The 139,721-nt window shown below is 44.3% G+C and overlaps 11 protein-coding genes across 17 annotated transcripts in view; 3 read left to right on the top strand and 8 right to left on the bottom strand.

The window, feature by feature from the left end:
* Positions 1-1,188: 1,188 nt before the first annotated feature.
* On the bottom strand, positions 1,189-3,637 carry dynll2a (dynein, light chain, LC8-type 2a). The gene is made up of 2 exons (XM_084018689.1): positions 3,452-3,637; positions 1,189-2,847 (listed from the first exon to the last, which is right to left on the bottom strand). The coding sequence occupies exons 1-2, from the start codon at positions 3,581-3,583 to the stop codon at positions 2,710-2,712; spliced, it is 270 nt and encodes an 89-aa protein (XP_083874815.1). The 5' UTR covers positions 3,584-3,637; the 3' UTR covers positions 1,189-2,709.
* Positions 3,638-4,758: 1,121 nt separating this feature from the next.
* Positions 4,759-10,973, bottom strand: srsf1a (serine and arginine rich splicing factor 1a). The gene is made up of 5 exons (XM_084019417.1): positions 10,641-10,973; positions 9,957-10,135; positions 6,588-6,760; positions 5,614-6,408; positions 4,759-5,166 (listed from the first exon to the last, which is right to left on the bottom strand). Exons 1-4 carry the CDS (start codon positions 10,826-10,828, stop codon positions 6,211-6,213), a joined length of 738 nt encoding a protein of 245 aa, XP_083875543.1. The 5' UTR covers positions 10,829-10,973; the 3' UTR covers positions 4,759-5,166; positions 5,614-6,210.
* A 1,212-nt stretch (positions 10,974-12,185) lies between these two features.
* On the bottom strand, positions 12,186-16,014 carry LOC311019428 (fructose-bisphosphate aldolase C-like). Its single transcript, XM_084018844.1, has 9 exons — positions 15,910-16,014; positions 14,985-15,117; positions 14,691-14,902; positions 13,887-13,941; positions 13,650-13,810; positions 13,483-13,566; positions 13,185-13,359; positions 12,896-13,095; positions 12,186-12,816 (listed from the first exon to the last, which is right to left on the bottom strand). The coding sequence occupies exons 2-9, from the start codon at positions 15,094-15,096 to the stop codon at positions 12,724-12,726; spliced, it is 1,092 nt and encodes a 363-aa protein (XP_083874970.1). The 5' UTR covers positions 15,097-15,117; positions 15,910-16,014; the 3' UTR covers positions 12,186-12,723.
* Positions 16,015-18,155: 2,141 nt separating this feature from the next.
* LOC311019791 (ribosomal protein S6 kinase-related protein-like) lies at positions 18,156-22,910 on the bottom strand. Its single transcript, XM_084019367.1, has 12 exons — positions 22,808-22,910; positions 21,808-22,023; positions 21,656-21,739; positions 20,770-20,838; positions 20,484-20,553; positions 19,974-20,081; positions 19,841-19,881; positions 19,701-19,728; positions 19,498-19,587; positions 19,225-19,313; positions 18,798-18,908; positions 18,156-18,725 (listed from the first exon to the last, which is right to left on the bottom strand). Exons 1-12 carry the CDS (start codon positions 22,871-22,873, stop codon positions 18,462-18,464), a joined length of 1,236 nt encoding a protein of 411 aa, XP_083875493.1. The 5' UTR covers positions 22,874-22,910; the 3' UTR covers positions 18,156-18,461.
* Positions 22,911-23,047: 137 nt separating this feature from the next.
* Positions 23,048-40,043, bottom strand: LOC311019795 (bridge-like lipid transfer protein family member 2). 2 transcript variants are annotated; one of them, XM_084019382.1, is made up of 40 exons: positions 39,804-40,043; positions 39,101-39,233; positions 38,479-38,605; positions 38,083-38,132; positions 37,841-37,982; positions 37,636-37,754; positions 37,494-37,554; positions 37,235-37,418; positions 36,502-36,625; positions 36,279-36,403; positions 36,113-36,180; positions 35,896-36,032; positions 35,232-35,350; positions 34,508-34,692; positions 34,138-34,420; positions 33,646-33,851; positions 32,526-33,570; positions 32,249-32,440; positions 31,656-31,858; positions 31,437-31,555; positions 31,125-31,348; positions 30,170-30,360; positions 29,988-30,087; positions 29,696-29,895; positions 29,316-29,613; positions 29,086-29,243; positions 28,644-28,850; positions 28,452-28,551; positions 28,177-28,359; positions 27,976-28,097; positions 27,740-27,895; positions 27,544-27,665; positions 26,909-27,089; positions 26,730-26,816; positions 25,613-25,723; positions 25,381-25,516; positions 25,040-25,164; positions 24,848-24,949; positions 24,257-24,391; positions 23,048-24,166 (listed from the first exon to the last, which is right to left on the bottom strand). In XM_084019382.1, the coding sequence occupies exons 2-40, from the start codon at positions 39,169-39,171 to the stop codon at positions 23,981-23,983; spliced, it is 6,684 nt and encodes a 2,227-aa protein (XP_083875508.1). In that variant the 5' UTR covers positions 39,172-39,233; positions 39,804-40,043; the 3' UTR covers positions 23,048-23,980. The 2 variants fall into 2 exon arrangements, with proteins under 2 accessions (XP_083875508.1, XP_083875507.1); XM_084019381.1 differs by having other exon boundaries at positions 39,101-39,236.
* Positions 40,044-40,173: 130 nt separating this feature from the next.
* glod4 (glyoxalase domain containing 4) lies at positions 40,174-43,233 on the bottom strand. The gene is made up of 9 exons (XM_084019384.1): positions 43,076-43,233; positions 42,884-42,933; positions 42,673-42,793; positions 42,440-42,584; positions 41,685-41,821; positions 41,498-41,584; positions 41,302-41,415; positions 41,129-41,215; positions 40,174-41,012 (listed from the first exon to the last, which is right to left on the bottom strand). The coding sequence occupies exons 1-9, from the start codon at positions 43,163-43,165 to the stop codon at positions 40,947-40,949; spliced, it is 897 nt and encodes a 298-aa protein (XP_083875510.1). The 5' UTR covers positions 43,166-43,233; the 3' UTR covers positions 40,174-40,946.
* Positions 43,234-43,712: 479 nt separating this feature from the next.
* Positions 43,713-46,293, top strand: mrm3a (mitochondrial rRNA methyltransferase 3a). Its single transcript, XM_084019383.1, has 4 exons — positions 43,713-44,091; positions 44,852-45,096; positions 45,184-45,345; positions 45,547-46,293. The coding sequence occupies exons 1-4, from the start codon at positions 43,718-43,720 to the stop codon at positions 46,128-46,130; spliced, it is 1,365 nt and encodes a 454-aa protein (XP_083875509.1). The 5' UTR covers positions 43,713-43,717; the 3' UTR covers positions 46,131-46,293.
* Positions 46,294-47,318: 1,025 nt separating this feature from the next.
* nxn (nucleoredoxin) lies at positions 47,319-100,600 on the bottom strand. 2 transcript variants are annotated; one of them, XM_084018686.1, is made up of 8 exons: positions 100,063-100,600; positions 61,441-61,558; positions 58,052-58,185; positions 56,068-56,168; positions 55,873-55,979; positions 54,235-54,414; positions 53,684-53,808; positions 47,319-48,101 (listed from the first exon to the last, which is right to left on the bottom strand). In XM_084018686.1, the coding sequence occupies exons 1-8, from the start codon at positions 100,444-100,446 to the stop codon at positions 47,919-47,921; spliced, it is 1,332 nt and encodes a 443-aa protein (XP_083874812.1). In that variant the 5' UTR covers positions 100,447-100,600; the 3' UTR covers positions 47,319-47,918. The 2 variants fall into 2 exon arrangements, with proteins under 2 accessions (XP_083874812.1, XP_083874813.1); XM_084018687.1 differs by lacking the exon at positions 100,063-100,600 and adding an exon at positions 94,225-94,254.
* Positions 100,601-101,503: 903 nt separating this feature from the next.
* txndc17 (thioredoxin domain containing 17) lies at positions 101,504-103,151 on the bottom strand. Its single transcript, XM_084018688.1, has 4 exons — positions 102,871-103,151; positions 102,632-102,713; positions 101,928-102,003; positions 101,504-101,724 (listed from the first exon to the last, which is right to left on the bottom strand). Exons 1-4 carry the CDS (start codon positions 103,013-103,015, stop codon positions 101,656-101,658), a joined length of 372 nt encoding a protein of 123 aa, XP_083874814.1. The 5' UTR covers positions 103,016-103,151; the 3' UTR covers positions 101,504-101,655.
* A 271-nt stretch (positions 103,152-103,422) lies between these two features.
* Positions 103,423-119,943, top strand: kiaa0753 (KIAA0753 ortholog). Of its 2 annotated transcripts, none has more exons than XM_084018679.1 (18): positions 103,423-103,836; positions 104,584-104,877; positions 104,962-105,229; positions 105,369-105,478; positions 105,564-105,626; positions 105,797-106,018; positions 106,093-106,267; positions 106,837-107,024; positions 107,143-107,261; positions 107,673-107,825; positions 108,778-108,867; positions 110,512-110,599; positions 110,674-110,745; positions 110,898-111,068; positions 111,250-111,331; positions 111,510-111,630; positions 116,306-116,557; positions 117,758-119,943. In XM_084018679.1, the coding sequence occupies exons 1-18, from the start codon at positions 103,708-103,710 to the stop codon at positions 117,903-117,905; spliced, it is 2,745 nt and encodes a 914-aa protein (XP_083874805.1). In that variant the 5' UTR covers positions 103,423-103,707; the 3' UTR covers positions 117,906-119,943. The 2 variants fall into 2 exon arrangements, with proteins under 2 accessions (XP_083874805.1, XP_083874806.1); XM_084018680.1 differs by having other exon boundaries at positions 110,677-110,745.
* A 4,036-nt stretch (positions 119,944-123,979) lies between these two features.
* pitpnm3 (PITPNM family member 3) overlaps positions 123,980-139,721 on the top strand; it is a 71,403-nt gene continuing 55,661 nt past the window's right edge. For 2 of the 4 annotated variants that reach the window (XM_084018675.1, XM_084018678.1), the window contains exons 1-3: positions 124,347-124,706; positions 124,839-125,087; positions 138,942-139,037. In XM_084018675.1, coding sequence (XP_083874801.1) covers positions 125,063-125,087; positions 138,942-139,037 — 121 coding nt within the window. In that variant the 5' untranslated portion in view covers positions 124,347-124,706; positions 124,839-125,062. Of the gene's footprint in view, positions 124,140-124,346; positions 125,088-138,941; positions 139,038-139,721 lie in introns of those variants that run through there. The other 2 variants (XM_084018677.1, XM_084018676.1) reach the window with 2 other exon arrangements.

Genomic DNA, 139,721 nt, shown 5'->3' on the forward strand with positions numbered 1-139,721 from the left:
CGTGGTTCGTCTGTGAGCGAAGGTCGCGTTGCTATGGACCGCTTTCACACCCGACCACTCGAGCCTCGGTTATTCAGAGGAAAACGCACCCTGAATGCAACACGACAGCAACATGACTGTGTGCCCTGCAGCTTTAACACAGGAATACTGAAAACCTATAATACATTCTTTACTTTATTATCCTTTTTGCTCAGTCAGCTCGCTCTATATATGGATTTCTGTTGTCTATTGTGTTGTGATTTATTGTAGAATTGGAATACAATGCAACTGCACAATAAGGAAAAGCATCATTGCAGCATGTTGTATATAAATAAGGAGACCAGGGATGCAACCATGTATTCATTTTTGGTTAAAAGGGAATTATCAGAACAAAAATAATGTGTTGGTCATACATAAAACTAAAAATGATTTGATTTATGGTAAGGAAAACAGAGAAAAGCAGCTGAATGCTAGAATCAGTAAATTGTTAACATTCTTGTTTCATGGCAGCGTTAAAGTGACAACATTGGAAAAAGGAAATGACAAATGAAAAGTCACATATCCTCACTTTAAAAGACTGATTTGATATTTTGGGAAACACCGTTACCTTTTCTTGCTGAGAGGAACGTTGGTGTTTAAGGTGAGCCGTGTCCCGGTCCAGCGGTCGCATCTGCAGCTGGTTGCTAGGCGACATCTGTAGATGGTTAGCACCAGTAGCTTGTTAGCTTAGCTTAGCATAAAGGCTGGAAACTGAGATATATAAAAGATAAGACATAATGTGTTGAGTAGGGAGATTTGGAGATGCTAATTGGAAGATTTTTGTTACTTTTATTTTGGGCAGAGCTAGGCTACCCATTTCAAACTGCTCCAGGCTTTATGCTAAGCTAAGTTAGCTGACGGTAGCTTCATATTTTAATGGACAGATGTGAAAGTATAATAACGATCTACTCATCTTACTCTTTGTAAGAAAGCAAACACGTGTGTTTCCAGAATAACCAAACTTTTCGTTTAAATATTAATTACAGTTAGCAGCCGGTTAGCTTAGCATAAATACTGAAAACAGGTAGCCTGTGCCTGCAAAAAGGTAAAAATGTGCCTTAGCTAACCATTTCATGCTAACAAGCTTAGCATCAAACGTCTTTAGAAATCTTCCAGTTTTGTAGATTTATTTCGACAATATTTTTCAGCAAGAAAAAAAAGACCACAATGTAATAAGTCAACAATTAATTTTTATTTGATCGAGTTTATATGATTTTGGTTCTTTAGCAACCTACTGGATAAGTCGAATGAAGTGCAATTGTACTCAAGCCGGTTACAGTTGAGAGCAATGACAGGCACACGTTTTGTGCAACTTTGACAGCATTGTAACGGCTCCTACACACATAATATATACACACACACATATATACATATATGTATATATATATATATATGTATATACACACACACAGCAAAAACACATGCCAGAGTAAAACAATTCTAAATCTGTTTACATTGACAATCGCTAGGAAGACTTCCCTTGACGTCAATCCACGCTAACGTTTGAGAGATGGACATTTTCAACCACTGTTGGATTATGGGATGGAGCAACTGAAAACCACTGTCTTTTAAACGCACAGCGAGAAAAACCCTGCGCCGTTATCCAAACGCCGCCAGACAACATCGTCCGATCTACCCTCTCCGAGAATCCAAACATCGGCCCCTTTCCAAGCTAATTATGCAAAACCCGCCTCCTTGCCGTAGCTTTAAGAAGAACTCCTCCTGCATGTCTGGCCAAAACACTGGCGATGCAAAAAAAACAACAAAAAAAATAAAAATGTTTGGGGGGTAAACTGCGACGTCAAAGTATCACGAGCCACACATGACGACACGACCATCTGAAAACACGGGGTGTTATTTTAAATCTAAATCACCTTCCTAAAGCTGCTCAGACCAATATCTACATACTCAAAAAGTTAAATCAATTATTTAGCTTCAAGGTGAGCTTTTTGTCTGTGAAAAGAAAGAAATGTGGTTATTGTAGCCTTCGTACATGCAGAAACACATGATTACACACTGAAATCTATAGGTGAGTCGGGAGGTTTTAGGGAACCAAGACTGTTATTACTGAGATGACAGACTCCTTATTTGCTTCCCCCTCACAGTGAAAACTAAAAATCCCTGGAAATGTGAATCTGAAATCCGTTGGTTTTTACTTTAAATTCAAGAAGTTTGTTGATATTTGCATCTACGGCGATTCAACACCTTTTTAAATCAATGAAAAATGTTTTTATTAACTGAGCTTTGTTCAAACCAAAAGGAAGGCCGGGACGTTAAGTCATCGCGCCCCGATGATCGAAACGATTTTTCCTGTCTACGACGACAGATTGTCACAACGGGGGTGAATTGTGGAGGAAAGCGGATGCACCACTACATTCTACAGCTTTCCTTTTCTTTACAATCAAAGGGCCACGTTGAAATACAACCTAGAACTTAACAGCATCAACAAAAAAAAACTACTTCAGTTGCATTCGAATCGGCAACCGATGGAGAAAAGTAAACTTACTGTAACATACATATTAAATAAGTGTATAGTCCATGCAAATGTTTGCGCACGGCCGGGTTTTGCATCGTTATGGTATGTCATTATTAGTGTATGGGAGACATCAGCCACCAGTGCATTTTTCCGATTTTTAAAGGTTTCAGGGGAGTTTAAAAAAAAAAAACTCCTCGACACCCGTCAGGAACGTCTCAGCCAGACTTGAAGAGCAGGATGGCCACCTGGCCCAGGTAGAAGTAGATGAAATGCTTCGTCTCGTGGGTGACGTAGCTGCCGAAGTTCCTCCCCACGATGCAGTGCCAGGTGGGGTTGTACTTCTTGTCAAACTCCTGAAAGAGATCCAAGGAAAGTAGATCAGTTAGAATCCAATCTACTGATGGCTGGAGCTACCACTCAGGTAATGACTGCTTTTATTTGTGAATTATTTGGCATATGAGAAATTAATTGTGATGATAATAATAATTATTAATTTGGTAAATTATTAGGTCAATAAATACATGTGAGAATTGTTATTTATAGGAGCTGATTAAAAAAATAAACAGAGGATTCAAAAGGTCTCCTGCGGTTACGAGTCAAATTAATGATATTGGGGTCATTTGCGGATTAAAATAAAATGTACGTGTCAAATATGGACTAAAGGTTCGTGTGCATTTTTAAGTAATAGTTTGTAAAACGTCATTGCGTTGAGTGGAGAACGGACATGGAGGTGGGTTGGGTATCATGTTGTTAATATTCATTTTCAGGGTCAGGTTCGGGTCACTGATTCAGTGATTCATCTCTACAATGAAACAAAAATAGATGTGATCATTTAAAAAAAAAGGGGGTGGGTGGGCTGAATGAATGTACAGATGATGTATGCATACAGGAAGGATCCGGACCCGTCTCACCCGAACCAGTCTCACCCGGAACCGGTCTCACCCGGACCCGTCTCACCTTCTTGATGTAGGCTGCGATGTCCTTCTCGATGTTGTACTTCTCCATGGCCTGCGTGGCACAGTCCACGGCGTCCTGCTGCATGTCCTCGGACATGTCCGCGTTCTTGATCACAGCTTTCCTGTCAGTCATGGCTGAGGATGAAGAGGAGGAAGAGGAGGAGGATGCCTGAGGAAGAAAAAATAAAAAGAGACACTGCACTGAAAATTAACACCACACGTGGTGATGATGATGATGATGAAGATGCGTTAGGCCATCTCTCTCTCTCTCAAACACACACACACACACATCAATCATACGCAGATTGGCCGTTTTGGTCGCGTGCACTGATTCGTCATCGTAACTTACGCTTGTTATCGGAACTGCACGATGACTTGACTGTTGCACAGATAAGCCGTGAAACTTGATACATGTGGAGTTACATTACTTGGCAAAATCACTTTGCGATTAAAATAAATAAATCAATAATAAATAATAAATAAATAAAAAGCAGCTTCTGCATCCGGAGACCAAAAAGTATCCAAAAAATGTATCCAATTACTTCCGTACTCGAGCAAAAAAATAAATAAAAATAAATGGAGCTAGCACAATGCACACGTCGAACCAGTCGGTAGACATTAAAGCATACAGGAAAAATAACATAATAATTTGCAAAGACATACGAGCACATCTGCAACTCACCTTTTTTTCTCCTTTGAGCCGAATGAAAACACTTGTTTTCCCCAGAAATAAAACGGTTTCGTCACCCAGCGAGGCGTCGGTGTGTGAGTGTGTGAGTGTGTGTGTGAGAGTGTGTGTTGGGGGCGGAGGTTCAGATGATGCTGCGGCTAATTGCTTTTTAAAGATTTACACAATAAGCATGTAGGCTGCTGGCGTCTCTCTCTCTCCTGCGCTCGCACCCCCCCCAACCCCCCCCCTCCTCCCGCCCCCTTTGCTGCGTGTCGCGCGCTCCCATTGGCTGAGCCGCGGCCGCCCCGCGCGCGTTGCAAGCGTTTTTCTCCAGCTCCTGTCTGCCGGCATCTTATTTCATCCCACAATGCATCATTCACACAGTGTGCGCACACATCAGCACCCGACCGTGGGCTAAAAAGGAAACGAGACCTTGGCTGAGATACCGGATCTTTGAATACTGGACACAGATAGTGTTGCTTTTATATTTATATATATATATATATATACACATGAATCATCTTCTTGCACCTTTAAAAATATAGAATTTATTCTTAGATAAAATAAAAAGAGCTGTCTGATTATTATATGAAGGATGAAAGACATGATGCAAATAAAAACACACTGAAGTCTTTTTGTTTTGACGTTTTTATTGAAAATGCTAAGAGAAAAAAAGCAAGATTAAGCAGAAATAAAAACATACAAACTACTCCCACTTAAAACCCCCACCCAACCTCCTTCATACCAGGCATCTACGACTCCATCCTTTGATCCAACTTCCTGGTCCTCAGTTTCGTTTTCTTGTAAAATAAAGCCATTACCACTGAAAAACTTTGGGGGGGCCTAATAGGGAAAAAAAGAAGAAAAAAAACAAAAACAAAAAGTTGCTCTGGAATTCCGTTAATTAGTTCCGAAATCAACCTCATTTGAATCCTGGAAATCTGATCCCGTTCCGAGCATCCATCCTTGCCTATCCCTTCCCTAAATCGATCCACTCATCCAGCTCCAAGGATTGGGATCCACTGAGCCACTCCTCCAATCAAAACCTTGAAATACCAGGAAGAAAATCAGAGGCAGACTGTTAGAATAAAATGTCAAGATGTTTGGGCCTATTTTTTTTTTTTTTTTTCCATTTTTGAGCACTCATGTCAGATCAAGAAAAAAAAAGAAAAGAAAAAACACGCCACTAGAGCACAAAAACTATCGCTCCCTGAAGTTAAAACATTTTAACCAATGAGGACATTTTAAAAGTTAAAAGTGGGATTCTGTTTCAACAAAGATTTTTTTTTTTTTTTTTTACATTTGACAGCAATGTTACACTTACATCACAACACTTGATCTAGGACTGCTTATTCTGCCACAAGCCAGAGTAGCAAGTTAAAAATCGTTATATATATATAACAAAGTACAGCACTATGGCTTTATTAATTAAATATGACATGCATGATATGACAACCTATCAAAACGTTCAATTTATGGAATATGAAGCGTACCATTGCCTCGACCTGATTGCTCCTCAATGTCCTATCCTGACCATACAAATGAAATGTGCTCCACAATGGTTTTATTCCAAATCACTTTAATCCTTCTCTTCAGATGTCTAAAGAAAGACACAAGGGTAAAATACAGTTAAGTATCGGGCTCCTCGTTCCAAACAGACCACCCCAACAAATCCAATGAGAGAAGCTATGGTGCGTTTTAAAAAGAAAAGGACATTTTAAAAAATTGGAAGAAAAAGACCTCGATTTTCAATATTTGCAAAAACGTTGAGTGCAACAACTCAACGTTTTTGAAGTTCAACACAGCACAATTCCTAATGTTGCAAAAGTAGAGACAGAAAGAGAGAGGAAAAAAGCGAGTGTGAGAAGGGAGGGGGGGAGACAAAAGGACAAAGCAGCTGAGAGAGGGAGGGGTGAAAAGAGGAGGAAGCGGGGGTCACATCTACATACCGAGATCATCCACAAGGACATCGGGGACATGAAATGCAAAAGAAAAAAAATGAAACTCTGACATCCGGAGAAACTCATAGGGAGGTTAAAACAAAGAGGGTGTACATTAAAAAGGGCAAACACATCGGTTGGTAGAAAGTTTTAAGAACGGGAGCGAGAGCGGCTGTGACGAGGCGAGTAGCGGGGCGATCCTCGGCCACGACCACGGGAATTGCTGCGGCTGCGGCTGGCGCTGCGACTGCGGCTCCTGCTCCGGCTGCCACGGCTGCGGGAGCGTGATCTTCCGTAACTCGGGCTGCGGGGACCGTCTAATTTCACACGAATGTAAGCAGTCTCTCCCTGGCGGACACAAGAGAACTTGACATTGAAAAGGCAACATCCCTTCCTATGGTGGAAATGCCATAGATGGAAATGAGGGGGGGCCAGGTGTGCTTGCAGCGCGTCATCCCCGCCCGTACTCACCCGGACACTGCAAAGAAACACTATCCATGACAACGAAATCAAATCAGTACACATACCTCGTGCGAGCGGAATTTGGTGTTGTCCAGCTTTCGAACGGCATAGGTCATGTCCTCTTTGCGCACAAACTCTACAACTCCGGTTCCGTCTCTGAAGACGTCGGCGTAGCAGACGTCGCCGGCTTCACGCATGTGGTCCTTCAGGTCCTGCCAGCTGCCGCTCTGAGGGAGCCCTGGAAACAGTGAACCACAGGTGTGTTTGCTGTGAACTAAAACAAAACGTGTCAGAACCACGGAAACGATTCACCGAAGAGAAGCCGCAGGACGAGTGATGTGGTTGCAAGAATCATTTTAATGTGGTTTAACACACAGTTTAACACTCAGCTTTACTATAAACGCATTAAGTAATGAAATGCAACAAAGTTCGCTGGGGATGGGACGATAAGAGTTTTATCGCAGATCAGGATTTATATATATATTAGGGCTGTCAAAGTTAACGCGTTAATAACGCGTTAACGCAACATCCTCTTAACGGCGTTAATTTTTTTAACGCGCGATTAACGCTCGGTATTTAAAAAAAAAAAACGCGCATTGTATGATTTATGGCCGTCGGTGGCACCTGTAGTCTTGATCCAGAGGGAAGGTGCCTGTCGGTGTTTCCCCGCGTCCCATTCATTGTCTATGTGAAAAGCTGTGCAATGCATTCTGGTAGCGTCGCGGCGAATGTCGAGAGACGGCGCGCGAGTTGGCCGCTCCTCATTTGCCTAAAGTATAAGTCGAATCTACTTTATGCTAATCAGAGGCGCCGGGCTCGACTCGCCGCCTCGGGAACGCTCGCGAACGCTCGCAAAAAGTTGTTGTTTAAAGGAGAGCGCCTGTCAATCATCCTCTAGTGGCAGCCCACCAAGCGTGCAATACTGGGAAGCGGCACGTCCACACGCGTTTAAAATCGATTTGTGAACGGCAAATTCACCTTCAAAAGACTGCCGGATGGTTCAGTCGATAAGACCAAAGTCATCTGCGCGTACTGTGGGTATGAAATGAGCTACCATAGAAGCACGTCCAGTCTGAGATATCACTTGCAAGCCAATGCACTTATATCCTAACTGTACTTATCTCCTGTTACTATCTCCTGTGACATGTTCACTTTAATTGTTTGTGATATATTCTTATAACCCTGTTTTGATCCCATGTTTTGGTAAGGGGATATTTGAAGTGTTAAATAAACATTTTCATAAATCAAGTATATTTGCCCTTATGTTGTTAAAAGTATTAAGAATATGAAAAAAATACATTAAGGTACATTTAGAAGAAGAAAAAAAATGTGCCAAAAATGCGATTAATTTGCGATTAATCGCGAGTTAACTATGGACAAAATGCGATTAATCGCGATTAACAAAAATCAATCTTTTGACAGCCCTAATATATATTATATATATATATATATATATATTTAAAAAAAAAATATATATATATATATATATATATATATATATATATATAAAAAAAAAATATATATATATATATATACACACATACACATATATCCTGCATTATCGTAAAAATCGATTTACAAACGGGAAGTAAAATGCAATAAAAAATCAATGTTGCCACTTTAAAAAAAAAAAAATGCATGCAGAGGTACCGTTAGGATTAATTTATTCTAAACGCTGGCTGTTACACATCACGCTGTATAAAATCACAACTGCTGCAGTATTTTGCCAGTTAAAAAAAAAAAGCTGGTGTAATGAGAGGTTGGTGTATAAAAAGAGTGAGAGACAACGAGTGGAATATGTTGCCTGCTGTATCTGTAGCAGACACTAAAACAGTTGCTCAACTCATGCTACCGTCTCATCTTTTCATTTTCATATTTAATAAAATTACCACGTCTGACATCGTTGAATCTCCTACGCCGTATCTCTATTCTGTGTTTTATTTATTGACTCCTATTATTTTGCCTTTATGTCTCTACTTGCTGCATGTTCAGTGACCAAATGGTGTATAAATAAACGGGTTAAAACTCACAAATTGAGCTACATCACGACGCGTTAAAAGACAAGTTTGAAGAGCAAATGTGTGAATTTCTGCCCCAATCACACATTTTGAACGTGCCAGAATTAGGGATGGAATATAGGAAATATACAAAAAACAGTCACAATAAAATGATGGTGTTGATCTTCCATTATCGGGATGATCGAAAACATCGCCATAAGTGACTTGAAAAAGCTGTCTGGCTCACTATCATGGTGGAGAAATAAAATAGAGCCTGATCTAAAACACATCTGATACAAAAATAAATAGTTTATCCATTTATGCAGCGATACCTTATGATTTATGATCATAATACTATACTAATATATTATAAGCACCAATACTTTAATACCTAATACTCTATTAAACCAGTTATAAGCAGTAGTGTGACCCGTGAAGGTGGAGAGGGCTGAACGTGTAGCTGGTATAAATCAAGTTTCCCTTGATATTAAAATGTGTCGCACACATTAGATATTCTGTTTTATGGCTGTTTCACATGTTTTCAGGGATACTCAGAAGTTGCTGTGACAACATCTGCCTCAAACAACTGTATTTATTCAAGTTATTTATTCTTGCCAATAACTGAAGCTGATAATGTCATAATCTACCTTTGTTCCGATACGCATCATAATAAGCACAATGAAACCGCTTGCTCAGTTATTTAGCCAAGCAGGACTGTGTTGCAGCTAATAATAAACAAACGCCTCTCCTGCCAATTTCAACAATGATGTGTTGTTCACAATGCAGCAATATGAGGATAACAACCAAAAGGTGTGTGTGTGTGTATGTGGTACTAGTTTGCACATTCTGCAGAACTGATAAGGGACGGGAGGATATTGCAGATCCTGATAATAAATAAGCATATTTTGATGATAACATCCTGACTTGTAATTATTTTTGGCCAGTGTATCGGGACATGATTTTGTCGTATCATCTCAAGTCTCGTACCTATGTTCCTGCTTAGCTGAAATGTGCAGATAAATGACATGATAGCGTGATATCAATCAGTGCATGTGCAAAAAACCTAGACTATAATCTGATGCATTTCTATAACGGTATCTCGGTCTGAAAGCATCTGCATCAAGATACTATCAAAAAGCCATAATTTTGGTGCGATAACACGGATTATCTATTTAAATAAATAGCAAAGCAACAACATCACAACTCTCTGCATCAACTACCCATCAAATGGACAGTATATGCACCAAACTAATAGACCTGCAGTGTTGCATGATCCACATTTAACCGGTTTTACTGTTAACACACTTAACTGGAGGTCAACTTTGTGCAAAGTTTGTTGTGATGCAACCCGTCACCCATGCAACCGGTCACCCATGCAACCTGTCACCCATGCGGGGGTCCACACAGTCCAAAACACGGACATGAAGAAACACTTACCCGACACGATGACCCTGTACTCGGAGCGTCTGGACGGGGGTCCGTATCTGCCCCGGGGAGCTCCACCGATCCCACCGAACCCGCCTCTCGAGCCCCGGCCGCTCCGCGGGAACTCCACGCGCAGCCTGTAGCCGTCATAGTCGTAGCCGTCACGCCCATAGACGGCGTCGTCGGCGTCCCTGTTGACGGACAGTGCGGTTTAAACATTAACAGACATCCAGCGGGGTTAAACGCACGCAAGGGACGGACGGACGGACGTGGGGGTCAGCCAGGGGGCTAACATTAGCCTGATCCGGTTTACGGTCGCTAATCCGCCCGTGCAGCCAGCCATGCGCGCAACTAGCCATTGTACGTTAAGTTGTGCAAAGAAACCCATTCAAAACAAATAAAATAACAATGCAATAAATGTCACATGGTGCAACATTATTAGTGCATTAAATAAACGAACTGTCCAGAAACAATGCAAAGTGTTATAGTAAAAAGGACATCATGCAAACACAAATACACTATTTTAGGTGCAAACAAGTAAATGTCAGACGTGAAATGAAAACAAAAACCCAAAAACAACAACAACAAAAAAACGTTTTGAAAAATGAGACCAAGATACAGTACGTCCAGGAAGTAGTCCGAGCCCGCGTTAGCACACGCGTTTGGCTTTAGCCTCACAAACCGTTAGCTACTCACCTGGGGTCCTCGAATTCAATGAAGGCGAAGGGCGGCCCCCCTCTCCGGTTCTTCAGGTCGATGTCCCGGATGGTCCCGTATTTGTAGAACACGTCCTCCACGTCCTTCGTGCGAATGTCGGGGGGCAGGTTCCCCACGTAAATCCGGCAGTCGTTGTTTCCAGCGGGGCCTCGCACAACACCCGACATGGCGGCTACGCTGCTAGCTCCTTTAGCTCCCCAGCTAACTAACGGTTTGTTTATGGCGGACGATTGTTAACGGTCGGCTGGAGCCACAACGCCGCAGACGAGACTCCGGGTCCGCTTTGCGGGAGGGGGGGGGGGGGCGAGCAGAGGGGGGGGTGAGGGAGGGGGGGAGAGAAAGCGGTGCGAGGCGCCTTCTTCTTCCGCTGCGACCCTTTTTTTTTAGAGGGCAGACAGACAGATAGACAGACAGACAGACAGACAGGCTCGTAGCGGGGTGCCCACCACTACTCCACTGTTTTCCTTCAGGAACCGCGCGCGCGCGCTCCTTTTTACAGAGTAGACACGCGCTCCGTTCGCACACACCGGAACCGCTGCAGCCCGGCGCGGGTACACATCCGCCTTACGAAATAGTCCGCCAAAAATGACCAGGTGATAGCCACAGTCATTTTTCTTTGGTTGTTACATAATAACATGTGACTAATATAATGCTAGTCCGCTTAAATTATTTGTTTTATTTATTTGTTTTATTTTTTAGAATAATTAATGTGTTTATTGATAGGGAAGGTGCACGTTAATTAAGATTGTAAATTAATCAAAATACTATTTTCCATATGTGGTCACTGGCCAGATCATCTTATTGCTTGGTTTGAACAATATCAATATTGTTGCAAAGTTACAGCTCTAAAATAATTGGTAAAACTGGCTATAATATCACAGGTGAAGCAGAGAAGGATGACATTAACACTTGAAAATGTCATTCTGGAAGGAAAAGTGAAAGTGAAGCCAAGGCTGTTGCATTAAACTGCCATTCTCTCTGCTGGCCATCAGGGGGCGACTCCTCTATGGTTGTATAGAAGTCTATGAGAAAATGGTCCTACTTCTCTCTGCTGGCCATCAGGGGGCGACTCTTCTATGGTTGTATAGAAGCCTATGAGAAAATGGTCCTACTTCTCTCTGCTGGCCACCGGGGGGCGACTCCTCTCTGGTTGTATAGAAGTCTATGAGAAAATGGTCCTACTTCTCTCTGCTGGCCACCAGGGGGCGACTCCTCTCTGGTTGTATAGAAGCCTATGAGAAAATGGTCCTACTTCTCTCTTGATGTATTATCTCAGTAAACATTGTAAACATGAGTTTATGGTCTCAATCTCTAGTTTAATACAATAGCTTGCATATAGGATCACAATATTTGAATTACGCAATCTACTAAATATGTTGTTTGTAGTCAAAGCGACAGCCAGGCGTTTCCCAACATGCCCTGGGTTTTGCCTTCGGTCTCTAGTTTACACTACATGTAGATTTAAGTATTTGGTTTATAGTCCCGCCGGCATTAAGACATCACATTAAAACAAAACTGCACACACCAGAATGAACCTGCACACTCATTTATTGCTTGAATGCTTACATTTGAATGAGACTATATGTTTATCAGACAAGGAGAGAATACTATTCAGAATCACATTGTGTTGTAAGTTATTTGAGCTTTCTACCGAGGCACTGCAGAGACAAATCAGCTTGAAGCTAATTCTGGTGCAATATGTCACACACACAAGCATACTTCCACATAGTAGGGCGGGAAATTATATGTCGGAAATTCAAATGAATTGTTCTGCAGCCAAAGATGAATTTACTTACAGCAAACGGCTTGTTAGTATTTGTGATATTAAGTAGTAAAAGCACAATTTTAAAGCTTTAGTTAGATCCATAACAAAAAAAAACATCCCTCATTGAACACATGCATCAGAAATATCGGAGCCCACGTTCTGATTGTCCTCATTCGTCACGGCAGGAGAGCACGCCGTCACTTGATTTCATGTAACAAAACTGAAACAACCTAATTATCTTTGCTCCTTGTCATAGTAATGGGAGGATGCTAATCGACAGGTGACTTCTCAGACGGCTCAGTATGCGTGACAGGAGCCGTAGCTGCGCTGGCCGCCGTCGCCGTAGTTTTCACCGCCGGTGTACTTCCCCAGACACGCCTGGCTGTTGGCCTGTGGACACACGTCGTCAAAGCAGGCGAACAAACATTAAAAGACGATTCATTTGCAGGAAAGTAAGAGGTGGACGTACCTCGGCTCTCTTGATGAACTGCTCCGTGGCCCCTTTCTCGTTCTCCTTGTGGCCCCTCCAGGCCCGGAGTGCAGACGCCTGCAGGGCTCGGCCGAAGGAGAAGGTGAGGATCCAGGGTTTGGGCAGAGGGCAGTTGTTGATGGCGTTGAGGTGGACGGAGGCCTCTTCTTCACTCTGACCCCCCGAGAGGAAAGCCACTCCTGCGGTGAACCAACAGAAAATATATTTTATTTCATTTTGATGCTTCAAAAACCTTTGTAAAATTCCTCTCCAGGCTGGTTGGGGTTACCTGTCACTGCCGGGGGGACAGTGCGGCGCAGGGCGGTGACGGTTGCCATAGCAACCTCCTCCGGGCTGTACTTGGTGGAGCAGCTGTGTCCGGGGGTGACCATGTTGGGTTTGAGGAGGGAGCCTTCCAGGTAGACGTGGTGGTCCGACATGGCCTTGTACACGGCAGCCAGGACCTGATTCACCAAAGAGACAGATGTTTGCATCGTCTCCTGGAGTAGCAGCACATGCAGCATGCAGCATGCAGCATGCAGCATGCAGCATGTAGCATGCAGCATGTAAGAAGAAAGGTACCCCACCTTCTCAGTGATATACTGGCTGCGTTTCAGGTCGTGATCTCCATCGGGCAAAATCTCCGGCTCGATGACGGGCACGATGCCGTGCTGGCCGAGGAAAGAAAGAAACATCAGCAAACCAAAACACGACGCGTCACAATCACGAACAAGTACATCAGCGTGGTTCTGACCTGCTGGCAGATGCTGGAGTAGCGTGCCAGAACGTTGGCGTTTTCTGCGATGGCCAGTTTGGACGGATTGGCATCGCCGACTTTGAGCACACAGCGCCACTTGGCGAAGACGGCGCCGTCCTTTTTGTACTGCGCACATCGCTCTGACAACCCGTCCAGACCTGCGGAGGAGCAGCGAGCTTTAAATCAGCGAGTGGAGGTCGTTGTGATGTCATGTGATGTCATCGGTATACTGACCCTGGGTGGTGGTTTCTCCGTAAGTTCCTGCCAGGGGGACGACGCCTTTGTCGACCTGAGGAAGAAGGAACAGAGAAGTGAACATGACACAATATTTTGAAGTAAAATGTAACTGAAATATATATGACTTAATGTGTATAAGTATAAACAAAGTAAGGAAGATTAATTTCACTGACATGAACCATGTTTAATTTAATTATTTAATCCAAATGTATAATACTTGAAAAAACAAATTAAGTTTATGTAGAAGTTTGCATTAATTTAATCGAATAGGATGAACTTATTTTATTTATTACGTCTGACTCAATATGACAGAAAGCATTGAATGCGTTAAATTTATATCATAAAAAAGTTTACATGTAATTGAAATGCTTAAAGTCAACGTTTTAGTATAATTATTTTATAAGTGTGTTAAATTCTCATCCGCAGAAAAAAACTAGAAATCAGTAAATTAAATAAAGAGAATAAAATGCATCAGATTTGATTAAATCAATTTCTACATTATGTGTTTATTCAAGTATTACACATAAAATCATGGGGAACTTTTACAAGAACACAATGTGTAAATTCAAGTATTATACATTGAATAAATAAATAAGAAACAAATTCAAGCACAGGTTTCAGAGATTCGGTTTCCTTCCTCTCGTACATAAGTGTAGCTTGTACTTAATTTGCATAAGTTATGCATATTTTAAATGTATATATTTCAGTTACATTTAACTTAAACATATTGTTTCATGCTGATGAGGACCAGAATGCACCAGAAGCCAGAGTGTTGATTGTTTTGGAGGTAAACTGCCGCACCTTGACTCCGACCATGATGCCCCGGTCCCGGATCATCCTGACGAAGGCCACGCCGTTGTCGGAGTGCTGGTACAGCGTCTCGTGGAAGAAGATGACGCCTCCGATGCAGCCGTTGATGCGATCGTCGGCGTTGAAGAGAATCTGCCGGAACAGTCGGCGGTTCTCCTCCGCGTTCTCCACCCCGATCTGGGCCAGCCGCTTCGCCATGCTGCCTGCAGTTACAGGTATTATCCACACGAGGCACTCTATTATCCACAACAATCACGACACGTATACAAAGCGGAGGCTACGGACCCACAGATTCGTCTGCAGCCAGGATGCCCTTCCCCGGAGAGACGATGCGTAGAGCCGTCTCATGCAGCTCCTTCTTCTGCGCCTCGGAGAGCGTCGGCGACTGGTGCGTCATCCCGAGATCGGCCTGCAGTCTCTGGGAGAAGATCGTATAATTCACGCACATTTACCGTCCATCAGCATTTTTCTTTTCTGGGTAACCTCTTTTTAAAAATGACAAACCACGGTGACTAAAGATCCTTCACAAAATCTCTAAATGGTGAGAAGAGTGAATTTCTGTTTAAATTTAAACATTCCTGACTGTTTCCGAGAAACTAACATTTGATGAATCTTTTTGTTTTTATGTTTGTGTTATTTAAAACATTCTAGTTAAGCATAGATTCATCAAATACATGCATTTAGGCATAATTAATAGAATGTCTCATTATTATTTCCTCTAATCAGTTAAACAGAATGTATGCTAGCCTTTCATCGTAGAAGTACAATTAGGGCTCCCTCATGTGGCCCAAATGTGTACTGCAGATATAAATATTATATCTGGTGACCCAAAGAAAATCTCCTGCGACCTGCTTGTTGGTTAGGTGGATGCTTTATGATTAATATATCCGAGGATTTCATCCGCCAAATACTAAAAGTATGAATATGAGGCGTCTTCGTCTGGTTTTGAGGTGAAATTCATACATTGGAGTAATATATAATACAAGAGACTGAAGACGTAGGAAACAGAAAGAAAGAAAGATTCAAAGACAAAGTGAAGATTTAGAGTTGCTGCAAGTAACGAGATTATATATGTGTTAAACATGAAGGCCACTTTAAATACTCCTCATTGATCCCGTTGCAGAGAAGGAGATGAGCATGTAACGTTATAAACTTAGGAGAAGATGAGCAGTCCAAGTTATAATAAGATAAGTAAGTTTAAAGTTCTTACCTGACAGAAGTCAAACTTGTGTCGTCCTCTGATGTGATGAACACTGACTGCAGCGTCTCCGGCAGATCTGGTTTGTATCCACCTCGAATACGTCACTCCTCGTGAGCCGACACCTCTGGGCGGGGCTTCTGCCCCCCCTCTCTGCCCCAGATATATTATATTCCTTTAATTAGTCCTGGAATTAATATCTGCCTGCCTCTTGTATCGTGCACCAACACATAATTATCCCTTATTACCATTTTTAATTCACAAAAATATTATTATTATTATTATTATTATTATTATTATTATTATTATTATTATTATCATTATTATTACTATTTTTGTTATTTTTAAATAATTTATCTTATTATTATTACTACCATCACCATTATTATTATTATTATTATTATTATTATTATTATTATTATTATTATTATTATTATTATATCATCATCATAGTAGTGTAGTGTACCTGTCTTTGTATCCTAATGTCGTGACACCACACAATTGTGTAGTTTGTAATTTGTTAATTTGCACCAAATAAACAAATAAATTGACTTTCTTTGGCGATGCAGTTGCTAATATGGACATTTTGTCTTAAGTTAAGTTTTACGTACTTTTTGTAACTATGTCAACTCACCTATGTTGGCTTATTGTAAAATAATGTATCTGACACACCCTTTTCCTCTATAGCAACCTAATTTAAGCGTTTGACCGTTCCCCACGGTGTGCTATTTTTAATATAATTAGAAAAACGTGCCCAGAGGAAGGTTTCCAGTCTCTCCTGATAATACCATCCTCATCCTCACCGGGGCTTTCAGTCTCAGAGCAATTCATGCACTCTTCTTCTCTCTCCGTGAGCTTTAAACTGTAAAGAAGGTGATGGACCAGCTTCGGAAATAGAAAAGGACTTCCAGGTTCCAGTCAGTGTCAGTGAACATGGCGATACGTCCCAAATTAAACCAAAAACAAGGTCAACGAAAGCATTTCCATTCTGAAGATGGAATTTTCTACTTTTCTCCCCCTTTATGTCATTTTTATTTTAAATATGTGATAACGTTTGTTTTAAAATTAAATAGTTATGAACATTTAATCTCATGATGTTGAATGCATCGCTGCAGAAGAAGCTACATTCAGGACGTTGCATGTTTTCTGTTATATAATATTCCCATTGGCTCGCCTGTATTTACAGGGGACTCCTCACTCCTCACCATTGTGGGTCAGTGTGCCTCAGAAACCAGATATGGGTCACTGGACTGCCTGCCAGCACACACAGGCATGGTGGACCTGTCTAAGACAAGGGCCTGAGAGGGAAGAGGATGTCAGGAGCTCCCTTTCAGGAAGACACAGATTTAAATTAGACACTTCAACAAGTACTAGCAATTAGACGCGGCTGCCTCCGCCGGGGCTCCGGCTTCTTTTTTTTACTCTGTTGCCTAATTAAAAACATCTAATGATGATACTTTATCTGGTCCTCAATTTTCTGTCCTATTAAGGTTGTCCTCGATGGGTTTCGTGAACGCTTCCTCTAAATAGGTCGAGCCAAAGTGAAAGTTGGCCATGATGTACCCGGGTTCAACAGACAGCTGATTTAGAATCAGATATTTTGGGAAGTTTTATGGCGTTCGGCATTGTGGCCGTCAAAGTTTTGCACTCAAATTATTTGTCTCTTGCCTTCAATTTCGATACATATTTTTCCCAAATATGGTCCCATAGTGGTACAAAAGGCGACTTCGCTGAGGAAGACCATGAGATTCAACTGAAAGCTCTGGAAAAAGGAATGTTCTTCAAGGCAGCTGTATTGACCCTTTAAATATGAATAAAGCAGCAAACGATTTGCTGTGTAAATATTTAGTGTAGTATTTTGTACCAGCAGAGACCATGTCCCTCTGTGTGTGTTGTTATCCGAACTTGTCCTTGCTTTGTTTACAGCCGCGCTGCTTTTAGTGCATGTTAGTGCACGTGAGCGTGCCCCATTGGCAAGTGCTTTGTCAGCACTTTCAGCATTGTTTGAACTGTTAGCGCCGTTAGCATCATCTGTGTTAGCATCATTCGCTGTTAGCATCGTTAGCTGTGAGCTGCCGCCATGTTGAGAGCTGTTGAGAATCAATCGACGTGCTCTCAATCTCATATGTTGCACTTTTTAAGTAAGTTTAAGGAAATATTGTAAGAATGTCGCAGCACAAGAGAAATTATAATACAATTATGTTTAATCAGAGTTTATTCAGTAAAAGAGGACGCATACTTATAGTATTTGTTAGCTTAACTTAATGAAGATGCACATAAATATCTCAACATTATTATAATGTATAATATAATATAAACACCCAGACTACTTTTGGAGAAAAGGTAATATTAGTGCATGTGAGATCAGGAAAATCATAACTCATTCCGGACCACAATAAAAATACAAAAGTTTAAATAAAAATGTCTAGGATGATGATTTCACAGAATGCCAATGATGTAAATAACCAACAAATAATGCTAAGAACATAAAATCCGGTGAATCCACAACGTTGCTTCATTACAAACGTAAAAGAAAGTCCGAGAGGTGAAACGTATTTCAGGCTCTACTCGGCTGCTCTGGACGGGCTCCGGTCCACGTCGGTCAGCTCCGTGGGAGAATAAAGGATTTCATCAAAGTCATCAAAGGAGTCCGACGGAAGGCCTCTCGTCGCTTTGGCCGCCCAACCGGGATGAGTCCTGAGCTGCAGGACGACGTCCACGGGCGCCTTCTGAAGGATGAGAGGGTCGAACGAGGCGCCACGAAAGAAGGTCTGCATCCTGAAACACTCGAGGTTACGAAGCCGGTTCACCGGACTCTTACACAGAAGCTGTAAAGGTAAAGACGACATGAGGTTTTCTCCAGACGGATCAAACTAAGAGAGGGAATCAGGTTTACAAACCTCAGAGAGCAGGATGACCAGAGCAGAGCTGGAGGTCTCGGGGAGGATGTAATGAAAAGCCGTGACCCTGTTCAACATGGTGCTGTGGTCCGGCTCTGCAGATACTGGGAACTGTACAAAGGGAAAACAGCTCAGACACTGAGGAGCTAATATAATAGAGCAGAGGTCCCCCAAGGCTTATTATAGGGACCCCCTATTATTGTATACAATTGTGTTCCTTCTTAAACCGGGTCAATAATAACATGAAGTGCAGCCTATAGAGCTAAAACAAACAGGAAGATTTATAGGTTGTATTCATGTTAAGGTGTATTTTTGGACATATTTGAATTCTTGGAAGAACAAAGTAACTTTGCAGACCCCCCTAGAGGTCCCGGACCCCCCTGTTGAAGATCTCTGATATAGAGAATATAATATAAAGGTCCCTCACCTCTCCTGTCAGCAGTGAAAACAACAGAACGCCCAAAGACCACCAGTCGGCGGCGTGGTTGTACGGACCGCCACGCAAAACTTCAGGAGCTTCAAACAGGAAATTACACAAATTAGACATTTAAAAAGGGTTATTGTGCAAAACCCCACAAAGACTGCATCGCAGGTGCATCACATTCATTACTGGGTCGGCTGACTCCGATGGGAGTGAAACACAGGTGTGGGATCTAATCAACCAGCAACAGAGGAGAGAAAATAACAGCAGAAACCTCACCCATGTACTGGATCGTCCCACATATCGTAAACGCTCGTCCTCCTCGATTCAGCCGCCGGGAGAGTCCAAAATCAGACAGGCGGAGGTGACCTGGATCAGTGGAAACACAAGCTGAGACTTGCTGTTTGTCCGTGTGCATGACACTAATAAAGTTAAATTCATGTTTTTTTTACAGGCCAGAAGTTAAAATATAGAAACATCACCTTTATCGCTTAAAAGAATGTTCTCCATCTGAAAAAAACAGTACAATTATTACAAAAAGTGGACAGATAGATGGATGTATGGATGGATAGACAGACAGACAGACAGACAGACAGACAGACAGACAGACAGACAATCATACCTTTATATCTCTATGTATGATCCCTAGGTTGTGCAGAAATCCTGAAAGAGTACACAACGTTAATACACAATAAGGTTCCATGTAGAGGTCAATGCGATGACCTCTCGGGGGTCAAAGTGCGATGAACACGAACCCAGAGCCCCGCCCAGTTCTGCAGCAAAGACCCGGACCTCGTCCTCCCCGAACCGGCCCTTCAGACACCAGCAGGTGTACAAGTCCCCGGTGCTGCAGTAGTCACACACTGGAGGAGGAGGACACACACACACACACACACACACACACACACACACACACACACACACACACACACACACACACGCACACACACACACACACACACACCTAATACATCTAATGAAAAGACATCTCAGTGGGAAAATATCAGAAATAATAATAAGAAATAATGAATGTTGCTCTGCAGGGAAAAAAGGAAGGATTGAAGCTTTTATTCCCAGATTGATATAAATGTGTGATCATGGTTGGAAAGTCGTGCAGCTTCTTTCATTAGACTGAGATTCAGTGTTCAGACATGCAGCTCAGTCCATAGAATAGAAGTACTTTATGTTTCTATGGGGTCAGATGGGGAGGAAGGGGGAGGAAGGGGGGAGTAGACGTGAGTTTTCCTTCATGCTTATCAACTCACTGATGAAGAGATGGTGCTGCGTCTGCCAGCAGTCCTGCAGCTTGTGGATAAATGGATGTTTGAGCTGCCGCTGCAATGCAACACACACACACACACACACACACACACACACACACACACACACACACACACACACACACACACATCAAATTGACCTGCTGATTATTTTCTAGATTTATCTATAAAAAAATCTAAGTCAATGAAATATCCAAAAGTCCTAAAACAAGCATCGAGAGCCCAAAGTAATCCTAGATGGTTTTATGAAACCAAAAGTAAAAAACGATACCTGAACGATCACTTCTTCCTTCGACTGATCCACGACTCCGCGCTTCAAGATCTCCGACTTCGGTAGAACCTGTGCAACAATGAAAATGATGATGCCTGTCAATCAGCAGGTAAGCCCCGCCCCCTAAAGCATCCCCTGCTTTCTGGTCTGGTGGACTCTAAATGGACCATAATGTACTAAATGAACATCATGCTGGATTGAAGAAGACTTGAAACTAGAGATTGAGACCATAAACTCATGTTTACAATGTTTACTGAGATAATACATCAAGAGAGAAGTAGGACCATTTTCTCATAGACTTCTATACAACCAGAGAGGAGTCGCCCCCTGGTGGCCAGCAGAGAGAAGTAGGACCATTTTCTCATAGACTTCTATACAACCAGAGAGGAGTCGCCCCCTGGTGGCCAGCAGAGAGAAGTAGGACCATTTTCTCATAGACTTCTATACAACCAGAGAGGAGTCGCCCCCTGGTGGCCAGCAGAGAGAAGTAGGACCATTTTCTCATAGACTTCTATACAACCAGAGAGGAGTCGCCCCCTGGTGGCCAGCAGAGAGAAGTAGGACCATTTTCTCATAGACTTCTATACAACCAGTGAGGAGTCGCCCCCTGGTGGCCAGCAGAGAGAAGTAGGACCATTTTCTCATAGACTTCTATACAACCAGAGAGGAGTCGCCCCCTGGTGGCCAGCAGGGAGAAGTAGGACCATTTTCTCATAGACTTCTATACAACCAGAGAGGAGTCGCCCCCTGGTGGCCAGCAGAGAGAGTGCAGCTTTAAGGCACTTCAGTGTTGGCTTCACTTTTCAGAACCGGAGGTTCTGTTTGACAGACAGAATTCTTTGGAGGAGAAGAAGTGAGGAGAGATGCTGTTATACTGATGACTAACCTTCACAGCGTACGTCTTCTCTTTGAAAATGTCCTTCACTTTGAGGATGGGTCCATACGAGCCTTTGGCTATGAAGCCGAGGACCTGCGAGCACAGAAGCACACTCGTCTCAGTGTTTCCATGACTTTACTTCCAGTCTCACGTCGTCTTACCTGGAAGTTATCTCGTCCAGGAAGTCTACGCGGTGGGAACTCGGGCAGGAAGGCCGAGACCAAAGCTGGAGGACTCCTGGTCTCCGTGTCCCCTGGAGGTCCTCCGTCAGGCCGAGAAAACACAGACGAGTGTCCGAGTCTGGGAGTGACGGAGACCCCGACATGTGATGATGGGAAGCCATGACTGAGTCGCCGCGGCGCCGCTGAGGCTTCTCTCTAGAAAATACAGTATGATGCCTATTAAAACCTGAAATCTACCTCAATCATATCAAATATTAAACTGTTACAGCATCAGACTCCAAAATATATTTACATATTAAACCACAATTAAAAGCTGTTTTAGGCCAACATTGTAGTAACTTATTGAAAATACAATAAAAAGTCATAGTCATATAATTTAATGCAGCCTATAATATATATAGTCCATGAAAATGCCCATTTGGTTGAATAAAATGTATTTTTTCTTTATATATAGAACATCAATGCTGAACTTTTACTTAAGATAAAATATTTTTACATTGCCACAGCTTTTACTCATGAGTATTTCTCACTATATCACTACTTATAGGGTTGATTTCATAGGATACATCCATGTTATATAAGAAAATATGATTTGTAATCATCAATTTACTCCATAATTATTATTTCTATCTACTTGACTGCAATTTTGTTCAAATATCTAATAACAAAAAAGACTTTACACACAGTGTCTTTATACTACAGCTGCATACTTTCATAAATAACGTGAAAATAGAACAAAACTATGTAGGATTTTGTTTTTAAACATTAAAAAAACAACTAAATAGACACATTTTCCGATGCTTATGAATCAGCTGCAGCCATTTAAATCAAAGCGAGCGTCTATTGACCCTCTAAGGAAGGTCAGTGATCACTTAACTGATCAATAGCTCTATTTTTGAATCATGTTCCTACATTGTTTGTTCTCTCAGCTCCAACACATCCTCAGCACCAGCGGTGGAAATGAAGAAATGTGACTCACCTTACTGGTTTTACTGGTGCTGCTGCCCATAAATAAAACCAGAAGAGAAGATGAGTGAAGCAGCATCGGGTCCGGGCTCCTCCTCACATGGTCTCTGCTGGTCCACGTGTCGGTGTTTGTGTGCGGAGGGAGAAACCGACGCAGAGCTCCATTCCGCTCCAGTTCAGGCTGTCACATTAACGATCGTCCCGCTGCGACTCACAGACCCCTTTACTTTTAAAAACCCACTCACCACCGAGAGGCTGTAACATTTTTAATTTATTGACAAATAGAGAAGAAACGGGGTGAATACATCAGTTTTTTTTGTGATATGGTCCATTTATCAGATTTTTTTTCTTCTATAATAGAAATAATTAGAGGCTTAGCAGCACAGTTGTACAATAAACTCAATAAACAGAAAAAAAAACAACAACCGTGGTTACAAAAATATCAAAATACTTTGCATAAAAAGTGCTTCAGTCATAAAATTACAAAACACACTCAGCGATTAGATTTCTTTTGCCACAAAACCATCAAGCTAACTGCGACATGATATGACAGTGAAATGTTTTTTGTTGATATATTGCACTGAGGGACAGTTTAACAGCGAGGAGGGGAATATAAAATCTTTGTGGGAGAAAAAAGAAGGCCTTCCTGTCAGAGACACTCATACAGCCGTTTAGAACATCCGTCATAATAAAACATACTGATATTTATTTATGGCATTTCAAAAGAATCTTGATAGAACATATACTGATATTTATTTTTATGGAATTCCTTTTGTTAAGTGGCTTCCGGTTCCTCGCTTCTAGCAGACATACAGAGTTCCCGAGCCAGCAGGAAAAGCTGCTCTCAAGACTCGGAGGAGGAAACAGAAAAAAAACGCTGACACAGTTAAATCTTCCTCGCTACATACAAGCGGAGCGCAAGTGGTCATCATTTTTAAACAATCATGTTTAATGGCACCCTGGTAAACCCTGGAGCTGTTTAAATAATTTAATGTATTCTCCTGTTTTGGCCTCGTCTTTATCTAATTTCAGCAGGCTGATACGTTACAGTAAAGTACTTCAAACTAAACCGTCTCCCCTTTTCATCGTGACTCACAAAGCCAGACTGATGTTGGCGGTTTCCCCTGATCCTCGTACCGAGGAGGACCCGAGTCCAGCTCTGACTCTAAACCCCGTGTGAGCTGCTTCACTTGCGGCGGCTGAAGATGCTCTTCTTGCCGGAGCTCTTGTCGGAGCTGCTGAGGCCGATGAGGAGGCGGGCCTTCTCGTCTTCCTCCTGCTGCTGCAGGCTGTTGTCCGTCTTCCCCTCGGACGTCTTCCCCCGCAGGTCGGAGCCCGCCGCCGGCTTCAGACGCAGCTTCTCCTTGATCATCTGGGCAAAAACGGGAAAAAGAAAGGAGCTCATGAATACAGAACTGTTCTCCTCCTGCGGTGAATATCTGCTGAGTCGTAGGTTGGTCACCTGCGCTACGAGAGCTTTCCGGCTGTCCCTTTTCACAGCCATCGCAAAGTCCAGCCACGTCCAGGTATTGTTGTGGTATTCCAAACAGGGCAGGACCAGGTTCAGGTCCTTCCAGTCCACGCTGCTCTTTTCTCCCTAAATGGAACCAAACGTGTTCAACATCCGCAAAAAGTGGATTAAAACATCAATCATTTATGGGGTTTTTTGGCCTTTTGAGCATCAGACACAAACATGTTAGCAAATGCGCTTATTTTTTTATCATTTATTGTGTTTTTCTACTTATTCTTAATTGCACACCAACCCTTTCAGTTCATTATACTATCCACTTGCTCATACAATATATGAGAAAACAAATAAAACCTTAACATCTTATTCAGTTTTATCGACTGTAGAGTTTAAACATTCACGCAAATCCGAAGGGCTAAAATCCAAAATATAAATATTAATAGAGAAAGTGCCAGGAAGCCATGAACAGGATGATTTAGTTTTACATGTAAGCCCTTATATGTATTTTAAGATATCGATATACTTCTCAGTCTTATTTCTATTAAAGCTCATTCTCATTAATAATTCAAGTATTAGAGGAAGTACCTTATAGCTGACACACAGGGGCACTTGGGGAATCTTGATGTAGATGAAGGAGTTGTTCATGGCGGCTCGTTCCTTCATCTTATCGATGTCATCGACCGGATGCTGACGCAAATAAGAAAAAATCACATGCAGTTACATTTATTCATTATTCTTCTACCTGCGACCACGGAGCGAATCGGAAAGCACGGATACCTCCGGAGGCTTCCTGAACGACCTCCTGACCCCCGTGGTACGGTTCAGTCCCTGGGCGACACCTTTGCTGGGGCCCATAGCACCCATGGTGTCCTCTGACGACTGGCGAGGCTTGACAGGGATACCTGTGACACGGAGCAGACGGGGACATCAGCACGGTGACCTCTGGGTGACCCTGCACCCTACACCTGAGTCTCTCTCACAAGAACGTGTACCTGAAGGTCACATCCAACGTGACTCAGCATTTTAACAGCAGAGAGGGAAGACTAACATTGGATACGGTTATTGACGAGTCAGCCGGTGTAGATTACAGGCTGGTGACCTCACAGATAGAAACACACCTGTAGTGACCAGTCTGAACTTGTCTTCCTCATCGGTGACCTCCTCCTCTTCAACGTTTCGTCCGGGGAAGAAAAATCCCATCATCCTCTTGAAGAACTGGTACATCAGCTGGATGGTGAGAGGCACAACGTTCACCTGGCGACGGGAAACGATTCAGAAGATGAAAACACAGGAACAGGAACACGTACGTACGTGTGTGTGTGTGTACGTGTGTGTGTGATGTTACTTCACCTCAAAGTGTTCCTTAACGGAGATTCCTCCCACAGGGGGGCGCACTTTACTGAAGATACGCAGGGCAAACTGGCGTACGGACTGGCAGTTACTCTGAGGACGGAGCACGACCTGTAAAGGAGTTAACGTCACGTCACAAAACATAAAAGCTTACTTTACAGCACATGTGATGAAGATGTGAACACAAGGACGACGAGTGGAAATGAGATGATCCTCGGTAGGGACGGGATGATACAGGGCGCTTTAAAAAACACAATACGTCGATGATGAATGTTTATTATCAGGATAATCATAGATATCGGCTAGCTGTTACCATGGTGAAGTGGAAACTAGAGCTTGATACAGGAAAAAATAATGTTATTTATGGGAGAATGTATGATTTATGATCATCTTATTGAAGATACATTCAGTGTTTTTGACTAAAAAGGATGTTGACTAAAAAAAAACAGATGTGTCTTATCTGTGCAATTAAAATATTTGTTTCTTCACAAATTGTGAAGTGACTCCAGTATGTTTTTAGGCATATTTTCATGATGAACAGGATAATGGTGATGTGGAGTTTTCATATGGTCGCATGCCGAGTTCTTGGTCACACGTGCATCGATGAATCCTGAAGTCGAGCTGAAACTAGAATCAAGCTTCTGTGTGGCGACGCGTTACGTAACGCCGGGATGAATCGGATTAGATGGTTCAAAGGATTAGCTCACGACTTTCTCCAGCTCTACGCCACTAAAAGTTGCATATCGATGGCTGGGTGTCATTATATTATTGGTTGGAATGAGCTAATCAAAGCGATATTGGATTTTGAAATGTATTTCATTTGTATATTTATTTGTAATAAACAGGAGCCAACATGACCAGGGATGTGACGTTAAATGATTCCCTTTCAGCTCGACTTGTGCATGCAGCACTGAACATGAATCATAAGAGCGATGCCATCTGGACAAACAAGATGGAGGGAACACAGTCTTTCCACATACGTACCCTCACACGCTGCACAGAGGAGACCAGGCAGAGTCAGAAATATCACATATTGTTTTTGGAAAATACATGTTGACAACTTCTCTCAGTGCATGTTTGTTGTATATAACGTGTAAACGATGAGAGGGGAACGCACCTTGTACGCTGCGTTGGGCAGCAGGTTGTTCATGGTGAACCAGCCCAACTCCAACAGATGTTCTGCCGTGTCGTCAGACTTGTTCAGCTGTGGGAAGAAAGGAAATAAGATGTGTTGTAACTATATATTCCTACAGAGAAGGGTTAATAAGAGCTGCAGAGGGATGTCACAGTGCTCACCTTACTGTACATAAACCTCTGCAGCTCCAGCTCAGCGATGCCCAGCTGGCCGTCCTCCTCCGTCAAACACCAGCGGGCCTGAGCGAAGTAGATCTCCGTCCTCCTCACCACGCTCACGTCCTCCGGCGGCTTACGCAGCTCCAGCTTGTTCGCCCGCTGCAGCTGGAAGTCCTTAAAACATCTGACAGACGGACAACGTAGAGCTCAGTGATGCACCGACGGCGATACGGGTTTCTGGTCCGATACGAGTAAAACTACTCTGATCGGAGAAGGAACACTACACACGATGCTCAGGAACACTTAAAGATGGACTGACATTTAAGGTGGACCAGTGCTATTCTCCTTTAAGTGACAAGCTGCTTCTCCAAATCTTGCTTAGCTTTTTAATTGCATTCATTTGTATTGCTTTACCTGCTCTGCGTCAGAAATGTAAAGTGCAATACAAATAAAATGTATTATGATTATTACTTTTTTATCTTATCTGTTTAACCTTTCTATCAGTTAATTATTAACTACCACACACTTTGCTGTTTGCAACATGAAAACACAATGTTGAATATTAAAATGTAACAGCATTATGTTGTATTTTTAATTCGTCAGTCAGAAAGTAATTATGTGATGAAAGTGAAGAGAACCTGATGAGAATGTTGAGCTCTTCACTCTTCATCTGCATGTCGTTCTTCTCCTGGTTCAGCTGGTTTTGCAGTCTCGTGTTGATCTCCATCAGCTCATCGCCGTACAGTTCCTCGCACTGCGCCTGCGATTTCAGGAAATAACCATGATTAGTTTGGCCCCAGATAAACTCTCCGTTTAAAAACCCTGACGACTCACCCTGATGTTGGAGTAAATCTGTTTCTCGAGGCGTCTGATCAGGGCGAGGTGCTGCCTGACGGCCTCCTGGAGGTGCAGAATGCTGCTGCGCTGCTCTTCGGGGTTACTGGAGATTTCCAGCTGGAAACGCACACGCTGCTTTTTCTCACTGTGTTCCTGAAGACAACAAACAGGATAAGCAAAAGGTGAAACATTGCTAAGGAAATGATTCAGGATCCCTGGATCTTCAGGCCTACCTTGCGTCTGGGCTCCACGTGTAACAACAAGTTGTTGACGATGTCCAGGATCATGGCGTACTGAACAGGATTGGTGGAAATCTCCAGATCGTGGTGGATGAGGGTGAAGGTGTCCACGGCTCCTGTTAATCAACATGATAAAAAGCTTTAAAAGCTGCCTCTTTAACAAGCACCCCACATGCATTCCTCCTCCAGACATACCGGCCTGTTTCTTCAGCAGGTCCTCCTTCTCGTGGTTATTCCTCAGCTCCGGCGGTTTGATCTGCGTGGCCACCTCTGGGTTGATGTCGTGACTGTAGCTGATGTAGTGCATCCGGCAGCTACAGCGCGAGATGATGCGCTGAACCTGCTGAGCCTCGTTCACCTGGGCCGGCTGGTTCCAGTCTAAACACACGCAGGGAGAAAAGAAAACTCAGAGGCAGGTTTCCCACGTGGTAAAGGAAGAACAACCCTGCGTTATTAGAGAAGTAATTTACCCGTCGTGGTGCTAACCATTCCTCCCACAGCCTGGCCGCTCTCCATCAGCTCCAGCACCGAGTCAAGGTGACGCTGCCTGTGCTCCTCGATGTTTTTCACCTAAACACAACAGGTTCAGTTTCCTATAAAGTACTTTCCTAACGCCTTTTTATGCCTCTTCCGGCCTGCTGTGACTACGGAGCTGCAATTACCTCCAACCACAACTGCCTGTCCTCTTGCTCGGACGGGTTGGGCTCCATGGTGGCGAAGTACTGCATGCCATCCAGCAGACAGGTCCAGGTGGTTTTCTGCTTCAGGGTGTCGTTGTACCAGGCCGGATGGTGCTCGCACTGGAGCAGCTGAGCCTTCGCTGCAGACACCAACACGCAGCCCGCCGTCTCCGTGCCGCGCAGCATCATCTGGGGGAAAGCAAGGAAGACGGCGATTAGGACATTCGAGGCCAGCGAATCTCAATAAGGAAGAATGGAAACCTTTCAATAAAGAGAATCTCTGGCTCTCCTCATCCCACAACAGTATACATCATCTTCAATTAGAGGTTAAAAGATGGAAAACTACAAGCTTTTTAAATAGACGTCATGCAGGAATTTACATGATCTTGCAAAAACACCAAATAAAAGAAATCAAGGCAGCTACCTGACAGTTGACCAACTCGATAAACCAGTTGCGGTTATAGACATCATCGGTCTGACAGGCTGCGATGCCACACAGCTGGTCGCTGACGCCCGAATCCTCCTCTGAAAACACCACAAACTTGTCCGTCTCCTCGATCAGTTTCTGGAGCATCGATGTTCCTGGAGATAAAGAGAGAGGTTAGTGGGTTTTATGAGGCTTTGGGTTTTTACTTCTCAAGCTAATCTCCTCACCTTCGTGTTGACTCTTTTCTGCTCGACTGAGCGTGGGCGCCACTGGCGTGGTGGGGGCCGTGGTGGGAGAGTAGTTGGACGGCGAGCGTCTGAGCTTCTTGGTCTGAAGCTGAGTGTCGATCCTCAGACCCTTCAACGCTTCAGTGGAGAGATTCCTCTTCAGCACGGACGCCTTCTTATAACCGTCGTACAGCCCGAAGGCTATGTTCCTGTTGGTGGTGGTCCAGGATCCGCGAAGGTCCACCAGGCGCAGTTTGTGAGTGTATGAGGCATTCGTCTCATCCTTCTGGTCCACCTCCTGTTACAAACAAAGAGCTTGATTATGAATTCATCAGCCGGTGAAGAACGGGCTCGTTGTGCATCTCTCTGGGTGTTTTTACCTCCTCCATGCGGTTGCTCTGTCGCTGGTAGCTCAGGGACGACAGGCTGAGCAGGTGAGTCTTCTTCACCTGAGCGTTGGTCTGGTGGTCGGCCGTCTCGTCCCACGTGGAGGCCATCAGGTGAACCGTCACCTGAGAGAGCTCGCTGACCATCTGTGTCACGTTCCATTCAGAGATCAGCCTCCTCATCACAGTGCCGGCTGAAAGACCGTATTAAACACACACATAAAATCCAGCATCTGTATGTATGAATACATTGCTTTTACGATTATATTCCATGTAATGCCTTCACCCTGTGGAATGAGTCTCTGGGCCCCTCGAGTGAAGACGTGGCCTTTGTTGCACTCCACCTGGATGCCTCTCTGCTGGGCGAAGGAGGCCCAGTAATGCACCTGGAGGACACGTGATACATAGAAATATGATTGGTGTAGAGAAATAAAAAAGAAGGTGAAGGAAGCCTAGAAAAACACGTACTTGTAGTTGAGGGAAGGCAGCTGTGTAGGACATCTGTTTGTAATGCTGACCCAGCTTCTTGCGGAGTGGCCTGAGGCTGTGAAAGAGCTTGCCTCTGCAGATGGGTCGAGACACACCCGTCCATGTGGCCCAGAAGTTCTGCATCCAGCGCAGAGTGCTGCTGTACAGCAGGATTCTTGGCTGGGAGGGTTCTGCAAAAGAAAAGGAATATAGTTCTCTACGGCAACATGCATATATGAGACTGGCTTTCAAGCACAGTGTACATCATAAGTAGGTCAAATGTATTTATTTATTTATTTATATCATGGATATATAAGGAAATCATGGAAGTAGGAGTGAACATAGAAGGGCCACATGTTTAAAAAGTGCAATAAACAACACATAGTGAAAAGGCATAAATGACACAATAATTACACATAGTGCGAACATTCAGGGAACCCAAACGGCTGTCTTAACGAGTACGTCTAACGTTTTAAAAGAGTCTACAGGATCAGTGGGATTTACCGACCCTGAGAGGAGGAAATCCAGCAGCAGTAATGCAGCGGTACTGGCAGCGCTCTGTGACACGTGGGGATCACAGACTCCAGGATCTCCAGATTGTCAAACATGACAGTGTTCAGGTTTTAAAAAGAAAATGGGTAAAAGATGGAAAACATACGGCTAATGCCACCTCTGGCGTTGGTGCTCAAAAGCTCTTAAGGCGAGTGCGTGGGACAGACTGAACATTTATGTTGGACTTGAGTGTAAGCAGATGAATAAGGGTGAAGTAGTTCAGCCACATAAGCAGGAGTGTGACCGTGTAAAGCTCCGTAAGGAGGATTTTAAAGTGCTACAGGGAGCCAGTGAAGAGATTTGATTATGGGGGTAATGTGAGACCTAGAGAGAAGTCTGGCAGCAGCATCCTGGATCACCTGTAGACCTGTAGGTTTAGCTCATCTAGCAGAGCTGCACATACCTGTGCCACAATGCTGATTAAGGTCCATGGTGATGGAGAGGTTGAGGTTCTCGGAGCGAAAGGCCCTGTAGGAGTCATGAGGTTGTCCCGAAGTCACGTCTGCAACATTCTCCGCACAGCAGAGCATTACAGCGTGGTGGTCATGGGGGTTGCCATGGCAAAGCCACTGGAGGTCAAGGGTCATACACAGGTTGGGCAGGTGTAGAAAACAGATATCATCATATCTGGTATGGAGGGGAAAAAAAGAGCAACTTGTTTTACTGGAGGATTACGTTAAAAATTAATTTAACAGCTGTTAATACTTCCACTTACTTTGACGCCGTCCTGACATTGACATCCAAATCTCCTTTAAAAACAAAATGGCCCGGGTGCCAGTCGAAATTCAGCGTGTTCCACTCCCAGTGAAGGTTTTCTGTAGTGTTGTAAGGGTCCTGTCAGAATGCAAGAGTCCTCTTTGTATTAGATAATGCGATTCGTTTTTATTTTGCATCACAGCAACAGACACTCCTCAAGAAGAGGAAGTGGTTTTACCTCCGTAGCCAGCTGGTGAAGATTGGCCTGCTCGATGTCCATAACCCAGCGGCCATGCAGGAGGAGACGACTTTTGTCCCACCAGGCCAGAAGAGGCGAGGGATCCACTGTGGGTTTGGTCAGCAGGTCGACGGACTGGCCAATCAGAGTCCAGGCAGGGTCCCAACACGGCCCCCACACAATAGTGTACAGAGAGATGCTCGCTGCACAAAAGACAACAACCAGAGATATTGTATTTGTCATATTGTATCATATTTATTATGACTCACCAGCAGATTGATTATTAATAACAACTGTATGCCTTAATTTCAGGAATCAAAAATCATTGTACTTCACTTTTGCACATGAATGATATGAATGAATACTGCTTTTCTAATGCAGGGACAACATTCAATCAAACTTTATACTTTTCTCTCCATTATTTGGCCTCAACATTTTACAAGATGTACGACATCCGAAGGGTTTCTCTCTTCCTTTGTCTCTGCAGGTGCTTATACTTTAAACTTTTGGTCACATAAATGGAGACTGTATATTCAAAAAGCTGCGACCAGGCAGACACACTGATCATGACGCCATGATTTCCTGCTACTCACATTTAAAATCGTAGTAGAACTTGAGCGGTGGCATGTTCCTGTGGACCGTCACATCTCCCCATGGCGGATCAAGCGGCACGATCTCTTTGCGATGAGCCCTGGCCTGTCCATCGTGCTCCGTCCCGATCAGACGCCCCGACAGCTCCCAGTCCCGGATCTCAAACAGGTAGCGGGGGTAATCCCGGATTCTCACTGGCACAGCGGGAAAGAGAGGAGAGGCATGCATTACTTTTAATGACACGTTATTTACCATTTAGTCTGCAGCTCATCTTCTTACCCAGAAACGCAGCCAGTTTAAACTTGACGGCACGGCACCACTGGACCACCAGAGGGAGTCCGTCTCTGGGGAAGGGACTGATCCCGTCGATGTCCCTCAGCTGCTCCCTCACCCTCTCCGGCCCGTGAAAACACTGGTCAGCCAGGGCTACCAGCTCCAGGTCTGACACGGTCCAGGTCAGCAGAGACTTCCTCATGGGGGTGTTGGCGTAGAGGCGGCGTGAGCGCTGGATGTAGATCTCGATGTGCTTCTTCTCCAGTGAACTATACAGCTCTTCTATCTTTCTGGCGGGGAGAAGTTCCCCGTGCTGCTTACGCAAATCTGCCACCTTCTTATCCAGAAGTTGAAGACGCTTGGCGCTTTCCTTGCTCTCGTCCTTCATCAGCTCGTAGTTGTCTCGCAGCTTGATTTCAAATACGTCGTCCAGGAAGACGAAAGAGAACTGGCTGATTTTGAAGACGAGGTCGGGAGGCAGACGCTGCACGGCGGCGGCGGCTTCGCTCGGGGAGCGATGCAGAGTCTTCAGCCACTTCTGCACGCTAATGGTCATATCGAAGGTGTTTGAGAAGTCGTACTGGTAGGGGAACTCCACGGCCATAGAGGGGCAAGTGAGGACCCAGACACGGTTGTGAGGAGTGGTGAGGAAGGGGAAGGCGTCTCTGTGCAGCTGCATCTCGCTTTGCATTTCCACGTCTAGATCTTTAAAGGTGACGATGTTGTGGCCGTCGAAGTTGAAGATCACGGAGGGAGAGCGTATGTGCATGGAGCCGTCGTGCTTGGAGACGGTGAGGGCCTCCGTGTGCAGGAGGATGTAGTTCTGCTCACTAACGTGGGCGGTCAAACGTGTGCAGCCCAGGTCAACACGCACACACAGCCCTCTGCTCTGGCCCGAAACGGCCTCACCCTCCGTGGGTTCGACCGGAGCGTCGTCTTCTTTCTCTCCGCGAAGCATACGCCAACACGCCTGACCCTCCGTCACGTGCTGATATAAGACCATGTGGTCGGGCGGCGTCCATTCGACGGTGAGCTCCTCTTCACCTTGAATCTGACAAAAGACACAAAATATGAATTCTGCCACCGTTTCAGTCCAGTGAAATGACACGGATGGAGACCGGATTACCTGTAAGGTGTGGGTGGTGATGTGGTAAGAAAAGGCTATCTTGGTGAGTTTGAGCACAGGGTCGGGGGTTTGGGAGGCGGGGCAACACGACTCCATGCTCTCGGTGAGCGCTTTGATCGCCGACAAGCTGACGCCTTGAAGAGACACCGTGGAGCTCTCGGCAGAGCTGTGGACTCCGACGGTGTCCATCCGCAAAGACACGGCTCCTAAAGGAAAACACGGGAAAAGAGAAGATAATAAGGTGATGATGGACTGAAGAGTGAGAGTTTCGTGTATGCTGCACGAGTCAAAATACTTCCTTCAATCATGATCTAACTACTAATAATTTGAGCTCCAGAAGAAGTTAGATCTATTTGCTTAATTGTAAATGTAGATAAAAACAGAAGAATCAGGACTCGACTATGAGTTACACTATAAATAAATCCTTAACATTAATGTTTACGTCCTACGCCGTGAATCAGCAACACGCTTCCGTATTCTGAAATAACTCACCTGCGAGGTTAGACAGTGTGAACACATTAACGTCCTCCAGACAACAGTCCAGTTTGAACAGCAGCTGCGACGAGAGGACGGTTTCGTCCCCGGATGGAGAGACTGAAGCCACGTCCGGCAGCTGCGACGCTGCACGACGAGGGACACAGATGACGGACAGCAGGCGAGACAGACACAGTGCACAGGTCTCCGAGAGCTCCACTTGAAGCCCTTTCAGGCTGGACTCCACGCTCAGACTCGGAGAGTGGCTGCTCGACTCCTCCAGGGGTCGGTTGAAGCTCCCCTGCAGGAATGGGATTAAAAGTACGTGAACATTGAGGTGAACAAATCCTGTAATTTATGACGCGCTCCACATGATTTCTGCTCCTACCTGAAGACTGAGCGAGTCTAAAATGAGTGCCTCTCCCCACACATGTTTACCAGCTGGGTGGGGTGCCTGTTGGATGTGAGACCCCTGACCCACCCTCCACCAGAAGTTTTCCAGGGACAGCGAGGCACGCCGGTGCACAGTCTGGGTTTCTGTGTCAACTTTGATGTCAAGAAGATGCCGCAGTTCTGCAGATACAAGAAAGTGCAGGTCATCGTAAAACATTCATTTTTAAAAAAAATATATATTTTACACTAATTTTGAAGACTTTCCCTGTTGGTTAGGACGTTTTGAGTCAATGAAGCATAATGTATTATATTGTATGCCATCTGTGTGTGACTGTAACATAAAAACGGCAAGTTAATGAGGAGATTAATTCAAACTTGCTGCAGGATAGAGATGTAAGTTGTTTTCCAAACACAAAAAAGCCATTCATAGTTAAGATGGATATAAAAGGGGAACAAGTTAATGTGTAACATTTAAAGGGCACTTTAGGAAAAGACCTTATCTAATCTTTGCCATGTTTGGAGAAAGATTGAGCCTAAAGTTGTTTACAGGATTAAAACCACTGAGATTTCCTGAAGGAAAATGTGTCGTTAACAACAGATGTAAAGTAATGACATCGCTGCTGACCACAGGTCGCTGAGGCTAGACTTTAAACACAACAACGCCCTCTTTGAGCTTTGTAGCAACATCATATGGCGTTCAGCCGCCCTGTTCTCCGTACCCGAGCTGGCAGAGAGGAAGCCGAGGGCGAAAGGCGTCGTGTCTCCCAGCTGAACGGACACGTTGACGTTGTTCACGCAGGAGGCGATCATCACGGGAGCGTCCAGGTGAGGGAGGCGCCTGAGGAAGAGGAGGGTGGGCAAATAATCTAACGGGCTACACAATAAGGTAATGGAACAACACAATACAGAATGAATGATGCGCAAACACACACATGGGTAAGAAAGAGAAGACAGTGAAAAGGTGTTAGATTATTATTCACATACAGAAGACGAATCCAATCATAAACTCTTAGAAATGTTACAGAGATGGGATGATAGAGGATTATATCGTGGATCGAAGTAGAAAACACTCACAATAAGGTCACAGAAAATACCTGGTTATAATCTCCTGGGTTCCTACACCTTTTCCAAAGTCAAATTCAAGCACTTTTCAAGCATTTCAAGGTGCATTTCAATGCTTTTCCAGCTGTGGTAAACTACATATTTGTATCCAATAGAATCCTCATTTTCAGTCTACTTATTATTGCACTTGTTCAATTGTTAAAATTCAAGTGTTTTCAAGGATTTCCAGCACCTGTACGACCTGAATATCTCCCCAACCTCAGTATTAATTGCCATTAAGCAATCGAAGCCCTTGATTTCTCCCTTTTTTTGCCGACTTGCCTTTTTCTATGTGTTGCCTTCCTGTGGATGAGCTGCTCCCACGGAAACAGATTCAGCCAATGGGAGAACTCCTGGTGACGGTAGTGGATGATGCAAGTGTTGACCGTGAACGACCCCGAGATGTCAACGGATGTAACCTAAATGTTAAAAACATGAAGTCAAAATAACATCCAATATGAGGCAGGGATTTGTCAACCCATCAAGCATCCCTCCTCACCTGCAGCGCCGTCTTCAGCGTGTTCACGCAAAGGATTCTCTGTCTACTTTGTGAGAGGAGAAGTCCATCTGCCAGTTAAAAACAAATGTAAATGTGTGATTCAGAGCGTTTTCATTCATGCGACTTTCTCTCTGCGGTTGCGTCTGGCACCCAGCTGTCCGCTAACCTTCTAGAAGGAGCTCCAGGCTGCTCTGGGGAAAGCTCAGCTCCGGAGTGAAGCTTTTAAGGGGAAGCTGCTCATCATCGCGTCCATAGCAGACTTTTAAAGACTTGAGAGTCCAGTTCAGGTGTCTGTGCAGATGTACGATGGTTAAATCAATAACAGGGGAGGATTGTGCAAAACAACAATATGCAGTCGATGGTAAAAAAAAAAAAAAATGCTGACTCACCTTTTCTGGCTGTGCATGGACAGGGTTACGTTTGTGTTATCGAATTCCACGTTGACCTTGTTGGGAACCAGCCGGTGAAACCGTTCCACCGCCTCGGTCTGGATGAACTCGGTGTTTTCACTCTCTGAAAAGAAGCAGTATTTATACAATTAAATCACAATATCACGTATGAAACTTTCAGAAATGTTGAATCTGCTACAGCTAAATAATCTGTTAAGAAAAGAAAATGAGAACATTGAATAAAGCCTTTAGAAAAAGCATGAAATGAATACAATCACATTCTGATTTAATAATGTTTTTGGACATTGTGCATATTAGGTGTGGGATGAAAATTGTCTGATGGTCTATTAAATAGTTTTGCATGGAAACTTCAACTTCCGTGCAACTGTGACTCTAAACTCTAGTGTCATTTCCTGGGTAGGTCAAACTTGATCTATTCATGATAAACCATGTAGACATTTCAAGCACCTACAGAGGTCAACAAAGCTCTATCATGTGACCTTGTTTTCTTTCTGGTTAGCAGAGCAGCTAAAATTATCACAGACAACAGTAGACCTCCAAGCATTTTAGAATACGCAGACGCTGATAGTGAACTATTAGTGCGGTCACGGTTAACATTCTACAAAATAATAATAAATAGACTATCTGTGATGTAAATACATGTTATACAACCCCCCCCCCCCCCACTAACACAATAAAGCAGCTTCCCAGATGTGAGCTATACTTTGCTCACCAGATGCTTCCTGAATGCTCTTTTTGGGAGACGGGGGCAGCAGGAGTTGGCTAAGAAACAGTCCCTCGTGGAGCTCTGCAATAAGTGTCCTCACATTCAGGGACAGACAACCCGGTTTCATCTCCGGGAGGCTCATATCTCCAGACAGCAGCAGGCTCAGGGCCACTTCAGCCAGACATATATCCTGGAGCGGAGAGCACGTCGGTCACACAAACACAATCACAAGTTCCTATTTCTGGGGAAAATAGAGGAAACTTACCAACTGACTGCTTTTGAGCACTTTACTGCTGAGCTGCCCGACTGAGAAGTCCCACGCCAGCCTGTAATCACGGTTAAAATAAGGGAATGAATAATTCATTTTCTGTTAAATTTAATAGAGAAATAACAGTGTGAACTGTTACCTTTTGCTCTGGTGGTCCAGTAACAAGGTGATGCCGGCGACCGTCATGTGCCACAGAGACTCCGACAGCGCCACGTTCAGGACCATCACGTTGACCGAGCTGATGTGGAACGACAGCAGCTAAAAAATACATTTAAAAAAACACAAGATAAGAAGAAGTGATACGCTGTCTATTAATCTTTTCGTTCATAAAAAAGGCTCTGTACTTGTGACAGAAAGCGTAGTGTCGTAGGGCTGATTGAAATCTTCCCGGGCTTTTTCACATCGCTCTTCTTCACTAAAGGTCTGAGCGGCGCTTGCAGGTCGAACCTGACTCTGGTTTCGCCGACACACAGCGCCAAGTATCTCCTGAAACACACACACACAGGCCGCAACCGTCTCAAATAACATAATACTTTCACATTTCTCAAATCTAGAACTGATTTGCTGTAATGTAAAAACAACTTACGGCAAATCCTGGTTCAGAAATTTGCTTGAAATCCATATTCGGTCAATTTCCTGTCATAAAGAGATTCAAGATTCAAAAGGGTTTATTATGATATGCACAGTGAAGAAACGTGTTTCCTTTGGTGTCCACAGAATGCCCAACAATTAAACATCTAAGTATAAGAAAATAGATAAATAGTACAAAAACAAAGTAATTAAAAGGCAGTGTGTGACACACGAATAAAACGACAATAAAACAGAGCAAATGTTAATGTAAACTGTAGTCCCTGATTGAAGAGAGTTGCTGTTATGATGTAATAAGTCAAGTAAGAAGCACCCTCGGGGGCCAAAACATGCACCCCTGAAATGTGAGCAAGCCGTACGAGATAAATGTCATGTAAACACAGCGGTGTCTTACCAGAGTATGCTGGGGGTGAAACTGGATACTGACTCCTTGGACAGAAAACAGCCCGACTGACTTGATCTTCAGATCGGCGTTCAGAGCCGTCTGGAAGAATCGCACAGCCAGCGTGCATGTGAGCCACCTGGACGACACAAAAAGCAGAAATATTTAGATTTTTTTATGTTTTGTGTGTGTGTTTACATTAGTGGTGTGCGATACTGCAACATGAAGAAGTAAATACAGGGCCAGTATCGCCGATACCAATACTTTTAAATAATAATTAAGGCGCATGCATCATCAAATAGCAAAAATCAGAATGAATTTTCATGATCTTTAAGTGTTTTTTGTGATTTTTACTTTAAATTATTACTTTGTTAAAAGCCGGGACATAATTTGGGCAAAGTTTATATGCAAATAGAAAATATTTTTATTATCAAACATTTTTGTTCAGACTAGAACAGTTACAAAACTACAATACAAACATGAAATACAATTTCTCTTAAATAAACAAAGTGTACAAATTACTCCACAGTATCGGTCTCATTACACTTTTATATGGATCAATATCAATACCAACGTTGGTATCGATATTATCGATATTAGGATCGATCCGCCCACCACTAGTTTACTTTCTCACCTGAAGATGACACATGACAACAGGATGCCGAGCAGCAGAACAAGCAGGAAGCAAAGCAGCAAGAGAGACATCGTGTCCCAAGTCGTTCACACCCAAAACCTCCCGACATGAGTCTGGCTGCTTCTCCCATCAGCTGCTGTCAGCAGAAATAGAAGAAGAAGAAGAAGAAGAAGAAGAAGAAGAAGAAGAAGAAGAAGAAGAAGAAGAAGAAATAATGTACTTTCAGCTCAACACCTCACATTTCAGCTGCCAGTCGTGTGACACGAAACATAAAACACACAATGAATAACTTACACACATTTGCTGTACAAAACCCCACGAACATTAGTTGTTTTCCCCTCTCAGCTAACGGCTTAGCTTCACGATGCTAATTAACTAACCGTTGGTGTAGCTAAACTTTAAAATCACTAAACTGTGTCTGAAAAACGTTAGCTAAACTTAGCCCCTCGGTAACTCCCCATTTAAGTGTCACAACACTGTGTCTGGTCATTGATGGGTGGGTCTCATCATTAGCACACATAGCTAATAATAAAAAAAAACACACGAAATAGTTAAAAGAAGGTTTTGTCGCCGCGTCATCGGCATCAAAAATCTGTGCTAGCGAGCTAACGCTACAGCTAACTCAGCTAGCCTAGCTACACTTAGCGACTATTATAAGCTTTTTAAAGCTTCCAGGTGAATTATGCAAAAAAGGTGAACTTACCCGGACATGTTTCCCGCTGCAACAACGAGCAGTTTTAATGTGACGAGTCAGTAAAGACTCCAGACCAGTAAACACCCGAGTCCGGACTAGACTGGTCCGCCTCCGCTGCTTCTTCTTCTTCTTCTTCTTCAGCCGGGTTGACTAGAGAGGAGCTGGAGCAGCGCCAACTAAACACTCTCCCTCTCACCCACACACACTCACATTAATGTTTAACTATTACACTCACGCATAAAAGCGTTATTCAGCACTTCACACGCGGAAACTAGTCCACAGAAAACACACACACGGCATTGTACACTCCTTTACAAACAGGTGAGGAATTTATTCAAACCACGTGACTGATTATGTACAAACGATAACTCAACCACGTGACAAAACTATTACATACTTAACATTTCAAACAAATGATATTTTGACAATTTTATTTGCTGGACAGTATTAAACAATAAGGCAAGTCCTAGTCATTGTTTTTTTTTTTTAATATATAGTTGTTTTTAAATCATCAAAACAAATAATTATCTTGCAGCCGGCTTGTATTGTTCCACTAATTAAATGCATTAATGTGTAAAATAAGCAGCGCACAGATAATGATCGGTGAAAGGTTTGTTTTGTTTGCCAGTTTGTTGTCTGTTTGAATTGTTTTTTGTTTTTGTGTAAAGCATCCTTGGGTGTCTTGAAAGGTGCAATATAAATTAAAGTTATTATTATTATTATTATTATTATTATTATTATTATAAGGTCGCAGACAGCAGAACGTCTTGGGTCATTTTAAGTTAAGTAAATAATAATAGTCTATAATTGTATTTTTCATCTGCTATTGATGCTTTTTTAGTTTGCATTATCCTCTTTTGCTGTATATTTCCCCACTGTGACTAATAAAGAATTATCTTATCTTAAGTTGCAATCAAATAGATTTTTGTTCACCTCTTTGCTTTACAATTTGAGGGGGGGGAGGGCTGTCAATGCAACTGCCCCTCGTGGCATGCATCCAGGGGGGGGAGAAAACATCTCATACTGCCCGCCTCGGGGTAATTGAGTTGTCATTACAATGAGATTTAAACCACAGCTTCCATGTACGGCATCTCGTCTGGTGCAGGAATCGATGGTGCACAATTTTCCAGGCGAAACCCTTTAATTTCCATCTCATGCGGCCGCTTTCTGTCGGTTGTGTTTGGCAAACCACTCGTCACTTTTATCTTCGGCCATAGCCTGAGAAACAAGTTTAAAAAAAGAAGGAGAAAAAAAACAGCACAGTCATGGTGAATACTCAACACATGTTGCGTGTTAAGTCGAGAGAGGAAAGAAATAACTGGAGCGACACCGACCTTATCGAGGAGTTCATTTCCTTTGGGGTCCACCGTGGACAGCTGCCTGAAGGCTTCGTCTCCCACAAAGCAAATTTCATGACAATCCTTAAACAAACATTGTCCAGTTACATCTTTTTGTTTTGTTTTCAAAATGTCTCTTGATTGCAACATCGTGTTGGTTATGCACTCACGGGGTCTGCCAGAATAACCACCTCGACCGTGGCCTTCCCGGGAGTGTCGAGGCTGACTAATGGAGTGAGAATTTTCTGATTTTCCTTCTTCATCAAGGCCTCGAGGTCAGACAGCTGTTGGATGTAATAAGATGAAGATGTAGGTGGTTTTCTTCAGTACAAACACAAGAATGCATTCCATGAAATAGTGTTTTACTTGCTCTCGTGGGCATGAAAATGCGATTCTTCCAAAAGCTGTTCCGTGATCTACTGTCCCGCCGTTATCACGAAGCTCCAGTTTACACTATAAAGTGTATAAAAAAACAAAAAACAAATCAGACTAAAAGACATTCCTGATTTATTAACACACAAAGAAAAACCAAAACAATTATTTCTTGACTCACTTGAGTGTCTGCGAATCCCATCAGCACCGTTTTCTTTTCCTCATTCTTTTCGATCACCTTCATTCCCAGAAGTGTCGTCCAGTAGCGGGTCGATGTCTGGAGGTCTGACACTCCGAGACAAACCTTCTGCACAGGATCTGGGAACAAATCCTCTAAGGTTTATGTGTTGCATGAAAGATGTAGTCTTGTGAAATGTTTCATGTGGGTTGCTGTCATGAAATCCCCATTAAGAAAATTACACACTTTGGGGCTTTAAGATGAAGTTGTGACAGTATGGTTATATTACAATATATAAAGTCTTAATAACTGCAGCCCATAATTATTTTTCATAAATATTACAACTTATGGACTATCAATGAACAATTTACCCAGTGAACAGAAAATATATTAGCTTATAATAATAATAATAATAATAATAATAATGCTTATCATCAAAGTGCTGTAAAACAAGAAGAAGATAAGAGTAAAAACAATAAATTAAAAACAGATAAATAAAGAACAATCCAGAAAAAACATTCACAGTAAAATTACAATAACCCCCCACCCCCAATAAACCACTTATACATTATTACTTTGACCAATTTATTAAAAAGAGATGAGTAATACTACAAATATTTGTAACCAGGCAACATTTTTACTTGATACATTTGATACATGATTATTATTTTTAAATGACACTCTTTTGAGCACTGGATGAACAACAATGATAACTCCTTTTCTTGCAGATTAAAAATAAATAAATAAAGAAGACCCACCACTGGGAGGCTGCTCCTTGTCCAGCAGGTAGAAGGGGTATCCTCCTGGAGCCTGGGTCAGATACAGATCCTCTCCCACCTCAGTCAGAGGCCAGCCCAGACGCTTGGCGTTGCTCACAGCCTGGCTGGACTGCAGAGTGAGACCCTGAAGTATACACACATATATATGAGAATATATCCATTTACACGGCTGTATATCCTTTAATATGTCCTCTGTGAAGAAATTAACCCACCAGGAAGTCATTGCCAAGTTGATACTCTCCCACTCCATAGTTATACGTCAGTTCTGCAACGAAATGGTCCTCTTCTGGGCCAAAGCCGACCATGGTCTTGCTCCATTTCCCGTCGTAGGGGCTGTTGCACACAGGATTAGTGTTAAATCTGTATAAACCTGAGTTATGCAGCTGTGCGAGTACAAAGTTCATCTCATATCTATAACGTTACCCGTTGCACGTTGCTTTACAGCCTTCCTCAAACTCTTCATGACGTAAAATCTACAAAAAAAATAAATAAAAATGAAATAATAAGCATTCATTTTGTGAGGACACATTTATTTAATTAACATAAAACCACTAATTTGACTCATGTGACAGGATTAGCCAACTACGTAGCGAATTAAAAGCTTAGAGAAAGTACCTTCATTCCAAGAACATCTCGGTAAAACGTGGCGGTTTTGCTCCTGTCGCCAACTTTAAAAACAAAATGCAGCGCTCGTCTCAAAGCCATCTCTGTTGACAGGAGTTAAAGATGTCTGTGTTGTGAGAACGAGATCGATGACGAGCAGGCATCGATTAACCTTCCTTGACGATCGAGTTTTCTGTCGTCGATTGGTGGAAACTAAATAAAAAGTGAGAAAAAACGGCAGAAATTAACGATTAGCAAACCAGTATCCCAGATTTTGATGATTAATTAATATTATTTAATAGTTATAGAGAAGAGCAACGACACAACGCAAAATAGAAAGTAATAAACACAAAAAATACGTTCGCCGCCACCCCTATCCATTCAGGTTAATGGTATCACCCAGTCTCGCGAGGTTACAGCATAAGCAGCCGGAATAAAAAGTAAACGAAGAAAAGCAAAGAGAACGTACATTTAAACATTATATGGTAACTGAACGTTGACTTTCTTAACTTTTATTACATTAAACTAAATTAATTATCGATGTTTAAATCTAGTTTTACGGGGTTTTTTTTCTCTACAGCTGGTGGCGCTATGTAGCGACGTTGCTATGGTTACAACGTTCCAACCAACCACAGAAGAAGAAGGGGCAGAAACATGGCGGCGTACATGAGAAGCGTGATATGTCTGGTTTCCATGGAGCGAAGTGTTTTTCTGACGGGGCGAAGCGGCGGTTCGTTCGTGGAGTCTAAGCGGTACGTACGCGGCCTGCGGAGGAAACCCGTCCGGGTGTTTCTGCCCGGAGACGAGACGGAGAAAGCCTCCGAGAATCCGCCGGCGGCGGCGGCGGGGCGTGACGTCAGGAGGCAGAAGGAGGTAAAAGTCACAGCAGCTCCGAGAAAACAACGTCCCGCAGGAGAGTTCATTAAAGCGACGAATAACCTGCAGTCATCCTTTAAACACGCCGTGATAAAGGATCATCATGACGAGCTGCGCTTCGAGAAGGCTTTACCCGGAGATAAACGACTAGCGTGAGTTTATTAATACTTAATAATACATGATTTATATGATATTTATGAGAATATATCCTTCAGATCTTTGGAACAAATTCCTATTGTTATGATACAGTTGATGTACTACATTACTTATAGAAAATGTGGAAATAATGCCTCAAAAAAATAAATATCATATAAAATAGCATCACATTGCATCATATAATTGATTGTTCTCCCACCTCTAAATATAGTGACATTCCTAGTACAGTTTTAAGGTTCCTACACATAACTTCTTCATATTCCTACTCCACTAGTCTACAGCTCATCTGTCTAGCTGGGTATTAAAAACATATTTGATCCTGATTTAAATGTGTTCATAGATGATTTAAAAACAAACAAACCATAAAGCACCAAAAGCTAGAGATTTTATAATCTTGTTTACTCATTCTCTGATTTCAATCAAACGTTTGCCCATTTTAGATTCCATATTATTCTAGAGAAAAAGCTTAGACACAACGTTCTTCTGCTTAATTTAAATAAACTTTTTTTTTTATATTCCTCAAAGTGAGGTATATATAAAAGTATGTTTTCATCCTCTCTGCAACAACCAAACGTTTTGAATGGAGGAGGAGTTTTTAACTGTGATAATACTACTTTCACTCAGGTAAATGTCTTAATTCTGGAACATATTAATAATAAGGTTAAATCCACAGTAGCTCCCTATAATTACTTATGATAATTATATCACATTCACACTGCTTCTGTGCCTCTCTCTCTCCCCTCGTCTGACCTTCAGGAGGTTAGCGAGTGTCGCTCGCTCCAGGACGTTTCGGGAGCACCAGGGTAAGATCCTCCTGGAGGGCCGGCGTCTGATCTGCGACGCCCTGGACGCCGGCGCCAACCCCCAGATGGTCTTCTTCAGCACGGTGGACCGGCTCAGAGAGCTGCCCGCCGACAAGCTGAAACGGGCCACGCTGGTCAAGGTCAAGTTTGAGGACATCAAGATCTGGTCTGACCTCGTGGCCCCCCAAGGGGTGATCGGTGAGGGTTGTTGTTGTTTTGGTTTCATTATGAAGCTCAGGTGCTCTGAGCTGGCGCTGACTCGGATTTCTTCTTCTTCTTCTGCAGCCATATTTTCTCGTCCGGACCCGTCGCGTCTGACCTTCGCTAACAAAGGTCATTCAGTGCCGCTGTCTCTGATCTGTGACAACATCCGAGACCCGGGCAACCTTGGGACCATGCTGCGGTGTGCTGCTGCTGCTGGCTGCCATAATGTCCTCCTCACAAAAGGTATGTTTATCCACTAATAATAATAATAATAATAATACATTTTATTTTGGGCGGAAAAAACCGCAAAACATGGCGATTAAAAAGAGCAAGCAAGAGACAGTAGAGGCACAAACAGTAATACTGTATGTAGAAGAAGTGCTATTAAAGATGTGAGCTTCACCTGAAATGGCTTTGCTTCTGTTTTTTTTTCATCACCTACAGGTTGCGTTGATGCCTGGGAGCCGAAAGTCCTGCGGGCAGCAATGGGCGCCCATTTCCGCCTTCCCATCTACCCCAGCCTGGACTGGGACGACGTGGAGAAACATCTCCCCGAACACGTGACGGTCCACGTGGCCGACAGCAGCGGAGACAACCCGCAAGTCCACGCGTCTCACAAACCCTCCAAAGCCGGAGACCACGGCTGGGTCAGCTCGAGGCCCAACCGCAAAAACAACGCTCTCCACGAGGACTCGGACTCGGACTCGGATTCGGACTCGGACTCGGATCGTGAATACGGTGGACTCTCGCTTCCCAGAGTGGACTCCAGGCTGTACCACGAGAGCTGGGCTCAGAGTCCCGTCGCCATGGTGATCGGCGGAGAGACGCACGGTCTGAGCGTGGAGGCGGTCCAGTTGGCGGAGAAGACCGACGGACGCAGGCTCTTCATCCCCGTGGCTCCGGAGGTGGACAGCTTGAATTCGGCCATGGCCGCCAGCATCCTCCTGTTTGAGGGCAGGAAGCAGCTGTTGAAGCTCATGCAGACGCCGGGGTGGAAGTGGAGATCTGCAGCAGAGAAGTTTTCATGATAGGACTTCTGGTGTGTATTTATCCTGTTTGTTACGACAGTTAATCGCTGAGAGCTCGTCTGGTTGCCAATGACAACGCTTTCAAGGACTACAGACTGAACCAAATTATTTAAATGTACATTCTACAGCCCGTCCTGCTAATAATAAAACACTGCATTTCAGTTAATTCATGTCAATGTGTCTTTTTCCTGTTTCATTATGAATAAATCTCTTGATTATTTGTTTTATCTGTGAAATGAGAGAATCAGTCTGTACATTTGTTGATTATGAGAATTATATTTCCTTTTTCATAATTTTTGGGGGTTATTCTTTTTATTTTTAACTTTAACATGTTGCCAACAAATAAATAAAGTGAAATTCTCTGAAAGTAAAAAGTAATGTTTTTTTTTAAAAAGTGGGTGGGGCTTATCCCCGACCTCCATGCTCCATCATACAAGAAAGGAATTCTGCAGCAAATATTAAACGTACAATAAATCCCATGAGGCTGAAATAACATAAATCTGGAGTTCCTCTGAAGAAAGCCAGACGATGCTCCGCTTCACCCAAACAAAACGCACATTCCTCCCTTTTCTACCTCCTCGAGTTTTAAATAGATGCACCAGACGCATATTCATTCTAAGTCCCAGACTGATGTCCACCCTTTATGCAAATACAACGAGCCACCACACTTCCATCCCACCTGAGCACATTAACAAAGAGGATCTGCATAATGTCTCCCGTAATAAACAACGTTTGCATTTAAAATACATTAACAAAAAGGAAGTGGGGGATATTTTACATATGAGAGCCAGCTTTTATTGCTGGAAACTTAAAAAGGAGGAAAAACTTTGTGCTTGCCAGTGAAGTTTTAATGGGTGTGAGAAGTCATGACTGAAGTGACACAGTACAGGGATTTATACATTCAACAACTCTTCAAATGCCATTCCTGCACCTTCAGAAACAACCCGCTCTTTCTTCTTCTTCTTTAATAACATTAGAGGACCTTCACAGAAAATCCTCATAATGACGTTGAGATGAAAACCACCATTAACAACTGGCAAGAGATGACCTTCACTCACATAAAACACACACACACACACACACACACACACACACACACACACACACACACACACACACACACACACACACACACACACACACACACACACACACACACACACACACAGTGGGGTGGGGTTTTTCAAACATCAGTCACTGGTCTGTTACAAGCACGTTTAATGTGATCTTTACTGTATGTGCACCTTTTTATTGTATTTATTTAAATAGGGCCAGAAAGGCTTACGGCTACATCCAACTGAGGCTGAGCACATTTTGCACTACGTGTGTGAATTAACAACTGTAAAAATGCATTTTTATTTATTTATTTATTCTTTCTCGACATCATTCGGAAACCAAAAAAGTAACACAGACAAAAAAACACACACACACAAAGAATCAGCTGAATTAAGTAGGTCCACTGGGTAATTCTCTGGTTTTCTCTAGAAATGCTATTGAGTGAAAAAAAATACAGATACTTTTCTTGAGGCCAAAAAAACAAACAGAATCTCCACATATATATTACTGTAGGGACTATTGTCAATGCAAGGCACCACAGGAGAGAAAGAGGACTCCATGAAAAGAGGAACATGTCTAAAAAAAATGTTAAAATGTCAGTAAAAAGTGAGACATCTCTCCGACGTCGTGGGAAGGGCGAGGGGGGGCGTGGAGCAACAGGGCAGCGTCGTCGACCATGGAGTTCCCATTTCATATATTCCCATTTTATATATTTATATTCAGACTTCCTCTTCAGATGGGCTCCGGTTTGAGCTTCTCAGCCAGGAAGTCGCCGACAAACTGCTCCACGACGGTCGGCGTGATCTCCTCGACGTCGCGGACGTACTTGGCCCGGGCCGACATGTCCAGGATGGTGAGCAGCGGCGCCGCCTCCGGGAGGTTCGTGTAGTCCCGCAGGGAGTCGCTCATGTCGTCCTGCAGTGAGAGAGAGAGAAATATATATATATATATATATATATATATACACCCAGGGTTCCTACACCTCAAGTCACATTCAAGCACTTTTCAAGCACTTCAAGGTGCATTTCCATGCTTTTCCAGCCCCTTCCAGCTGTGGTAAACTCCATATTTGTATCAATCCAATGGTCAGTATTCAGTCTACTTATTATGTCACTTGTTCATCACATTAAATGAGATGTTATTGTCCTCTAAACAACCAACATGATGTTTGGAGACAGCTTTTTACAGAAGGACCACAAATGAAAGGAAAACTAATTCCACTAACAGATCCACAGAAATATAATCACCAACTATTTTCATCATCTGTTCATCATCAAAAGTCATTTTTCATAAAGAAATGTCACAAAATGCTGTTTTCAGTCCCTCAGATATGGAGATCTTCTTTTCTCTGTCCTATCATAGATGTCATCACATACAACACACATTTCAAGACCTTTAGTCTACATCCAAGCACTTTTTCAAACCTTGAAAACACCACACTAATATTCAAGGATTTCCAGCACCCGTCCGAGCCCTGTCCACACAGTGATGTGATTCCTCATGAGTCTGGATGGATTACTGGGAACGGACCCAAACCAGACTCACTCACACGTCTTTACTGAAACATCTTTCTTTTCTGCTCAAATTTCACATTTTTCTCTGACAATACTTTGGCTAACATCAGAACGGAGACTTCAGAACATTACTCATAAAGTTTCCTACAATAATAAAGCGTATAATGTCCCATAGTTTTGTTCCAGCAAACATAAATCTGCTGGATAAAAAGATGATAAAGGATGATAGGAGGAACATAAATCCTTTAATTATTTTTTTGGTCCCTAAAATAGAAAGCTTGTGCTCAATGTGAGCCATAATGTTATTGAAAAATATATTTTATATCTATTGGAAATGCAACATTGCAGTGCCGTCAGTGTGTAGGAATTCAAACCAGGTCTGTCCTGGACCAGGTCTGTCCAGGACAACATTTCTTGTAAAGTAACAGTCTGACAGCTGGAGAACCATCGGAGAATAAGAGAGGGGCTTTAATATTGGAAACCAGGACAGCAGCCGTCATGATTCACCCTGTAAATTCAGAACTGTCCGGCGAAATCTTTATTAATGTACATATTTCTTAAAAAGGGAGAATATGAAACTGTCTTCCTGCAGGCCGGCCTCCCAGAGATCCTCCTGGTGGGTGGAAAGACCAGGAAGGAACCGGACGGGGGTCCAACAACATCCCTCCTCTTTTCTTTTTGCAAAAAGCTCCTCCACCTTTTCCACATTCAAGCACTTTTCATATCATCACATAGAACACACATTTCAAGCACTTTCAAGCACTTTTCAAACCTTGAAAATGCCACACTAAAATTTAAAGTGTTTTCAAGGATTTCCAGCACCGGTACCAACCCTGTCCCTCACAGTTGTGAAGGAATACGTTGCTGCTGGGTTTGGAGGCTTTTATTTCCTTGGCAGTTATTTTGAAAGGGCTTCACCTGCGGCTTCCTGTCACCGTTCAAAACGGGATCACAACCTCTGCAGCCGCGGGCAACAAGAAAGACTCACCGGCAGCAACTTTCACACAAGCTTCCAAAAAGGGACCATTCATTATTGAGACTAGAATAAAAAAATAATGGACAGAGATCCTGTATTGCGTTTTTCTTCACAAAGTCAAATGGATTTCACATGTTATGTTTGGTGAAGGTCAGAGTTCACGGCTCCCATCACTGGAGACGTTTTCAAGGCAGCAGCGTGACCTGATTTCCCCTCGGCTTAGCTTAGCTGGCTCTCAGGGACTCCGAACATTAAAAAGATCAGATTCATGTGGAAAAGATTATGTTGAAAATACAAACAAGAGAAAGGGCCAGAAGGTGGCGCTGCAGCAAAGGGGTCTGGGAGCGTGGGGGGGTTAGGGGGCTCTGATGTTAATATGGTTACTGATTTATGTGCCAGAGTGAGTTTTTGTCAAAACAAAGTCAAAGATGAAGCGCTTTCAGATGGATTTCCTGCTCCACTCCCTGTTTGTGTCGCTCCGTCGCCGTTATCAGAAAAACCTGCAGCTATTGTTGCTAAATGGATCAAACCCACACGACAAGCACTCAGACTTCCCCCACGCTACCTAAAAAGGACGAACGTGCCAGGATGAAACCGCTAACAGATGGAGCACATGAGTCGCAGTGTGGTATTTTGTCGTAGGCGGCTCACTTCCACTTTATTGCCCTGCAAATCACCATACATCCACCGCTTAACGCTCGCAGATGGAAGCTGTCACCGACAACAACGCCGTTACCGCTGAAATACGGCTTCATTATCCGCTGCCTCGCTTTATGCAGCAACGCTAAACGTGTGGATTATAGATGATCCGGGGATCACACACACACACACACACACACACACACACACACACACACACACACACACACACACACACACACACACACACACACACACACACACACACACACAGTAAAGAAAACCACAAAAAAGGAGAGAAATTCCACAAATCTGCCACTGTGGGCCTTTTTTGCAGCCTCGGCGATACAAGATAATCTCTGCATCCTCGACCTCCGAGGAAGTCATGCATCTTTTGTTGTGTAAACTTGTGAGGTGCAGTGTGTGTGTGTGTGTGTGTGTGTGTGTGTGTGTGTGTGTGTGTCGCCGGGCCGTTCCATATCACACGCCGGCTTCTGACTTCTCAGACAAAAGTCTGTGATTGTGAAATTTGGGATATTCTCAGTTTACATTGCTGGAAGTGACATCATTGATCATAAACGTATTGAGGTATTTGTTGAGGTATGCCGTTTCTCCTGCTGAGGCTTTTATTTTGAAGGGAAATGCACGATTATCCCTCCAGAATAACTGTGATTCAAGATTCAAGATCAACTGTGATTCGCTTTGGACAAAAGCGTCTGCTAAATGACCTAAATGTAAATGTAAGATATTATCCCATCTAAATGGAGGAGAAACTAGTGAAGATCATCTCTTGAGTTACACGAGCTACAAAAACTTTCTGCAAAAAATAAAGTGAAAAAAAAAAAATCTATAATCTAAACACAAGCAATAAAACATGATTTGGATTTTAAGGCCAGTTTACATTGCTGAAAGCGTAAAACAGCTTGGCCTGATGTGTGTAAATGGAGGATAAACTGCTGAACATCTTGATTTAAGTTACAAAACTTTCCACCAATAATAAAAAAAGATTTCTCAAATTCTTTGCGAGCAAACATAAAAAAGCTGCACTCATCCAAACACTAAAAGCAATAAAACATGATTTTTTAAGGCCAGCTGTTGTTGTTTTCTCTCTCCTTCGAGCAACAAATCATTCAATGTGTTTCTAATTAAAACAATAAATGCCTTCCTGCCACGCCAGCAGCACTCCAGCTAAATGCTAACAGCATGCTAACATTCTCATGATGACAATGCGAAGATGCATAGCGTGTCCGTTCAGCGTGTCGGCATGGTAACGCTGGCCAACGATCAGCACTAAACACATCGTTAGATTTGCAGGCGTTTTGATCATAAATGTATTGAAGTGCTGAATAACGAGTCATCCTGTAGGGAGCATGAACGCCTGCAACACATCTCATTTTAATTCAATAGCTGTTATAAGACATTTCACTCAACACTAAATGTAAATACAGCTGCACCTGATGACTGGTTTTATGACTGAATCATTTACAGATTATATCCTTGATTCATTTGGGCTATAAAACACGAGAACGAGAGTCCAAAATCCTAAAATATTCTAATTACATTCACGTAAGAGAAAGAAAAGCTGCACATTTTTGCTTCAATATGAACTAACAGCCAATAAAATCAGTGCACTACTGTGTTGCGTATGTTTTCTTTCAGCAGAGTAAGAAGAATGTGCCGGAGTCTGAGCCTCCAAACAGGAAGTGATATCTGACAGTGATTTCATAACCGGCCGAGAGCGAGAGCCAGGAAATGAGACCTGCACGTCGATGTGAAGCTAGCTGCCGTTAGCATGTGTGCTACAAAACTCCTGAACCACGTCGAGCTCCAGAGCAACAATGCATCTTTGTGTTTCTGGACCAAATACATATTTGGCACGCAGACAATGAGCCTTTTCTTGTGCACCTTCTCCAAAGTCAAATTCAAGCACTTTTCAAGCACTTTAAGGTGCATTTCCATGCTTTTCCAGCCCCTTCCAGCTGTGGTAAACTCCATATTTGTATCAATCCAATCCTCAGTATTCAGTCTACTTATTATGCCACTTGTTCATCACATTAAATGAGATGTTATTGTCCTCTAAACAACCAACATGATGTTTGGAGACAGCTTCTTCACATAGAACACACATTTCAAGCACTTTAGTCTAAATCCAAGCACTTTTCAGACCTTGAAAACACAACACTAAAATGTCAAGTGTTTTCAAGGATTTCCAGCACCCGTACGAACCCTGATGTGTCGTTGACACTTCAAGGCTTAGGGGCGGCCTTGGACGGACAGTTGGCACATGTGTGAAAAGCCCCCGCGGCCACGAAACCCGAGCCTGGACTCGATGTGTGACACCAGAAACCAGCCGGCCCTCTGACTGGAGGTCTGCCGGTCTGAGAGAGAGATCTGGGCAGGAAGGAGGGAGCTGGAGGGTAGCGAGGTAGCTAATCTGGTAATTATGTCGGGCCGCGGCTCGCTAACTCCACCGGCTCGGGAAAGGTCGAGACAGAACAACACGAGATAATCAGAGTTCTGAAAACGTCAGGGTGAAGACGTGGGAGGAGGCGCAGGAAGAGATGGAGGGATTATTTGGACGTGGAGGAGGAGGAGGAGAAAAGTCTGCTGGCACGCTCTCATGGCGATAAAAAGACACCGGGGTGAATTCTGGGTCACGGAGAGGAGGGAGAGGGTGCCACTGCCGATGTGTTGGGTCCAGATTCAAACCTACGATGATCCGAGCCTGACCGATACTGCTGTCCCACGTCGTCATGGTGACGTCACCCGTTGCTTTGTGGACTGAACGGTTTTGCATCTTCACGGAATGTTTGCAACCAGTGAAGGAAGTGACCATATTTGGACATGCATTAAATATGTTGCTGACTTATTGGCAACATTGTTGCAACATTCCGTTTGTTTATTTTGAAACTGATACGTTTCCTGGCTCAATATTGCTCATAATTCTTCCATAAGCAAAGTTAATGTGGCTATAATCAATATTTTCATAAACAATTTATTCTCGTTTTTGCTCGTTGCGGCAAAGCCATGAAACTAAATCACCTGACTCTCAGCTCTAAAGAACATTCTAGCTTCTTTTAGCTAATTATCTTGGTTTTCTAACTCTTCACCTCCACATTCAACAACAAGAAGCTAAAAAAACCCCCCAACTTAGCAGCTAAAGACACAGATATATTCTTTCTCAGGAGATCAGAGACCAAAAACCGGGCTAAAACCAAGATTATAATATTTGCCAAGTGGCCACAAACACATCATGACGAAGCGGCGGCAGAACAAACGCTCACGGATGAGTTACCGTGTGTCACACGAGAACATCCTCAGCTATGCGATTCAGCGTCAGATGACATTTTGGCTGCGGCTTATCTCACCTCTCCAGCCACGAAGAACAGCAGCGGCATCTCCTCCTCCTTGGCTTTGTACTTGGCCATGAGCTTCTCCGCGATTGGCTGAATCAGCTCCTTGGCCGGCTCCAGCTCACCTTCCTCCTCGGCGTCTGGACCAGAAGAGACACATGGAAAGGTGTTATTAAGGTATGGAGGGGGGAAATAAATCCACCTTCATGAATCCAGTTGGATGGGGAGGGACACCGAGGTGTTCTCCAATTTTGAGGACTTCGCCGTCCAAAAACCAGGAGCTGTCTGACAGACGTGACATTATTCTCCTGCATTTAATTTCTTTGCACCTCCTTTATTAGCATATAAATAGATAAATGCTAAAAACATTTCCCTCAGACCTTTGGGCCTTCCGACACGGGAAGAATTTTCCACAGTAGTCTTGACATTCAATACCACATAAATGCCAATCCATTCACGCACAGGGAGCTCCAGCCGGAGGAGGAGGAGGGGGAGGGTCCCCCCCCACCCCCAATGTGGAGGTGGGGGGTAAACAAAAAAAGAAAAGAAAACGGCGCTCTACTCACCCACGAACAGGACGAGGCAGGGCCCCTCGTGGAGCTGCACGGCGTTGGACTCGCTGAGCTCCAGCACGGGCCGCGGGTGCCACGGAAAGAGCCGGCACTCGGGGTCGTTCAGAACCTCCACCCGGCCCTGTCGCGAGATCATGTGACCCTCGGCGTCCAGCAGGATCAGTGTGGGAATACCTGGTGAGGAGGGGGAGGCGTTAGGCCTTTTTTTCTCTCCCAGTTTATTTCCCAGCGTCACTTCTGATAACGATCTCTCCGCCTTATTAACGGCCCTCATCAGAAACAGACACCATCCGGGAGCAAACAGTGAAGGTGAGCGAGTTCCTGCCTGTGCATGTGGACCGAAGGAGGGAGGGGGGAGGAGGGAAGGAGGGAGGGGGGAGGAGGGAGGGAGGAGGGGGGGAGGGAGGAGGGGGGGAGGAAGGGAGGAGGGGAGGTGGTAGTGTTGACTCGTCTTCCATACATTCCTCACATACTTTGCAGGAGAGGCCAAGAGCAAACTCTTGCAAACTTCCATCCATTCTTAGCAGAGAGGAAGATGATGAAGAGGAAGAAGAGGACGAAGAGGAAGAGCTTCAACCAACGAGACTGTCAACTTGATGACCAGCTCACATTCCTCAATCAGGCAATATTTGTGTTGCCGTTTGCCAGCCCGGCACAGAGAGCTGTCAGGGCCGGCAACCTCCTGTTCTGAAGAAGTGAAGCCAACTCCGAAGTGCCTTAAAGCTGCATTCTCTCTGCTGGCCACCAGGGGGCGACTCCTCTCTGGTTGTATAGAAGTCTATGAGAAAATGGTCCTACTTCTCTCTGCTGGCCACCAGGGGGCGACTCCTCTCTGGTTGTATAGAAGTCTATGAGAAAATGGTCCTACTTCTCTCTGCTGGCCACCAGGGGCCGACTCCTCTCTGGTTGTATAGAAGTCTATGAGAAAATGGTCCTACTTCTCTCTGCTGGCCACCAGGGGGCGACTCCTCTCTGGTTGTGTAGAAGTCTATGAGAAAATGGTCCTACTTCTCTCTGCTGGCCACCAGGGGCCGACTCCTCTCTGGTTGTATAGAAGTCTATGAGAAAATGGTCCTACTTCTCTCTGCTGGCCACCAGGGGGCGACTCCTCTCTGGTTGTGTAGAAGTCTATGAGAAAATGGTCCTACTTCTCTCTGCTGGCCACCAGGGGGCGACTCCTCTCTGGTTGTGTAGAAGTCTATGAGAAAATGGTCCTACTTCTCTCTGCTGGCCACCAGGGGGCGACTCCTCTCTGGTTGTATAGAAGTCTATGAGAAAATGGTCCTACTTCTCTCTGCTGGCCACCAGGGGGCGACTCCTCTCTGGTTGTATAGAAGTCTATGAGAAAATGGTCCTACTTCTCTCTTGATGTATTATCTCAGTAAACATTGTAAACATGAGTTTATGGTCTCAATCTCTAGTTTCAAGTCTTCTTCAATCCAGCATGACGTTCATTTAGTACATTATGGTCCATTTAGAGTCCACCAGACCAGAAAGCAGGGGATGCTTTAGGGGGCGGGGCTTACCTGCTGATTGACAGGTCGCTACCACGCTACCAATGCTAGTTGCGTTATAAAGCTACGCTCTCAGCTGGACGATCTAAAGCAACATTTCTAAGGAGATGGCTGTTACCTTGTATTCCATATAGTCTATTGAGTCGTGACCGCCGAGCCTCGTCCGAATACGGCACCGCCAACCACGGCATCTCGCTGAAGTACTGCTGGAAGGACTCCTCTGACCTGGAGCGGGAACGCACCAACGAAGAAGACCGGTTATTTGCACCCTTGACGGACGTTTTGCATCAATGAATCTGATCCTGGATCTCACCTGTCAGCGCTGACGAACACGATCTCAAACTTCTGACCCGACTCTTTGACGGTTCGGTAGGTTTCCACCAAGACCCGGGTCAGACTGCGGCACGGCGGGCACTAACAGACAGACAGGCAGAGAGAATGTGAATACACCTTTCCACAAAGTAGTACATCTTTGTTTTTCTTTCACATCCAAACCACTAATCCTGCTCTAATACCAGCTTGAGGAAGTATTTGTTCCTCTGTGTGTGTGTGAGTGTTTGGAGAGCTAGAAGCGGCATTAAAAGATGACATCAGGATCTATTTATATCCCAGTTAAGGAACTTATGCACTAACATTTTTGAACGACCTCCCCAGAGTTTGCCTTCTGGTGAGAGAGAGACGTCGGGGAAACTTTCTGTGTTCCAGAGAAATAATGAGGAGATTTAACACACTTCACATTTTTCTGCTGCCTGGCCGATAAGTGGTATCGTTTTCTGATCATTTCCAATAAAATGCACCAGCAGTGATCATATTAACATATTGATTTTAAATTATAGGAATTAACTGATTTGTTAACAAGTTCTTAAAGTGTTTTTTATTTATCAAAATGCAAGTCCCCACTTCTCCTGCATATGCTTTTATTTTGAAGGGAAATGTAATATAGTCATGTAATCCTTTTTTATTTTGCCTTAAATCTTAAAAGAGAGGTATTTGTTGAGGTAGCTGTCTCCTCAATAGGCTTTTATTTTGAAGGGAAATGTAGGTGTTTGCACGATTATCCCGCCAAAGTAATTTTGATTCAAAATATTATCCCGATAATCATCAAAAATATCCTGAAAACTCTCAAAATGGCACTTAAACATACTGGTATCACTTTTATTTTTCAAATAATATCAAATATATAATATAATATCAAATAATCTCAAATAAGATGATAAATCATGATTCCCTGCATGAATAAAAGATAAATACAAGTGTTATAATTAGGCATTATTTTCCATGGCTTTTTGAAGACAGCCATAATGGAAATTCACCACAATCAACTTATTGATCGCAATAAAATCCTGTCCTTCACATCTGTTAGAATAAGTGTATTTTTTCTGGGCATGTGAAAAAAAAAAAAAAACATTCTCATGAATATTATATAACAGTCCAGTCAGTGAGGGAGAGCAGCGGATACAGTATGTGTCAAGCATTGATCCATTCATGAATCCTCACCGACACAAAGGGAGCGTGGGAGCGAGAGCAGGAAGCACAACCCGCCGCTCATTAACGCACGCCGTCCTCACGCACGTCAATGCTGTACATCGTTAAAAGTCTTTCTTTTTTTTTTATTTGCCAATGTTTGACGTTTTAGATCAAGTTGAACTGTAAGAGACATTCCCTCACACAAACACACAGTGACATAAAGGTCCTGTTTCTCTGCCAGGGGCCCCGTTTGAGGCCCCTAGAACATTAAAAGGGAGAGAAAACCTTTGCAAACGGATGCCAAGGCGGGGTCGCTGGCATTTCAGGGTTTCTGAAAATTACGTTTAATAGCGGGTAGATTTACACGAGTAACCGGGGGAATGTGGCGGTAAAAAAATGCTGCAAATAAACTGGGATTTGTCCTTTTTCACATTTTGTTTTTAATGGGTCTGGGGTTCGAGCCAGCACGTCACACACACACACACACACACACACACACACACACACACACACACACACACACACACACACACACACACACACACACACACACACACACACACACACACACACACACACACACACACACACACACACACACACACACACACACACACAGAGCTCGGCTTCCTGTGCCGCATCTCATCAGTCCACCGAAACAGACCATAGTGATGATGTCAGCTGGGTGTGGTGATGCCTACTTAAAGAAAATAAAAGGTCCAGAGGTGGCCGTGGAAACTGATGCCCTCCTGCTGATCCTCTCTCTCTGACTAATGCCGTCTCTTCCCGCTCCGCTCGGCTGGCGATGAACCGCCGGTTTGTCCACTCACCCAGTGTGCTGAGAAGTACACTCCCACGTAGTGTCCCTCCAGAGAGCCGCTGTCTGCTGTCTGCCTGTTGTTCCTGAGCAGAGGCCCCGCCACCACCTCGGCAAACGGCTTGGGACCCCAGGGGAACTCCAGGCCTGGGGGGGGAGGAGAGAACAGATTTGAGCTAAAGGCTAATCCACATGCTAACATCATTATTTCATGTAGGCATGGGACGATATGCATATTCTGGACAAAATAATTGCGATATTTTCCTGATAATCATCAAAATGTGCTTAAAACTCTTAAAAATGTCAGCAAAAAATATATTTTTTGGAAGAAACAAATATTTTTTTTAAATGAACAATCAAATAAGCTGAAATATGATGATGGTATATAATTAGGTCTCCCTGCATAAATAAAGGATTAATAGTTTAAAAAAAATATATAAATATTTTTTAAATTAATGTACAAAATCAGGTTCAAGTCACACGGCAACAATATTTACAATTATACCGATAATACAAATTCATCACGACAGACTTATTAAGACCGTTTTTTCCATCACAATCTGCGATAAAATGTTAAATCATCCATTTTAACATGTTTAGCATGTATAGTGTTTACAATGCTATTAATAATAATTAGCTGAGTCTGATCGTTCCGCAGATAAACTAAAATACTGGACAAATACAAAGTCAGAAGATCAACAGAGTTACTACAATTTATCCTCAGGGGAACACGAATGTCTGCACAATGTATCAGGATCAAAATATTTCCAAATATATATATATTGGCTTCCATCTCAGAGCAACAACACGTGAGTGGAACAATTGTGTTGGTTATTGATTAATCCGTCTTTAAATGTCCAAAAGTCCAAACACCAACGATTTCAGTCGTAGAAGAAAAAAGGAAGCCAGAAAAAGATTCACCTAAATATGGGTTAAATCAATACGTTTTATGTCAACTGGCTAATCAATTAATCGACCAATCATCCACGGATTTAAACCAGAAACACCTTTTCTGTCCGGCGTCTCATGGCTGTTAAATAAAGCCCCCCCGCTCTCCTTCACACCTCTCATTTCATCTCAAGGTGTCTTCATTGTTGCCATCGAGCATTCGAGATGCATTTGGAGCAGCGGGATTTAAAAGAAGCAGGTAGATGGTGAATAAGGCCTCGGGTGGGTGGGCCGCTTCATAATGGGGCTCTTTAAAGCGAGTGCAGGGTTTTTTTCCAGACCTCCATTAAGCAGGAACGACACATCTGCAGCGCTCTGACACACACGGCCGTTTATTGTTGTCCTCGTTGTAAAAGTGCACTCCATCGCTGCTGCAGGCTAGTCGGACGCCACTCAACTTCCTTTCATGGAGAGTGAAAGGCCCCGAATCCCCCCCCCCCACCCCCGTCTTCATGTGCTGAAAACTCTCCTTTTTTAAAACCCAAACCCAAGCTGGATTGATTCGTCACGTCAGGAAGTCTCTCGATCCGCCTCTCGAGTAAAAACGGATTAAAAATGACCAAGACCAAGAAAAATGTGAGGCTGGCGAGCATCTCTGCTGCTCAGTCCAGAGATTAATCTGTTCTCCAGCCACACCGAGTTTGGAAGAGAATCAATGGAAGTACATTAAGAAATAAATATATTACTCATTATTTGTACCACTATTCAGAAGTCATGTAATCCTTTTTTTTTGCCTTAAATCTTAAAGAGAGGTATTTGTTGAGGTAGCTGTGCCAGTTCTCATAAATAGGCTTTTATTTTGAAGGGAAATGTAGGTGTTGGCATGATTATCCCCTGATTTGGAAGGACCATCAATGGAAGTACATTAAGAAATCAATATGTTACTCATTATTTGTACCACTATTCAGAAGTCATGTAATCCTTTTTTTTTGCCTTAAATCTTAAAGAGAGGTATTTGTTGAGGTAGCTGTGCCAGTTCTCATACATAGGCTTTTATTTTGAAGGGGAAAGGTAGGTGTTGGCATGATTATCCCCTTATTTGGAAGGACCATCAATGGAAGGACATTAATAAATCAATATATTACCCTATATATTAGAGGTATTTGTTGAGGTAGCTGTGCCAGTTCTCATACATAGGCTTTTATTTTGAAGGGGAAATGTAGGTGTAGGTGCAGGATTATCCCGCCAAAATAATGGTGATTCAAGATATTATTCCGATAATCATCAAACCTATAATTAAATCTCTTAAAATGACCAAAAGAAAGGAAAACGTGAGTCCAGATAATAATCTGTTCTCAAACGGCTGATGCATCATGGGTAATTCTGCAGGCTCGGACTAGCTTTCATTAACCGGGTCATAATCCTTGTGTGTGTGTGTGTGTGTGTGTGTGTGCCTCGCCGCCATTGCCACATGACTTCTCTCACGCTGACCTAACCGGGTGTGAAGAGGCGAACATTTGAAATAAAAATGTTGGTCGCCCTCGGTTACGGAGGGAAAAGGAACGCAAGTTGGCTCTTGTTAATTCTCCGTCTTCACTTCAAAGTGCAGAAATTATAGGTTTCAACAGATGAGGGAGTGAGACGCGGACACGCCATAATATTCAGGCAGGCACCATAATTACAGCGGCATCAACACACACACACACACACACACACACACACACACACACACACACACACACACACACACACACACACACACACACACACACACACACACACACACACACACACACACACACACAAAAAGAAAGTTAGTGTAAAAAACGGTGAATGATGTGGCACAGGAAACAGACTGTGTGTGTGCAGGCGTGACCTTGTTTATACTCACACTTCTGGATGTTTATTGCACTCGTTTATGTCGTGTAATCAAGTTGTACAACAGTGGAATAATTCATTATTTGGGTATTTTGTCAGTTGTATTATTATTATTATTATTATTATTATTATTATTACTATTACTGCCCCTGATTGTTATGGTTGCAACATTCAGCAAACTGATGCAGAAGAAATGTGATGTGCAGATGTGCAGAAGAAGAAACAGGTGGAGTGTAAAATGCCAGACGTCTCTTTATTTATTTTGCCTCGGGGTGATTTTCTACCTGCTGTGGTGTTTTTCTTTACGGGGGACAGGTGGAAACCAGAGAGGTGATTACCAAGATGGTTTTTATCGTATTTATGAAAGAGAGTTTGCATCTGCAGCCCAGAGAGACTGAAGAATTCAGGTGAATTCAAAGTGTGTGAGAAATCGATCCGTCTCCCTGTTTCCTGGTCAACCTGCCACATTTTTGGGGTTAACCATTTAGTAACGAGGATTAAGGTCAGAGCTCGAGGTCAGCTTTTTTACAGAAGGACCACAAATGAAAGGAAAACTAATTCCACAGAAATATAACCACCAACTATGTCCATCATCTGTCCATCATCATGTGTGTGTGTGTGTGTGTGTGAGCTCACCTTTAGGGTCGTCTCTGACTACCAGGAGACCGTTTCGACAGACCACCTTCCCCGTAGCGGCGTCCACAAACACCAGAGACGGGATGCTGGTTACTTTGTACTTATTCCACAGCTTCATCTGCAGAGGAGAGAGGAAGAGGAAGACGATGTGTTTATCGTTTATTTATATTTATGCAGAGACATCTTTTCCTTATTTAAGGAAATCTTCAATCACAATTATTATGACAACAAACCCATCATCACGTTCTCCAGCTCTGTGATGCTTAAAGCTTCAGATTGATTGATTGCTGGATGGTTGAAATAGACTCGTTTTGTAATTCTCTTCAGGATATATTGTTAAACAGGTGAACAGTATGACCGGGGATGTTTATAAAGGCATTTCTCCATGTGGGCTCCACTTTAAGAAGAGGCTGAACCGGAGTGAACCCATTCTGGGTCATGACTACAGTAAAAGCAGCTGAAAGGACCGCTGTTCCTCTGAAGCAAAGAAGAAATTCATGAATCCTCCTTCATCCCTTGACTCTGTGAATTCAAGATCCACAGGCATGTATGACCTTAAATTAAAGATCCTTTACAGCCATAAATATCGTGCATGAACCGTATTTATAGTTGGGCGATCGGCGTGCTCCTCGACATCAGAGAGCACATCAAACATTTCAACGTATCGGAGCCTCGCTTTACATATCAGAGGGAATAACAGTCCTGAACAGGAAGAACCAGGGCTTGTGAAGGAGCGGCAATCTGCACCGGCAATGTTGCTGCTTCAGGGGATACAGAGAGGCAGCAGGAGAGGATGAATAAGGAAGAAGGATAAGGAAAAGGGATAAGGAAGAAGAAGAAGGATGAGGAAGAAGAAGAAGAAGAAGAAGGAGGATAAGGAAGAAGAAGGAGGAGGAGGATAAGGAAGAAGAAGAAGAAGAAGAAGAAGAAGAAGGATAAGGAAAAAGAAGAAGAAGGATAAGAAGAAAGAAGAAAAAGGATAAGGAAGAAGAAGAATCCCTCGCAGGAAATCTCAGAAAACTCTTTACTTTTATGTCTCCACACACTTCAAGCTTCACTTCTGACTCGTTTATTGACTGAAATAAACCGGTTTAACTCGACACTACGGCTCTTAAGTACCCGATAATATAATATTAGAATGACGTGTCGTTATTCCTGCAGGAGGATGAAACCGTTCCGGTGACTTCACTGCAGGAGCCGAGCACAAAGACCGAACCGGAGACGGGAACGTTTGCACACGGCACGTGTTTTAGTCATTGTGCAGCTCTTTGCACACACATACACCCGGCAGAGGTCAACCTCGGGGTCAGACGCTCTGTCCCACGGACAAGACAACCCGGAGCCTCCCGGCTATGTTGGTCTGGAAGTCCCTCAAAAAGCAAAAGAAAAAAAAAAGGAAACTCTGGCGTCACAGTCAACGGTTTTACCACACGCTCCACGCCGGTCTGGAAACTCAATCTCACGCTCCCAAATTGCCGGGAGTTTAAGGGGGCATTAACTGTGACCGTCGTCCTCAACGCCAACGACACTGCAGCCGTTTCACTCAGCCGTCTGCTGCCGTCATCCCGGGATGATGATGATGATGTGAGAGTCCAGGCCGGACTCAGACCAAAAACACAGTGATTGGTTCTGCACTAAAAAGACAAGAAATATAATCCATGCTAAAAATAAAAACCCACACTACACATTAATATGAACTTTGAGGACGGGAGTAAAGATGAACTGAAACGCAGCATCGACAGAGCAGCTGAGAGGGTTTTGTGCAGGATCCTCAGATGCAGAACCGATTCGTCCTCTTTGTCTCGTTGCTAATTTACTAGCATCCTGGAATACTGTCTGCCTGGTGATTCGGCTGCAGATCAGAGTATCACCGCATGCAGAATCCTTTGAGGGTTTAGATCCGCCTTTAGAATGAAAGGACCGTTAAAAACATCCGGGAACACACAGAACATGACTCTAAACAAACACAGAAGTCATGCTGCCCTCATTGTTTTTTTATCTTGTCAGGTTTTATTAGTCTGTAAAAGGACGAGGCAGTAAACTTCACTTCTTAAAAGTGAAGCCAACCATGAAGTGCCTTAAACTTGCATTCTCCCTGCTGTCCACCAGGGGGCGACTCCTCTCTGGTTGTATAGAAGTCTATGAGAAAATGGTCCTACTTCTCTCTGCTGGCCACCAGGGGGCGACTCCTCTCTGGTTGTATAGAAGTCTATGAGAAAATGGTCCTACTTCTCTCTGCTGGCCACCAGGGGGCGACTCCTCTCTGGTTGTATAGAAGTCTATGAGAAAATGGTCCTACTTCTCTCTTGATGTATTATCTCAGTAAACTTCTTCAATCCAGCATGATGTTCATTTAGTCCATTATGGTCCATTTAGAGTCCACCAGACCAGAAAGCAGGGGATGCTTTAGGGGGCGGAGCTACCTGCTGATTGACCAATCATTTACCAGCTTCTTAAATGTGAGGATTTGCAAGTTTGCCATCATTGTAAAGTGAATATATTTGGGTTTTGGATTAACCTTTCAGACAGAACAAAAACACTTTAAGACTATAAAACTATTCGGAAGATTAATCAAATGATTGACTTAAAGATTTGTTTGAGTTTCACATACAAGCTGCTTTGCAGATCAATATTGCATGTGCTCATATCCCGTCTTTCTTGAAGGTTGCCTCTATTCATTATCAATAGCAGACCAACTAGAGCCGAGCAGGAGGCCCGGCTCTACAGTTACACAGCGGTTTAAAAAGACGCCAATAAAGCCTTGTAAGAGAGAGAGAGCCCACCAACTGTTAGGACCCCGGGGAGAGCTGGAAATCCATACTAACAATCCATTAAGTCTCGTGGACACGCAGACATTAGCCCCACGCTACGCTCAGCGCTCATCATGCTAATTGGATCACGCATGGCTGGCGGAGAAGAGCCAATCAGCCGACCGCGGGGACGCCGGATCAGACATGCATCGACATAACGAGGTTGAAAAGTGTATCGAAAAAGAAATAAAATGCTGATTATTTCAGATTTATTAAGAACAACGTAGGGATCAATGCTAGCAGCGATGTCCTCCCTGGACCCGAAACCCAAACCCCCTCCAGAGAGAGATCCACGTTTCCTTGTTGAATGTCACGCGTGGCGATCGCTTTCACGCCTTTCTGCACTGTTGCAGTTTATGGCAACATTTGGCCCTTTAAAAAGGGTTTTTTATTTTACATCTGCACACATCTGGTTCGGTTTTGACCCCCGGTCCCCCTTTGGAGACCACTTCCAGCCTGCAGTGAAATCTGGGCCTCTGTCAAGTAGCTCCGGTTGGGTGTTTTCACCCTGTTGAGAGAACTGGAGTGGAAGGAATTTCATCATTCAGCGTGCCCGGTGCACCCGTCGGTGTGTTTAAAGCCCCGCCCCCCTCCTCACGGATTCGCCGGGGCCGGTTCGGGGCCCCGAGGCGTCTGCCAGACGTTCCCATCGCTGCTTCATTACGACGGTGACACTACAAAAGGAAAGTCAGCCCTTTACAACGGAGGACATGAGAGGGATCCTGCTGGGACGCTGATAGCAGCAAGCCTTTATCTTCCAGCATTAAACATGAGACGCTTGGTGATAATCCAACACTTATCTCCGGGAAAAAAAGAAAGGAAGGGGGGGGGTTCTTCATTCAATTTCATCCAGATAAACAACCTCCAGCATTCACAATTCATACCTTCACACAGTAGTTTGTGGAATTTATTTTTTAAACCGACGCAGGAAGTCTCAACGGCATTCATTAAAAAAAAAAGTTTCCCCTTATAATGTTTTTTTCTTCACGTCAAGAGGAATTCATTGGCACGGTTTACAGTGCATGAGAAAAAGAGTTCCCATTTGATTTGATTTTGAAAAAAGAGGGCTTTTCAAAATAAAATAATTTGCATAGAAGAGGTAAGTTCTGCAGATCAACGGCTTCTTTAGACGGAGATGGAAGCTCCTCTATCTGACACGTAAGACATGTTCATGTCTTTCCATTTTTATTGGGAGTGCCTGCAGGCGGTGTGATCTCTCTGCTAGCTTCTTAAAAACAGAAATCTGCAAATGGATTCAAGGTAGCATGTTGGTGCAGCAGCAGCATTTCATCCATCGTTCAAATCTAAAAAACATTCTTGCTCAGTAGTTGAAGACAGATGAGAAACAAACTCCCCTGTCTGCAAACTCATTAGTCGCTGCCTACATCTCCTCCTCCTCCTCCTCCCTCCTCCTCCACCTCCTGGCTCGGGCCCTCTACAGCCGGCTTCGACTCTTGCATTCCTCCACGCTGCAACCCCGCCTCTGCTTGATCTGCCTCCCGAAGGCTCTCGGTAAACTGCCTGTATCCACTTCAAAAACCCCGTTGCTGCTCTTCACGGCTACAAAGAGGAGCTCCTCCTCCCCCTCCTCCCTCCTCCTCTCAGCCACACTGTAGTGTAAGTGTGTGTTACTTCGCCGCTCTGACCCCCAACCCGACTATCGCTTTACCCGGTCAAGAGGCTTCACCGCCGCGGCTCCCCGGGTGGTGAAATACGCGTCTGGAAGCCGGCGACAGCTGCAGAGTCGCTGCCCTTTCTCGACGCTAGACCCATGACCTCTCTCTCTCTCTCTCTCTCTCTCTCCCTCTCTCTCTCCCTTTGCATGTGCACGCCGTTTTGCATTACATAAACCACAAGAAATGCTTTGCTTTCATCTTCAGCACTCATTCCTGTACCACATGGCTTTCCCTCCTCCCCTCAAGTGTCAGCTGCATTCCCAGAATATAATAAAAAGTACGGGCCACTCACTCCCAAACCTCCTCCCGATGCTCATTACAGAGGCTCATCCTGCTGCACTACACCCCCCCCCCCCCCCCCAAATGTTTTCAAAGAACTCAGCAGGCTTTTGCATCAAACCAAAGATCTTGTGCATTTTTATTAATCATAGAACATTTTTTGGCCTGAGATATTGTTTTTTTTATTGCCAGATCCTCCAGAATGCAGGCGCTGGCTAAATTGCTTTTTTTTCTTCTCCTCCTCCTCTTCTTCTTCTTCTTTCCCCCTTGATAAAAAAAGGGCTCCCGTTGCCACGGCAACCCCCTCCCCTCCTCCTCCTCCTCCTCCTCCTCCTCCGAGAAGTCATGACATGTCACTGAGTGCCAGACATATTGTGGGCTCTCAGTTAATAATTCAGTGATAAATTAACGCTTTTGTGGGGAAAAAAACAGGTGCTAAAATGTCAGAGGGCTTCTGCTCGGGGAAAAATAACCCAGCAGGGGAAAAAAGGGGGAGAAAAGAGGGGAGGTGGGTGTTTCTCCTCCTCCTCCTCCTCCTCCTCCTCCTCCTCCCCTTCCAGCCAGGCACAAAAGGCGACCCCTGAATACAGACTCTAAATCCAAACTTGGACCCTGTATGGTGAGACGTTTTTATGTAGTAAAGAACGTGGCGTAAAAACGGGGGGGGGGGGGGGGGGGGGGGGGACAGCCACCCACCTCCCGTCTGTGTGTGTGTGTGTGTGTGTGTGTGTGTGTGTGTGTGTGTGTGTGTGTGTGTGTGTGTGTGAGGGGGGTGTAAAGGAGTAAAAAGCCAGGGCTCAATAGGCATCTACAGCATTGTCTCTCCACAGGCGTGGGCCGCCCCCCCCAAGGCCGACATTCGGCAAGGTCAAAGGTCATCGCGGCATTCTTCACTCCCAGTGGCGTTCAGGCCAGTCTGCCTGCTGCCCCCCCCCTCCCCCACAGATGTACTGTTCTTTATTTCACTCTCTTTATGAAATATCAAAGAGCAAATTGTAAACCTATTACACACACACACACACACACACACACACACACACACACACACCACACACACACACACACACACACACACACACACACACACACACACACACAGTTGCTTAATGTGGAAAACATTTTCATTCTCTCCGCTTTAGTCACGCGACGCAGAACCGACGATTTCAACCACGAGAGATTTGGATTCATGAAGCCAACGTCTTCTCCTCGAGGCCGTCGGTCCAGGATCTGAGGATCTGAGGATCTGAGGATCCGGATCACACCCCCCCCCCCACACTCCTCACACTTTATTTTGTTCACTTTATTATCGTCTTTGCAACTAAAAGCACTAGAAAACACTTTTCAACCGTCGATGGCGGGTTTCAATCTTACGATGCTAACGAGGTAATTGAGCTGGAGTTTGCGTTTTCGAGGCGGCTCGTTTTCAAGAACCGCGATCATTTACATGCATGACTTTGTGCTTGATGGCTGAAGGTTAATGTCCGAAGGAAGGCAAAGTAAAGTACAACTTCTGAACAAGAACAGCATTGTTCTCGCTCTGCGATACAGAGCAAACAGTATAAGAGCAGGCTGACATGCTTGAACAAGCAACTTAAATATTGCTTCAGTGTGCGTCTTCTATAAAGAGGTTTTCAGAGCGAGAGCTAATAAATGTTCCCTCTTCGTATAACGAGTTTGGCCGGCCGTTCTCACGGCAGCCTGTTCCACATGTGATTGCAGGATGAGGGCGGGTTTAATCACCACAATTATTAAATGTATTTATTTATCGTTTTCATTATTGTAATAGCTGTGAAAAGGGGATAGTGCTGCAGTGCAACCGGCTTCTTTTTAAATAATATTTTATATTATGAATATTTTACAATTATACAAATGAAGTTAGCTAATGAAACACACAACCCCAACAACGTACGCTTCAGATATGAAGTGTTTATAATCTTTCTGTATTTAGTTTTGGTTTTAATCTGCATGCGAGGACGAGTTAACGCTTAACGCGTCGTCATGGCAACGGTCTTATTCAGGTCAATCTCTGCAGATCAATCATTAAATTCCTGCGACGCGGTAATGATTCACCTCCACGGCGTACGGATGCCGTGTCATGATTTCCTCGCCGTGACTCCCGACTCGTAGCCTGCGTTTCATCACGCCGACGCCCGCGGGTGGGGGGGGTTTGGAGGGGGGGGGGGGGGGGGGGGGGGGGGGGGGTCTAAACAGGCGTACAAGATAAGAGAGGACATGAAGCCGGTCTGGCTCTGGACCAGCTGGATGAGCTCTATCAGTTACCTTAACGTGACCTCGGGGACTGGCATGATACGCTCGCTGTCATCTGCCAACTCATGACGGCATTCGCCAAAAATGTAATACAACACACTCATATCTCCCTCTCTCATCCCCCCCCCCTGAACATCGTAATGCACCCCAGCGTGGAGCGATTCTGGCAAGAAAGTAAAGTCAGATATGCAAAAGAAAAAGCATGTTTGTTTGACCCTCGTTAAGTCTGTGCCGCTGCACTTTTAGGGGAGGGGGGGGGGGGGGGATCTGGGGCTGCTGCATATTAATAAAATGAGACAAAACACACATTACAATAAGCCTTTCAGCACAATTTGATTTCCATGCATGTGCTCAGCGAGCAAACAGACCCGCAGCAGCCGCCGCGCATTAATTCTACCCATAATCCTCCACATTATCGTTTCTCTGGTCGCCCCGTTTCCTGGAGAGTGGAAGTGGAGATGAGGAGGGTGTGTGTGTGTGTGTGTGTGTGTGTGTGTGTGGGGGGGGGGGTGTCGGGTTTAGACAGCTTCCCTGTTGTGCCCTCTGTTTGACCCCACGTTTAACTCCCACCACTCCTCCTCGTGCCGGAGCTCTGGGAAACCTCCCAGCGCCGCCGCTCCCCTGATCCCCCCCCCGCCCCCCAATCACAACACAACATTAATATTTATGGACATTCTCAAAAGGGAAACATTTCAGACACATTATCAGCGTTTTGTGCATAAATCAAGGGTCCCGCTGAATTGAATGAAGCATCCGTGCATTAAGACGGCACTTTTCTTCTTTTAGCCAATCAGGAGCCAGGAAAACAAACACTCTTGCTTTGTTCTGTTCTCTTTTGTTTGTATTTAGTTTGTTTTTGTAAAGCATCTTTGAGCACCTGGGAAAGTGCCACATAAACCATGTATTATTATTATTATTATTATTGTTGTAATTCCAGGATGAAACTGGTTCATACTGGTATTCAAATGGGGGACGATGTCATTGTATGCAGGGATTACAGAACAAGAAGCAAACCTAACAACTGATAAGCACTTATTTTCAAAATAAAAGCCTTTTACATAGAGTGAGATGTCTCTAATAGAGTCTCATGTTTTCAAATTAATCACTAAAGAAGCTCTGATTGAAGCTTCTCCTCCTCCTCCTCCTCCTCCTCCTCCTCCTCCTCCTCCTCCTCCTCCTTCATTTTAAGTTATATATTCTGAAGTAAGCCTCCTTTGTTCGGGGGATGAGTCATCCTCAAAAATCCTTATAGTGCGTTCACATCTTTAGAATTAAAGATGTCCTCAGCGAAGCGTAACACACAACGTCGTCGTACTTGGCAGACGGAGTCTACGTTTTTTTTTTTTTTTTTTTTGATTCGTCCCCTCCACAGTCTGCGAGGAGCCTCGTAAATCCCCATGACACCCCGCGTCCGCTCGGCCTCGTAAAAACAACACTTTGCAGGAGCGGCGGCTCAGCATGTGATCACACACACACACACACACACACACACACACACACACACACACACACACACACACACACACACACACACACACACACACACACACACACACACACACACACACACACACACACACACACACACACACACACACACACACACACACACACTATTTATAGGAGCATGCAGCAGCGTGACAACCGCCCCTCTGTTCCACAAAGTCCAGCTTCTCACATTTCATGAGAAGTTTCCCATGATGCATCAGGAGGCCGGGGGCTGGGACGATGTAGGTGACGATCATATTTAGCTTATTTGACCTCAGCTGTTTATTTAAGCGAGGAACGCTCCTTTTTAAAAATCAATCTTATTCATTACTTTTTATCTCTTTTACAAATTTTGCAATTATCTCATCTTCGCTGACTTGAACCGTCAATATAATACTTTTAGAAATCTTCAAACTTTCATTTCATACAAAGAAAACATGTTTTGTAGCAGATTTAGCTACTAGCCACTTCTGCGGATTGCGATAAAAAACCCACAATAAGTCGATCATGGTGAATATCGTAACGCGTGGCTTTAAAAAGCTTCCCAGCTCGTTATCATAGTAGAAGTGAAAACTAGACCCTGATTTAAAAAAATATATCATACAAAATATGTTTTTTAAACCCTTTGCAGAATGCAGGAAGATATTATTTAATATTTTCAACTTAATGTTTCTCTCTTAGGTTCCAGCCCCTTTAAGGCCATTTTTAAGATTATCCAGATAATATCGTAATTATGTCGACCAGGGGAAGTGTTCCCGTGGTTGCCATGGCTACCTGAGGCCGAGCCGCATGCATCCGTACGGTGACATTTGGTTACACGGTGACACCTAATCCATCTATTAGCGTGTTTCCACCTCTCGTCTTATGCTCATTAAAACTCACATCTGTTTGGCTGCAGACCCCCCCTCCCCCAACACGTCTCCCAGCAGGGATTCAGACTCCCATAAGCCCCCCCTCTCCAACACAATCAGCCCATATTGGCCAGAGACATTTGGGTATTTCATCAAATATGCATGGAGTCTGAGCCACACGAGGAAACACCTCAACACTCAAAACGAGTCTATTTATGCTGTTTTACCGATGAATAACAATTTCACTGCGGCGTATAATTCATGCAGGTGAACATGAAAAAACTACGACAATTTAATTGGGACATGGAGATATAGTATTTCACTGTGTTCACATCAATCACACAGAACCGTATATATAAATAATGACAAGAGTAAAAACAGGAAAGAGTGGAAATTAAACTGGAACAGCGATAAAACAAGAGCTAAAAGTCGACTGTAAAGATGTTTCCTCTGTACAGCCCAGCTCTGAGAGATGCTACTGATCTGGCTAGTCTCAGTCCTAGCAGAGTCCTGCAGACCCCCCAGGAGCCTCGACAGTCCCTTTTTGTTATAAGCAGAGGACCCAAAGCGACGCTCGCCCTCATGAGTAGAAACACATCTGATACGGAGCTCGGAGTCGAACCCCGCTGAGCCTCAAAATAAACACCCATCAATTCTCTACGTCCTTAATGTCAGGACGGCAAGATACGTGGCCCCGCTTACTGCTGGCCTCCTCCTGCTCCTCTGAGGGGAGACCAGTCCAGACCTACGAGTCCAGATCTACCAACACAGATCTACCAGTCCAGATCTACCAACACAGATCTACCAGTCCAGACCTACCAGTCCAGATCTACCAGTACAGATCTACCAGTCCAGATCTACCAGTCCAGATCTACCAGTCCAGATCTACCAACACAGATCTACCAGTCCAGATCTCCTCGTACAGATCTACCAGTCCAGATCTACCAGTCCAGATCTACCAGTCCAGATCTACCAGTCCAGATCTACCAAACACAGATCTCCCAGTCCAGATCTACCACTACAGATCTACCACTTCAGATCTACCAGGCCAGATCTACCAGTCCAGATCTCCTCGTACAGATCTACCAACACAGATCTACCACTCCAGATCTACCAGTCCAGATCTACCAGTCCAGATCTCCTCGTACAGATCTACCAGTCCAGATCTACCAGTCCAGATCTCCTCGTACAGATCTACCAGTCCAGATCTACCAGTACAGATCTACCAGTCCAGATCTCCCAGTCCAGATCTCCCAGTCCAGATCTACCAGTACAGATCTACCAGTCCAGATCTACCAGTCCAGATCTCCTCGTACAGATCTACCAGTCCAGATCTCCTCATACAGATCTACCAGTCCAGATCTACCAGTCCAGATCTACCAGTACAGATCTACCAGTCCAGATCTACCAGTCCAGATCTACCAGTACAGATCTCCCAGTCCAGATCTACCAAACACAGATCTCCCAGTCCAGATCTCCCAGTCCAGATCTCCTCGTACAGATCTACCAGTCCAGATCTACCAGTCCAGATCTCCTCGTACAGATCTACCAGTCCAGATCTACCAGTCCCGATCTACCAAACACAGATCTCCCAGTCCAGATCTCCTCGTACAGATCTCCCAGTCCAGATCTACCAGTCCAGATCTACCAGTCCAGATCTACCAGTCCAGATCTCCCAGTCCAGATCTCCTTGTACAGATCTCCCAGTCCGGATCTCCTCGTACAGATCTACCAGTCCAGATCTACCAGTCCAGATCTCCTCGTACAGATCTCCCAGTCCAGATCTCCTTGTACAGATCTCCCAGTCCGGATCTCCTCGTACAGATCTACCAGTCCAGATCTACCAGTCCAGATCTCCTCGTACAAATCTACCAGTCCCGATCTCCTCGTACAGATCTCCCAGTCCAGCTGAGAAACTGGTGCCTGAACCAGACTAGAGATGTTGCTGTTCAACTGGATTGTTCTTGAACGCATCAACGGGGAGTAAAAAAATAAAAAGTTTCCCCACCCAGAAGTAAATTACCATCAACATGATACGTGAGAAACTAACGGTGATGACATGTTTGTGAGTGATTACGCATCTCAAACAGGTTTCATGTTTCTGCAGGTCGATGCCCGACGTTCCCATAAAGAAGAAATGACAGGATGCTTCAGTGAAAGGTCAGCAGGAAAGGAAAAAACACTGTCAAATCGGTTAAAACAGCATTTTACAACACATTATTACTCATAAGCAACGAGTGCCACTAATGATACCGAGCTGTTTTTGACCATTCTGAGAGTACGACTGGCGTCGCTTTATTTTGAAAAGCTGATATGATGCAGGAGCTGGTGGTCGGTTGTGGTGAAACTCAAAACAACAACTCTTTAGAAATAAAGTATTTGTGACACGACTTCATGGCGGTTTATTCTGCATTGTGTTGCTTTTCACACATGATTAGATAAAAACCTCAAATAAGCAGCGAAAAACGCTGCAGGAAAAAAAAGGTAACAAGAGTTTTTGTGAACGTGAGACGCGGTTTGTGATAAATAACACATATTAAGTTTATGGTGAATTCAATATAAGTAGTGGTCTGGCTCGTTATCATAGAGAAGTCAAAATATAGTCTGATTTAAAGGTACAGGATACAAAAATAAATGTTTAAAATGTATTTATCCTTTTTATGCAGGGACTTGTGATTTATGATCATCTTATTTAAGATTAAGTTTATACCTGAAAGTATTGCATGAATGGAGGGAGGTTTAGTTCATTGCATTTTTTTTATTTGTTAGGAACCATGCAGAAAAAAAATAGAAAATATGTATTGTAGCCAATTTTTATCTGCAGGTAAACGGTTTATTATTTTAATCGCCTGATGTGAAAAATATGGGGTACAAAAATACAATGTTTTTATTTATTTATCCTGTATTTATGCAAACTGATGGTTTGTGATCATCTTATTAAATATGATTAATTAAATGTATTTGCTTTCACTAAAAAAAGTTGCTTAATAAAACAATCTTCATATCGTCCCATGACTTCAACCGAGACGATGTCGGGATGGAGAGAAAGAGACATTAGTGTCAATTTTCAGGGTCGCGTCACCCTGGAGGAGGGATGACTGACGGGGGTTCAAAGGTCAAGCCTTTAATAGCCGGCTGAAACAGCACGGCCCTTCGGGGTCATCCGTTTCACGCCTAACCTCCACAGAACCCCCCCATCCTTTTCAAAGACAACATGATGAAATGCTTCCCATTCAAAACACATTTAATTCCATTATTAACTCTTCAAGGCAATTAAATACTGTGTCAGCGTTTGATGATGCTCGGGTTGAAACAGGAAGTAAAAAGGTCGGCAAGTACTACTTACTCCTCATATTTCTTGTTCCTAAGACAGCTTAGCATTTTAATTACAGCAGCCTGTTTCACGAACATGTCAATGTGGAGTCAACACTTTGATTTATTAACTGTTGGCAGCTAGAGAGATGAAGGTGTTAAATAAAAAACTAAATAAAAGAAAACATCACTAGATCACCATCATGGTAGACACGTGAAAAAGAGAGCCGGAATTTAAAAATACAGGATACAAAAATACATTTTTAAACTGTATTTTTTCCTATATTTGAACTGAAAAGTGAAGCCAACTCAGAAGTGCCTTAAACTGTCACTCTTTGCTGGCCACCAGGGGGCGACTCCTCTCTGGTTGTATAGAAGTCTATGAGAAAATGGTCCTACTTCTCTCTGCTGGCCACCAGGGGGCGACTCCTCTCTAGTTGTATAGAAGTCTATGAGAAAATGGTCCTACTTCTCTCTGCTGGCCACCAGGGGGCGACTCCTCTCTGGTTGTATAGAAGTCTATGAGAAAATGGTCCTACTTCTCTCTGCTGGCCACCAGGGGGCGACTCCTCTCTGGTTGTATAGAAGTCTATGAGAAAATGGTCCTACTTCTCTCTGCTGGCCACCAGGGGGCGACTCCTCTCTGGTTGTATAGAAGTCTATGAGAAAATGGTCCTACTTCTCTCTGCTGGCCACCAGGGGGCGACTCCTCTCTGGTTGTATAGAAGTCTATGAGAAAATGGTCCTACTTCTCTCTGCTGGCCACCAGGGGGCGACTCCTCTCTGGTTGTATAGAAGTCTAAGAGAAAATGGTCCTACTTCTCTCTGCTGGCCACCAGGGGGCGACTCCTCTCTGGTTGTATAGAAGTCTATGAGAAAATGGTCCTACTTCTCTCTGCTGGCCACCAGGGGGCGACTCCTCTCTGGTTGTATAGAAGTCTATGAGAAAATGGTCCTACTTCTCTCTCGATGTATTATCTCAGTAAACATTGTAAACATGAGTTTATGGTCTCAATCTCTAGTTTCAAGTCTTCTTCAATCCAGCATGATGTTCATTTAGTACATTATGGTCCATTTAGAGTCCACCAGACCAGAAAGCAGGGGATGCTTTAGGGGGCGGGGCTTACCTGCTGATTGACAGGTCACTACCACACTTAGCTGTAATGTTGACCTCGTATCCTACTGAAGCCGACTTTGTTTGAAGCAGCTCATAAACAATGTATTTCTGTGACGGCTGCTCTGCAGAGACATGATTACCTTGGCTGAGATCTCTGAGTCTCTCTCCTTTTTTTCTTTTTTAATTACAGCCCATCTCCAGAGTTTGAAACATTTCAGGCCACACAGCCGAGCCTTGAGATTTGCACTCAAGGCTTCACATTTAAAAAAACGAGGGGAAACTCTTTTAATGGAGGAAGGTAAAGAGAGAAAAAACAGTGTGACTTTGTGTTTTATAGATCTTTTCCTTTCCTCTTACAGGCACCGATCGCCGGATCTTTATATGGATGTTTGTAGTCAAAAAAAAAAAATCGAAAGCATCCTTTGGAGAAACCGATACTCATTCGAGGCGAACAAAAGCAAAACCACAATTAATGATGGCATTAAACCGCCGCCACTACATGGACGTGGACCTTTGTAGTGAGCAGGAAAATGGAGTCTGGTTCAAAGGGTGGGGAAGGAAGGAAGGAGTGTCCTTGAGTGCTTGGACTTCCTCCAAATGTTCTCTTGGACTCGGCTACAGGAAACCTGCACATAACTGCAGCCAGAAACAAAATGGAAGAGGAGGTATGAACCTGAGACGACTCCCTCTCTCTCGAGCTGCTAAACGTATATTTACATTGCCGTGTTTCAAACAATTTATTAACTGTTTGAAATAAAGGAAACGGGGAAAAAACCAGAGTCATCCGGGCTGAAGATAAAGCCAATGTGACATCCTAACAAGGAAAACCCTAAATTATCCTCCCGTGCTTGGTTCTGAGAAGCCGTCCAGGGAAATGTGATTCATGTTTTTTTATCCAACTCCGAAGAGGAATTCCCAGGAGAGACAGAACGACAGTTGCACTTAAAAGTAGTCAAGTTCAGTAATGGCTCACATTAAACTGAGGAATCCACTGCCAAGGAAGGCCCTCCCATTAATGTGAGTCATGGAAGACCACAAGCAGCACTCATAAAACAGCCAACCAGAAAATTAAATGCCAAAACAAGAAAGAATGAGAATGAAAAAAAAGGGGGGAAGTGAAAGAGTTTTTCATGCACCTCCAGAATCATCGGGGGAATAAATCACAAATTTAAATTGTGCTTTACGCGCCGAGCAGCGTCATGACGACGGGGATCAGGGGGGTCGGGGGGGGATCCACGCAGACACAAAGAGGACACACATGGGTGAGGTGCAGCGCTGCCTGCGTCCGAGGGCGGGTCAGGAATGCACCCGTGGGTTTACTGGGTTTATAAATATGCCGAAGAGAACGGGCAGACACAAAAGGCGCTGCTGTTCTGTAGCTGGACCGGTCTGCAGAGAAACCCCCCCTCCCCAACCCCCCCAACCAACCAACCCACCCAGCCTGCATGCATGCATGTATCCCTGCAGCTCCGGCATCAGCAGCCCTGTTGGCTCCGAGTACAGGAAACAGTCAAAGCAGCTTTTAAGAGGCAACAAGGTGGTAGTGTGTGTGTGTGTGTGTGTGTGTGTGTGTGTGTGTGTGTGTGTGTGTGTGTGTGTGTGTGTGTGTGTGTGTGTGTGTGTGTGTGTGTGTCCTGCCTTTTGCTTGTTTTTATGATGAATGAGTGATTGTTCTGAACCGTGTTTTTTTTTTTTTTTTGCCTGACGTAACCCCTTAAGGGGGCGCTATTGCATGAATGGTGGGACAATTTATGGGAATATTGGAATATCGATATATCGTGATACTCCCTGCTGCAATACGTTACACTGGGGCCAAAATTCAATATTACTTTTTTAATTTTATTTAAATATGCAGCCGTAATTTTCTGATTCCATGCATTAAGCCTGTTGACGTGATGCATATCGTACATGATTTCTTTCAATTTATCGTGTATCGCAGAATCGCATCGTGATATCATTGAAAAAAGAAAAAAGACTTGACGGCAACTCGTGAGTCTACCTTAAAAGTATTGAATACCTGCAACCAGGGAGGTTTAGTTTATTGCATTTTTTAGGAGACCATGTCACCTCTTTTTAAACTTACGACAGCCCACTGTATATTCTGTATTTATTTTTTTGTATTTATTATTTATGCTTTTTTATTTGACTTTACTGTGTGCACATTTGACTCTAGAGCTTTGCAACAATAATTCCTATGTGTGAGTTTACAAACTGAAAATAAAGGTTAATCTTGAATGTAGAAAAACAATCAATAATTTCGTACAAAAAGAAAATATGTATTTTTGCATGATTGAGCTAGTAGCCGGTTTATATCTGCGGTAACCAGGCAACCTCTCCTACCAACGGTTTTATGCTCTCAGATTGCAACACGTGGTTCGATGGTTATACATTTTTTTTTTAAATATGTGGAGCTCCTCCACAACATTTCCACCGGTGTAAGAGAAACAAACCAGACAACACATCGGCTCAAACAGCAATGATGTCGTTCAGGAACTAATGAGAGCTGTGAGGATGTGGTTGCTCGGCACTGTGGCATGGAAAGTGGCAGATTTATTATTATTTTTTTGAAAAGCAGCCGATATGAACAGATTATGAAGAGAATCAAACCGTGGTGGCTGCTGGGAAGCAGACGGACGCTGTTGCCTGATGCCTGGAGCTCGACAGAGATAGAAATCAGCCTGGTTTTTATCTCCCGGTCCTCTCGTCACCTTTCCAGTCCAACCCCTCCCCCCTCTCCTTTTCTTTCCCACCCTTTATTTTGACAGTAATGGCATTGAGGGGATTGGAGGGAGTCGGGGGTTAAAAAAGGGCGTTGAGCTGCACAATAGCCATGCAGTCACACCGTGTTTAAAAGCTTTTTTTCCAGCGACACACAGTGGAAACGGGAAAGTGACGAAGGCCGGACGGACCTACGTACGTCCGTGTTCTTCACACGGTGGAAAATTGGATTGTGATGCTGATTTTTTTGCTCTCTCTCTCCAAAAAAAAAACACCACAAAGAAAATACATCATCCGAACCAGCTCCGTTTTCCTCTGGCCAGAAAGGGAGGCTCCTTTTTAGGTTGCTAACGGAGACCGGCATGTCCTCCTACACCTGAACGCAACCTTTACCCCTCCTTAAATCAAAGAGAACATATTGGTATTTATCATCTACTCTGGGAGGTTCTTTGTAAAGAGAAGACACAGTAAATGTTAACTGATGTTTCTTAAAAAGGACGCCTTTGTTTTCTACGCCGCCTGAACGAGATGTAGAAAACGTCCAAGAACGTTGGATGAGCTGATGTGAAAACAGTCGAAGTGGAATCCCAAATACGACGGGTGGGAAACTCCCGACTAAAGCGGAGCAAAGCTCAATATTTAATGTGATGGATTATCTAACCCTCCGGGTCATTTTCACACGTGTGCTGCAGCTTTTTCATGCAATTTAAAACAAATAAAAAGACAAAAGCAAGAGGAAAACTTGGCATCTGAGCCGAGACCGGTGCTGAAAACATTAGCCAATCAATCTGTTGGCCGATTGATAGAAAATTAATCAGCTGTTTTGATAATTGTTTCACTGATTCAGCAGAAAATCCACCAGATTCAAAACTTTTCAAGAAGTCACCTCAGGTTTCCAAGTCCAATTGGAAAAAATGCTCAAATTAAATTAAAAAAAAAAAGCAATGTGCAGCTTAATTGATTAGTCGTCAGACAACAACACCCACTTTGAAGACATAATCTTGTGATCTGGGAATTAATTGAATAATCCCAAAAAAGAAAGCAGCCAATGTGTCACTTGTTGATTAAATCACGTCGTCCATCAAACTGCAAACTAAGTTGTCCTTAAAAGAACTTCTTTAAACTCCCGTTTAAGAAAATTAAAACTTTTACCAGGTTCATTCAAAGGTCAGGCGCATTAACGTCAGCGACACGCAGAGTGTTGTGACTTTTGGGCGATGCAGCTGCTCGATGTCGAGCGGATCTAATTAAATGCTGTTCCACATTAACAGGATTGGAGGGGAAACCTACAGATTCCTTGCCGGCTCCCTGTTGAGTGGCACTCGGTGTAATGCATCCGAGCAGGAAGCGGACGGAGCTGCAGCTTCCTGGAAATCTACAAACACAAGTCCTGCCCGACACAAGCGAAACCGACACGCGTGCTTTGTGCCGTGGGGGTGGTGGAACATGGCGGCGGCGTCGCGGTCGCACAATGGCCCACGAAGAAGCTGCTTTTCAAAGGCTTAGGGCCTTTATGTTGCCCCGGGCGATATCTAGAGGTGTAACCTGTAACGTCACTCTCGATCCTGTAATTACAGGTTCATCTGGATTGAAGTTAATATATTCCGTCTTCGCCTGCAGTCATGTTGTTGTTGGGCTTTTGGGCCTTGAATAAAAAAAAAAAAAAAAGCTCGGATCGCTGCCAAATACCAACCAGGAGGAAGCTGCGGTCTGTCAAAACACACAGTTACATGTGGAAGCCTACAGAGCACGCTGTCGGCCAATGGTTGCATTCCCCAACACTAAACTACCGGCTAACATCTCAGAGCTGGCGAAGAGCAGAAAACGAGCTAATTAAACAGACACCATGCAGAACTACGGCTCAGACTTTCACATCTACGATCTATCCAGCTGGAGGACTGAACAGCCCAAATGGACGTAATAAAAAAATAGTATGACGATATCCGAGCCGAGGGCTTTGAGATATAAACAGCAGGCCGGCGCTCTTACAAATAGAGAGTCCATCTGGGAGTCTGCTGCTCTTGTTTACGCCCTCCGTCAGGTTTGTTGAGACAACAGAGCGACCGGTCCAGAGATCTCGCCGGCGGCTCCTTCACATGATTGACCGCTACGATCGAGGCTGGAAGCAAGTTTGCTTGAATAATATTTGGAATTTCAGGCAGATGAACCTACCGCGAGGCGACCGCACAGCCGGCTCTGTGCTGCCGCACGTCACTCCAAATTTATGAACCCGAAACACGTCCCTGCTATTCCGTTTACCCCCCCGTACCATAACAGCCCACTTTAAAACAGTGGGAGTTCAATCCCGACTCTCCCGGGGGTGACTGGAAGAGACGTGACTGGAAAGATGTGGAAAGGAACTGGGCCTCGAGGTCCGGACTTGGCTTCGGGCCGTGCTACGGTACACCAGGGTATTAAGAAATCCTGACGGTATGATATTCAATACCGTCATAAATACAGACGCTGCACTTTCTATGATGTGTTGCAGTGAACATCAGACGCCGGCAGAGGGCGTCTACTATAGAGTAATGGGCAGCCGAGCTCACAAAGATTCAGCAACTCAGGGTTTCCCTTGTTTGTTGCCTTAAAAAGCTGATAGTTTGTAGTAGGGAGGTTCGTTTTTTGTTTGTTTTACTTCAACAAAAAACGCAAATGTGACATAAAACATGCCTTTGTTTCCTTTCATTCCGGCTCTCCACCGACTCAAAGAGCTTCGCCGCAGCATTTTGAAGGGTTGTATCTATCCAGTTTAATGTTTGATCCTGGTCATGAAGGTTCTCACACAAAAGAACGATCCGGGTCACAGCTTAATAATTAAACCCTATCGGATTGGGACTCAAACCCAGGAATCTGCATCAGGATTGGAAACAGTTGGATGCTAAGGGCGAGAGCATGAATGTGTTTAAGTTTTATCACCTTCTGACCAGACTGTTGAAACCAGATGAAGGGTCTGGGGACAATGAACATCCATTGTCAATTCAAACAATTCCAGGAATGTTTGGGCTTTTATTTTGTTAGAAACTCTTTCATGTACCAAAGTGTTGGACAAGAAGGAGTTTTGACCCGACAGCGATGCCAGACAAAAGATCTGGAGACCAAGAATATCTACACCTTATTTGGTCAATCTGGCCATTAGTTGCCGAGATGAATCCCATTATCCGACGTCAGAATTACCAGTCACGATCCTTTGACATCGTCTTGACGCCGTGTTGGGTTTTCTGCTGATTAGTCCTTTTGTCTCCGGCCAGAAATTAATCTGGGAAGCAGTTCTGCGACATGATCTTTTCCCCCGGGAGGAACACAATGTCCTTGTGTAAAGCCCACCAGATCAGTCTGGGTGGTCCAAGCCAAGTGGACCAGCCTGGACTGGTTCAACCCAGATTGGACTTTTGTGTGGGACGCTTTCTTTCTTCTGTTTTTTTCCCTCCTGGGAATCAGCAGACCTGACAATGTGGCCGTTTTGTTTTTGTTGTTTTTTCCCCAATTTTTAATGAGCTCACAAACATCCTGAATTGCCCGACTGTTTCCACGGGGAGATTCAGTCAGCAATTTTCATACATCACACAACAAAAAAACACAAACAAAAAAAATCCCACTCAGGCCTACATGGAATTATAGTGGAATATGCAGACAAAAGGGACATGAGGCTTTAATAATTGATTTTCGTCCACAGTCCCTTCCATAATGGTCTACAGAAATTTCAATAACCACTAATTGCTCTTCCAAACATGAACACTTGGCTCATAATGACTCCGCGTCTTTCACACACTGTCAATTTTACCTTCTGTCTCTGCAGCTACAGCTCATCTCGTCCTCCGAGCCGGTAATGAAGTCCCCCCCCTCAGATCTCAATGATTAAGTGAAGTAATTGTCCAGGATTGTTCGCCGTCCGCCGATTTCGTCCCTTAGCAACAGAGGTCTGCAGCCTGAAGAGGATTTCCTGTCAGTCAGATTGCAAGTCAAGAGTTGCATCTGTTCTCTAACAGCTGCATCCATCCACATGGCAAAGTAGAACGGGAGCAGTTAAAGACCTTTTAACCTCTTAGATCACATCAGATTGCGCACTTATTTAACAATATAGGCCGAAAAAAGTACAAAGAAAAAGTCTTTTAGAATCACAATCCGGTCTCGTGACTTGAAAAAAGCTGTCTAGCTCATTAAAATAGAGAAATAGTGAAAATAGAACCTGATTTTAAAAAAAAAGTACAGGATTACAAAATATATTGATCCTTTGTTTATGCAGAGACCTTATGAATTATGATCATCTTATTTAAGATTTGACTGAAGGATGTGAACTAAACAAGATGTGCATTTGATCTGCGGCCCATTAATGTAAATGTAAAATGTCAATTGAGATTTTAAGTATATTTTGATGATTATCTGGATGATATTGCAATTATTTTTGGCCGATTTGTGAGCTCATCTTTTGAACGATGACGTGAAACCCCTCCCAACCTTCTGCCAACCTTTTACTTCACCACATGGAAGATAAATGCTCCACTTTAACACGTTTTTGACACACATGCGTCTTTCCTTACAAATCTTAACCTTTAAACCGTCTGTTTGCAGATCATTCTCGCAGCATAAAAAGGGAAGAAGATCGGTTTAAAAACCAACAGCCTCTTTTTTCCCCTAATTGGAAGAAGCTAAAACGCAGAAGCGTACAGAAGAATGTCTGCAGACTCCTTCGCCGCTTTCTCTGGGAAAACCCAACAGCTAGGAGGTTCATATGATTGATTCCAAACAGCTGCTTAATTGCTGCAGCGTTGCGTTGCATTAAAGCCACAATGAGCAGCACAGAGCCGAGCTTTAAGAGGAGTGAGAAATAAAGCAGACGCTCAGAGCTCCCTTTTAGTTCCACTAACGATATCTCTGGAAAAAGGAGCGTTATCTGGAGGGAAAAGAAATGCTCTGAAACGGAAACAGCTTCTGTTTCCTCTATTTCTATATGAAATATATAGAAAACAACACTGCAGGATAAATGCACGTCAAATTAAGAATTTGTTTCATTGGTTGCTTCTGGACAGCTGCTGATCCTCTACAGCCAAACACTAATCTCCACATATCATTTTACACACACACACACACACACACACACACACACACACACACACACACACACACACACACACACACACACACACACACACACACACAGTAATGTGTATTTCATTACCGTCACACGTCTTCCGAACGGATGAAATTAGACGTTCCTGCCACTCGTTGTGGTTTTTAAAATGTCTAACATCATGTCATCCCTCCCGTTATTCCAACGCCGGATCGTTGGCAAAGTCATCCAAGCTTTTGCGGCTGGAAAAAAAAAACGTGGCTCCTATAAAGAAGGATCCCAAAGTGGACAGTCATGGTCCATATTGAAATAAAACCTGTGGAGTGTATATCGATGCTTAACGAGCCCTGTGAAGAGACGGCTCTGCATATATTGCAATGCATTGTGGGAGCTGATGAGGCAACGCATCCCACGTTTACTTCAAAACACACACGAATCACCTGTAAAAGCTAAACGGGTTTCACCTGCTGCACCTAAACCAAACAGCAACAGTAAGACCACCTCCAAGTACCCCATGGAAGCCTGTCCCCCCCTCCAAGTACCCCATGGAAGCCTGTCCCCCCTCCCCTCCATGTATCAACGAGCCCTAATTGCTTGTTTGAAGTGGACTTCTGGAGAGTCGCTGGCCCTCCTCTGGCGTTCGCTCTCACCCAACATGAGTGACAACGCTTGTTTGTGGCCTTCGGGGGGGGGGGGGGGGGGGGGGTCAGGAATCGCTGTGTGGAGGGGCCGGGATGAAAAGAGCAGCCCCTCGTACGGTTGGCACGGGGGGCAAACCGCCACAGCCGCTGAGCGTGGGGTCGACTTCAGAAGCAGAAGCGCCAGTTTGTTTTTTGTTTTCAGTTCCCACAGAGAGCGAGCGGCACATCGGTGGTTCATGGGCTGCCAAAGCCTGACCCCCCACCCCCCTCACCCCCCCCCTGCTCAGCTGGCTCGGCCTTGATCTACAATTACCACCCGTCACTTTCAGTTCCACTGAAGCAAAAATGCTGTTTGATGCATAAAATGGGGATAAATGGGTGAATAATTACATTTTCAATCAGGCTGGAAGAAAAAGGAGGGTTAAACCCGACGGATCTGCTCATTTGGAAGGAAGAAAAGAATCTGCCCCCCCCCCAGTGATAAGAAGCTTCAACTATATCAAGATGCTTAACCCCTAAAGTGCTTCTGTACTAATAAAAGAGGATCTCAAACGGGCCGATGCTGCACAAACTAGGCAACAAAGAAGGAACAGCACAGAATACTTCCCCTCCCGCAGCTTTTTGTTGAACATCCCGACACGGAGACAACGGAGGACGATATCAAAGCTCATCATAAACAATTCATGCTGAACACGCTGCATCCTGCAGCGATGGCCGACACGCTGCTGGAAGACATAAAAAAAACATTCTGACAAAACAGAAAAAACATCACAGGGAGGGAGCGGAGCAGAGCTGTGGTCTTCATCAGCAAGCTGCCGTCGAATCAAACTCATCCTCACATCTTCACCTACAAGTTACCTTTCAAAGTAAAAGTCTTTAACTTCCATTTAAGCAGCTTTTTCCAAACGTCTTTAAATTCGGTGGCAGATCTCGGCGTGATTGGTGGATGTTGACGACGCAGCAGGCGCCTGAGGAGGAAAAAAGGTTGGGAGGGGGTTGGAGGAAGGGTGGAGGGGGTGTTAAAGAGGATTACGAGGGGCCAGCGACGAGGGGACTATTGTTAGAGCCTGAGAAAGTGTGCAGGAAGAGAAGCCACACACTCTGGAAACAAATCTGAAACGCCGGCCTCCCCCGGCGGATGACAGGAAACGGCGAGATACAGGTCTGCACGGTAAACGCTCACATCTCCGACGTTTATGAAGACGGGTAAACAAACGTGTCGAACATTAAAATATACACATATCATGGGAGCAGTGCAGAACAGCCCCGTTTAGCATCATTTTGTAGCAAAGCGATTGCTCGTTGGAGGCTTTCCATGTTTTTTTCCAGCGGCTGCGTTTGGCAGCCGGAGAAGACGGAGAGCTGCTCATCTGGAGACGGCCGAGCCTCGTCTGTAAATGCAATCATCACAAAAAAACACAAAAAATAAAGACCTTGAGCAAGAACGAAGAATACGCATCGAAAAAGGGCTACAAATGTGTGACGAGGGAGATTCAAATAAATAAATAAATAAGAAACCGATGATTCATGACTACACGCTTCTCAGCCCAAAGAGATTAAAACGGTTTATTTTACAGCTGATCTCGGTTTGAGTGAACATGTGATGACAGGTGTGACGGCGTCGCTGCTGGTTTGTGATGATGAACTTTGACATTTGGGGAGGTGAAGTGTTTTGGGACTTTTACTTCTGTGTGTTTTTGATCTACTTCCTGTTAAAATATCCAAATGAATGAATGAATTGTGGCGTGGAGGCCTTTTACCCCCCTCTATGATACTGTATTTATAACACCTTTGTCATGTGGGTATAATTCATCTCTCTGCTTCTGTTGCCGTGACGATCAGACCCATAAAGTCCAGATGAAGCAGATAATCTGAGACCTGAGGATGTTTTTGTTTTTTTGACAATTGCTTTATTGAGCCGTTACGTGAAGAAGAATTACCCTCCAGAGTTGATAACAGCTTTAAAAAAGCTGCTTTGGGAACTTTTCACACTTCTGCAGAAACAAAACAGCCAAATGTTTAGAGACCACTGAGAAAAAAACGCCCACCTCCGTGCCATAAATAGAAAGAACCTGACCCAGTTTGCTCGTCCTGCTCCCTTTTGTGTGGAAGAGGACATCGCTGCGGGGGTGCAGTCTATAATAATAAAAAAAACATAGCGAAATGGTGCGAGTCCGAGCCCGTCGGCTTGGCGATAAATCTCCCGTCCACACTTAAGTGTCTGCTCCCATGACGTGTCACAGCCTCTGACCATTAAACTTTAAAGTGTATTTACGTTCCAACATGGCAACACGCTTCAGAGAACCCCCTGCTACGTAGTTATGGCTCCTCTTGCAAAAAAAAAAAAAAAGTCTCGAAGCTACATTACATCCTTTGAAATTCTTTCAACGCCAGAAAGGAAACAGCTGCAGCCGAACGGTGTTGACTAAGCTACCATGCTGCAGTAATTATTCCAGTCCTCGCTGGCATCCTCCTGCAGCTGCTCACACTTCAACCGCTGGCGAACGCAGCCCCGATTCCCCGACCATGAAGCCTCGCTCTTGTTCCTCGTCTCTATCGGTTTTAAACTTTTAGTGCCAAGAACACAAAAACTGCAGCGAGCTCATGATTCCCCCTCTGGCTGCTCCATAAAAACAACAACAACAACTGTGACTGGAACAGATTTACAACCGTTCAACATCGACAACGTGTCATCTGGGCGTTTCGCATAAATGAGCATCAGTCGTGTGTGTATGGCATAAAAAATCAGAAATTACATTCATAATCACAGCCTGGCGATATCAAAGGCGGGTCTGAAGCGTGGTAATCTGAGAATTTACATGGGAGATTATGACGTGTAATGTCTGCAATTAGAAGATGAAAGATGGAACAGATTATTTCATAATTTTCTTCTCTCTTTTCTCTCTTTCAGCTAAAAAAATGGGGGAAAGGTTGCAGCGGGGTCGCCTCAGCTCATTCTGAAGTCACGTGGATAAACAGGAATTATAAATGAATGCCAAAACAACTCAAGGGTCTTAGAAGAGATAGATCACACCAAACGAGGCTACTAATAAATAATATAACCTACACTCTTGTTCTGTCAAGGTTGGCGGCGCTTCTCTGATACCAGCCGTTCAAAAGAAGTGGTCACACTTTAGAAACCAACGCTGTTATTTCCCCTTAAACCAGGGCAGCGTGCAGGTTTCTCCAAAAACCTGGCAACCAAACAGGCCGCCAAAAAAAAAGGATGTGCAATCTGTTATCTCTATCCACTCTTTCTGCAGGACGTGTTGGGAGCTTTGAGGCCACGCCAGGAATTTAACTCTCACCTGCTTTCACTTTCTGAGCAAATGAAAAGGAAGAACACGTAAAAAAAAGTGTTTAAGCCTCCGATGTCCGTAATTACAGTATACAGGGTTCCTACACCTTCTCCAAAGTCAAATTCAAGCACCTTTCAAGCATTTCCAAGTGCATTTCCATGCTTTTCCAGCCCCTTCCAGCTGTGGTAAACTCCATATTTGTACCAATCCAATGGTCAGTATTCAGTCTACTTATTATGTCACTTGTTCATCACATTAAATGAGATGTTATTGTCCTCTAAACAACCAACATGATGTTTGGAGACAGCTTTTTACAGAAGGACCACAAATGAAAGGAAAACTAATTCCACTAACAGATCCACAGAAATATAATCACCAACTATTTTCATCATCTGTTCATCATCAAAAGTCATTTTTCATAAAGAAATGTCAGAAAATGCTGTTTTCAGTCCCTCAAATATGGAGATCTTCTTTCCTCTGTTCTATCATAGATGTCATCACATACAACACACATTTCAAGACCTTTAGTCTAAATCCAAGCACTTTACAAACCTTGAAAACACCACATTAAAATTCAAGTGTTTTCAAGGATTTCCAGCACCCGTATGAACCCATATATCACTATTTAAACGTCAGAGCTTCTTCACACTCACTCAGCGCCTCGAGCTGAAAAAGAAGTCCGACTGAGAGAAAGCAGGACTTTCATAAAAGCACCTGTGAGAGTTTTTTACAGCAAACACCTGGAGCAACAAAGCAGGGAGGGGGGGGGGGGGGGGGGGGTGAAGTGATGGAGATGCCTTTTGTTCCTCGGGGGGCTTCGGCCACACGGCCCAACAAAGAGAAATGATTCCACATGTACGGCTTCTTTTTTTCTGCTACAATGAGCTACTCTGTGTAAAAAAAGAAAAAAGGATGGACCTGGAGACCGGGGCCTTCTGGTTCAGGTCTCACCTCTCTCTTTTGAGTCTGGTTTCATTCAATACTAGGAAAGAAAAGAAAATCATATCTTCGCCCACTACAATAATTCTTTCGTTTTATTCCCCTTCCAGCCTTTTTTTTTTTTTAAAACACTGCGCATACCTCCGGCTCTCGCAGCACACCATAATTATATGATGGATGAAAAGGGAGAAGGGGGACGAAGGTATATGTGTGAGTTGGCAGGAAGACGCCGACATTCCTGACATGAAACCTTCACGTGGCTTTTCTCTCCGCGAGCTTCTATGTGTGCAAACAAAACACTCGGCTGCACCGACGACGCTTAACGATTAGAGCGTAAAGTCAATATTCCAGCTTTGTTAGCGACCACATCACACGGAGCCGGGTTTCCAGACCAGGACTTAAAGAGCCGGGTTTCCAGACCAGGACTTAAAGAGCACACCTGCTCGCTGCTTCCAAAACCAGCAACGCCGTCCAATGAGCAGGTGGTGACTGACATGTGGCGTGGACCAGAAGGTTAAGTATTTAGTCTGCGGACTCAATTCAACACCTCACATCGGCAGAAAGGCTCTTGTGTGCTTTCCTGCAGCAGCTAAGCCCCGCCCCCTTCCTGTGTCTGGAAGAAAATATGTCGGAAATCATCATTTTACCGTGAATTACACATGTCAATTTAAAAGATTATTTTAAATATTACGAAAGTTGCATTTCATCATATCAGTGAAACTACGCGATTATAAAGACGACGCACCCAAAAGTCGCATATCTCGCTGAATCTACGATGTCTCTGTGTGTTCGGTACCAGGATGTAACGATTCTCATGCTAACAACAGGTCTCGCTCCTTCTTCTTCCTGGCTGATAAAGAGTCGCTGGACTTAGCTAGCTAGCTAGCACGCCAAGCTAACATCCGTGTTTAGCTTTGTACGTTGTCTGAGACACATACGACAAACAATACGACAAACTGAGAGTTTCTTGAATTATCTTAAATTGACAAACATAAAGTGTGTCATTCAAAAGGGATATTTTAGTCTCCTATTTTTACCAAACATCGGAAGGGGCGGGGCTTAGCCGCTGCTTTTTGGGGGGGGGGGGGGGGGGGGGGGGGGTTTGGGAATGAAAATGTACACAGTTGCAAACAGTGAATGCTTGAGAAATAATGTGACATAATATGTTGATGGCCGACCTTCAGGGGAAACAGCTTGAACCTTTAAGAGAAGAATGCAGGTCCTGTATGCTAATGTCATATCTCTTCTATCTCTTTAAAAAAAAGAAAGCCGGTCACATGGGCAAGGAAGTAACACAACTGTACGTCCCAATTCCTCCTGGCGCCAGACACCAGAATTAGATTAAAAGCCTTAATTATTCAAATTATAAAAAGGGACTTTCAGGTTTGCTGCATCTGTTGAATCATAATCCTCATAAAACCATTTCCAAATAATCTCTGTTTCAGCTCATCCAGCAAATCAAATACCTCACAAACTAAGTTATTTCAGTTCTGCAGTCGTCGCCCGTCATGTCAGATACAAGCAGAGATTAATGTGGTCTCACAGTATCGACACAAACCGCTGAACCCGGGGTTACACCGGTTACCAATACGACCAGCAGGCTTACTTACTGTCGAGCAAAGTCTCAGCACAGCGAGCACAAATTAAATCAAAATCTTTAGCTAAATCAAATTCCTGGCATTCTGCTGGCAAAACAAACCAGACTGATCAGAATCTGGAGGTTTGTTTCGGCTCTTGGGTCCACGGACCAGGTCTACATATTCACTGCCAATATGCATAAATAGAATCAATCTAGCTACAAATAAGTGAATCCAGGACCCGGAAAAAAAGGACCTTAAAGAGGACCCATTATGTTCCTCCCTTTCCTTAAGTGTGTTTATATGTTTTGTGCATGTTAAAAGGTCTGACTGGGCTTTTTGGGAGGGAGGGGCAGGAAGTCCAACAGAGAGAGATGGAAAAGAGCTGCTCTAGCACAGCCTGATGGAAAAATAAAGCTTTTTTTGAGCTTTAAAAGTATGTCAACATGTTCTAGTAGGAACCTGAAATAAAAGGTCCTCTTTAATACAGATGGGCTGAGGGGGGTCCTGGCACCCTGTGGCTCCCCGGGACTGGTAACCCTCCTACAAAACAGCTAAATCAGCATTTAAACTGCTTTAAATTATATGTTTCTGGATATTAAGCCAAACAAAAACCAGGAATGAAGGAAGTTCCACCAAATTAATATAAGATCATGTCCCAAAGGGCCTCTGAGAACGTGGATCCTGCTCCAACACCGAGCGGGACTAGAAAGACGGCGAGCCAGTAATCTGTCTTTGAGGCCTCGGCGGCTCTAATTGGCTGGACACTTGTGTCCGAGGGCAGCTCTCGTTCCACAGCCAAGAGATGAGACCTCTCGTGCTCCTTACAACAGGCTTAAGCTGATAAACCCTTTCATTCAAGGCGGCCGTGGGATCGGTGCTCCGTGCAAACAGATTGAGTTAAAAAAAAAAAAAAAGACTAATCAAAACAGCGATTAGCCTCCAACACAGAGGCAGAGCTAAGCCACGGCGCTGCCTCAGCAGGGGGTCCGGCTCCTTCAGACACTAACAGAAGTGGTCTGATGATCTGAAGAACACACTCCTCAGTGCAGCTTTATTGAACACGTCCCGTCATTTATTTCAAAATTAAATCATGTGCGGACAAACGAAGTGAAGTGAAGCCAAAGCTGAAGTGCCTTAAACTTGCATTCTCTCTGCTGGCCATCAGGGGGCGTCCAATGAGATAACTCATTTTTCGCTGTATTAATTACATCCCTACAATTAAAACATGTCTGGTGGACCATCCACAATAAATGCAGACATATTTGTTTATGTAATAAATACATTGAACAATGAATTGAAGTTCCCCATGTAAAACAGTGATGTTGTCTGGGCTTTTATTGTGAAAAGTCAAGCAGGAAAAGAGCAGTATACGCTACCATTAGCAACACGGAGGAAATCAGCACATTTTTTTTCAAATAATTAATAAAATTAATTCTCATTTTGGATTCGTCTCAATCACGCCGCTCTCGCTGCAATGCATGATGGTACATAACGCTTGGTTCGTGACCATTGGTTGTACACTTCTTTTCATTTAATTATGGGATGCTTTTAGTTCACCATATGTGGTTGGTCATAACTCACGATACGTTCAGACAGCACTACAACATGAAGGACTCACTTCATAGCAAGCAGCGAGAGATTTCAGATTTTTCCCGCCTAATTTGTAACCGTAACCGACGGCAACACACCAGCCGATATATCTCCATATGGTTTATCATCATCTGACCTGCTGCCCTCCTGTTTCTACATTTCTTCTAGACTCCGTGTTTTGTCAGCAGCAAGGTCAAGAGCTGAGCTTGTTTACTTTCAAAACTAACAAGCCGGATTTCACATTCCACAATAACCTGGACAAGAAGTATAATAGTAATAATAGTACACACAGGGAGCTTTTAATATGAAATCACTAATTGTTACAACGTGGGATGTGAAGAGGAATGAGATCCATTTTTATAGTTTGCAATAAAGCTCAACATCTTGCATCATTCCGTCTACAAAAACAAACTGATGTCACCAGAATAATAAGGCCGATGCAATCAGTTCAAATAGTGAGTTCAGTGTTGCTAATTCTACTGATTATTACATACGGTAACTAACGTAAGCAGGTAAGTCGACATCTTATTATTGGACTTTCAGTGCCAGGAAAATATCTCACAGCCGGCTGCTCAATAAGCTCCATCTGGTTAATGTGATGTTGCTGATAATACGTCAGCTTGAATCAATCTATTGGCAACGCGGCAGAACCCTCATTTGTTTTCCTGATTAGCTCGCCCAGCAGCGGCCGCGAGGAACGGCTCAGAGTATTCTAAAGGGAGAATCCCGTGACTCGGTGCACGCTCACCATGACGGACGCCACCCGGGGAATATCAACACATCCATTTGTCCGTGTGGATGTAATGTGCAATTATGTGTGGGGAGCGTGTTGTTGAAGTGCGGGTCGAATGGCGGTGAGGCGCGGTGGGCTTGCTGACGGTTTTAGATTAACAATCAACACAGAAATACATTTATAAATAAAAATGATCCAAATGCAAGAAATGCTAGTTTTTGGATGCAATCTGGCAGTAGGAGCGAGGGGATGGCTGCGCCTGGAAAGCACTCTCAGGTTATTATAAAATATAATGAGGCCGTGAGATGCTGCATTCAGACAGAACTGCCCGAGATTTTCTCTCCACTTAAACGCAACTTGGCGAGGAGATGCATTTAAAACCGGCAGCACAACGCTGGAGACAAAAGAGAACTTTCAAAACACCAAAGATAGTAAAAAACGGACTCATTCATGTGCAATAATAACATTATCGACAAAGTCTCTTATTGTTTAATTTCTATGGATTTTTCTGCAAAAAATGTATAATTTATATATATATATAAATTTCATTTCAATTCATGCAATAATGTGAACTACACAGACTCTATAGAAGAAGACATCGAGTTCGCCATCTTGGTTTTTTTTTGCAACCAGTGAAAGGAAATTACCATATTTGGGACTCTGGCGTGTTGGCTTCATAATTCAAAGTCAACTTTAGAGCTAAGTGTTAAAGTTATCTTAGTAGCTAACTAGCATTGGTAGCGACCTGTCAATCAGCAGGTAAGCCCCGCCCCCTAAAGCATCCCCTGCTTTCTGGTCTGGTGGACTCTAAATGGACCTGTCAATCAGCAGGTAAGCCCCGCCCCCTAAAGCATCCCCTGCTTTCTGGTCTGGTGGACTCTAAATGGACCATAATGTACTAAATGAACATCATGCTGGATTGAAGAAGACTTGAAACTAGAGATTGAGACATAAACTCATGTTTAATGTTACATTTATATTCTTTATGTTTTGCTTCATCCACTTTGCTGCTTTAATACTGTACATCTCGACGCTGTGGGACTAAAGGAAAAAAGGATTATCTTATTGTGTGCTCACTTTTTAAATTCATGGTTCTTTCAGCAACTAGAACTCTTATCTTGCCACCGCGCTACGACGAAGAGAGTGATATTACGGAGAAGATTATTCCACGAAGCCGTCTGTGACCTTTTGTACACGATACGTCCTCAGCTGGCTCACTGTGCTGCAGGAGATTAACAGCTTACTGTAAATGAAGCGTCTGACAGTAAGAAGCCAACTCATCTGAATCACTGAAAAATCAGCAATGTGGAAAAATTACATATACAAACTCATTTGAACAGTTCAAATAAAGCCATAATCATCCCTATCAGCAAAATACAGTTCTATTGATATTCCATCAATACTTATTTACTCTTTTTCTTTACCCATTCACACTATTTAAATCCTTCTTTTTCCACTGTTTTCTTATTATAAAAGGCTAGAATAAGAATATTAAAGCCAGATGATCTTCATCCTCCATCGGTACGTCATGATAAATGTTTTAGGTCATCTCACAAATCGATCCACAAGATTAAAATCCCACGGTGTGATTATTACAGCGGCAGGCGGCAGATAACACACACTGCATTGCCCTCACGTCCGACTTTAAAATCCATTATTTTAAATTCCTAGAAGAAGATGGAGCTGCACACAAAGCCCATCGGAGCAGAGTGGAGCACTTCCTCCACCCACCCGAGGGAGTAACACACACACGCACACGCACACGCACACACACACAGTTTTCCTGACCCTTTTAGTCCGACGGACCTCGACGTCCCGACAAAGTGGGCCCTCGTCAACAACACCAGCCGTCCTGCTCCAAATGTGTTCATTCCAATAGACTTCAAACCGACGTTATGTCACGCTGCACAAACGGACTACAGCAACACATTAAAACACGTGTGACACAATAGTCTCGTTAGTCACTTTTCATACAGCTGCATTCTGTTCAGCTGTTTGCATTCCTGCTACGCCGAGTGGCAGTAGCTGCACATTTCATCCATTCATCCATGTCTAACTAAATCCATTACTTTCAGCTGTTTATTTCAGCCGTTTACCCATTAATTATTAGCTCACCGTGTCAATTTGTTACTACTTCAACCACGAATCCATTATTCACAAAATGTTTATAAAAAAGTAGGCTGCATAACATGTTTGCCAACTATTTCAACACTTTATCCATCGCTTTCATCACAACTAGATACTCGTGTTTTTGGAGGAAAACAAGCAAGTGGATTATTATTTTAAATTACTGTGGAGGAAGCTCCCGGGTAAGTCGTTGGGAAATCAATAATAATAATAATGCAAGTGTAAACAACCAAAGTACAACAACAAAATATGATTATTACGGGTAATATTACAGAAAACCGAGCTCACTTTGTCCGACTGCATGTTTGTCAGCTGCAGAGATAAAAATTCCCTTCATGCACCGACTGAACAGCGGGGCTGGTGCCGGCGTGCCCTGCTGCATGCTGGGACATCAGCTTTTTTTTTTGTACGGCGAGCTTCTTTGCAGACAGGAGCTGCAGGACACTTGGATGGAGACACCACAGCGAGGGGGGAGGGGGGGTGATGGTCACATGCAAAAGGGGGGAAGGGTTATCGTCCAAAGGGAAACTTGTCACGCCAGGAAATATTCCAATACATTTCCATTGAATCAACACCGAAACACATCCATCAGTGTCTTTTTCCATTTAGCTGAAGAAATGTGATCAGTGGTGATGATGAGGAGGAGGGGGGGGGGGTCACAAAAGAGCCAACATTCAATCTGAGGAGAAGATAACAAAAGGAAAGAGGAAAGACAGCGAGGGATGGCAGGATGCCCCCGGGGCGGCTGGGCTGTTATTATGTTGGAAGGGGGGGGGGCTGCTGAGCTGTGGTGAGGGGCAATTAGAGACCTGGAGGATTGAAGGGGGGGGGGCACAGCAACCAGTCCGTGACGTGACGTGGTCTCAGCTCAGGAGGGAAAAGAAGCAACCATCCTCCGTCATACACCAGCACATTCAAAAAAAATATGAATTGAAATAACAACTGCTTATTTCCACGGAAAAGAAGCTCTGCTTCTCCGTCATCGTGGAACCCACAGTTAATATCGAAGACCGGCGAGTATGTGACAAAAACGAGGCTGTTTTTTTAGGGGGGGGGGGGGGGGTAATGTGCACAAGCGGGTGAATCATCTGTTGTTCTCTTCGAGAGCTGCGGTGAACGCATTAGCCGCCTCTATTATCTTTAACGCCACTCAGCTTTTTGGAACGTCCTGCCTAGGAAAAAAAAAAACACAGGGTCCAGCTGGAGAACACGGGGAGGACAAAGAGAACGGGGGGGAAGTCGGTCCCAGAGTATCGTTTCAGGAGGTCTCTGGACCGCAGACGGGGGGGGGGGGGGGTCGAAGCCTTACAGCTATTATACGTTGTCTTCCTGACGGGTCGATAGCAGAAGTGAAAACAGATCCCGTTTTGTTGGGTTTTTACGACACACACACAAAATGCAACTCTCACTGGTGGTAACTCAAACCTCCGAACTTCACCTCTGATGAGATCTCCCATTGTCGCCTTTCACAATATTACAGCTTTCCCAGTGAAGAGGACACAATGGTGGTGAAAAGGAGACAGTAACACAAGCTCGCTGGTGTGACATGTAACAGTTGGCAGTGCCAAGCCCTTAAAAAACGCCGTTTCCAGGCCCCTCAGCGGCTTCAGGAAGGGGGCAGGTGTCTGCCCACATTCTTTACATAAGCTCTTGTCAAACAGCAACAAGGCCTCACAGCTGCAGGACAATGGAGTCCCATTAAAAAGAGCACGGTGCCGCAGCCGGGCGTGCACGCTTCACGCCCGAGTCGAGGGAAAACTGCTTCTCCGAGGTCAGCTTACCAAAATACTCAGTGGAATGTCGAAACGGTGGTAATTAACAAAAGAGGCATTTTAATTATACATGTTTCCATAAACAATTTGTTTTTGAAACGCTGCTGCAGAAAGGATCCGTGTTTCACAGCTGAGACACAAAATAATCGTTGGAAACAAGCATACCTGAAGGGCAAAATCCAGAAAGAGTCCATTTAGAGTCAAATCCTGAAGTGCCTTCAACTGTCATTCTCTGCTGGCCACCAGGGGGCGACTCCTCTCTGGTTGTATAGAAGTCTATGAGAAAATGGTCCTACTTCTCTCTGCTGGCCACCAGGGGGCGACTCCTCTCTGGTTGTATAGAAGTCTATGAGAAAATGGTCCTACTTCTCTCTGCTGGCCACCAGGGGGCGACTCCTCTCTGGTTGTATAGAAGTCTATGAGAAAATGGTCCTACTTCTCTCTGCTGGCCACCAGGGGGCGACTCCTCTCTGGTTGTATAGAAGTCTATGAGAAAATGGTCCTACTTCTCTCTGCTGGCCACCAGGGGGCGACTCCTCTCTGGTTGTATAGAAGTCTATGAGAAAATGGTCCTACTTCTCTCTGCTGGCCACCAGGGGGCGACTCCTCTCTGGTTGTATAGAAGTCTATGAGAAAATGGTCCTACTTCTCTCTGCTGGCCACCAGGGGGCGACTCCTCTCTGGTTGTATAGAAGTCTATGAGAAAATGGTCCTACTTCTCTCTTGATGTATTATCTCAGTAAACATTGTAAACATGAGTTTATGGTCTCAATCTCTAGTTTCAAGTCTTCTTCAATCCAGCATGATGTTCATTTAGTACATTATGGTCCATTTAGAGTCCACCAGACCAGAAAGCAGGGGATGCTTTAGGGGGCGGGGCTTACCTGCTGATTGACAGGTCGCTACCATGCTACCAATGCTAGTTAGCTACTAAGATGACTTTAACACTGAGCTGTAAAGTTGAACCTTGAGTTATAGAAGATAACTTTGTTAGCAGCTTCACACCAGAATCCGGATCTAGAGTAAATATGCAGGATCCCACGTGCCTTCTGGACAAATTTTAAATGCGTTTTCTTATTTTTTTCTTTAAGTAATGTCCGTTGTCGGGCCCCTTTCTTGTCTGCTCCGCTAGTATCGGGCCTCCTTCTTGGCCGGTTCGTTTCAGTCCATATCCTTTATTTAACTAATCATGTGACTTCTGAAGGAGGAACTGGCAGCACCAGATCTTATTTTAGGTGATTCATTAGAAAAGGGGGGTGAAAGCTCTCGATTTCAGATGTTTCACATCACAGAAACCTTAAAAAAATGTCACATTCTGTTGACATTATGAGCTCGCCGGGGGATTCAGACCCCCAGAAACCCGAATGTGATACCGACAGATCAAGAAGAGGGAAATGCCACCTGCAGATGAAATAGTTTGAGCCTCTTTTCTCCCATCAGAGCGAGGAGCTTCACCAGGCTGCAGCTTTCAGCAGATCAGTGATGAACGACGACCCTGACTTCGAGTCCTGCCTCTGGGGGGGGGGGGGCTACTACAGAGCAGAACTACCAACCTGGAGGACTTCGACAAGAGGCCACCCACCCCCCAGAGTACTGCAGGAGCGTCCCTGCTCCTTTGGTCAAGCCGGGTTCTCACATCGCGTCAGCTTTAATTGATTTACATTTCTCTCTCCTGCTGCACGAGTCCATGTAAGGCAGCGCCAGCACGCCATGACAAGCAGGCTGTTCCCCGGACAACAAGCAGACCCCCCAAGGAAATCCTCCAATGTGGTCCAGAAAATATGTTCTGCCCTCTTGGCCTTAAGAAAGGCTTCAGAATGGAAAAAGACAAGACTAACAACACAACACATATAACTTATAACCTTTATACAAACAAATAAATCACTAAAAGTAAATCCAGCATCGAATGTTTCAAGTCTATTTACGTCGGTTACAGAGAAGCAGCAGAGGAGGACGGATTAAATAAAGAAGTTGAAGCCAACACCAGACTTTCCTTTCTCTCTGTGTTTAATCAGGAAGAGAATCCCTTCTTGATTAAATACACATTTCCTGTAACAGGAAGCCCCCCGAGTGAGAGATAGCCATGTCAGAGGAGGGGGGGGGGAGGCTTGTAGGTGGGCGGTGAGGCTGTAAAAGACTGAGGAGGAACTGAACCCTTCAGGGGGATGAGAGCCTGAGAGGAGAGGTGAGAGAGCCGCTTGGTCCTCTACGGACCAGCATCATCGACGCAGCCCTCCACCAATCAGGTCGCTCGATAGCACACAGACATCCTCTTCAGTCACTAGTGAGTTCACAGACGAGAGAGATGATGTCGTTTTTCCATCATCACCAGATGACTTCACACTTCCTCATCTCACACATCGAATTAAAACCCAAAATCATGGGTGAAGTTTAGCACCTTGTGTTCCACCTCACATCAATTACACATCTGCTGATCCATTATAATACCAGAATATGATGAAAAATACATCCTTAATATGAAATTCACATAATTCAATCAAATCTTCACATCTAAGAAGCAAAAGTATATTTGTCAATTAATTTCCTGCTGATTGACTGATTGATCGTTGCAGCAACAATATCCAGGAGGATAAAAAAAAAAAAAAAAAGAGGGTGAAATTAGCTACCTTACTTATTAAATAAAAAGATAAACGCCACCCATTTGGAGAAAGACTGCGGTTTAAATAAACACAGAGATCAGCGTTCATATCTGTATCGTTATAATAATAATAATTAAGCCGAAATGCAACGATGCACGAGAGAGAGGGACAGAGAGAGAGAGAGGGACAGAGAGAGAGAGAATAGGCCGAAAAAGGTTGGACGCAGGCTGAACCAGAACTGCAGGCCTCTGCAGAAACACAGATGCACAAGTGTGCTGCTGTGATGTCACAAGGCCGAGGCGGCCAATAGGAAAACAGCAACAAGAGCGTGAACAATGGTGATGTTGTTGCCACAGACAGTCATTCTCCACAAAACAGTTAGAAAACACAATAACGCTGCAGCATGGCGGCGATGGATGAGCTCCGCCTCCAGACGCCCCCCCCACCCCTTCCCGACTCCCACATCCTCCCCCTCCCCCTCCCATCATCATCATCATCATCATCATCATCATCTCCAGGGCTTATTCACGCCTGGACTTCATTATGAGGTGTAACGGGGAAATCATTGTCACTTTTTTTGATTTTTTTTTATAAAGACAATGATGCTGTCCGAGTCAGAGACACAAAGAGCGGTTCGGGTGAAATTGTGGGTCGTAGGACTGAAAATACGCATCACTTCCTCACGAGAATACAGACGAGATGCCGGCTGCTGACCATTTTAGTGGTTTTATCCACATTTTATAGGACAATGAAAGGAGGTTAAAACCAGCCAGAGGAGGAGACGTTTTTAACAGGATTCCCTATGAAAGTATAAATCAGGCCTCATTAAAAAAGCAAAAAAAAAAAGGAGGGCAAAATCATCTTCTTGACACATTTTTGAATCTACAGAAATCAGTTTTACATGCAGGGCTGATATGACGTGAATATGAACAGAATTAGAGAGATTTAGAGAGAGACGATGGCCTACAGACCTGCTGCAACACACACACACACACACACACACTTCTGTGGTAAAGTTTAGCAATAAACAAAAGAAAACCCGGCAATATTTGCCTTAAATATTAAATCAAAAAGCTCACTCATCAAAATATTAACATTCCAGTCAAAGTGTGTTTGCAATTTGATTATACAGCAGCACCATAACTTACACTGTATCCGTCTATTCCCACTGAAATGTGAATATTTACACTAAATTTTAAATAAATTATATACAAAATTTAGATGTACGTCAAAAAATAGTGAAGTAGAAATCCTCCGAGCTTTGCATTGTGGGTACCAGTCGGAAACAGTGACTGGGCCTTCACTGGGCAGACGAGTAAATAACATGTTGGACAGAAACAACACGTTTAGCCGAGTTATTATTATTCCCTGAACATGAAATGTCAGACAATGAAAAGAGAAAAACATTTCCTTCTCCTGATAATAAGTTAGGATTGTCTGCTCTGCCATCTCATCTGGAGAAGTCATGGTATTATCATCAAAATGTTGATTAAAAATCTATATATTTCTCTTTTATTTTGGTTGTTTCTTTGACTATAGATGAGTTTTCACAGACAATACTCCCATTGGCTCCATTAAAATGTGATGTTCCACATTAAGTAATAATTAAGATGACAAGTCACGTGATTAATCCGAGTTGATTGGACTTCAGGGGGTCAGTGATGGACCCACAATGACACCGTTTACACCTGTGCACTGACAGCCTTGCGGGCGGCTCGTACTTCTTCACGGGGACGTAAAGACACACGTCTTACCTTTTTGTGTCTGTCTTTGAAAGGTAACGCAGGCCACGGCATCTCCTGCACAAAGTCCTGCCAGTGCTTCTGGTCCTGGTCGGACGACACGAAGACGATCTCCAACCTGTCCTTGTGCTCGGACGCCTTCTTGAAGCGGCTGTAGAACTCGCACAGGCTGCCGTTGAACTGCTTGCACGGCGCGTTCAGGCTGCAGCCGAAGAACAGCCCGACCAGCGACAGCCTGGCGCCCAGCGACTGCACGTCCACCTCGGCTTTCTCGCCGGTGACGAGCCGCTCCCCGAGTAGACTCACCAGGAACTCCGACATCGCAGCCCTCGAACACACGGCGGTGGTTTTTTGTGTGTGTTTTTTTAACGCTCGACCGACGCCGCTGCCGCGCATGTAAATCCGCTACTTCCTCCACCAGCAGCAGCACCAGCAGCGGGGTTTTGTTTGCTTTCTCCTCCCGGCCCCTGCGAGGCGTTGCGGGGCGTGTGTGTGTGTGTGTGTGTGTGTGTGTGTGTTTCACCGCGGCTCGTCCTCCGGTGTGTGTGAGCGTCTGTGCAGGAATGCGCTCCGTTTAAATCGCCCCGACTGCAACAGCGGTTGCGCTCTTCCCAGCTCCCCCCTCCCCTCCCCTCCTCCCTCCTTTTTTTTTAAAGCTTACACTTTAATCATGACATCTGGTTATTCTAGCAACACTTCGTCATGATTTTCTCTGGGGGGGGTTTTGAGGTGTTAAGATAGATAATTCTTGAAATGTCTGTTTTATATCCTCCAACTATTTTTAGATTAAAAAGCAGCTGAATTCTGAGTTTAAACTAAAATGTATATTATATTTTATTACATGCTTGGGGTTTGTTTATTTAAGAAGCTTCATAAAGGTAACTACACAAAATTCTGCAGATTTCATAAAGATAAAGCCACACTTATGGGTTCCTATGGATATCCTGCCACCTAGTGGTCATGATAGGAAACTACCAGAGCTGCACCAGACGTTAGTTACCTCACCCTGTCCAAGTAGAGGTGGGAGAAATAATCGATTCTATGATGCAGTATAGCCTATAATCGATCATGACTTTTTAAAATTATATTTATATAAAATAATATATATATATTTGGGCAATATTTCCACATTTTATATAAGTAATGTAGTACTGTATCATACAAATAGGAATTGGCTTTGAAGGAAATATTCTCATTATATAGAGCATCGAGATGCACACTTGCAGAATAAACATCTGAGATCATGCAACACAAAAAAAGAAAGTTTTCTCAAATTACACATGTTCAACAATTCCTTTTATTTGAGTCAGACTGCAAGGCAACAAAAACAATCACATGAAACAATGTTTTTTTTTAATCATTATAGTGTTAGATTAGAAGAAACAAATCGGGACTGAGTTATTGCACAAGGCAGCCAAAGAAGAATTGGTAATGATGATGACATCCATTCACGTTTGCAGACGGTCCTTCGGTATAGAGTTGATTGAGCTGCTGTCTTACGGAGGAGGCTCGGCTGTTTTTGGTTGTAAACGTCCACAGTTGCTGATTTGCATCACGTTACGAAGAAATGATGAAGTGCCTGATGTGAGCGGCGCCGGATCCCCCTCAGTCCTCGGTGAACATCATCCGGACCAGTTCTGATTTGAAGCATTCTTCCTCCACCAACTTCTGAGGCTGAAACAGGATTAACGGGCGGTTTGAGGTAAACTCACTCTTCAGACTACTTTAACTACAGTAATATTACAAGATTATGCTTTTTCATAAGCAACATTTTTATAAGAGACTGAATGTGAATAAGTTTAGTCTCTCATTGTTTAATTTTTATGGATTTTTCTGCAAAAAATGCATGATTTATATATTAAAATATATATACTTACTGTTCCATATCGCAGCAGAGTGGGAACACCACTCAACTTGAGAGTCTTCTTGAAGTCATTACTTGAATCCTTCCAACTGGAGCGTGAAAAAGAGATTATTAGGCAGCTGATAATAATAAGAATTCATTTTTAAGAGCAGAAACACAGGAAGGATTTTCAGCTTTTCAACACGAAGCTGGATTTGCACAAATCTGGCACCAAATATTTAGTGTTCTAATTCCTATAAGTTTGTCTTTTACAGACAGTAAATCTATCATTTGCATGCAGATAGTCAACACATATTTATGACTGTGTGGGCATCACAACATCAAAGGAATGTTTCTGAAATAAAAAGCTCAGTGTTTTCTCTCGGCTGCCATTCATTTGTGTTTTGCTGATTATTTTTATTCATGATTCATCCCAGTGGCATAAAAATGTCTGGCTGTCTAGAAATGTAATATTTTACAACTGTAACTGTTTCTTTAGTTAAAATGTAAATATAATTGCAAATATGTAAACCTAAAAGGAAAATGTAATATTTTCACATATATATCATTTTGCAATTCATCAAGCATGCATACTTGTTATCACAAACTCCATTTGAGTTCCAGTTCAGTTTATAAATCATGTGTTATAGAGCAGATGATTAAACTGCTCATGTAAGTGTTAGCTGCATGTCTAACACTTGTTTAGTGACATAGAATAAAGCAGATTAAATCACTGACTAGGCCCTTTCTCCAACTTGGCAGTAGATGAACACAGAGCCCTCTGGAAGATGAGTCATCTGCCCCCTTACAACCGGCTCCGCTGAAAGGGAACAGAGGTGCACCAAATGTTAAATAAACATTATTAAAAGGCAAACAGAATGTATAAAAGTTAGTCACATGCACACACTCAGTCAACTATACTCAAAATGACACGCACCTATGGGCTATAACAGAGGTGGTGATGTGTATTAAATTACCTGTCACACAGTCCGGACACCAGCTCTTTCCTTGGGCGTCTTTATTACCAGAGAAATAAGCGAAAATATCCTTCCCCTTTCTCTCGGATACAGCCTGACAGAACTCGTCATATCCGCGCACGGCCACTTCTTCGTAGTGAGCCATCGTTCAACACAGTGGAGAGTTGGCGTGGAGGGAAAACCACCTTAGACTGGGAGACTACGACGCGCTAACAAGTGTTAGCAGGGATATTTCTCCTCTGAAAAACGGGACCTGCTAGAAAATATACTCAAAATATATGACAGTAGCACTTCCGCGGTGCGCAAAGGTTCTTAAAGGGGCCGCGTACCTGAACATGTTTATTCCGCGGTTAAACTTATAACTTGTCACTTATGTTGTTATATTTGAATAATCATATTAGATATAATATCACGTATTTGGAAATCGTTTCAGCTGGGTGCCTAATTATGATTAATTAAAAATGCGGTTGCGTTGTTGTTTGACCTCTTCGACGATCCGTACTTGGTTTGAAAAAACGATAAAACGACTACTTCCGTTTGCGGCGTTCTGTTGTTGTCATGGCGGCGTTTCAAACTGTTCACAAGTCTGGATTACATATTTTTAAACTTAACGATGTCCCGCACTTTAATTAACATTGATACGCGCATAGTTGAGTTAGCGTTAGATTTTTTTCGGTGTTAAATGAAAAAAAAAAAAGTTCGAATGGATTACGTTGGGATTACTTTACAATTCAAAAGCGTAGTTAGCTAGCTAATGCTAACTTCCAGTAGCATTAACGCTATTTATTTAAGTATCGTTTGCTGGGTTTTTTTTAGTGACAGTTTGTTCTGGCTGTCATGACTGCACAGTTCTTGCATACTGGTCCCGCCTTTTCTGCTGGACCCCAACGTCCAGGGAGAGACTGGGTGGTCTCGGGTTCGACCCGAAACGTTCAACCCCGCGGAGATTTAACAACACAAACGAAGGTACACACACCTGGAAGACACATCCAAGCCTATTAATATTCAACCTGCTTCATCTTTATAACGGATAACTCCTGCTACATGTTACAAGCATGGCTGTTATATATGTATGCATGTATATGGTGCCGAGATCCATCGCTCCTCCACAGTCCAAATATGGTCACCTCCTTTCACTGGTTGCAAAAACAAACCAAGATGGCGAACTCGATGACTTCTTCTATAGAGTCTGTGGTGTTGAGTTCACATTATTGCATAAAATGAACTACTTCAGAAAGAGTCTTGTTGAAGTTAAGTCCTTTTAGGGTCCGTGTGTGTGTGTGTGTGTGTGTGTGTGTGTGTGTGTGTGTGTGTGTGTGTGTGTGTGTGTGTGGTGCTAATTCTATTGTGTGACATTTCTAATATTTGTTGTCATTTTTATGAAAGTACTTGTCAAAGATGGAAATACTTGGAAATAGGTGATAAAAAACTGCATGATTGGGTGTTTCCTGTTTTCCATGGTGGAGATGAGGCTTGCTATTGTCCACTATAATGTTATTTCCATTAGTTATTCTGCACACGTGACACCTGTTGCTCTTCCTGAGGTTTCTTCCTTTTCTTTCTCTGTTAAAGGTTTTTTTTCTGTGGCTTTACAGATTGTAAAGCCCATTAAAGCCCATTTTGTGATTTGTGTTATTGTGCTATATATATAAATACAATTGTCTTGATCTTGAGACTGTGTTTAACACTTATTTGGTATCTTACACACCACAGCTGTTGTTCAACGAAGCCTTCCCCGCAAGTACCGGCAACCGTGCCACCCATGTCTGCCCGCCGGCCCCCATCGTGATCGAGAGGCTGCTGCCGATGTCGGAGGAGCGTGAGAGAGTGGAGAGCGCCGGAAGCTCCGTCAGCTTCAGCGCTCTGTCGGAGGAGAGGCTGCAGGCCGCTGTGCTGCTGGCCAAGCGAGATCTGAGACGAAGGCGCCGCGAGTCCCTGACAAAATCCCCCGCCAAACCTTCTCGGGAGGCCTCCCTTCTGGAAACGAGTGATGTGGAGTTGCTCCAGGTAAACTGATGGAGATTTAATCATGCAGACTTTATCATTAAGATTGATGTTTTGTTGAGTCAATACATCTTTTTCTCTGTGCAGGAGCTTGCAAGCGCTCTGAATAAAACCAAGTTAAAGACCTCCAGTCCAAAAGAGAACGCGACTCGATCGAGAGCCAAATTGTCAGTGAACACACCGCAGAAGCTTCCCATTTATCCCTTGCCGCGGATTGGCCAGTCAACCCCAACCAGAGACCCGGGTCCAAGGCGGTTTGCAGGAGGCAAACATGCACCTTTAAGCCAGGAGATCCACAAGCTGCAGTATGAGCTGGAAGTGTATATCCAGAAAGTAGAAGAGCTCGCCAACAGAGGTAAACCCACAGAAACAACAGCTTGTTTCATTACACTCTTGCCTTGGTGTTTGATTTCTCAAAATTAGCACACTTTTCATCTGGTTTTCCACTGCATACGTGATGACGGATAACAATGAAAATGATATTTAAACAACAGGGGGGGAAACAGAAGAGCCGCTGGAGCCTGAAGAACAAAACAAGCTGGAGATGCGCCAGCAGAAGCAGGCAGGCCGCTCGGCACGCGTCATCTACGTTCTCCAACAGCAGGTATTTAATTCTATCCCACCAGTTATTAAATCCACCGCTGACATTGTGTTTGTAAACACTCTTCTACAAAATCATTATCTATCAGGTAAAAGAGATTCAAGAAGATATGGTGAAACTGCGAAGCCAGAAAATGTGGGACACTAAAAAGGTTTGTCTTCAACGTTTACTGCCGTTTAGGACCTTATTTATTTGTTGATGATGATTCAACATTGAAAAATGAAATAATATGACTTTTTTGGGGCCTGATGTCCCTCAAGAAATACATGTTCTCCATGAAACTCAATGGTAAATTGTTTATAATGTCTCTTCTTCTTTCAGTCTACGGTAATAAACAGGCTTGCGGCGGCCCACCGTGGGACCCTCAGGGCCTTACAGTTCGTCATCCAGCAGCTCTCAGATCTGTCTCGTAGCAAGCTGCCTCCGTCCTACAAAGAGCTGGGCCAGCTGATCCGCCAGCTGTCTTTGTGCTCAGCCGAGGTCGAACCAGAACCGGGTTCAGCCGTGTCCGAGGCGGCCCTCCACGTCCTGCGGAAACTAGACGTAAGCACTTCTAGTTATTTTGTGTTATTTTTTTATGAGGGGTTTGCTTATGGTCTTGTCACTATTCCTCTTAGACTTTGGATTCGGTCCTGAATAAACAAGAGCTGCTGGAAAGGATGCAGGCCCGTGCATGTCCTCCACGCAGGAGGTCTCCTCATCGAAGCATGTCACCTCCTGCACCCAAGGGACCCAGCACCTCAACGGCTCGAGGCCCTCGCAAACAAGCAAATCCCAAACGGGCTGTCCGTGGTGAGTGTTTTATTTTTGCTGGATTGAGCCAGCTTTGACTTTACAGCCTGTGTACTTTATGAGTCATTTTCTACCCTAAGCAACATTATTGATGAATACAATTTAAAAATCTCATGAATCTAATGTGAAAGCAGTATTTTCCTGTTTGAAAACTGCACAGAGTAAATGGCGTGTGCTCTTCTGATGAAGGACAAAGTGCTTCGTCTCCAGAGTCTCAGGAAGCCACCTCAGGGCTTTTTGTGCCGTTGTGTTTGGGCCTCCCGCTGTGTTCAAATCGCTGCTCCGGGCTGAAAAACATGATAAGGGGCCACAAAGAAGTGACGGGACAAACACTGATCCCCCACTGCTTAGTCTTCTGAGCAGTTAACTCCTGCTGGCACAAATGATGCCACAAACATCGACATCATCAACAACTGGTTGTCAAGAGTGCTGTCTAATTGTCAGGTGTTGTGTCATGCCGACAGTAAAACCCCCAAGCTGATTAAATTAGAAACGAAGAGCTGAATCCTTTTGTTTCTATAATAACTTAAGAGCACAACAAGTCAAATGTTGAATGTGTGTGTCATCAGGTAGGAGAATGGCCTCACAGAAGCCCAGAACCGTTTCCCACCAGCCACCGAACAGAAGAGAGGTGCTCAGGTCTGGCCTGGAGAGCCTCGCCCACAGAGAGCTGCACAGACGACCTCAGACAAACACCACCCGCAGGAAAGGAGGGGCTCTGCACCCTGAGAGGAGCAAGTCTCTTATTGTAGTGAAGGTATTGTTGAACTGAATGTTATAACATGCAGGAAATGCTCCATATTCTTTTGTTTTTATTAAAATCCACTGTGAAAATGTGTGTAAAGGTGTGTTTTTTTTTGTCGTAACGTAATCAGATGCAGGAAGCGGGTTTCCAGCAGCCGACGGTCTGCTCTCAGCTCCGAGTGAACCAGCTCCCTCTAAAGGAGCACTCTGTGCCCTGGATGCCTACGTCCCCTCACTCTCCTCCACAGCGGTGAGCCTTTCATCTCTCCACGTACCCTGTGATTTGTTTTTGCTCGCAGTGCATAACGGACGTTAGGGTCATAAACTGTTATGTCTGTTATGTACTGTAATGTCTGAAACTCTAGGTAACAGCTTCCATCCAGTATGAGTGTATAAATGCTTTGTCGGTTCATATTGTTTTGACACAATGACATTAAAAATGTTTTTAATTTCATCATAATAATAGTATAATTACCTGCTTGACTAATTGCTCACATTCGTTGTATAATTGTAAGTTTAATATAATATTAATGGAATATATAACGTTAGAATGCATCACAAAACATATTTAAACTGCTAAGCCTTATAGGATAATACACATGAGAGGCACAGCTACAAAAAAACAAAAAGAAAACATCTTTCCCTGCTATTATGTCAGCAGATCCCCTCAGAGGAGAAGACCCGAGCCTCGGTGTCTCTTCTCGTCTGTGAAGTCCTCGACCAGCCCTCCAAAACCGGCACCGGGATGTGGTCCAGGACCAGAGCCGGCCTTGAGCTCCGGAAAGAAGAGCCAAGCTCAGAATGAAGCATTAAGGTGAAGCCCTTCTCCTGCTTATTGGTCTTAAATCTCATCTAGGGATGGGACGAGATAGGATTTAATCGAGAATGGCGATCGGGATAATCGTAAATATCTTTAAAAAAATGATGAAAGAAAAATACAGGATACAAAAATACATTTTAAATTATTATTTTAGTATCTTTTTATAATTTATGTTTTTGCCTTTATTTGGAGAGGAGAGTGAAAGGGGGGAGAGAGGGGAATTATTATTATTATTTTTTATGATCATCTTATTTAAGTTAATTTGTCTTATCTGTGACACAATAGAAATATTCTGTTTTTTAACTAAATGTAAAGAGTTTCCAGTCCGTTAAGTGCCATTTTAAAAGTTTTACACATAATTTGATGATTATAATTGTGAGTCGCAATTATTCTGGCTGGTATAATCGTTCGTCCTGTACGCGTTCTCTTCTATTAATCAGAAATAATATAAATCGTGATGAGATGTTCTAGTTTGTTAAATCGGTAAGGTGGGGGGTGTTATTTATTCGGCTCAGAGACAGACACACATACTGTGCATCAGATTGTCCCAGCAAGAGAGAGAAGGAAGCAATATGAATATTAATTCCTTCCTCCGTGTTCAGAGTCGTTTCTAACCTCCGCGTCGGACCCCACTTGCTGAGCGCCGCGGGCGATACTCTGATTCTAACACCAACTTAATTCTTTCCCATGAATTAATCCGGGCGGCTGCTCGATCGGCCGTGATTTACTGCCGCTCTGTTTTCAGTGGTTATGAACGCCGCACTCATCGAATATTCCACACGTGTCTCTCTTTAATCAAATCTCCATTAACTACAATTGTGCTTCCAATTAATTGCTCGCCAGCAGCCTGTATTTTTTTTAAATGTTTCAAAAGATGAGATGAGGATTATGAAGTATTTATGTGAAATGAAAATGAAAGTAATTGAGTTTTTTTTGTTTCATTCAGGAACGCCTGGTTGGATAAGATGACGATGAAGAGACTGGAAGAGCTCAACCAGCTGAGTAAAGACGAGGCCCAACGCATTCAGACGTTAAGGTGTGGAATATATAATTACACATTTAGCAGACTTCCAGTGTCTGAGGGGGGATGTGAGCTGAAGGTCATGACGTTGCATCAGTTGTTGGACTTAAATTACTTCCCATCTTTACCCAGATTGCATCATTCAACAAGAACTACACAGAACAATATGCTGATAATTAAAACAGGAGAAATAAAACATTCCTTCCGAGTGTAAATTAATGTTTTGAGACGATAACATATCTTTAAATTTGTGTCGATTTTGGTGTCCCACTCCCTTGTGGACAAAAGAGGAAGTGTTTCAGCGCCGTTAAGAGTCCTGGAAGAAAAGAAAGTCCTGGTCTGGGTCTCATTTACTAATGGAGGTCTTAGATCCATCGGTTTCACAGCCAGTTAAAAGTTCCTCACAGGAAGTTTAAGGGTTCCCTCTGGAGGTGTAGAACTCGCAGGGTCGTCTTTCCATCAAGAAAACACCAGTTATACATGCAGTCCGGGGATAGAGCTCTCTTCAGGGGTCCTATTAATCAACCACTGTACAATATATATGTAAATGTTTGTCATTTAGATTATTCAGGAAGAAAAAAACATGCTCCCAACAATAATACACATAAATCTTGCTGCCAACCGAGGCATCCACACAGCTCAGGCCTTTACAATTAAAAACGCTTACATCGGGGATTACAAGCAAGAACATAATTACCTGCAAACAATAGAACATAAAATAATGCATGCTGGGATTGCAGCAACACCCCATCAGCACCACAGTATGGATGGTTTCTTAATTAGTCATCGGACAGTTTTAACTCTCAACATTTGGTCCATAAAACGATAATTACAGCAAATGTTTAGCTTCTGGTTTCCTCACACACAAAGAGTACGACGCTGCGAGTCGGCCTGAAGTCCCGGAGCTCATCGGGGGAACTAATGGAAATAATAATAATAATTTTCTCTGATGAAGTCAGCAGGACTGGCAGGAAGTTGGTTCAACAAAGACTCAGTAAAAACTTGCTTTATCTACTATATCTAGCAATATTATGTTTTACCAATACCTGGCATATTGCACAATGTTTCAAAATGCAATTAAATAGTATTGTGAAGTTATTGAAAAGCATTTAATTGGGGACTGAGCTGTTTTTAAGGCAGAAAAACAAATATATAACTTTATGGCAAAGAGTTGAAATCAAGAGTCGTATCTTTTTTAAATTAAATTTGTATTTATGGTATTTATATCTTTTCTCTTGCTCTTTTGATGTGTATGGATTTTTACGTGCTCACTTTGTAAACTTCTGTTTAAAGGTTCAATACAAATCAGTTATTATTATCATTATTATTGTGTCCCCTGTTAATGGGTGACAGATATGTTTTATATATATATATATATATATATATATATATATGTTGGTATATGTTGTCATGTCACATTCATAAAAAAAAATAGATTTTGAGTGAAAGAAAGCAGGAGGACTTCAGTGTTTCCAAACATCCATGCAGAGCGGTGATAGTTCGACGTGCTAAATGTGAATATTTATGCGACACAGAGCCTCACAAACTCTGCGGGTTTTGTCTAGAATTTAATGGGGCTTGGAAAAAAGCAATTTGAATATGTTTGGATGAATAGACTTTCTGTGACAGCTTGCAGTGTGGGTGTGTTGTGGTCGGCAGGTCAGGAGTGGTCTCTCCGACTCAGTGGGCTGAGAGAGCCGAGCAGAAGGCCAGGGAGAGAATCCAGCCTCTCCTGGATGAAGCACAGGTAGGAACACTTACCTGCTGTCTGGAGTGGCAGGTGTGCAGAAGTGATTTGATGAGTGTGTCCGTTTACCACAGCAGATTGGAGACTCCCGGACCAGGACCAGCCCCTCGCTGAGGACTCGTCTGTATGAGCAGACTGCAGAGAGGGTGAGCTGCTCTGCTGTCAGTCAGCGCTTCACAGGGGGAGACTTGGCCTCGTCTGTCGAATAAAGTTTGAATTAGGCTTCACGGCCATGATTCAGCTTAATATTCTGCTCCATATTTTTTATTTTGTTGTGTGTGCGTGTCGTCCTCCACAGGCAGCGGAGAGCGCCGAGCAGCTGAGCGAGGCCCTCCTGGAGGATCTGTTGGAGGACGCGGCGAGGGCGGCGTGGGCCGCCGAGACGGACGGGCAGCTGGAGGGCGCGGCCCAGCGGCGGCTGCAGGCCCCCACCCTGGAGAGCATGCTGCTCCGTATGGAGGAGATACAGGTGAGGCCCGGAGACAGAAGGTCAGCGTGGAAAACCCTCAAAGGTCACCATCGACCGGGCTGCTGGTTATAGAGACGGCTGTGGTCTGGTGTTGTGTCTCTCGTAGACATTATGCCGGCAGGTGGAGCATCTGTTGATGAAATGCATTTGTCTGTGTGTGTGTGTGTGTGTGTGTGAGCAGAAAGATCAGGAGGAAGTGAGGAGGCGGTTTGCTTCCATCACCTACTCGGACCCTCTTTACTGGGACCGACCGGGACCAGCAGGTACAACACAAGCAGTCCTGTATATTCTCTGTTATGGTATTTAGAGAAATGATATCCCTGATGTCTCCTGTAGGTGGAGCCAACGCTACAACTGACATTCTGACTCTCTACTCTTGCCTCTGTCTATCTGCCCCCCCTGCTCCACCTCATCCTCATCCCGACCTTTTCCTGCCCCCAGGACCCCAGAGCCAGGCTCCGGGCTCCAGGCCGGCCTCTCCTCAGCCAATCAGGCTCACAAGGCCGGTGCCGAGGCAGAGCCGTGCAGCCGATATCGTCCTGGAGGAACCTGTGGAGGCCGGGTGGGTTAATATGTCCTTTACACATTTCCTACCTCTCATCTTTTGCTGCTGGCTTCCCAAGCTTCCTGTTTTATTCATCTTCAGCAGTCAGAAGGGGCATTTTGGAGGGTTTAACTGGAGTATCACAGTTTGACCTATTTAATCATCTTTAATAAGTAAAAGAGTCGAGGTTACTTTTTATACAAGGATCATTTATTATTTTGTGCAACAACATGCAGTTGCAGCTCATTTGTTACACAAGAAAAATATGACAAGCTGTATTCCTGGAGTGCATTTATTTTGAATTTGCAACCAAAACAGTTCTCTGGGCAGACATGCCGCCATCACAGCATTAACAATTCAACATCGGGGGAAACGTTGTCCGCTCGAGCACCGAGTCCGCCTCCTCCCGTCCCCCCGGAGTCCCGAGTCTGTCAAGTGCAGCTTGATCCGGGACGCCTCGATGGAGTCCGGGTCTCTGTAAAGACGCGGGCGCCGACCTCCCGTCACTCAGCGAGCCTCGAGTCTTATGAGGAAAAACAAACGGATCAAATTGCAGTTCGGGACTTCTGTTGTTGTGCTACGAAACTAAGAGCAACAGCAGCAACATCCACAGGAAGTAAATCACACAGTTAGTTGTGTGTGTTCTTCTCACACATGACTTGTCGTTGCCCTGTAATCATTCTCCCACGGGGAGGACTCCAACACTCACAGGGTGGCTACCGTTCCCAGAGTCTATTCCTGACTGGAGACTCCACAGAGAGCCTCCGCCGCCGCCGGCTCCGGCTGCAGCTGCTCGCCGGAGTCGGCAGGACGCTTCGGCAGCGTTCGCAAAGAAGTTCAGCCCTCATTGGAGACGTTGCCCTGAGGGCCACTGTGACTCATCTCTAGACTCTGTCCTGCTCACGCATCCATCAAAGGATAGCTCCATTTTATTTATGTTTTGGCAAACACAGGTGCTTGGATGGCAGCTACTTAGTGTCTGGTCTTTTTGCAAAGGTGTCTTGTTTTTACAGCCTTGCAGCTGCTTAACAGAGACCAAGTCATTTTTTGGAAGTGCCAGCTCGTTTGTTCCCTGCAGCATCAAACAGGAACAGCTTGCATCGCTGCGCCCAAATTAATGTACCTTTTTTTATATATTAAAGCACTGGGACCCAGCTGGACTTTTTCCATGTTTTTTTCCCCTATTTAATACATTGAATTACACTCTTTTTGTTGTAGGTTTATCATTAGAAATTATTATCCGACGTCAAAGTGAAAACAAATCCCTGCAAATTTATTACAAATATTGAACACATTTCAGCAAAAGTTGGTTGATATTTTTAATGGGAACATCTGAGATTTCTGTTTCTAAAGCAATAAGAAACGGTCTGAAAGGCGAGATTGCACAACTTTGTTTGCATCGATGACTTTATATGAAATAATAAGTGGCTACAGTAATCACTGGTACCATTAGAAAAGGAATTAGCATTGATTCTAATACATTTTCCACATTAGTCACGTCTTCCTCCCTCAGGATGAAGACCCGATGAATTTAAGAGTAACTTTAGTAGTACTTTTAGCTGCAAAGAAAAAATGAAATTTCATTGAATCCGGGCCAAATTTAATAGTAAAAAAAATATTGTGTATCAAAAGAGCTGACGGAGAAAGGTGCTGCCAATGATTAGATTTTCTTATGCACCCAACAAGTTGCAAGCAGCATTTTTCCCAAAGTGCTAAGTTTTTTTTTAAAAGTAATAAAGTTGGAGGTCAGGGAGGCGTTAGTGTGACTGAGAAAGGGGAACGGAGTTAATTAGGCACAGTGTTGGACGTCACCGAGACGTCTTTGGGGCCAAAGAGTTGCTTTGTAACTGCAGTGTCGCTCTAAGGTGACTCATTTTACATCCAGAACTAAATCCTGCAGCACGTTGCACCAGCAATACAAAAAAACAACAGTGTTCTACCTTTTCTTATTTGGATGAAAGAACAAAAAAACAAAATCTTCCCTCGCATAAAAGACCTTAATCGGTAAAAAGTAACAGTAGTGCATTATTATTATAGGGAATATCATTGAAAACAGGCTACAGTGTACAATATCTATCCATATCTTCAGGTCACTAAATAACACTTAATTACATAAATGACAGACTATAGAACATTGGGAATATCAAATCTAATCATGGCAGGAACAACATATTTCATACTTGTCAGTTTCACACTGATTTCAAAGCAGTCGTGCATATTTTTTGAATTTCTATCCATCAGGATTACGTGTTTCTCTAAATACTCCTGTGGTATTTCTTGGTTTTAGATGACTGTAGATTTGTTTTTAAATTCACTCGCAGCCCTTTTTTTGTCGCATCATGTTAAACTGGCTTCAGGTCGGCGGTCTAGATGTTTCCACACCTGCCGGCAGGTTCAGATAATTAATCCACGTTGTGTGCAGTAATCAGCCTGAGCCACGCTGGGTTTCTGGGAGAGAAGCCACCGATGATGCACACGCATCAGTGGACGTGGGGGGAAAACGAGGCGTGGAAAGGCAGTGTGTTTGTCTGTCGGTGTCGTTCGGTTTCATTTAGGACGGCAAACTATGTGGAGAGCTCATCGTGTCCGTGCTGACGTTTCTCAGTGCAGAGGGAAACATCGCATCCTTCCTCTTCTGGAGGCTTCTTTGATCGTGTTGTTTGATGGTTTTCAGAGACACTAGAGACTTTTATCGGCCCCGGCCTCCAGATTGTTTTGATTTCAGGTTGTACAGTAGATGCACCGAGGACTTAGAATGACTCTCTTTGCTCTGGGGATAAAAGATAAAAGAAATCAGCCTCCGCTGCTCCTAATGGTCACTTGTGAGTCACGGCTCAAACCAGCAGGGGCCAATCAGAAGGCGGCTTGAAGATTTGTGTGCTTGCGTGAGTGATATCGAGCGACAGACAAAGGAACAAGAGATTTTTGTCTTTGGAAAACGTCAGCAGAGCGACGGATAAGATTTACGTATCCATGGTGATGACCCCCCCCCCATCGTGGCTTAATGTTGACTGATTAACTGCAGCTACATCAGCAGGTCAAACAAATCAATGAAAAGGTGGAAGGAATGTTCTATTTTTTGCCAGGTGTGCTGCACAGTAAATCACATGATCTCCTCGTGATCTCACCAATAAAAAATGACTCCCGTTGTCGCCGGATTCGAATACGAGGAAAAGTCAAAAATGTGAATACAGAAGATTTCAACACTATTCATCCTCCGCCTGCTTCCTTTCCCGCTGATCTCAAAAGCTCACCAGGGCTTCTGCGGCTTCTCGCTTCAATCGGCCCTTTACTTTCGCTAAGTCACATTCCCCTCTGTTCCCCCTCGGCTCCAGCACAGCCTGCGTCCCTTTTTCTTTGATATATGGTATATTCACTGGTCTGTGCCGGGTCCCCGGTTTCCCGGGTGATGCACGGCCGTAGCTTTTTGGATAAAACCTACAACCCAAACTAGAAAGTCACTGGAGGAGATCTGAGCTAAAAACCCTATTGGTCTTTTTGGGTTTGAGCACGTCTATTTAGTATGTTCAGTATAACGTTAATAAAATGTATCAGGGATGGGACGGAAAAAACACAATAAGTTAATTGTGGTGAATTTCCATTATCTGGATATGAGTAATTAGTTGAAAAGGCCGTCTAGCTCGCTGTGATGGTAGAAAAGTGATGAATAGAACCTGATTGAAATAAATTACAGGATACTGAAATAATTTCTGAATATGTATTTATCCTTTATTGATGCAGGGAGACGATTTCTCATCTTATTGAGGATTATTTGATTGTTTTTTTTTCTCACTAAAAAGTTGTCTTATCTGTGACATAATAAGAACATTGTAACGAGATACCAGGACGTTATAGTGACATTTGAGTGCAGTCCAAATATGGTCACTTCCTTTCACTGGTTGCAAAAATTCCAATATGGTGAATGATTATTGTGATAATATCATAAATATCACAATTATTTTGGCCACGGTGATCATGAAATGTGTTCCACGGTTCCTTCGTGGGCTTCAGCTCTCTCATTAAACTTCCCAGGCCAGAATCCAGTAAATCACCTTTTCACATATATGTATTCACGGTTCTTCTTAGCCTCTGAATGGAGAAGCCGGCTGGTTCAGGCTGTTCTAACCCCGCTTTTTAGTCCTCCAATGCCAGTCAGGCAATAAATTGACCCATATCAGACTGGAGGCCGAGTTGACACATATTTATGCCCCCCCCCCCCCCCCTGCAGTTTGCAGCTGCCACAGTCAAATCAGAAAGGAGGTTCAGCCGAGGCCGGGGAGCACAATGGAGGCGCACTTTGCTTTGGGAACTCTAAATATAGCCAGGAGAGTGCCGTCGCAGCAGCAGCAGCAGCAGCCAGGCTGATTTGTGTCCAAGCAGAGAGGATTAGAACGCCGGACCATGGCAATGTCCAGCTGAGCCCCCCCCCCCTCCCTTCCGCTGCTCACTCTGAGCAAAGGGTGGCAGACAGGAGACACCTCTCCCTCTAAATTCATCATCCTCAGCTTTTATAACAGCAAGCGATTCTGGTCAATCACAGCTCTGCACTCCATCCCGGCTCCCCCTCGTCAATAAATGAGTTTGCCTCCTCTCCGCGGCACTCAGGAGCCTTTTACCCCGGCTCACGCTGGGAGAACGCTGGTGTGGTGTTAATCCGTGTCAGCTCATGAGCATCCTCTCGTTGTTTCCTCAGACTCAGCGTGCTCTCTGAGAACAGCCTGGCAGAGGAGGAGGAGGAGGAGGAGGAGGCATCCCAGGGCGAAGAGCGGCCCAGATGCAGCGCGGCGCTCCAGGAGCGAGGCGGCGGAGGAGGGGCGGCGGTTATCTCGGTGCCGGGCGGCGTGCTGAGCAACATCCGGCGATACCGGCGAGACTACGACGCCTACCTGCGTGGAGCGGCTCACGAGGCCGTCGGCAGCTTCAACCCCTGGGCCGTCACAGACAGGTATACACAGATTCCTCACATCCTCCCCCTTAAAAACATTGTTTTCTCTCTCCTACAAACTAGCAGAAACTATGTTTGCAAGCATAGAAACCTGATTTGTCCGTCCTGCCCTCCGTTTGGTCCCTAAACGTGTTCAGGATCATGCAGTTTCGGTTTCACTAAGTGCATCTCACCGTTATTCTTCTCTCCCACTCACACATTTGCATAAACAGAATTCTTAAATTGCTGCAATGCAGAGTGCAGATCGCTCCCCCTCTCATCATGTGTTTCTGATATCTGGCTTATAAACTTCATACAACTGCATCGGTTCCCCAGCACCACCCGTGGGATCCACGCTGCGTCTGCCACCGGCTCAACCAACCAGAGATGGATCTGTGTTTTTGTGAATTTTGGATTTAAAAAAAAATAAAGGGGGTGTTTTTTGTGAGGAGAAGCCGTCCAATTAGATCGGAGGATCAGAGAACACAAACATACAGACGATCACACTCCCTGCTGTTCTGCTAATGAGCCGCCTAGCGGAGGCAACATTGATCCAGTCTGCAAACACATTGATTGTAATAAAGCAAAGCGTAAGCACAGATGAAACCCAGAGATGCATCTTCAAGCTGTTTTTAAGCTTCATGCATTGTTCTTAGGCTGGTGAACATATGAAAATGCAGATGCATGACGATAATAAGTCAGTGGTTGGACTTGTGTTTCTTTTTAGTTCCCGATCCATTCTTCACTCTGTTTCACCAGCGTCCAAGTTTCAAAGTTACAGATACTTCAACAACACACAATTAACTCTGATTGGAACTCTGGCAACTGAATGATCGGGCATTTTGGGGGGAGATCTGAGAGAGTCTTCAGTCCGCCTGTGTGACCCAGATAATGATGGAAACATGGTGAAATCAAGGCGAAGGGGTTAATCGTGTCCAGCTCTGAACGTCGGCAGCACGGCTAACCCTTGTTTTAAATTAACGACACAGGGCTGATGATTTATTTTCTTGGAAAAATCTCACGAAGTCGGCTCACATTCCATTCTTTTTTTGTTCTGCAAATATAGTCTCAAATCAAAAGAACGTGATTTGTCAGATATTAGACTTTTCTATGCTTTTTGAGTTTGTCTATGTCTGTTTAACTGGCCGACTCTCAGCAGGCCTCGTTGAGACTCGGCTCTAAGTAACACATGTCTCCGTGCTGCTGTTTCCCGTCCTGCAGCCTGGCGGAGGAGCTGCTGTCGGAGGCTCTGGCCGACGTGGCGGCCGAGTTCCAGGACGTCGTGGAGGAGTACGCCGAGGCCGTCTTCACCTCCGAGTTCCTTCAGCCGGCCCAGTCTCCTCCCGCTGCAGCTCTGCTCAGCCAATAGGATGTGACGACATCGATGTAGCGGTTTCTGACAAATTACTATAATATGTATTTTCAGACTTAAATCACGAGGATGTAAATATCAAAGATCTTGGGTCATTTTTTGCCCTCTAGTTTCACTCTTTTATGTACTTATTTTATAATTTTACAAAGATCTCTATTTAATTGAGTGTAGATATTTATTTCTGAAGCTGCAGCAGGTTGTTGAACTGCTCAGGGAGCGTGAGTCACCGTATACTCTATATGGTGCGTCTGTGCTTTGAATTCCACAGGGAAAGTTAGTTTGCGTCGGATAAGCTGGGAGGGACCATTATGACATTACAGGGGATTATAAGATTAATGCCCTCTCCTCCACTTGGCTTAAATCTCCCCGAGGATTACTCACACTATCTGTTCTCACGTTGGAATACGGAATGAAATTAATTGCATGCGGTCTCCAGCAAAATGATGTCGGGAGCCAAGAACTTGAATTCCTCTGTTGCTTTCATGTCCAAATAAATTATAAACATTGCAAAAAAGTTGTATATCTGCTCGCTGGTGAATGTGTAAGTAAGTAAGTAAGTGTTGACCACTGTGAGGAGATACAGTGAAGTGGAACATGTGGAACTTCTATTTAAATTTGTTCAACAGCACTTTCTTATCATTTCAGTGCTTTTATTCTATTTTCTTCCCACTAGCTTATGTTCACACCGACCAACTGAATCCTGAAGTGTCAGTTCTATGCAAAAACGAGAAGAACCGGGCTGGCCAAGAAACTGTGAATCCCTGGAGAGCGACATGAAAGCCACGCAGTGGGAGCGGAGGGGGAACATCCAGATGTTGCCTTGGCCTCTGGGAACCGGCCTCTGACGGCCGGGACTCGCAGTGACTGAATGAATTATGCTCACGTCGAATCAGCTGCCTCTGCTTTCTCTCCGGCTGCCTTCTGCGTGGGCGTCCGAGGACATGAAGGCTTTCACATGCTCGCTTTCTTCTGGGCGATCCGGCACCGACGGGAACCGCGAGGCTGAAGCTTACGCTGTATTCACAGTGAGGGACGGAGTTTCAACGGCTGGTTTTCACTCAAATGTCAGAGACATTTCAAAGATGATACATCTTCATCCACTTAGCATTTGTGACTCGGCTCCCTACTTTTTATTTACTGTAAATAAAGAGCGAGCGTTCGCCAGCAGATGTTTCTGTTCCGTGGACCAAAACAACGAGCACCGGTTTTGCAACACGTTATCGTTTGAAATGTTCGGAGAGGTTCGACCTTGCCTCCGGCCGGCTCTGACTCATCATGGGAGCTAATTCCAGAGCTGGTGAGGGGCAGACGACTGCATCATATTCATGATGTATTAACGGAGAGAGAGGATACTTTGCTGCACAGGTTCACCAAGGCCTCTCGGACACGTCAGTCGCTTACGCAACGTTGTGCAGCCGATGTTCTGAACACATAAACCGGATGGATGTGAAACGTTCCGGCTTCCTGATTGCCCCGATGCTCCATCCCATCCTCGAGTGTTGGATCGATGGTTTCAGCCATGCAAACACCGGCATTGTTTGCATTTCATACCTCAACTGGTGTCGAGGCTTCGTTGGCTGTCTGAGATCTCATAAAACACCTGTGACCGCCGGGCAGCGTTTGCCTGGAATCCGGTCTCTGCTCAGCCTTTGCCCTTTTTTGGGAGGATGATTAACATTCTCAGCATCAGCAGCTTCTTATGCAACAAGTAAAGAAGCAGAGTGAGCAGATGTGGGTGGACGGAGGCATGTAACTCATTCAACTTCCTGCCTCCCCGTGCCCTTAACGGAGTCCTCGCTCATTTATAGTCTGAGATTATGTGGTTTGGTTCACCACGATGTTAAGATAGAAACTCCACTTTAAATCATTAGATATTAAAACTAAAGATGGGCAAATATAGCTTCCTGAAAGTGTCCTCATTCTGCAAAACGAGGGTTACAAATATTCGCATTAGAATGTTTTTAATCTATGAATATGTTTTGTGCATCAAATCTTAATTTGCAAAGTAACCAGTAATAAAAGCTGGGAAATGAAAACATAACAGAGTCAAAGATTAAGCTGAGGTGCTTAAAGATGAGTGAAAAGGATTCGAGAAGTCAAGTCAAAAATGTTTAAATACCTTTAAAAAAAGAAAAGAAAAGGTGCAAATGTGCAGGCGTGTAGAGGATCTGTGGCGAGGTCAGAGTTCAACATCCAGATAACCCCGATGAAAGACGTGCATTTCCTCATATATTCAAATCTCCACCTTTTCATTATCTATACAAGGTGTAACAAGGTCAAAAGGTCACGGTAGTAGAAACAGTAATGTCTTCCTGAGCAGTGAGACTCGATGCCTGCTGAAGTGCCCGTCTCACCCCTCTCACAACAGATGCCGATGTACCAAGGCTGAACACTATTTTTGTCATATATCACACTTTTAAAGTGCTGAAATCACAGACAAACCAAAACTAAATTGTTTTGTTTCTTCAAGATCGCTGAATGTTTTTTTCCTCAAACGGGGCAGAAACAATAAATCAGCATCTCAGGTGCTGTTTTTCCATCTATTGTGTTTTGTGACTCTAGACGGCTCTTTAAAAGTCTTATGTTGCTGAAACGACTGCTGCCTCTCCCCTCGGTGGTAATCTAACCCAATAAACATCCTTCTGTGTGCCTGCACTGTTTGTCCAGTCTGCCCGGACGCTTGCACTCTAAATCATCACGAGATTTACCAGCCGAGACGGTGACGCCGGTCTGCTTCTCACCTTGTAAATGTGTGTGTGTCAACAGAAAGACACACACACACACACATTTAAAAATCCATCCACCGTCGAGTTGGAGTTATGTCCTCGATGGCATTGAGAGAATTCCTCTTCCCCTTCAATTAATTAAATTACCCTTTTAGTTTTTTCCACTTGTATCCAGTCAGTGCAGCCATTCGGTGGAATCAGTGCCATCCGTCTTGCTGGCTTCCTGGTCCTCGAGGCTTTTTCCTCCGATTACTTTTCCCCAGCTCTGTCTTCTGTTCCGGGGCCAGAAGTGCAACGTCATTGGCTTTCGTGAGAGTTTGGCAATGTGGTCGGATTCCAGGGCAACGGTTTCAGCCCACGGGCTGTTTTTTTTTTTTTTGCCTCGATCAATATTCATTTGCGCGGATGTGCTCGCCGCCAAATGAGGCCGCGCCCAGAGCCATCCTTCTGGGACTTTCATCATCACATATAGGAGGGATGACCGCTTCACCCCGCCGTACAGAGTGCCATAAGCGCTCGGCGAGGAAACCTGTCTTTGCGAGCAATTCAGGTCAAGTGTTGCAGCGGTGCAGGCCAAGATGAGCTTAAAAACGAATTAGAGGCTCCCATTAGGTAAAGCATCTGTCAGATTAGACCAGATCACGATTCATACGCTTCATTTCTCTTTTATCCCCTGGAAAGCATCAGGAGAACAAAGGGATTCAGATGTGGGTGGAGGACTGTACTATGATGGGGTTTGCTTTTAGGTATTCCTGATTTACTCCTGAGCTCGGGTGGCTGCATATTAATTATTTATTGCCAAAAGTATTCGCTCACCTGCCTCGACTCGCTTATGAACTTAATATCCCATTCTTAATCAAAAGGGTTTAATATGACGTCGGTCCACCCTTTGCAGCTGTAACAGCTTCAACTCCTCTGGAAGGCTTTCCACGAGGTTTAGGAGTGTGTTTATGGGACTTTGACCGTTCTTCCAGAAGTGTATTTGTGAGGTCACACTGATGTTGGAGGGAAGGTCTGGCTCTCAGTCTCCACTCTAATTCATACCAAAGGTGTTCTATCGGGTTGAGGTCAGGACTCTGTGCAGGCCAGTCAAGTTCATCCACACCAGACTCTCTCCTCCATGTCTTTATGGAGCTTGCTTTGTGGAGCATGGAATTGTCCAACATGTCTTCCTTTCACTGGAACTAAGGGGCCAAGCCCAGCTCCTGAAAAACAACCCCACACCACCAGGTACCAAGTACCGTTCTCCTGGCAACCGCCAAACCCAGACTCGTCCATCAGACTGCCAGATGGAGAAGCGTGATTGGTCCCTCCAGAGAACGCGTTTCTGCTGCTCTAGAGTCCAGTGGCGGCGTGCTTTACACCACTGCATCCGACGCTTTGCATTGCACTTGCTGATGTATGGCTTGGATGCAGCTGATCGCCATGGAAACCCATTCCATGAAGCTCTCTAGGCTGTTCTTGAGCTAATCTGAAGGCCACATGAAGTTTGGAGGTCTGTAGCGATTGACTCTGCAGAAAGTTGGCGAAAGTTGTGCCTCAGCATGCGCTGACCCAGCTCCGTCGTTTTACGTGGTCTACCACTTCTTGGCTGAGCTGACATCAATTACTGTTTAATTCTGTTGTGATGCATCATCATCTTGTTTAATAAGGTGACATCCTCCAGTTCTGAAAAGTGAAGCTGAAGCTAAAGTGCCTTAAGCTTGCATTCTCCCTGCTGGCTACCAGGGGGCGACTCCTCTCTGGTTGTATAGAAGTCTATGAGAAAATGGTCCTACTTCTCTCTGCTGGCCACCAGGGGGCGACTCCTCTCTGGTTGTATAGAAGTCTATGAGAAAATGGTCCTACTTCTCTGCTGGCCACCAGGGGGCGACTCCTCTCTGGTTGTATAGAAGTCTATGAGAAAATGGTCCTACTTCTCTCTGCTGGCCACCAGGGGGCGACTCCTCTCTGGTTGTATAGAAGTCTATGAGAAAATGGTCCTACTTCTCTCTGCTGGCCACCAGGGGGCGACTCCTCTCTGGTTGTATAGAAGTCTATGAGAAAATGGTCCTACTTCTCTCTGCTGGCCACCAGGGGGCGACTCCTCTCTGGTTGTATAGAAGTCTATGAGAAAATGGTCCTACTTCTCCCTGCTGGCCACCAGGGGGGCGACTCCTCTCTGGTTGTATAGAAGTCTATGAGAAAATGGTCCTACTTCTCTCTGCTGGCCACCAGGGGGCGACTCCTCTCTGGTTGTATAGAAGTCTATGAGAAAATGGTCCTACTTCTCTCCGCTGGCCACCAGGGGGCGACTCCTCTCTGGTTGTATAGAAGTCTATGAGAAAATGGTCCTACTTCTCTCCGCTGGCCACCAGGGGGCGACTCCTCTCTGGTTGTATAGAAGTCTATGAGAAAATGGTCCTACTTCTCCCTGCTGGCCACCAGGGGGCGACTCCTCTCTGGTTGTATAGAAGTCTATGAGAAAATGGTCCTACTTCTCTCCGCTGGCCACCAGGGGGCGACTCCTCTCTGGTTGTATAGAAATCTATGAGAAAATGGTCCTACTTCTCTCTGCTGGCCACCAGGGGGCGACTCCTCTCTGGTTGTATAGAAGTCTATGAGAAAATGGTCCTACTTCTCTCTGCTGGCCACCAGGGGGCGACTCCTCTCTGGTTGTATAGAAGTCTATGAGAAAATGGTCCTACTTCTCTCCGCTGGCCACCAGGGGGCGACTCCTCTCTGGTTGTATGGAAGTCTATGAGAAAATGGTCCTACTTCTCCCTGCTGGCCACCAGGGGGCGACTCCTCTCTGGTTGTATAGAAGTCTATGAGAAAATGGTCCTACTTCTCTCCGCTGGCCACCAGGGGGCGACTCCTCTCTGGTTGTATAGAAGTCTATGAGAAAATGGTCCTACTTCTCTCTGCTGGCCACCAGGGGGCGACTCCTCTCTGGTTGTATAGAAGTCTATGAGAAAATGGTCCTACTTCTCTCTGCTGGCCACCAGGGGGCGACTTCTCTCTGGTTGTATAGAAGTCTATGAGAAAATGGTCCTACTTCTCTCTGCTGGCCACCAGGGGGCGACTCCTCTCTGGTTGTATAGAAGTCTATGAGAAAATGGTCCTACTTCTCTCTTGATGTATTATCTCAGTAAACATTGTAAACATGAGTTTATGGTCTCAATCTCTAGTTTCAAGTCTTCTTCAGTCCATGATGTTCATTTAGTACATTATGGTCCAGTTATCTACTAAGATGACTTTAACACTTAGCTGTAAAGTTGACCTTGAATCATGAAGCTAACTTTGTTAACAGCTTCACACTAGAATCCACATGGATCCAGATTCAGTAAGGGTGCCGCTCTGCCACTTGTGCTCGTCAGATCCACCTGTCGCTCCTCCACAGTCCAAATATGGTCACTTCCTTCACTGGTTGCAAAAATTCCAAGATGGCGATGGTCGAGGCTTCAAAACTGTAGTCCACAAACCGACAGGTGACGTCATGACTACTACGTCCACTTCTTATATGGTAAATGGCGTCCTTCATATTAATTATTTGATAGATGTGCAACAACCACACGCATTCACGATCACTTTAATAATCTGTGTAGAGTCGTGTATTTTCAATGTACAATTATGATGTGATGTATTGTGGGTTTGCTCATTCTTTTGTAAATTGGCCTAAATATTTAGCCACACCCCATGTAACGAAAACGAGATTACAGCAGGATATTTTTGCATATATATATATATATATATTAATCTGTGTAATTCCTGCAGTATTCGGTGTAGACTTGTGAGGCTAATTAAATAGGTCGCGCCAATGACACGCATAGTTTATTCCTGTTCCCTCCTCTCTTTTGAAGATAACCCACTTCTTCTTCTTCTCCTTCTCCTCCTCCTGGCAAAGTCAAACACGGGGACGGGAAAGATGACGGACGCCCTTCAGAGGCTGCGTCCTCGCGCGGACCTGCGCGCACCGCTGGAGGCAGTCGAGCTGCAGACCCGGTCTCGATCGGAGGAACTCCGGCTGATGTTGGAGAGAGAGAGGGAGAGAGAGAGTGAGAGAGAGAGAGCTGCAGGGTGGGCATGACATGTAAGCCAAGTCTGCACAGATACAACAAATACACAAAGTACTGTCTGCGGCAGCATGGGCGGGTCGCTGCTCCACTCAGGTGAATGAGAGCAGCTTTTTAGATTTCTCTGTTTTTGTTGGTCCTGTCCACAGTGAGAGGAGGAGACCGACGTCCCCGCTTCACCCCGCTCCAGTCTGCCAGGCGTCAAGGTGCAGCAGCAGCAGCAGCAGCAGCAGCCGGCGGGGAGAGGGACGGAAGGAAGGAAGAGCCGCTGTTTCGTTGACAGCCTCCCCGACGACACCACGGCGCCGCGCGGAATAACGCGGCGGCTTTGCGGAGTGTGAGCGGGGGCACGCGCGCGGGAGAGGAGGACACTATGTCAAAGGAGGCGCGAGGAAAAGGTAAGGCACAGTCTGTCTCGCGCGCTAACAGGTAGACACCCGCGTCACGTGCTGTTGGCTGCTGCTGGGTGTCCGCGCGCACCGCCGCGTGCTGCATGGATGGAGGTAATCTGTAGGAATGTGCGACGGGTCTGAAATAACGGAGTCCAGTCCCAGGACCCGGTCCGGCTCTCGTTGTGTTTGGTTCTGTGACGCTGCAGGGTCAAACGGAGCAAAACATGTCTGGTGTCAGGAAATGTCTCCTAAAAAAAACAAAAACAACTTCTGTTGAAATGTGGAAATGCAGGAGGACACAAAGAGCGCATTCCGGTAAATAACCGGGACGGAGGGGTTCGGTGCTAATAACAGCAGGCTGCTGATTTCCTCCCTCGCGGATCATTTGGGTGTTAAAACTGTATTTGGCCAGTGTTGACAGGACAGCAGGCCTCCGAGCTCGTGACATTTATGTAGCATTAAAAGCTTCATTGGTGGCTCATTCAAAAGTTTGTTTTATTCGCCTGATTTTAGTTAATTGTTATTGATTGTTGATGAACAAGCATCAGTTTATGAAAAGCTCTGTTTTTGACTGTGGTCGTTTATTTCCCTGCATCTCTGCCCTGCCGAAGAGCCCTTGAGCAAGTCACTGAACCTCTTTTCCAGAAACACAGGCGTTGCTGTTCTGCATGTGGCATTTGTGCTCTGCCCTTTTACCAGGAGGCGAGAGCGGAAAGAGACTGTCCCTGCAGAGATCAATAAAATATCAGGTCATTACTGCTCTCATTGGTCACAATGGAGGGGGGGGGGGGGGGTTACAATATCGCTGTCTCTGATTTAAAGTATAACGTCCTCACTGGATTTGAGTGTGCGGTGACGTACAAAGCGGAGTGGTCTCTGAAATAGAATATAAATAATAAAATAATTCTCTTTTGGCACAAAGCAGATTGGAACAGTGCCGGGCTGAGAGCGGGAATCTCCAACACTCAGATGCCCTTTCCTTTCATCAGCTGGTTCCCAAACTTCGTTGGCTGCATTCCAAACGGAGACACCGTGTTTGTTCTCTTTGGCTGCACCGTTAAAATCAGGTGGATTTCAGCATCATAGCACACAATTACACGACTGCATATGCGTGGAATAAAAAGGCTGTGTGAAGCCGTCTGTGACTCTGGAGGGAGCTTTGTGAAAGTTGATGGATTGCCTCAAGTGATGTCACTTGAGTCAGCATTGGTCGGCGCCCTGAACTGTAAGAGGTGGTTGTCATCATGATGTCATCCGTTGGTTTGTAAGGTTGAAGCCTCCAGTTCAGCTTTTTGGCTATTGTCGTCTTTGATTTTTTTTTTGCAACCAGTGAAGGAAGTGACCATATTTGGACTGTGGAGGAGCAGTGGGGGTGGATCTGATGAACACAAGCGGCAGAGCGGCAACCTTACTGGATCTGGATCCATGTGGATTCTGGTGTGAAGCTGCTAACAAAGTTAGCTTCTATAATTCAAGGTTAACTCCACAGCTAAGTGTTAAAGTCATCTTAGTAGCTAATTAGCATTAGTAGCAACCTGTCAATCACAGGTAAGCCCCGCCCCCTAAAGCATCCCCTGCTTTCTGGTCTGGTGGACTCTAAATGGACCATAATGTACTAAATGAACATCATGCTGGATTGAAGAAGACTTGAAACTAGAGATTGAGACCATAAACTCATGTTTACAATGTTTACTGAGATAATACATCAAGAGAGAAGTAGGACCATTTTCTCATAGACTTCTATACAACTAGAGAGGAGTCGCCCCCTGGTGGCCAGCAGAGAGAAGTAGGACCATTTTCTCATAGACTTCTATACAACCAGAGAGGAGTCGCCCCCTGGTGGCCAGCAGAGCGAAGTAGGACCATTTTCTCATAGACTTCTATACAACCAGAGAGGAGTCGCCCCCTGGTGGCCAGCAGAGAGAAGTAGGACCATTTTCTCATAGACTTCTATACAACCAGAGAGGAGTCGCCCCCTGGTGGCCAGCAGAGAGAATGCAAGTTTAAGGCACTTCAGCGTTGGCTTCACTTCTCAGAAGCGGAGGTTGCAGCCTGGTTCGGGTGGAAGACTGTTAGTTTGAAAATAAAGAAGTGACTCCTCATCTCAGCTTGAGGCTGAATTAGCTGCTACTTACATACCACATTCAAACTTCTGCCTTATCAATTTATTTTTATGTATTTTTTAAAGCACAGAGCATAAGCCAATAAAAGGGTTTATAGATGACCTACTCATGATACAGTATGAAAGGGAATAAATACAAGAAAGATGCTGAAGGTCGTTTTCATTCTGTCCAGTGGGAACCAATTTGTGTAAAAATAAATTTTTGTTACATAAAAATGTCCGGTGCAAACTCCTTGTTCCACTCTAGAAATCAAGCATGTAGTTGGATTTTTAGTATCTCACAATACAAATACATTTGCCTCTCAGCAGCTGGATGTCGTCTCGAGTTAATCTTAATTATATTGCGTTGAGCCTCACCGTAAAACATTCACTTGCTAATAGAAACTACACGGCGAGGCCTTCCATCATTTCAGCCCGGCTCTGTGACATCACACCAACGCCGCGGCGGCAGACGGAGAGCCGTGTGCAGTCGGCCATGTGTCGGGGTTTACTTCGTATTTCAGACACGCCGGCGTATCTGTGTTCATTTAAATATCGCTTGACCTCGGCTCGCACCATAAATCGTGAAGTAGAGCGGCGTTGTTCTTCAAAGTCGACGTGGGCGAGGCGGACTTTTTAATTTTCACTTCTTATCTGGCAACGTTTTTCAATCACGAGTGGGGCTGCGGCGGATTCTTAATTGTAATGTAAATGTTCTCTTGACTCACATGAGGGCTAAATCTGCACTTTTATCTGGAGTAAGGGCTGTGAAACAAAACGGATAAATATATTATTTCATCATTAATGTATGGCAACCAGCGTTTATGGACCATCTCAGCTCCTTTTTTTCTCAGCTCCTGCAGCAACCATGGCCTTGTGCCCAGATCCACTGATTGCCTATTAAAACAGAAGAGAGCCCCCCCCCCCCCCCCCCCTCCAGTTGTAATCATCCAAATATTGAAAAAGAAATTTGAGCTGAGTAATTAGGATTTTAAGAATGATCATATACAAAATGCACCATTTGTCACGGTTCTCAGATGATGTATGTCGATGACGTTGGTGATCTCAGATTTCTGTTTTTGAATTAAATGCCCGTGATTTATTTCAGGGGCAATAATGACGTTAGTGGAATACGATATTCATAGCTATGTTTTAATCGGTGTATAATCACCTGAATTGGGGGGGTGGGGGGCTGGATACTACGCACCAGCGTCAGGACGATATTTTAATTGTTCAATACTTTGATTTTTCCACAAAATACCTGCAAAACCCATCTTTTTGTCTATTAGCTTAGCATCACATGCTAAACTAAGATAGAACTGTATTTTCTAAGCATCATTAGCATTGTTATGTTATAGCGTGGTGTAATGGCTTAATTGTACTTCCTACAGAGAGATGCAGATGTTCAGTTCCAGCTGTGCATCGCCTCTCATCCAATCATCCTCACACCTGTGATCATCTCATCTCCTCCGTAGCCGCCGAGCAGGAGAGCATCCTAACACTAACCCACATGACAGGAGAGCATCTTTTAACGGGTTCCCCAGTGAAACCCACCGTTAATGGGATTAGACCCTTGGCCCGACGGCTGCGTGCCTCTCCTGAGGCTACTCCCCCCCGCTGCGTTGGCTGTAATCTCTTTGAACGTCTGCATCTTCGTCAGCCTCTTGCTGATCCCGACTTCATGAAGCAATCCACCGCTCAGTGGGAGATATCGCACCGCTGAGCATTTTGTTTTTTTGTTGTTGTCATATTTGATGAAATTGGAGTCCAAAGGGGTATTTTATTTTCATTTGCTGTCCAAATAAAATAAATGGGAAGCCCACCTGCTGTTTTTTTTGCTGAGATTCGACATCAGGCTAAAAATAGAGCTAAAGGATGCTGGTGAACAGTCTCTCTCTCCGCCTCCTTATCTCTGCCTGTAAAGGTATCTACTGCCTGTTTGCCATTTGGCAGCATTTTAGCGTTTAATCTGTTTTCGGGAATAGCTGCATTTTCTGCAGAGTGATTTTTTTATTGATGCCGTCAGTGTTCCGGTGATCACTCATTTTACAATACGCTATTGTTTTATATGCTGTATTACCGTGCAACAGCTTGTTGTGTGTTGGGTTGACGTTCCTGGCAAGTGGTCTCCAGACAGGCTGCTCAACAAGCTGCGCACAATGTTCCCTGAATTTCTACAGAGGCGTGCGCTAATGCATTCAGCCCCGTGACCTCCGTTATTTTAATGCGATCGTACAAAACAGAGCTAATTTAAATTTAATAGGTGTTTGTCACGATGGAAGCACATGGGGCCTGTGTCCGGGAGACAGCTCCTCACAACGCACACAGCGGGCCCGACCTGCTGCCGTTTGAGGTCGGAGACGAGGAGGGGGCATGGGGGACTGGTCTAAACCTGGAGACGGGCACATGTTCTCACCTGGAGACGGGGACATGGTCTCACCTGGAGACGGGGACATGGTCTCACCTGGAGACGGGCACATGGTCTAAACCTGGAGACGGGCACATGGTCTAAACCTGGACACATGGTCTCACCTGGAGACAGGCACATGGTCTCACCTGGAGACGGGCACATGGTCTCACCTGGAGATGGAGACGGGCACATGGTCTCACATGGACACATGGTCTCACCTGGACACATGGTCTCACCTGGAGACCGGCACATGGTCTCACCTGGAGATGGAGACGGGCACATGGTCTCACATGGACACATGGTCTCACCTGGACACATGGTCTCACCTGGAAACCGGCACATGGTCTCACCTGGAGACCGGCACATGGTCTCACCTGGAGATGGAGACGGGCACATGGTCTCACATGGACACATGGTCTCACCTGGACACATGGTCTCACCTGGACACATGGTCTCACCTGGAGACCGGCACATGGTCTCACCTGGACACATGGTCTCACCTGGAGACAGGCACATGGTCTCACCTGGAGACGGGGACATGGTCTCACCTGGAGACGGGCACATGGTCTCACCTGGAGATGGAGACGGGCACATGGCCTCACCTGGACACATGGTCTCACCTGGAGATGGGCGCATGGTCTCACCTGGAGACGGGCACATGGTCTCACCTGGAGACGGGGACATGGTCTCACCTGGAGACGGGCACATGGTCTCACCTGGAGACGGGCACATGGTCTAAACCTGGAGACGGGCACATGGTCTAAACCTGGAGACGGGCACATGGTCTAAACCTGGACACATGGTCTCACCTGGAGACGGGCACAGGGTCTCACCTGGAGATGGAGATGGGCACATGGTCTCACATGGACACATGGTCTCACCTGGACACATGGTCTCACCTGGAGATGGAGACGGGCACATGGTCTCACATGGACACATGGTCTCACCTGGACACATGGTCTCACCTGGAGACTGGCACATGGTCTCACCTGGAGACCGGCACAGGGTCTCACCTGGAGATGGAGACGGGCACATGGTCTCACATGGACACATGGTCTCACCTGGAGACCGGCACATGGTCTCACCTGGAGATGGAGACGGGCACATGGTCTCACATGGACACATGGTCTCACCTGGACACATGGTCTCTTTATTATCGTGACGTCTTGACGTTTTGATTTAGCAGCTGAAGAGATGGACATTTTTTTTGTGGTGGAGACCAAAAGCGGAGCTAAAAGCAGTAAATTTTGGACTCCCATCAGCAGGATGGAAGCTCCATATTAATGCTTATGTTTTCTTGTGGGGAGAGAGAAAAATATTAAATTAATTGGACAAACATCAAAGAAAGCTTTCAAGCAAACTTGTTTTTCCAGCTTATTAAATCCATGGCTTCACCCACTTCATATCCAATTTAAAAATCACAAGTGCGTGGCGTTAATAAAGTAACCCATTCACATGCACCCGTGCTCAGGCTGGACGGACAGTAGACAGAAGGGGAGAGTGTGACCGGATTAGCGGTCCATTAACAGTCGATGCAAGCGCCGATCTGTGTAGCTGCAGTGCAGATAAGTAGCATCTCAGAGGATCATGTCTGGAAGGTGAATTTGTGACCGATTCCACATTTCCTTTTTCTTTTGAGGAGAGATCAATTTCTCCCACGTCTCTCATTGGCTGCGCAGATTGATTTTAGCTTTGTGCTGAAACGAGGTTTAATTCAATTAGAGGACAGGCTATTAAAAGCTATTTCCAGCTCCGGGGCAGGCTTTTTTATTTATCGTTACATTCACAGGACGCTCGTAAACGCCACGACTTTCTCTCTGTGTGGGTTTCTCTGCCGTATATCTTGCTAGTCTGGTCCGTGTGGTTTCCATCTTTACTGGGTCATGTTGCCTGTTGCAAATGAGGGGCAGAGGCACCCTTTAATGCCCTCCTCTTCCTCCATGCCCAGAAGCAAACATAATAATTGGATTCCTTCTTGACATGGTAGGTATCACACTCTGATGTTGTGGCTTGTCCAATGCCTGGTTGATCTTGACTTCAAGTTCCTTGACTACAAAATGCTGCTGATCCCGAAATGAGGCACTCGGACCATCGGGGTCGGAGAGAGGGCAAACGGGAGATGAAGCTCCGGCGAGGAGAAATTCCTCGAGTATGGTAGCGACTGATTAAAAGCAGATTCCTCCTGTGAGGTCCATCCTCGACGCCGAGGGCTCGCTCATTATCCTCGGGAACCCCCGAGCACTTCACTAGTACCGTCTTCAAAGCTGGAGAACTTTCCTCTTGGGTACCAACATACATATGTATAAGTACGGGCAGTTTTCCTGGCTGACATGAATCACTCGGTTCGGACACTTTAATTGGAACCACATATTTAATAAATGCCAAAAAACATCATCTTATCGCAATCTTTCCAAAAGAGACTCTTTATCTTTAAGTGTTGATGTTGCTGCTAAGGCTGACCCTGGATGCTTCAAAACTATAACGGTTGCCATGGTAATTGACGTCTAAATCGGTATCCAAAGGCTACGCACTCGTAAAGCTACTCCGATACCACCGCTAGCAATAACCTGATGCTAAATCCATAATTTATCAGCAGCTGCAGCGTGGGAGCGAAACAGAACGGAAAGGATTATCTGATGGAAATGTTCAAAGTTATTGTGAGATCTGTGATGGTATTAATACCTCATATCGGCAGGTACTGAAATGTAAGTGAAGAAGCCACAGCAAAACATTTTTTATGGGGAATCACTTTAATTTATTTGTAGTTTGTTACCTTTTTGTGCTCAACTTGGACCTCATTTATATAAAATAGCAGATTAAACTTTGAGTTTAGTTGCTTGACTTTAACATTCCCACACTAGAGGATTCATCATCCGTTTCTCAGGAATTACCACACTTTTAAATCTGTTTATGCCACTTTGAGGCACAAGTGCAATTATGAAAAGCACGCTTATGTGTATATCCTGTGAGATTTGTGGAGATTATCCCCTTCTGTGAAAACCACCTGCAAGTTGAATTCCACTGCAATTAAAGCCAGCTGCATGATGGAGACCCAGATGATCCCAACCCCGCTAGAGACCTTCCACCTTAAATTACCTTTTAAAACACAGCTTTTTAAAATACTTTATCTTGTTTTTATCTGTCATCGCTTTTCATACTTTATAATATTCAACTGTTCAGCAAATGCTTGAGTTGAAGTCGGTTTAAAAGATGGGATTTAAATCCGTTTCTAACTCGAAGGTTGAATATTATCTTTGTAGGATGATTTTTGTCAGGGAGTCAAATATATACAGAACGATGAATTAGTTCAATTATGAATATTTCAGGAGCTGCAGTCGAGCTATTTCTCGCTCGTCTCCAAGAGTTACCATCATGAATGCAAAACTTCAACAGCTGCCTTGCAAAGGAAAAATGCCCCTTTATATCGCAGCCTTGCGGGGGTTTATGTGTCGGTGGTGGATTTCCGGTAAATAACATGTATCCTGTGTGCCATTATATTATGAATCAATGAAAAATACCATATTGATTAATAAATGATAGGGTTTTATTTCAGAGCAATAACCTGAGTCAGAGAGAGAGATCTGCTCTTGTTGTGAATATATAACGTATGAGTCATGCAGGATGTTAACAGTCACTTAAGCTGAATAAAGTTCAGATTTTTGTTATCCATGAATACAGACCTGCAGCAAACAATCACCACAGATAGAAAACCTATTATCGGAAACATCATGACATCATATATATATACAACCGATACCATCATGCATTGCGCTGAAGGAAAATTGAGTAGAGTTTAATGTGAATAGAGCCTCCACGTCGACTGGCGTTTAGCGTTCCCTTCGCTCTTACTTTTCACAATAAAAGCCCTGGACGTAAAGGTGGCATCGCTGCGTAACAGGGGGACATCAAATTAACTGACAGTATGTGTTCATAACAACATAAATATGTCTGCAGTATTTATCATGGAGGGTCCGCCCGCCGCCGTTGATCTGACACGTTTTTTAATTGTGCGACAGCAGGGACGTAATTAGCGGTCGTGAGTCGTGTCCCAATGTGTGGTGTTTTTTTTTCATTTTACAAATATATAATCCTCTCTACATAGAACTAATAATGAGTAGGGAGAGGTGAATTTATAACATTATATGGCTGTAAAATGCTTTTTTATAGCAAACTCTTAAGACTGGACCATTCCTGCTACTCTCACATACAAAGTCAAACATTTGACCTCAAGTATAATGTGACAAAATGGTCTCGGGGGGTGGGGGGGTGTTAGGGTGAATAACCTGTGATCCACTAATGGACGTTTCGACTATGCTGGCGTCCGTAAACACCGCTGGAAGTTGATAATGGAAAGGAGGAAGAGATGAAAGACAACGGAGATGAATCACGAGCAACCTTGTGCTGTCCTGCTCCGGAGTAAAGCTTTTTTAGAAACCTGCAGACAGGTTTTCTTTGAAGAGATCCCAAAGTGCCGGGAGTCTCCCCCGTCTCCTTCCCCCGGTTCTTCCAGAAGTTTTGCATGCTTTAAGTTTGCAGGCCAAAGCAGTTTGATCAAAGGAACTGCTGAATCACCAGATGCTGTTTTGCTAGGTGATTCTGTCGAACAGTCTGAATCTCAATTATTGAGAAAGAAGGGAACATCATAATAAATCATTTATAAATTGCAGATTGCTATTTTCCGTGACAATTTATTTCTTTGTTAAACCTACATGAGAAGTGAAGCCAATCCTGAAGTGCCTTTAACTTCTCTCTTGATGTATTATCTCAGTAAACATTGTAAACATGAGTTTATGGTCTCAATCTCTAGTTTCTTCTTCAATCCAGCATGATGTTCATTTAGTACATTATGGTCCATTTAGAGTCCACCAGACCAGAAAGCAGGGGATGCTTTAGGGGGCGGGGCTTACCTGCTGATTGACAGGTCCATTTAGAGTCCACCCGACCATGAAAGCAGGGGATGCTTTAGGGGGCGGGGCTTACCTGCTGATTGACAGGTTGCTACCATGCTACCAATACTAGTTAGCTATTAAGATTAACACTTAGCTGTAAAGTTGACCTTGAATTATGAAGCTAACTTTAGCAGCTTCACACCAGAATCCACATGGATCCAGATCCAGTAAGGGTGCTGCTCTGCCGCTTGTGTTTTTCAGATCCACCCGTCGCTCCTCCACAGTCCAAATATGGTCACTTTCTTCACTGGTTGCAAAAAATCCAAGATGGCGAGGATTCAAAACTGTAGTCCAAACCAAACCAAATGGTAATATCACCGTGACAACGTCCACTTCAGTTTATGATCAGGACGAAATGAACCAAGCTACAGTGTGAAGGCACTCTTCTGCTCCCATACTCAGCATCACATTTACATTAACATCGTGTTTTGACATTGTAATATTTGTAAGTGCGACTATTTCAAATACTTGTTGACACAGTGCAAATTTCCTTCAGTTCTTTTTAACACACACTTATCTGGTTCCGCCGTCCACACAGAGCTTTCATTTTGTTGTTAATAATTAAACAACGTCGCTAAACCAATCAAACCTAATTTGCTTGGGCCTATAATCCAATTACACAAATACTGATTTCCACTTCACTGCCTGGTGCAACAAACGTACTCTAAGCCTTGTTCCCACAAAGAGTGATATATACATATATATATATGACTTGCAGCTCGTAGATGTGAAACGGGACGACATCTTCTCGCTAATGTTGACAAAATGTTCCTTATTCCCGGCTTGAGGATTGTCTGCTCAGTTTTGCACCGGCTGCTGCTTTTGTGATGATGAGCTGTAGTTTCTTTCAAGCATTCATCGGTGTCTGTGGGGATAACGTGTACTGTGATGCCCTGCGGGGAGCGACGGCAATCATTTCCATTACCCGGCGGGGGAGTCGCAGTCGCATGGCGATGGGCACTCCAGCGTTTGGTTAGATACATCGACACGCATGTAGAGCACCGAGAGGAACATACGACTCACGTGGGTGTTTAGATAAAAACAGTGCTTTAAAATCACTTGGAAGGCCTCAGAAGATAACTGGCTCAACATGATGGATGATGAAAGGAGCTGTTATTCAAAGCAGCAGCTGGCTCAAGACTGCTGATACGGGGAAACTTCTCAGGTCCTGTTATACGACATTATTTGGACCATAATGTACTAAATGAACATCATGCTGGATTGAAGAAGACTTGAAACTAGAGATTGAGACCATAAACTCATGTTTACAATGTTTACTGAGATAATACATCAAGAGAGAAGTAGGACCATTTTCTCATAGACTTCTATACAACCAGAGAGGAGTCGCCCCCTGGTGGCCAGCAGAGAGAAGTAGGACCATTTTCTCATAGACTTCTATACAACCAGAGAGGAGTCGCCCCCTGGTGGCCAGCAGAGAGAAGTAGGACCATTTTCTCATAGACTTCTATACAACAAGAGAGGAGTCGCCCCCTGGTGGCCAGCGGAGAGAAGTAGGACCATTTTCTCATAGACTTCTATACAACCAGAGAGGAGTCGCCCCCTGGTGGCCAGCAGAGAGAAGTAGGACCATTTTCTCATAGACTTCTATACAACCAGAGAGGAGTCGCCCCCTGGTGGCCAGCAGAGAGAAGGCAAGTTTAAGGCACTTCAGCTTTGGCTTCACTTTTCAGAACTGGAGGTTTCCTTTTAAAAACTGCAGCAAATAACGGACATTTACACCAAAATAAATCCTTCACAAAACAAATCCTTCACTTTCTCGCACTGTGACAAATAAATATATAACTGATAACGTTTGGGGCGTGAAACAAGGTTATTTCTTCGTCTACGATCCGGCGCACGGATCGCAGACTGAACAGTTTTGACAAGACGAATCGGCAGCGCTGAGTTATTTGGACCATTAGCGTGAAAGTGAGAAATATACATAAATCTGTTATATTGTAATTCACTCTGAATCATGCGGATCAGAGTCATCTCAGCCAGCGTCTCCACCTCTACCTCGGAGTGACGGTGTGAGTTACTATGGTTACGTGCACACTCCGTCGCCGTCAATAAACCATTCTTCATGCACACTCAATCTAACTCATCCAGACTCCTGCAGGTGGCCGTTTCTTCACTTCATCCAAAAGTTTTGCATTACAATAGTTTTGTCAGTGTCCCTCATATTTGCACCCCCCCGTTTTAAAACATAATCCAGGGACCGGGCTGAGGAGCATAGATATTTATTGGCCTACGTTTTTGAAGAAGAATATAATATAGGGAGTCTTTGTCAGAAGCTGTGCCCAATAAACACAAATGGGTGAAAGTTAATTCAATAAATCCATTTTGAAGTGAAGGAAGGATGTGTGATGTAGATACTCCTCCATCACACTGTGTACGTGCATGCTGAGTGTTTTTTCTTATTCTATTTGTTGTTATTGCATAAATGAGCAGTTGGATGCTGTGATCCTTTACTGACCCTCAACAATCGCAGAGTAACCTTGGAGCTTCGTGCAGCGATGTGAGAGAGCGGTTAACTCGTGTGTAGGCGGTTTAGTCGACACATTACAGGACTCTGGTGTTTAAGGGAGACGCTGCTCCGTCTGAATGTTGATGCACGTTAAATCCCCTTTACTCATCCTGGAGGGGAGGCGACAGGCCAAGATGACAGGGTTAGAGGTTCTGTCAAGGTTTCGGGGATCCGGGAGTGGGAGGAGGAGGATTTGGCCGGTGGGCAGATCTTCCTCTGAAGTCGTTTTAAGAGAGAGCTTCGGGTTTATCCAGTAACTTGGGTGTCATGGGTGTCATATTTACTATTTGTCTGGGATTTAAGTGCTTAGAAAGCAGTTGCAAGGTTTTGGTCGAGGAAGTCGCTGCTCTTTTTCAGACTCTTCACCTGCTGCCGTGGCCCGGCTCCTCACCTACCGCTGCTATTATTACTCCTAGTTCTACTGTGCTACTATTTTATTATCATCATCATATTATATCCACTGCTGCTGTTATCGTTAGTATTAGTTATTTTCTACTTTTTTTATCACTCATTTCTGTAATATCTGTTGTTTGCCTTTCTATTGCACTTCTGTCCATCCAAGGAGAGGGAACCCTCTTAAAAGGGTTTTTAAGGGAGTTAAGAGGATGCTACATAATTAAAATTCATGGTTTTCCATGTTTTCCCCTCCTTATATTGTAGCGTGAACATATTCGGTGTGTGAGAGAAATGTACAATCACAGCTACTGAATTGGTGTCTTAAGCAGTAAACTCCCTTACATAAAAAGGGACATTTTCTCTTTTTCAAAGCGATTCCCCTCCCTCGGGGATGTCATTTGTGAATTGCAAAAAAGCGACACCTGGAAACCGTTCGGCGTCCCAGGAGGGAAACGTCTCCTCCACCACCACTGTGTAAATAATCTTATGCATCGTGCATATGCAATGTAAGAAGTGGAACGTCTCCCTGGTTGTATGCTTACAGGAGTACAGGATACATAAGGATGAATAACTACGTGGATTCTCTTATATCCATTGAAAATGTAGTGGATTTTGACGGAATTTTATTAAACATGGGCTAATTCCCATGATTCATATTACAGTGGATGTGCAATCGTCTCCATATTCAAGCTTGTACAAGTCTCACGTGGATGTTTATGTATGTATACATATATATATATGTGTGTGTTTGAAGTGAAGAAGCCTCTTGGAGGTCTCTGGAGTCCAGTTGCCCACGATGAGGCTTTCAGACTCCTCCGTCATCCAGGTCCAGACATTTGATGCCATATTGTGTCTTAAGTATAAAGTCGGGATGGATGCGATGGCTCCAGATGGCAGGGAGACCTGCATCATGACATCATCGGTACTAATAGGTACTTGAGGCTTATCAGAGAATCCCAAAGAGGAGAGAAAACACCCAGGAAACTCAGGGAAACGTCACATTTATTGCATTGAAATCCATCAGAATGGGTAAAAGTTGTTAATCTTGTTCATTAAAACCTCACCCGACAGTGTTGCAGATATATTTTTGTGGGAGATAATTTCCTCCGCTCCGTTGTGTGCGAGGGTTTTTATATCTCGGTACTTCAGAGTGAATATTGTCAACAAGTGGAAAGTGCTTTAAATCCCCCTTTTCATCTCAGCACTCGTACCAGAAGGTCATAAAAACATTGGCTGGGTTCCTCGCTGAGACGCCGGCTCAAAGGAAAAGTCCATTTGGGTCTTTTCACCTGCTGCGGCACTCAAAGGGCCATTTATCCCCACCCCGGGGCATTTCACTCTCAATCCTTACAGGTATCATCCGAAATAGTAAAAAAGAGAGAAATATGCCTGAGTGGAGTAGTCCTTGAGTGCTATGATTAATGGCGTGACCCTGCCTGTCATCCTCTCAGTCTTATTTTCTCCTTCTGACCTGCAGGATCATCACGAAAGCACAGCGCCTCTCATTGGTGCCTGCAGAATATTGCACAGGAATCAGTTGACAGCTCCGATGACGAGTTCTTTGATGCCAGAGGTTAGTATTACCTTTTTATTTCACCTTTAGTTTTTATCTCGTCTTCACCTCGTAATCTTTCTAACAAGAAAAAGTCTCAGAGATGACCTCGTGTGTACGAGCATTTTAAACCGACCCGTTTCCTTGTAGCTACTTTTCATTACAGGAGCTTAAAGAGGAGCTGTTACGCTCCTTTTTCTGTTGAATTCTTGTATTTCAGGTTTTAATGCTCAAAAAACTAGAACTTAAAGCATGTGTTTAATTCATCCAATGCATCCAAGAGGTCAAACTGACCAGAAATATAAACACTCATGTTCTGGAAATGCGATTAAAGTTGCATGATACAAGATCGGGATCATTGTAGTTGCCTCTTAATGGCTCTCAACATGGCGAAGCCTGAGCCGGTGGCTTGGAGCTAACGATGCTAACGGTGCAAACTCTAGCTGGGTCCTTTTAAAGACTCCGAAATGAGGCGGGCCTATAGTCTACGGAGGATTGTCCTGTTTGTCACCTTCGCTGCTGCCGTCGCCTAGCAACCAGCTGCGCTCGACAACGAACGAGCATAGAAGAGGTACCTAACGTTATATGGTTAAAATGAAGCCAGGGATCAAAATGTATTCTTTTTAAATTTTATATTACGAAGGAGGACGTGCTTCACCGAACTCTGATGCCGCTTGTTGCCATGCCGATTTAAAATCCAAGCCG

This window comes from Eutrigla gurnardus (assembly GCF_963514095.1).
Source record: "Eutrigla gurnardus genome assembly, chromosome: 10".
NCBI classification, from domain to species: domain Eukaryota; kingdom Metazoa; phylum Chordata; class Actinopteri; order Perciformes; family Triglidae; genus Eutrigla; species Eutrigla gurnardus.

What these genes read in the sequence shown, in the direction of transcription:
- srsf1a (XM_084019417.1), bottom strand. Translation starts at nt 10,828, where the DNA reads ATGTCGGGTGTTGTGCGAGGCCCCGCTGGAAACAACGACTGCCGGATT. An exon ending in ATTGAATTCGAGGACCCCAG is followed by an intron (nt 10,136 to 10,640) that starts GTGAGTAGCTAA and finishes GTCCGTCAACAG; the next exon opens with GGACGCCGACGACGCCGTCT. An exon ending in GTACAGGGTCATCGTGTCGG is followed by an intron (nt 6,761 to 9,956) that starts GTAAGTGTTTCT and finishes CACTGTTTCCAG; the next exon opens with GGCTCCCTCAGAGCGGCAGC.
- kiaa0753 (XM_084018679.1), top strand. Translation starts at nt 103,708, where the DNA reads ATGACTGCACAGTTCTTGCATACTGGTCCCGCCTTTTCTGCTGGACCC. An exon ending in AGAAGAGCTCGCCAACAGAG is followed by an intron (nt 105,230 to 105,368) that starts GTAAACCCACAG and finishes TTTAAACAACAG; the next exon opens with GGGGGGAAACAGAAGAGCCG. An exon ending in ATGAGCAGACTGCAGAGAGG is followed by an intron (nt 110,746 to 110,897) that starts GTGAGCTGCTCT and finishes CGTCCTCCACAG; the next exon opens with GCAGCGGAGAGCGCCGAGCA.
- LOC311019795 (XM_084019382.1), bottom strand. Translation starts at nt 39,171, where the DNA reads ATGTCTCTCTTGCTGCTTTGCTTCCTGCTTGTTCTGCTGCTCGGCATC. An exon ending in CTGCCTTCCCTCAACTACAA is followed by an intron (nt 30,088 to 30,169) that starts GTACGTGTTTTT and finishes CGTGTCCTCCAG; the next exon opens with GTGCATTACTGGGCCTCCTT. An exon ending in CCGTTAAGGAACACTTTGAG is followed by an intron (nt 25,517 to 25,612) that starts GTGAAGTAACAT and finishes TCCCGTCGCCAG; the next exon opens with GTGAACGTTGTGCCTCTCAC.
- LOC311019428 (XM_084018844.1), bottom strand. Translation starts at nt 15,096, where the DNA reads ATGACGCACCAGTCGCCGACGCTCTCCGAGGCGCAGAAGAAGGAGCTG. An exon ending in CGGAGAAACCACCACCCAGG is followed by an intron (nt 13,811 to 13,886) that starts GTCAGTATACCG and finishes GCTCCTCCGCAG; the next exon opens with GTCTGGACGGGTTGTCAGAG. An exon ending in AGTTCATCAAGAGAGCCGAG is followed by an intron (nt 12,817 to 12,895) that starts GTACGTCCACCT and finishes GTGTGTCCACAG; the next exon opens with GCCAACAGCCAGGCGTGTCT.
- mrm3a (XM_084019383.1), top strand. Translation starts at nt 43,718, where the DNA reads ATGGCGGCGTACATGAGAAGCGTGATATGTCTGGTTTCCATGGAGCGA. An exon ending in CCCGGAGATAAACGACTAGC is followed by an intron (nt 44,092 to 44,851) that starts GTGAGTTTATTA and finishes TCTGACCTTCAG; the next exon opens with GAGGTTAGCGAGTGTCGCTC. An exon ending in GGCCCCCCAAGGGGTGATCG is followed by an intron (nt 45,097 to 45,183) that starts GTGAGGGTTGTT and finishes CTTCTTCTGCAG; the next exon opens with CCATATTTTCTCGTCCGGAC.
- glod4 (XM_084019384.1), bottom strand. Translation starts at nt 43,165, where the DNA reads ATGGCTTTGAGACGAGCGCTGCATTTTGTTTTTAAAGTTGGCGACAGG. An exon ending in TGGGATTCGCAGACACTCAA is followed by an intron (nt 41,585 to 41,684) that starts GTGAGTCAAGAA and finishes TACACTTTATAG; the next exon opens with TGTAAACTGGAGCTTCGTGA. An exon ending in TGGTTATTCTGGCAGACCCC is followed by an intron (nt 41,216 to 41,301) that starts GTGAGTGCATAA and finishes TGTTTGTTTAAG; the next exon opens with GATTGTCATGAAATTTGCTT.
- nxn (XM_084018686.1), bottom strand. Translation starts at nt 100,446, where the DNA reads ATGCGCGGCAGCGGCGTCGGTCGAGCGTTAAAAAAACACACACAAAAA. An exon ending in TAGACTATATGGAATACAAG is followed by an intron (nt 54,415 to 55,872) that starts GTAACAGCCATC and finishes CCTCCTCACCAG; the next exon opens with GTATTCCCACACTGATCCTG. An exon ending in CTGCCTCGTCCTGTTCGTGG is followed by an intron (nt 53,809 to 54,234) that starts GTGAGTAGAGCG and finishes CTTCTGGTCCAG; the next exon opens with ACGCCGAGGAGGAAGGTGAG.
- dynll2a (XM_084018689.1), bottom strand. Translation starts at nt 3,583, where the DNA reads ATGACTGACAGGAAAGCTGTGATCAAGAACGCGGACATGTCCGAGGAC. An exon ending in TCGCAGCCTACATCAAGAAG is followed by an intron (nt 2,848 to 3,451) that starts GTGAGACGGGTC and finishes GATCTCTTTCAG; the next exon opens with GAGTTTGACAAGAAGTACAA.
- LOC311019791 (XM_084019367.1), bottom strand. Translation starts at nt 22,873, where the DNA reads ATGCTGCTTCACTCATCTTCTCTTCTGGTTTTATTTATGGGCAGCAGC. An exon ending in CTGGACGAGATAACTTCCAG is followed by an intron (nt 21,740 to 21,807) that starts GTAAGACGACGT and finishes CTGTGCTCGCAG; the next exon opens with GTCCTCGGCTTCATAGCCAA. An exon ending in TCATACATAGAGATATAAAG is followed by an intron (nt 19,729 to 19,840) that starts GTATGATTGTCT and finishes TGTTTTTTTCAG; the next exon opens with ATGGAGAACATTCTTTTAAG.
- txndc17 (XM_084018688.1), bottom strand. Translation starts at nt 103,015, where the DNA reads ATGGCTCACTACGAAGAAGTGGCCGTGCGCGGATATGACGAGTTCTGT. An exon ending in CAAGTTGGAGAAAGGGCCTA is followed by an intron (nt 102,004 to 102,631) that starts GTCAGTGATTTA and finishes TTCACGCTCCAG; the next exon opens with TTGGAAGGATTCAAGTAATG. An exon ending in CTCTGCTGCGATATGGAACA is followed by an intron (nt 101,725 to 101,927) that starts GTAAGTATATAT and finishes ATCCTGTTTCAG; the next exon opens with CCTCAGAAGTTGGTGGAGGA.